This window comes from Chanos chanos, chromosome 6 (assembly GCF_902362185.1).
Source record: "Chanos chanos chromosome 6, fChaCha1.1, whole genome shotgun sequence".
Lineage (NCBI taxonomy): Eukaryota > Metazoa > Chordata > Actinopteri > Gonorynchiformes > Chanidae > Chanos > Chanos chanos.
The window spans coordinates 15,214,180-15,357,716 of NC_044500.1; the positions used below are offsets into that span (position 1 = coordinate 15,214,180).

General features: G+C 40.1%; 8 protein-coding genes across 13 annotated transcripts in view; 2 read left to right on the forward strand and 6 right to left on the reverse strand.

Moving 5' to 3' along the window:
- Positions 1-493: 493 nt before the first annotated feature.
- On the reverse strand, positions 494-5,348 carry auts2b (activator of transcription and developmental regulator AUTS2 b). Its single transcript, XM_030778097.1, has 8 exons — positions 5,261-5,348; positions 4,764-4,999; positions 4,444-4,488; positions 4,062-4,157; positions 2,724-2,862; positions 2,424-2,504; positions 1,883-2,093; positions 494-1,685 (listed from the first exon to the last, which is right to left on the reverse strand). Exons 1-8 carry the CDS (start codon positions 5,346-5,348, stop codon positions 494-496), a joined length of 2,088 nt encoding a protein of 695 aa, XP_030633957.1.
- A 27,427-nt stretch (positions 5,349-32,775) lies between these two features.
- Positions 32,776-50,593, reverse strand: med13b (mediator complex subunit 13b). Of its 2 annotated transcripts, XM_030776512.1 has the most exons (31): positions 49,913-50,593; positions 47,914-48,148; positions 47,489-47,657; positions 45,592-45,737; positions 44,257-44,454; positions 43,925-44,119; positions 43,871-43,873; positions 43,405-43,564; positions 43,199-43,306; positions 42,080-42,790; positions 41,613-41,829; positions 41,249-41,279; positions 40,919-41,040; positions 40,558-40,648; positions 39,785-39,993; positions 38,932-39,128; positions 37,793-38,679; positions 37,355-37,522; positions 37,010-37,233; positions 36,665-36,857; positions 36,161-36,536; positions 35,848-36,064; positions 35,530-35,721; positions 35,123-35,346; positions 34,892-35,034; positions 34,632-34,790; positions 34,203-34,376; positions 33,938-34,101; positions 33,627-33,791; positions 33,378-33,478; positions 32,776-33,121 (listed from the first exon to the last, which is right to left on the reverse strand). In XM_030776512.1, exons 1-31 carry the CDS (start codon positions 49,976-49,978, stop codon positions 32,989-32,991), a joined length of 6,378 nt encoding a protein of 2,125 aa, XP_030632372.1. In that variant the 5' UTR covers positions 49,979-50,593; the 3' UTR covers positions 32,776-32,988. The 2 variants fall into 2 exon arrangements, with proteins under 2 accessions (XP_030632372.1, XP_030632370.1); XM_030776510.1 differs by lacking the exon at positions 43,871-43,873 and having other exon boundaries at positions 37,793-38,691.
- A 4,434-nt stretch (positions 50,594-55,027) lies between these two features.
- rps6kb1b (ribosomal protein S6 kinase b, polypeptide 1b) lies at positions 55,028-60,356 on the reverse strand. Of its 3 annotated transcripts, none has more exons than XM_030776453.1 (15): positions 60,214-60,356; positions 59,359-59,402; positions 58,957-59,077; positions 58,726-58,794; positions 58,451-58,598; positions 58,073-58,130; positions 57,666-57,766; positions 57,477-57,567; positions 57,251-57,341; positions 56,965-57,072; positions 56,796-56,852; positions 56,566-56,643; positions 56,370-56,477; positions 56,143-56,255; positions 55,028-55,983 (listed from the first exon to the last, which is right to left on the reverse strand). In XM_030776453.1, exons 1-15 carry the CDS (start codon positions 60,280-60,282, stop codon positions 55,737-55,739), a joined length of 1,503 nt encoding a protein of 500 aa, XP_030632313.1. In that variant the 5' UTR covers positions 60,283-60,356; the 3' UTR covers positions 55,028-55,736. The 3 variants fall into 3 exon arrangements, with proteins under 3 accessions (XP_030632313.1, XP_030632312.1, XP_030632314.1); XM_030776452.1 differs by having other exon boundaries at positions 56,790-56,852; XM_030776454.1 differs by lacking the exons at positions 58,726-58,794; positions 58,957-59,077; positions 59,359-59,402 and having other exon boundaries at positions 56,790-56,852.
- Positions 60,357-62,115: 1,759 nt separating this feature from the next.
- tubd1 (tubulin, delta 1) lies at positions 62,116-64,710 on the forward strand. Its single transcript, XM_030778619.1, has 8 exons — positions 62,116-62,266; positions 62,429-62,576; positions 62,671-62,887; positions 62,997-63,228; positions 63,411-63,575; positions 63,772-63,912; positions 64,306-64,489; positions 64,599-64,710. Exons 1-8 carry the CDS (start codon positions 62,116-62,118, stop codon positions 64,699-64,701), a joined length of 1,341 nt encoding a protein of 446 aa, XP_030634479.1. The 3' UTR covers positions 64,702-64,710.
- A 1,488-nt stretch (positions 64,711-66,198) lies between these two features.
- Positions 66,199-77,158, reverse strand: vmp1 (vacuole membrane protein 1). Of its 2 annotated transcripts, none has more exons than XM_030777586.1 (12): positions 77,117-77,158; positions 75,311-75,418; positions 74,874-75,006; positions 74,539-74,629; positions 73,998-74,108; positions 71,924-72,091; positions 71,586-71,717; positions 70,154-70,234; positions 69,734-69,850; positions 69,122-69,183; positions 67,564-67,666; positions 66,199-67,074 (listed from the first exon to the last, which is right to left on the reverse strand). In XM_030777586.1, exons 2-12 carry the CDS (start codon positions 75,387-75,389, stop codon positions 66,931-66,933), a joined length of 1,221 nt encoding a protein of 406 aa, XP_030633446.1. In that variant the 5' UTR covers positions 75,390-75,418; positions 77,117-77,158; the 3' UTR covers positions 66,199-66,930. The 2 variants fall into 2 exon arrangements, with proteins under 2 accessions (XP_030633446.1, XP_030633445.1); XM_030777585.1 differs by lacking the exon at positions 77,117-77,158 and adding an exon at positions 76,432-76,467.
- A 1,910-nt stretch (positions 77,159-79,068) lies between these two features.
- On the reverse strand, positions 79,069-97,874 carry cltcb (clathrin, heavy chain b (Hc)). Of its 2 annotated transcripts, none has more exons than XM_030776386.1 (32): positions 97,590-97,874; positions 96,183-96,390; positions 94,140-94,408; positions 93,496-93,657; positions 93,246-93,359; positions 92,692-92,865; positions 91,637-91,834; positions 91,330-91,530; positions 91,028-91,180; positions 90,684-90,806; positions 90,412-90,549; positions 90,034-90,198; positions 89,776-89,956; positions 89,449-89,612; positions 89,182-89,307; positions 88,902-89,044; positions 88,570-88,804; positions 88,117-88,239; positions 87,836-87,981; positions 87,509-87,692; positions 87,159-87,351; positions 86,896-87,053; positions 86,630-86,794; positions 86,270-86,377; positions 85,798-85,965; positions 85,552-85,701; positions 85,298-85,429; positions 84,759-84,869; positions 84,461-84,631; positions 83,937-84,158; positions 80,756-80,831; positions 79,069-79,371 (listed from the first exon to the last, which is right to left on the reverse strand). In XM_030776386.1, exons 1-32 carry the CDS (start codon positions 97,629-97,631, stop codon positions 79,244-79,246), a joined length of 5,031 nt encoding a protein of 1,676 aa, XP_030632246.1. In that variant the 5' UTR covers positions 97,632-97,874; the 3' UTR covers positions 79,069-79,243. The 2 variants fall into 2 exon arrangements, with proteins under 2 accessions (XP_030632246.1, XP_030632247.1); XM_030776387.1 differs by having other exon boundaries at positions 96,174-96,390.
- Positions 97,875-99,190: 1,316 nt separating this feature from the next.
- Positions 99,191-103,935, reverse strand: dhx40 (DEAH (Asp-Glu-Ala-His) box polypeptide 40). Its single transcript, XM_030777181.1, has 17 exons — positions 103,788-103,935; positions 103,518-103,663; positions 103,216-103,335; positions 102,787-103,017; positions 102,565-102,631; positions 102,210-102,341; positions 101,953-102,052; positions 101,685-101,771; positions 101,365-101,547; positions 101,114-101,194; positions 100,749-100,906; positions 100,459-100,573; positions 100,238-100,346; positions 100,057-100,151; positions 99,896-99,965; positions 99,560-99,788; positions 99,191-99,394 (listed from the first exon to the last, which is right to left on the reverse strand). The coding sequence occupies exons 2-17, from the start codon at positions 103,578-103,580 to the stop codon at positions 99,279-99,281; spliced, it is 1,956 nt and encodes a 651-aa protein (XP_030633041.1). The 5' UTR covers positions 103,581-103,663; positions 103,788-103,935; the 3' UTR covers positions 99,191-99,278.
- Positions 103,936-137,622: 33,687 nt separating this feature from the next.
- itgae.2 (integrin, alpha E, tandem duplicate 2) overlaps positions 137,623-143,537 on the forward strand; it is a 15,291-nt gene continuing 9,376 nt past the window's right edge. Inside the window, exons 1-11 of the mRNA XM_030778098.1 lie at positions 137,623-137,650; positions 137,978-138,080; positions 138,188-138,267; positions 138,507-138,583; positions 139,428-139,539; positions 139,861-139,965; positions 140,807-140,945; positions 141,204-141,357; positions 141,581-141,728; positions 142,783-142,921; positions 143,138-143,291. Of these exons, the coding sequence (XP_030633958.1) occupies positions 137,623-137,650; positions 137,978-138,080; positions 138,188-138,267; positions 138,507-138,583; positions 139,428-139,539; positions 139,861-139,965; positions 140,807-140,945; positions 141,204-141,357; positions 141,581-141,728; positions 142,783-142,921; positions 143,138-143,291 (1,239 nt within the window). The remainder of the gene's footprint in view (positions 137,651-137,977; positions 138,081-138,187; positions 138,268-138,506; positions 138,584-139,427; positions 139,540-139,860; positions 139,966-140,806; positions 140,946-141,203; positions 141,358-141,580; positions 141,729-142,782; positions 142,922-143,137; positions 143,292-143,537) is intronic.

A 143,537-nucleotide genomic window follows, 5' to 3' on the forward strand; every position in this document is an offset into this window, starting at 1 on the left:
ATTTTACTGAATGTCATGCTTAGTTAATTATTATTGTTTTTAACAAGTTTCAACATTTGTCTGTTATTTATACTTGTGTATATTCAAATACAGTCTGACTTCCAGTAAATGCAAATAGATCAATATAGATTATGGTAAACTTATTGTTTACATTTTCATGAGGTTGTTTGTTTTTGTTTTTGTTTTTTTATGTATGATATTTGGTTATTTTAGACTTAAGTGTTCCCTTTAGAATGTTTTCTCTGTAAATACACCACAGAACTACAATAAAAGACAGCAGTACAGAAATAAATGAAAAACTACCTCTTTTCTTAGAGTCCTTTTAATCTTATTTGACAAAAAAAAAACAAAAAACATTGCGTCCATGACTTTTCATCTCTGTACATGAAGTCTACTGTACACTTATCTATCTGACATGAAGTGCTTAGCGGGAGCTCAGTCAAATTCAGTTAAGAGTTTTTTTTTGTTTGTTTGTTTGTTTGTTTTTATCAGTTCATCGTGCTTCAATGTCCCTGTGAGGATGATGAGGGGCTGTTCTGTCCTGGCTGCCGGTCAGAGGGGTAGTCCTTCTCGGCGAGCTGGGTAACGTGGGCAGGGCAGGGAACAAAGGTGGTGGTGCACTAAGGCAAGCTGCAGGCAGAGTCTTGCTGAGGGGGATGCTGTGGTGATGGGGTTGTGGGAGGTCCAGTCGGGAGGTGAGAGGGTTGGAATAGGCCATGGTCAGTAGACCTGGGTGGGGTAGGTGGGACTGAAGGGCAGCTTGGTGTAGGGCCAGCAGGCGACCTCGCTCGCTCTCCTCTCTCAGCAGATGCAACCTCTGGCGCTCCTCCAACATGCTCCTCTCTTGCTCTAAACCCGGAGGAGGGAGCAGGGGATCCCTCCCGTAGACCAGGAGCTCCCTGTCTCTGTAGGAGCGCTCGGACTCCAACAGCCGTGGAGACGGACCCATCGCGCGGTGCAGCGGATCGGCCCTAAGTAACAGTTCTCTTGGCAGGGGATCCCTGCGAGGGAGGTCGAGACCTTTGTACATATTTCTCATGGAGTCCCAGTGGAGGGGCGGATAGGGAAGTCTTTCAGGGAATGGACTCATCCCCATGTAAGGAGACACAAGACGAGTCCTATCCAGGCTGCTCATGAGCGGCGTTCCCGGCATTCCCATAGGAAGAGGAATGGTTGAAGGGGAATGGGAGTGGATGATGGGTGTTTTAGGCGGCTGTGGTGGTCGCTCTGAGGACTTCAGAGACGGGGTGACCCCGGCCGTGTTCTCCTGGTCGTCTCTCTTCTCCTCCTTTACTTTCACCTCGCCGCTTTTTGGACGGGACTCATACTCCAATTTACTTCTCTTCTCGGCAGGTTCCCAGTTCTGGCTTTCCGTGACGTGGTGCTTCAGGTTTGCGGACTTCAGGCTTGGGGACAAAGATTGCTCGCAGGCGGTCTTATCGTCAGTGGCTTGCTTGTCAGACGCCACAGCTTTGTCTCTCTTGTCATGCTGGGTCTCCTTGTGTTTTTGATCCTCTATTTCTCCATCTGGCTTTGGCTGGTCCTGACCTTGTTTACTCTCCCTGCTTTTGTCTCTGTCCTTATTCTGGCCTGGAGAGGCACCTCGAGAGGACTCTGTTGACTGTTTATTAGGTGGCGTACCGTTGGAGTTAGCAGGAGACATAAGTTTCCTCTCTTTTGATTCCCTGAAATGAACATATTTCAGTTAAATATTTACCTCAGACTAATTTTTCTCTTCAGTTTCCACCCTTTTCATCTTCAGCTTGATTGGAACCTGGTATAATTTTATGAGAGATCAGTACTAACTTTATTTGTCAAATGTCTATCCCTCAGTGGATTCAGATCCCACAATAATGACCTTTTAAATAGCAGAAACACACACCTCTCCTGTCCATCTCTGTTAGTGGAGGAGTCCTTCTTCTCTGTCCCTTTGTCTGCAGCTGAAGAAACCCTTTCTGTATCATTAGCTCTTGACCAAACAGGGGGTGTTGGGAAAGAGGAAGGGGTCTGATGCAGACGATTCCAGGGATCCTGTTGCCCACCAATGTTAGCCACACTTTTACTTTCTTTATGTCCATGCTGAGAGTTTGGAGCTGTGGGCGAAGATAATGTGAGAGTACATAAGTTCATTGTCAAAAAACAAACAAACAAAAAAACTGTGGTACTGGTGTTACATCAACTGAACTGCAAATCAGACACAAGAAACAGACATGATCACTCACTCAGTGCTGGGTTTCCTAGTCCACCAAAGGCTGTTGCACTCAGTGTTCCCAAACCTCCAAATGAGGGTGGTTTATTGAGGGAGTCTGTACATTAAGAGAAAATTCATAGGCTTTGACTGATGATGTTGTAACAGGGCTATAGTGTTAGCAATGCATTATGGGGATTAGCGCTCTCACACTGAGTGAATTTAGTTTTATTACCTGGATGAGAGGTAGGAGTGTGGAGGTTGTTGTGAGGGTGGAGAAGAGGTCCAAATGGAGAGACAGGAGGTTGTGTGGAACCTGTGGAGGGAAATATAAACAACGAGTATAACTACAACAGAATGGCTTCTAAAAGTAGCAAGCTGCATGATTGCATTAAGCTCCTTCTTGTTTATGTAATGACCAAAACCACTTTCACTGTTACTCTGGAGATTACTCTGGAGGTCAATGTAGCTAATATGACCATGAATGGTCATGGATATTGGTTTGGATTATATGTAATGACATTAGCCAGTGTACCAGCACTGGAGAAGATGGTAGCAGGGCGAGGTAAGTCCCGTGGCTGGTGTATAACGCCCATCATGCCTGAACCGGGAGAACGACTCAGGAACTCTGGCTTCAGCCCAAAATCTAACTTATGAGGCTCCGTCTGCACATGCTTTAAACACACACACACACACACACACACAGAAATATAGAGAAGGTTTCTAAACATAGCTTGGATCTATCTGTGTTTCTAATGCTAACTTATATTTCCCAATGTGCATCCAAGTTTAAGCATAACCTCTGATAACCTTTTAAATGACAAGATATTGCTATAATAACATAATGCTCAGCTTATGCAGATGTACAGGTCAATGAGCATTTCTGACACTTAAGCATCAAAACTCAGTAAAGAGTTTTAAACAGTTGTGAAGTAATGCTCTCTTAAAACTGTATGTGAATCTAAACCACAAGATGGCACTTTTGTTCGATACAAATGAGAAAATTGTTTACAACTTTATAAACGCATGTAGTGTTTATGGAATATGGACAAACCTTTATTTTTTGTTGATGGTGGTAGACTTGCCATGCAATGTGGACGTGCATTGCGCACCACTTTCCTGGTTTCTGTAGACAACAAGAAATGAAACTGAATTCTATCATTTGTTTGAGAGGATAAACGCATGAGTGATTTCATTATGCGTCTGCTGTGGTCTTATTACCTTTAATGTGGGGCACATTGAGTCCAACATCTGGAAAAAGAAAATGACATTTTGTGATCACGTCCATCAATCCCCTTTATGTCACACTAAATTGAAATATGCACATTACCTTACTGTAATATACAATGATAAATTCTTGAAATATCTCACAATTTGGAAATCATTTAGATCAGACAGCTATTCTGAGAAACTGCAGGTCTGATGCGAGCATAACCACTAAAGTGGGTGGATTTACTCTGCTGACCTTTTACGGATTAAACATCTCTCAAGCTCTGGTCACCACATCCGCTGAATTCAATGAGTGTAAAATATATAAAATAAAACTTGCATATGTGAAATAATCTATTTAAAACACACAATACTCAAAGTCTCTTGGGGAAACTTCAATAACATAATGAACTAATACACATTGTCTCATTAGTCCCCTGAAAATTGCTTAATACATAATCAAATATGCTGTTAATGTGATATTATGGATCCCATCAAACAGAATCATTGGTTGAAATGAACTTGAATTTGTGTCCAGGCAAGGTCTTTATGAGAAATCTGGCCAGTTTTCTCTATGAAGATCAAACAGTCTGTGGCCAGATAGCATGTTATCTTCAGTACCACTACTGCGCTAGGCTACAGTAAAAGTGTTGTATAGATGTACCTTAGGCTGAAACGCTCCCTGCAGAGAGCTAAAGGTCCCAGCAGGAGGAATCATGGGAGAAATCCCTTGCATCATGGGAGGGTAGGGGTGGAGCAACTGTAGGGAAAAAAAAGTACATTACTGTTTATACACAGCTAAAAAAAGTAATCCTCCAGGGCAGATGTAGGCAACCAAGTCATGGGGACTTATTGAACTTTAGATTCAGGTACATTAAATCAGGTCTGATATAAAATATTCAACGAGTTTGGGCCCCAAAACATCTAAATGTTACCAAAATGACTAAAATGGCAGAAAATAAATGGTTCTCTTAAATGCTCAAAAACTATGCAGTACTGTGTTTAACTTAAAACTTAATATAGATGCTGGTTTGACCTTCACTTACACTGTGACGCTGGAATGAGTCTACTTTGCTAGGGTATTTGTCAAACTGTAAGGGAGAGAAAACAAATAAAGAAAAAAATATTTAAAGTGAGAATTGTGAGTCATAATATTCTTCTGCTGACCAGATGTGTGCTAGACACAAAGAATTTGAGGTGTTGCTATTCAGAAAGACATGCTAAAACAAACATTTTCCTGTACTCTCTATTGCCCCCTAACCCACAACATTTATTTTACTTTGTACAGATTTAAATACGCATAGATGTATTAAATATCATATAAAGACACAGATTTTGACCGATTTGACAGTTTGGGGTTCCTCACTTGTCTGGGCGGTTTACGCACCGGCGGGGCTGCTGGGCTGGGCACGATGGCAGACGAAGGAATGGAGTGTGGGAAGGGTGTAAAGGTGTGCTGGTGCGTGTGCTGGTGCGTGTGCTGATGCTGGTGCTGATGGAACTCAGTGCGCATGTAAGCTGGTGGAGGCATTGGTCCTCCACGCTCCATACTCTGGGAGGCCAGGAACCTGGAGTTCAGTTCCTGACGTAACAGGTCTTGCTCTGGGGCAGAGGGCCAACGAGAGTGTCACACGACATGCAAAAGTGAACTTACGGATCACAGAGGAACAACCGGACAATTGTGATTTAAAGAAAAAGAAAAGTAATTTAAAGTAAAACAACTTACGGCGATTTAAATGAATAATGCGTTCTGTAAACCGCATATTAAAACCCGATTATTTCTGTGGTGCAACTGTGTTGGAGGGTGCTGGAGCAAGAACATGTTTTCTGGAACTGATGAAAAGATAACACATGTAAAAATACCTGTGTAGGGACCCCCAGAGGAAGCACCAGGCAGAACTCCTCCTGTTAGCAGGGGAGGTGGAGGCATGGCTGCTGCAGGGGAAAACATGGTGAGGTGATTAAGGTGAAGAGGGTAGGGTTCAGCACTGGAGCCTGGGTGGGGGGCAGAGAGGGCTTCCTGGGGTCAAGGTTCAGGACTGGCAAGAGATGACAAGAAACTCTAACAGATATACTGCTCAAAGGTCCCTTCTGAAGATTTGCTTGTGTGCTAGGCCCTTCAAAATGGTACACTTGGCAGGAGAGGTGGTTTTGTTGAGTGCAGTTCGCCTGGTTCAAAACTAGTCTTCTCTCCTCATTTTCACCCAGTCCTTTTTTGTGTGGTCTTCCATCATCGCTGATTTCTGTTACAAAACAAAAGAAACGAGAAAATGATCTTAAAAATGTAAGTAGAAGACATTTAAAGTAGACAACTTAAAGTAGACGACTTAAAGAAAACATTAACAAAAATCTCTTATTTCTACGTTTCATACAGGGTTTACACATTTATATTGCACAAACAGCAACCTATCCAACATGAAAAATCATATCTGATATAAGATTGAGTGCTTATCTGTTCTTTTCCATTGTAGTGCCATACTCTATCTCTTTCCACCCTATTTATTGCAGCTGTTATCGCAAACGCAACTGATCATTGCTAGTCTAATTTGTAAGTTTCCTGTTTGTGATAACCACAGACAAAAGGAGACTGCCACAAGCTCTAAGTAGCACAGTGGTCTTCCGATTTTTGTGTGACGGTGTTATAAAAGGATGCTGTTCATTGCATTGCATGATATGAATTTAATAAGTCATTGAATTATGCTGAAGTTTAAGTGTAAACAAAGAATAAACCCTACTATTGTCACATGATAATTTATTGTAATATGCACTTCCTCTGTATATTCCTGGGATATGATAAAAATGTCCAACAGTCATTACCAGGTATGGTCATGTACTCATGTATTTATTCATAAAAAAATACAACAGTACACAGCTTTGCTTTTTATAACTACGGACAGAAAGGCTTGTTTAACACAGTGCAGTTATGATACAAAATGTTATGCTATTTTGAAGATTATCACAGACCTGTTATACAGCACAGTTACACTATTATAAAGGCAAGAATATCACACAGTAGAAATCATGAAACAACCTAACCATGCTGCAACAACGGAAAGTTTTAGCTCGAATTCAGCTTGAGGTCACGGTACAATGACGCATGCATGTCAAATGAAGTGCAAAGACATTTGTCTAGCTTATTGCACCAGCCTCAGTGAAACAGATAGAGCAAAGATCTCTCAGGGGTTCAAATAAATTAATGATTGTAGCAAAGCTGAAAAATTCAAGGAATATGCTACTTTATCTCCCTCTCCATTGTAACTGGAGGGCAGTGAAACACTGGTAAGATTAACAATGTGCAATTAGGCTTGATAATTAAATAGAGGTAGAGCATGCTTCCTTTCAACATCTTAATGTAAATGAATGAATGTTCAGCCAAGCTCTTTTTTTTTTTTTAACCTTGAACAACTATGTGGCAACAACCACATGTACACAAATATATTAAAAATCCTCAGACAGCATTATGGGAAATAATCCAGTTTAGGACCAGGCCACTAATAATCCATTAATTTCATTTAGTTGCGTGGTTCCAAGAAAGGATATTAGCGTAATTCTATCAGCAAATGTTGTTAAACAGAACACACCAGTACTAATGCAGCAATACTAAGGACCCCAGATTCAGAAAAAGAACAAGTACACAGATTTATCCACAGATAAAAAAAACAAAACAAAACAAAAAAATTCTTGAACGAAAAAACGAACAAACAACAAAAAGATCATTTTAAAATAATAGAATGAAAATGCAACTGATTCATCCTCACAGCCCACTACAAAACAACTCAACTGAATAATCAACGCAAGCAGTAAATACAGATAATTCACGACAAATTAGGTGTCTTCCTCCGAGTTTCCCCGTGAGTCTGATTGTGGTAAATGCAAATGACACAGAGAGCTGTGATCCATTGGGGATTGGAGGTATATACAACTAGCAATTACCTTCCCTTTTAATGACACTCGGGCCCATGAGGCACAGCAGTAAATCTCCTTTGTGTTGGGCTATGGGTCCAAGCCTTTCCCTCTGAGCCCAGTGTATCTATAGTGAAAAGTCCTTTGAGAGCCTCGTAATGGATTGTTTGGCTCTCTGAGTGTAGTCTTCCCTTGGCTAACATCAGGGGTGCATGAAAGAAGGACCCCAGGGAGCAACTTATTCCCCAGCCACCCCCCTTGACAAATGCTTGGCGTCGACCAGGGGCCGCAACACCCATGGAAACACCAGATAGATGCCTAAGTCTCGCTTGAGCTGTTCTTCTGAGTACACCAGACACATTAACTATACTTAGCTCTTACAGGCACACAACAAATAAAGACTGTAAACAACAAACAGGTAGCCAGTGAAAAGACACAGTTAAAAAGGACCTCCAGTAAAGCTTCGTTTAACTCGCTTGCTCACTGAAAACTAGGACACACAGCTCTCAATGTGTTGCAAATCGACACCGCCGGGGGAAACACGTTAATTTGTTGTGTGTCTGGCTCAGTGATTAGAAAAGTCAAGGAAACCAGTGCAGTCAAAACACCTTCGTGAGAGAACTGTTAACAACATGACAACCTGCTTAAACTGCTTATTTCCAATTAGAGTCATGGCACTGTAATGCTATTTTAACGCAGGTCAGGAATTGGGTTAAGCTGCTGTTTGGGGAGGTCTGGCCATCAGTAAATTTGTTCTCCTGTGTCAGTCAGTTGACAGCTCTTTTCCAAGCAGTCTTTTGTCATTCATCAAGCCGTTACTGGTCTAACCCTTCTCAGCATGCTGAATGTATTGGTCTAATCCTCCCCATTCTCACAAAGACAAGATTAGCTGGAGGTTAAATACTCTTGTTCTTTAAATTTCGTCCTTGTCAGAAGGCCAGAGAAAGCCCTTAATCTCATGAAGGAGCAGTTGGAAGGAGCTTTGTGCGTGCACAAAAGAAGACGCACATGAATTCAGTACAATGAATGTAACCTCTTTCCACCCTCTCATAATACCTGAGGTAATCCACAAAATCAGTACACCGCGATTTTATTTTTTTTTTATTTACTCTCTGGTAATCCCTCTCAAATTCACTGCAACAGTTAATTAATCACTCTGCAACATCAAGGTATATGTGTGTGTGTGTGAAAGAGAGAGAGAGAGAGAGAGAGAGAGAGAGAGAGACAGAGCTATTGCTGAGGAAACAGTTGAGCAGATGACTCATCCATGAAAAACAGTTGTTCTTGTTCACTGACACATTCCCACAAGGAGCTCTGCTTACCATGAATGAGACGCAGTCAGCTAGAGATACATCTGTTCAGCTGCACTTTCTCTACACATGCTGCAACATTTGTCCGACATCTGATCATAACACGTTGGCTCTGCATTGGGGCTCCTGTTGCAAACTCTCCTCTCCAGCAGATCTCAGAGATACAGACTATACACTCCGAATGCCCATTTTTGGAGTCTATTTTGTAGCTTTAAATAGCGCTGGGCAGAATACAGAAATACCACACTATCAAATACTCACCCAGATTTCCAACTGGCTCTTGTTTTCTTAACTGAAGGTAACATCTCCATAGTTTTGAATTATCCACAACTCTCCTTCCACAGTAACTGAAAGCGGCATTGGAACATTTCCCTTAGTTGTCCAGGGAGTAATCACTTTGGTTTATGGAGCCTTTCACCAGCGCGTAGAACTTCTCTGGCTCTCAAATAAGACACAGGAGACCGGGATCAACGGTGTTCTGCCCTTGGCCATCCGCAGAGTCTGTGCTGTCAAGTAGCGTATAACCTAGGCAAACACTTCCTTTATGCGCGCGCTCTCTCTCTCTCTCTCTCTCTCTCTCTCTCTCTCTCACACACACACACACACACACACACACCCAACACCTCCCTACCCCTCCTAACACAGATCCTAACTGCTTATGTATGCACAAGCCTAAAATACTTAAGGAGGTTCAATCAAAAATTAACAGCTTCAATTGATCCACACTTTGTTTAATGCTCTCCAGGGCATTACAGAAATAACCATATGTATGTATACACACACACACACACACACACACACACACACTTATATATGTATATATTTTTTAATTTATTTTTTTTATTTATTTATTTATTTTTTTTTTTCTTCCCTATATTTATATAACCCAATGAAACCCAACCACAATTTTTATATGAACCCCCGCTTTCAAATGCCCTTCACAGCATGTTGTATTCAACATGGCTTTGTTTACACTGCTCTTCTTTAGCAAATGTATTTTAACAATTACTTCAACCTTTTTTATATTCAGTAGTGATGCATTAACTCCCAGTTGCTTCAAAATCTTTTATATGGACAAACACACGGTTAAATAAAAGCCCGCTAAACACAAAGCCATTACTTTGCGACCAAGGCGATTGTTTTCCTCCATTGCTTAAACAGCCAGCCAGAATTGTCTCATTATGTCGCGGTCAGGTTTCTCTCAGTAGGGGATTAGTGGTCTGATGTGGGGCGGGCATACACACAATAGTTGTCAATGCCTATGGGAAGTGTTGTACCCCCTGCTCCATAGAAACTAAGCCTCCTCTATGCCTGTAAAACAATCCGCAGCACAGAGGACGTTAGGGGACTCGTGCTTCTACTTAGGGAGCATGGATCTCTTTCAAAATAACCCTGCAAATGTGTTAGGGGCCGAAGCCGGGCCACGCTATCACCAAGGGCCCATAGCTGTGCATGCTGAAGTGATTAGTGTTCCAGTTCTCCAGCACGGTCCACTGTCAAAGTGTTTATTTGAGTTTTTTTTTTTAACTGTGAATTATAATCAGACAGTTGTTTCACAGCTCTTAAACAAAGCTGATTCCTTACTTACAGACAAGTCAGCTACCCTGAAACCCTCCAGCCTGGCTGGGGTCAGGTTACCATAGGAACAATCTGAACACTACGCTGCTAGCTGTCCATATCTGAGGGACTTGTCTATACAAACAAACTGATCTATGTTTGTCATCCACAGGAGATTAAAATGCCATGGTCAAGTCTTTTTTGCTTTGCTTCATCTATGGAGCTGGAACACATTCAGGCTGTACTTAAGACTTCATATTGAAGACCTCATATATTGAATGGGACTCAGCTGACACTCCACAGAGATTTTAATCTCTTACCACAGAGTTTCATGGCTGCTTGATGTTGGCTGTACTCTGAAGACTTACTGGTTGGAACATCCATTTGGAAGACTAGTACGCTGTGCCTTTTCCAAACACCTGTTCCCAGAGTGAATTACACTGTTTGAGGGAAAATGGCTGGGTGCTGTTCGTTTTGATTTTATATATATGTATGTGTGTGTTTGTGTGTGCGTGTGTGTGTGTGTGTGTATATACACATGCACACATTCTCTCTCTCTCTCTCTCTCTCTCTCTCTCTCTCTCTCTCTCTCTCTATATATATATATATATATATATATATGTAGAGAGAGAGAGAGAGAGAGAGATTGTATATATATATGTATGTGTGTGTGTGTGTGTATGAATGTGTATGTATGTATATATATATAGTGCTGAAACTACAGGAACTATAAAACACCCAGTGAAATTGAATTTACACTCGTACCTCCATCTAAGCAGTTAAATTTTATTAAATGTGTCCTGATGGTGGTGTCCTTTAACAGTGTAAAGAACAATTTATTTCCATGGCAAATTGCCACATTGCCACCAGTGCTAGAGTGTATGCCAAATACACTTCCACAAATAGCACCTGTGTTATTGCGGGCAGTGACAGGCTAAGACCGCAGTGCTGAGGGAATCTGTCAGTGTTTGACTAGCGAGCAGCAGAGGGAGATGGAGACAGCTCCTCAGAGCTTACTCAAAATGGTTCAGTGTTCATGTCACTGCACAACAATAGCACCAGCAGAGACAAATCTCTAAAACACACACACACAAACGCAGACGATCATGTTTCCACACTATCCAAGGCTACCCGGTATCAGAAGAGAATATTTACACTGGAATTACCCGTGCTTCTATGGAAGTCATTGTAATTTCCGCCATTCAGACTTCTTAGAGAATGTAACAACATGCTCTCTGAGGTCTGTGAGAGTCCAAAGGGAAGGTCACATGAATTTACAGTACCCACTGAGGCCATACATCATCTCAAAAGACTGCCTAGAAGGAATTTAAAGAGAGAAAAATAAACTAAGCTACTGTAACGTTGCCAAGTATCCTTTAATTCAATAGCATTAAGACAACAAGCTTTATCTCTGGCTTTATTGCTTCCTCTGTGTGTGTGCACAGCCTTGAATAGTCCGTGATACAGTAGCTAGAGGAGCATGTTTGCTTATAGATTAGTTTTGAAAGTTATCAGAATGTTTTGGTCTGAAAATATTCAATGCTTTCATCTTAACAGGGTTCCATTCTAATAACATTGCGCTAATTACATTAATAATGTTACCAACTCTCACACACAAACCACAAGAGAGATAGTAGCAAAAAAGTAAAAATGTAACATACTGACACGGCATAAAGTCATTTCATATACGTACCTTCCCTGTACTGAACTCAGTCAAACACTGGTGTTAGTTCACAGTATCTGCCTAAAGATATGCACACTTAACATTTGCAAAACTGAAAACAGGTCCCATTCAAGGCTCATTCGTAGTGCAAATGAACTCAGTTACTTTTCCACTAAATACGTGGAATTTCTCATTAGGTTTTAAAGTACTTAATTAGGTTAAACCCAGAGCAGAAGACCAACATATCCATGACCTTCCAAACCCATGAGGCCATGGCTCGTCACCAGAGAGCTGTTTGCCATGCCTTGCCTTTGCCTCCTGCTGAAAGCTGCCAGGAAGCAGATTTTCATGGCACCCGCTCTTAGCGAAAGACCCAAAGACCATTAACTATAGCTGGTAACCTTGTAACTATAATCTAGTTAAGTTCTTATGTGCTTCTGATTTGATTTTAGCACGCTGAAAGGGCAAAAACAACATGGGACAGAAACTGTGCTAATTTTATTGGTTAACTCAGCCAGTTAATTTTCTGGGCTGATTTTTATTTTAAGAGATTAGATATATAGTTTGCTGCTTCGACATTTAATCGTGTTTTTTTTTTTTGTGATATTTCGCTCATAAATAACAGACAATGGATATGAAAATGTTTTTTGGACTGGCTGTCCTCTCATCCAGTTAACTCACAGATTACCAGCACATCCTTGGCTCACTGTAGGTCTTCAGTTATTAAGCACGTAATTGCCTAACAGGATAGTGTATTTTGCATCCATGTACTCAATCTAAGGGATTTCTTATAGCACCATCTGTTCAAAGTTAACCAGAGAGATTGCACCAATAAGTCTGAACAGAAAACTGCTGAACACATGCCCAAAACAGGAATTTCTCAAAACATTTCTCGTCGCACGCAATTTCCGCTGTCAATTTTACATCATCGGTCAGGAAACTGCGAGCACACTATAGAGCAAGACTCCGTCAACCACCGCTCACGAAAGGTATCTTAAGGACACTGTTGTCCAACATAGGTAATAAACATGATCCTTAAACTCTCAAAGAGCTTTGACAGCTTTGTCTGCAGATCCTCAAAGGATTGTCTTTAAGAGATTGTTAAGTTCTGAGAAGCAACGTTTGAACTGGGTTTTTAGGGATGGGGACAGTCATCAGATAACTGACTTTGCATTATCCTCTTTTGCTAATAGCTTTATTTTCCCCTCGCTTGGAGAGGTTTTTTTTCACACTCAGAGGTGAAGGAAGTTGACCTGGCCTCACCCCAAACACTTTCCATACTTGCATGAATCCATCCACACAACCATAGAACTTACTAAAAAAAAATTGAGTGTAAGTATCTCCATAGAAACAAATAAAATCAAGATATGAGAAGGGGGACGGGGGGGGGGAGAGGACAAATTAGACGCATTCATTCACTCAGACAGATCAGACCCTGTAATCAAATACACACACATAACTGTCATTGTATTGTTTATCAGCTGCCATCTCTTTTTTTTATTTGTTACAAAAGCTACTGGAACATTCTTGTCAGGGCCCTGCAATATTAAATTTCAGTAAGTGTTTTGTGGCCTGAGTGTGAAATGGAGGCAATAAAGCAACCTTCATATTCCAAGTCGTGTAACCAACTATTGCCACCAGATAGCACTGTGGTACTGGACACATAGCCTGGCTCTGTATTACCTGCTCTGCCGGGATAGAGTAACACTGTTCTGATCAGCTGTATTTTTAGCATCATTTATTATTCATTTAAAAATTATGCAATTACATTGTGCAAGGGCATCAAAGGTCATCTAAAGTAAAGGGGGACTGAAGAGGGAAAAGCATTTTCATCCTAACATTTTATTGCGTATACAAACACAGTTCAGCAAGCACACAGATTTTAAAATTATGCTAAAATCTGGTGTTCAGAAGATAAGAATTAGAAATCTTTTGTATTTTATTTGAATACACAAAACTGCTTCAGTTTTGGTTCATTTTGAATACACTTTCTCATTACTTTTATGAAAAATGTAGTTGTGTAGGAGCAATTTGTGAACATCACTGCACAAAAAGATTTAGTGTGAATAGTGAATCTACTGGGTGAAACAGAGACGGAATGATTGAGGAGTACATACCTTCTCTTGGCGGAGAGGAAGAAATATGTTCAAAGTCCCCTTCTGTTTCAGAGAAAACAATCTCACTTCACTCTCTGGAAACTGACGTAATCCAACGATACTGAACAAATATCTCTCAGAATGAAATTAGGGAAGCTTTGCTAACATATGCTTGTTTAGTGAGTGAAATCAATTCGGGGCAGATTGTTAAAAGCTTCCCTACTGTCTCATTGCACGATATCCAATGAACAACTTCAAAGTCAGAGAGCTTCAGAAATCAATGAACATTTAGTAACTTTCTCCTTCATCCCCACAATCCAGTGACAGTGCGGACAGAGTGATATCTGTACTCTTGTAATTTCCAGAACGTGCTCTCCGAAGAAACCGGTCGCTCTTCAGGCGGTTAATCTGAGTGTATCCCGTAAAATCCAGTTAATATTGAAAGAAAGTGTCTCAGAGTTCCTTTCAAACAGAGGGGAAAAAAAAAAAAAAGATTTAAAAACCAAATCCGCCCCAATGTTTCTGTTGTGTTCTTTGACCAAAAAGTACAGTCAGATTCCACCAGAAGCTTTTAGAGATCTTCAGCAGACGTTTGGCTCTTTGTGAAGGACGAACGCCCCGTGATTATTAAGGTGGAGATCTCTGTCGACTCTTCTCAGCCCGGATCCTGCACACACTGCTGAACACACAAATGCTCCGTCAGTAGTGAGTGATGCATTCCTTCTCTCCTTCTCACTAACAGACCCTCCCACTCTCTCATCCCCCTGTTCCCTCCCTCTAGCCTGAAGAAGAGCTCTCTGCAGCGCCAACACCTACTTAAAGTCTACCTGTCTCCCTTTTCAATCCTACACGTTCACATTCTGAAGAACGACAGTAATGTGGCGTTCCTCCTGTATAAAAAGCTGAGAGAGGGCCTTGACGAATGCAAAATGTCGATGAGACGCCATTGTGTCACACTACAATGAGACATCATTCACAATGAGGTGGAACAGCATCATCTCTAATTAAAACCAGCATGTTGATGTGGTACTGTCTTTCTGTGCCGAGCAAGGGAAAAAATAGATATTTTATTAAACGACACAGTGATGTGTTTTTTGATTTGAGCGACTCCAGATTCTAAGCAGTTGCTCCAAATGTCATAGTATTAGATGACGATCATTATCTCTCTCTATGATGATTTGAAAAATGTGCAGGTCAAATATTTGCAAGATCATTTGTATAGACCCATCTGTAGCACCATCTGCCGACTGAGACATAGCAGGCTGTCGCTGCGTTTTACTGCCCACTTAAAGTGACTACTGGGAATCTACTCTCTTATGAGCCACTGGTTCCCTTATATATTAAAGTTGTTTCATCTTACAACATGTAATAAACACAATTTTCTAATCTCGCTGAGGAGAATCTACTAGACGGAGCTGAAATCATTCTCTGGTTTTATATGTCTTAAACATCATTCCACTCAGTGGCAATCTGTCTAAGCAGGAAATGGAAGGGTTATGTGTGTAATGTCTGGCCAAAGAAGCTTGTGGGACATCATTGCATGTACCACCCAACCTTCTGCCTCCTCTTCTCATTAATGCAGAGCCTTCTTTGAAAGAGCCCCTCCGGTGTAGGGTCTGATGATGCGCTCTCTGGGGAGAGGTGGCAGAGGACTTCAAAGCAGACAGCCTGACAGGACAGCAGGGAGGTCTCTCTCTCTCTCTCTCTCTCTCTCTCTCTCTCTCTCTTGCTCTCTCTCTCTCTCACTCTCGCTCTCGCTCTTTCTGTCTGTGTCTTTGCTGTTAGCCATGGCCCTGCCATCACACATAGGAGCTCCTAATTGCATTTCACAGAGCTTGAACAAAATAAGGCCTTGTTCTACCAAAAGAGGGCTCCCCTGCTGGGCAAGGGGCCGTGATTTGAGATGTCTCAGTTTGACACGCAGCCTTGTCATGTCAGCAATTCAAAGACAGACTAATTGTGATTTTTCCTTTAGTGCTGCCAGAAAAATGAGAGAATTCTCTTGAGACGACGAAAAAAAAAAAAAAAGAAGAAGATCATGTAGCCTTCACAATTACAGACTATTTTTACTGTGAGGTTTATGTACTTCAACACTTCAAGTACTCTCTGCTGTCATTTGCCCTGAATAATGATTATGCAGTAGATGAGTTACAGCATAATAAAACAAGACTGGAAGTCAAACCAATAAGTAGAAGTGGACCACAGTGATTAGGTTATATAAGTTTATGTAGCCCAACTCTTTCTATCTGGCAGTATATCTAGATGAGCTCATCAGTGCTGCAAGACATATTTCTAATAAACTGATCAGTGTTTTGGAGTGAATTCCAGAGTGGATATCATCTAAGAATAGAACTAGCTTGCATTATTCAAAGCTTGAAACTGACCAGAATCTGAGTTGATCTGAATCTGAGTTCTCGAACTTCCTCGTATGAAACAGATTTTTTAAAAACGACAAGAGAAGAAACCGAGCAAAAACCAAAAGAGAAGTTTGAAGTCATGACAATCTGTAAGTGCATCCACTACCAAATCAGCGGAGGTCACAGTCTCTATTTTGGTATGAAGGTTCAGCTGCTGAAAAATTACATATCACTAGGTTTTGAAATGTCTATGTTTATTCCTGTGTGAGCTGCATCATAAGCAGATAAGGTACCTCTGTATTCACTGCTTTCATAGGTACAGAGGCAGTGAAAGCATACTTGAAAATGAATTTTAAAATCTCTGAATGTTAAAAAGTAGGCATTTTTAATCAGAATGCAGTGGGCTGGTGATTGCATGCAAAGGACATGCAAATGAACAGTGAAACTAAAGAGCACTTGACACAGGGCGGTTTGCACAAACCCTGCCATGTTCATGTTTATGAAATCCATAAACCTTCCAGAGTGAAGTACGTACCACATAGTTCTCTTCCAGTGTAGAGCTTTCAATATGTAAAGAGGATCAGAACTCTTTTTTTTTGTCCGCAAAAAAATGTTCCGAGGGACCACACGTTTAAAAGGCATGGATATCACTAAAAAATGTAAGTGCGCTATAAACCTCATAGTCTGAGCTCTGGGATTTCAATGTAATATTCCCAGACAGTTTTTTTGTTTGATTTAACTAGGATGATGTAACATGCTGAGTGCCTCACAGCTAGAAAGATCCATACAGTGTGCATACTGTGATCAGAAGAGTACCAGGATTCTGCCTACAAGAGATCTTGTGCTTTCTCATTATCAGGAATCAGATTATTTTACCTGTATGCAGTTCACCATGAGCGGTCTTACTTCATTCCAGTCCTCAGGGCTAATTTTAACAGAACGTTTCTGCTCTACCTCAGTTCTAGCCACACCTGTGTCGCTTCGTCCTCTAATCATCCAGGCTTTGACCATCTCGCTCCGTCATGTTAGGAGCATGTTACTGCAGGTTTGTTACAAATACATGCTGTCCGTTCGACGGCTGAGACTAAGAAGGCTGACGTTAAAAGAACATTAAGGATATTAAGGACGGGGAGTTTAAAATATAGTCTAGCCAGCATAACACCAGCGGTGACCATAATTGCCCGCTTCTCAACACGGCAGCACTGTGTGGAAAAAGTGTCTAAATAGCGGCATGGACTCACTGAAATATGGACTTGTCTAAGATTGAATCAAACACTCTAACACTATACATATAAGAGGTCAGGTTGGTTTTCGGTCATTTTAGCCTGACATTTTGATTGCTCGTGTGTTAGAGAACAGACTCCGATCCGGCGGGTAGGAATTGATTGCATGTCACATTAATGAATGAGGAGGACTACACCAAGATGATAGATTAAAAAATGACGATGTGACATTATAGCACAGAGCCCAAGGGAGACAAATAAACACCACTTTTGTATTTGAACATGGCATTAAGACCATGCAGATCAGCCGAAATCTGAGCAAAAAATGAATGCACTTAGAGAGTAGAAGGGCAGAACAAGCCGGACAGATTTCCTTATTTAACGATTTACTTTGTGTTATACTGCACTGAAAGCAGAAACAATGAGGCAGATATAATGAGTGAAAATGAGGTGTTGAGAGAGTGTGAGAGAGTCTCACGATGATAGAAAACAATAATGTCCAGTAGGATCAGCCTGATCTAAATTACTTTTTATGGTAATGAACCACAGCAGGTGCGTGATCCGTCCTTGATATCTGTACCCCCCCCCCCCAACCCCCAAACACACACACACATACACACACACACAAACACATACACACACCAAAAAAACCTGACCACATGTAAGACCTCAGTTTAATTCAACAAGACAAATCTGTGAGCCTTTTTCTTCCTTTGAATGGAAAATAATTCTGGACGACTTGCTTCAAAGGCAAACTCATTAGTGCTGCATGGCCTGATTGTTTTCAGTGATTTTCTGTCTGGGAGAGGAATAAATTGATGTCTTGGCCCTTCAGCTCTAGCCAGGCTATTCATTTCCGTGTGCAGGTCCTGTTGCCCCTGTGAGAGAGGGCTGATTTAACTGGATCACTGGAAATGGGAATGGACTCTTTGACTTCTCAGCTCTATAGAGTAGCCCCTGTCCTTTTGTCAGTACTGACCTGAAATGAAAAAAAAAAATCATCTCCAAGGAATTTATCCTGGTTAAATTAGCTCAGAAAATAGATTAAGTTGATATAATGTGAGATAGGAACTGTACTTACATCCGACAAAGAAATGATTAGATTCAGCTGTTATTAGATCAAAATTCTGTCCCTACACAAAACATCCCACAGCATCACTACTAGAATGTTGTCTCAGTGAAATGCTGTCGATAATAAAGGGTTTTGTACTCTTGACCAGTCCACTGCAAAATATGAAGTCCTAAAGGTTTAACTGGCAGGACTAAAGGACCGTGATAAACTACAGATCTCATTGGATTTGAAAGGCCGTCCAAACTACCGAAAAGGGTTCCCATCCGTCCTTTCACTTGGATGACACACTGTTGCGTCTGCTCTGTAAGGGATAAATTAAGCATGTGAAAGTCTTAGCAAAGTCCCCATTTTCCAGTTAATCAAATCTCTCCTAATCAAATTAAGACGCATAATTCCCCAGGATGCGTGGCACAAAAGTGCATTATCCTTGCCTTTGGATCTGAAAGAGGGAAGTCAGCGTGTTGCCTTCCCCCTCTGCTTCAGTGGCCCTGAATGCCAGCGCTCTTCCGACTGACCAGACCCCAACAGGCAGGGTCGGGGTAAACTTTGGCAGCGTTTAAGTTCCCAACTCATTAAAAGAGCTGCTTCACAGCCCACCTCCAGAGACTGCTGAGCCGTTCATTAATGAGGTACTTGTGTAATTTTCCCTTGACATCTGTGACAAACAGGCTATTTTCCCCAATGCTGCACAAAAACACCTCAGACAATACAGTTTAGGTGGCTGCTTGCCTGTCTCCGTAAGCTGTTCTTAACCATGAAGAAAAAAAAAAAAACAGGCAATTTACAGTGGGGTTAGAAACCCTTCAAAAATAGTCATTAACTCCTGAATTTTCTAAAGCACATTATGATAATTCAGCCTAACCACAGGTGGCCAAATGTTCTCGGTGCAGCGCTGTATGTCATTAGCCAACCGACGGAGGGTTGCTGGCGTGGCCGGAAGCTTTCGTATGCTTGTGACATCAAGAAGAGAGAGAAAAAAAAAATCAGTTGCCCAGCTCTCCCTCATTATATGTTCTAATACCGGTCCTTTGGACAACCATATCGTTTTTCTGTTCCGCACAGATTATCAACATTTATACGCCAGTCACAAGTGATGTACATCCATTTACCAATTGCTAAAATTTGATCAGTCAAACAGACTGTCATCACACCTGTGAGCAATGTTCACACTTCTCTTCTCCCAAGGAGAAAAGCTAAGCTTAACTAATTTTCAAAAATAACATGTGTGTGCTATAAAAATAAGCACAGGATTAACTCAGTGATTTGAATTTATGTGGAAATGTGACAGCATAAATATACGGGCAGGAGGTGCAATCAGATTTGGTTAAACCAAAAAGATTTATTTTACACTCTGCACGTTAACTTCCATCCTGAACCTTTTCGTTCGACAAATCTTGAATCGAGGAGTACGTACACTTAAAGTTCCTTGTATTGTCCTTTGAATCTCTCTACCTCATGTTAACACCCTTTCACTCTGTCTTTCACACCTATTACACGGTTTCTCAAGGTCATTCTGCCCAAACAGGCAGATGGAGAACGATGCACAAAAGCTAAGATGCCAAATCCCTATTCATTTGTCACATTTGCATGCATGCCTCTATACTCCATCAGACAAAAGGCCACCGTAGCTTAGTCATTGCCCCCTACCAACCACAAATGAGTCCATTAAGCTGTCTGCAGCAGCCTCAGCCTCTTCATAGTAATAGCCTGTGAGATTTCCATCATAATCGCTGTGCTCCCAGAGTAGTTGTGAGTGCAGATGGAGGCGGAGAGAGGGGAAAAGAGCTATCAAACAGGGCAAAGTGCATTCCTTAGCCTTTGTTTATTAGCTGTGCATTGTAAAAAAAAAAAAAAAAAAAAAGACATAGTCTCACCAACAACAAAGACATTGCAATTCATTTAAAAACTTCCAGAGCTAAATGCATAGACGGATATATTAAGGCAATAGACTCAAGGGAAATCACTGGTCTTTATTTTACTTGATTTTTTTAAGGAAACGATTCTCGTCGATTAATCTAGCTATCTAGTCTGTTAATGGGGACATGGATTAATATACATTGTTATTAATTGGGCTTTGCTCTCCAAAGTTAAAAATAAATAAGTAACCATATAACAATAGCAACTTTTTTTTTTTGCTCTTTTTCATTATTCTGACCTTAAATGCTGACCTTTACTTCGTAATGTGATGTCAGCCACCTGACATCTTCTGACATACCTGGCCGACATTGTGCAACGCAGATATCTTCTTTTTTTTCCCTTTTCTGTATTGTTTGCTAATTAATACTTATGTTTTCGTGTGACATTTCGGCATTTTACTTTCGTTATTCCTGCACCAAAATGTATTATCTTTTCCCTTTGTACAGCTACTGCTTGCCCTTTCCCCACAGTCGCGGCCACTTTGCCACTGCCATCATCGCAGCATGATTTGTCGTGTATGGCCTTCAGGACATGAAACGCTAATGTAGTGCCTATGCTCTGGGAGCGCGTGATGAGAGATGATGGCACTTCAGAGGTATTAATCATCGCGACAGTCTCAGGCACAGCCTGGAGCAGACCGAGGGCTCTGGGTAAGCTCATAAAATTGTGCTGCTCTCCACAGGGTGTTCATGTCTTCCTCATTTATGGCAGTGAGTCCCAGAGGACGGAGCCGGTGATGTGCAAGCTTCCAAACACACTGTCAAGAGTGATGTACGATCATCATTACCAGAAAATATCACTTCAACTGACCCGTGATCTCGCACCGCAAAGGGTCGTATTCTCCATGAAGAACGAATTACGGTCCCCAAGTAGATTCAGATTGCCCATGAAAGAATGGAGGGGCTGAGAGCAGATGATGATGTCATCTGAGACATTGCCCCCGAGTGTGTTGCAGATAAAAAAAACACACATGCTATATCACGAGCCGAAGCCGGGTTCATTGAGACTCGGCTGACAGCAAACACACGCGCTAAATCTTTCAAACACTGTGTCAGCAATGTGAAAAAATATCGATGTTTAAACAAAGGAGGCCGGTCGTACAGCAGCTTTTACATTCAAAGATCTCGCTATATAATTCAGCGAAGTCTCAGCGAGCTGGGAGTAATGAAAGGCTACATTACATGAGGTCGTCATTTGAAAGTGCTATACGGCTTAAATGCAATATCACTGACAATATAAGCGTGTCTATTCAACTATGCAATAGTACTCTAATAACTCTTAATGAAATTCTAAATGGCTATGTGTTTGTCACCACTGAGGTTCTGAATAATACTACGCTGAATATGTGCTTATTCACACAGAATGGCAATCAAACCTGTCTAAATTGGTCATTCTCAAGATCCTCATGCAATCAATGCTAATCACAGATTTAATTTGCCTCAGCAATAAAGGTCAATTGATTGACACATCCACCATTTTGCATCATTTAACATGATGACAGCCCTCAATGATCACTAGATGTCTTTTTTTTTTCCATGCAGAAACAGGATCTTGTAACACAATGCAGCTGAACAGGCTGTTTAATCTGAGCAGATGGAAACATGAGACAGAAGCCATGGAAATAATTTACCATTGATTTTCCTTTATTGATCGCAATAATAGGGGGGTAAAAGCAGCTTTTCTTCAGCTTTTGACATCTGAGCTTGAAAAGCATCTTTCAGAAGGATGATATGTTTCGAATGACTTCACACTGATATTTAAACCGCAATCTTCTCGACAGCACAAAAATAAATAAAGAAAGAAATCACTTAACATGTCTAGTTCCCTACCCTCTTTCACTCTCTGGACGTCCAAAGAGATAGCTAATAATTTACAGATAATATCTGCTCAATTAATCTCTGCTTCATTTAGTAAATCAATTTGGCACATAGCTGAGACAAGAAATATTGCAAATCCCATATCTAACTGACAGATTCACTTGTAAGTACAGTAGTACTACATAATATACAACAAATCAAATTTTTCATTCTGTGTATTCACATTTTTTACATTGCTGATATAACCTTAATATTTTAATCAATTTGTTTCGTCTGAAGATTACCATACTGTGCATGAACGTTGCTGACAACCTCAGCTGCAATTTCACAGGCTTTCAAGTTCTACATTAATCATTTGACACTAAATAACCAGACTAATTAGTGCTGAACATGGTGTATACTAAATGTAATCAAAGTCTTTCCCAACTGCATCTTTAATTGAACAAACACAAACAGACAGCAGGAATAAAATGATGTAGAGTCAATTTGCCTTTGAATTTTTTTTTTCTTGTCGATTTGAGAGTGCATTGAAACAAAGCACTCGAGAGTTTTTGCTACCCAATATCAATTTCAAGGTCCATTTACTGCTTCCTTGCTGACCCCTACAGCGCAGAGCAGACGGAGAGCACAGAGTATGTGCATATGGCAGAGGGCTGGGGAGCGTCAGGAGCTGATAATGAAGGCAGTGGACAAATCTACTACGGTGCCAGGATTGGGCCTCCATTGGTGCAGTGTAATTGACAGCCATGTGGGTTGGGCGCCCACTGCTCCATCATTTCTAATGCCGCGTACCTCCCACAGAGCCCCAGTACTGCAGCCCACTCGTTCTCTGGAACACAGTTCCTCATTCACACACACACACACACAAACACACACACACACACACACACACGCACACATACAGACTGGGCTGCTGTCTCAGCAGGGGCAGGCCATCCAATTTACAGCTTGGTCCAGTGCTGTCCTGGGAGCCAGAGACTGCCTGCCCGCCAGAGAGTAATGATGAGATCCCAAAGCAGCTCATAAATTATGGAGAGACTCTAAACATACCGCTATAGTCCTGTTGGTATAGCACAGTCTGGTTTCCTGAGGAAAAGGAATCGTTTTCATGGGAGCTGTCAACTCCGTTTGATCAGTGGCATTTGTACCAACAATCACATTGACTTGTACAAGGCTATTGGTCATTACTATCACTTAAACATGGCATATTACAAAGTGTCGCTTTCATTACTGAAGAAAAACTACCTACTCCAAGCCTGGGAAAATGATTACCTCACCACATTATGACTCCCGTTACCTTCTCTAATTGAGTGGGAAAGCTTCAGGAAAATGTCCTGGAGGTGTGGCAGAAGGAGGAGTAACGTGAAAGAGTTTGATAAATTCCAGAGTTGAAGATGCAGTATCAGTGACGTTAAGTCTGTGGACTCCTCCCTGTTTTGAATTCGGCGTGGTTTGAAAAATGAGACACGCTCTTTTTATCCAACTCACCATTAAGAAGATGTTCAACGTTGCGTGAACGCAAACTGTCCAACGCTGAAGGATTAGCCGTGCAACTCTGGAAGAGAGAGAGACAACAAAATGCTCTTCTTCACCCACATATTTCAGCTTCCATTCCAGTTAAGACGTTCTCATAAACCCGCTTGTCACAACGGCTGCTCAAATTACCCAGGGACGGAGTGCTTAGAGGCTGTGGTAACAGTTTAATTACAGAGGATATGCGGGGTGAATTAAGCCTTTTTCGCTATAGGGAAACTAGGTCTTCCCTGTAGCAAATAAAGATCTACACTGGCAAAGACTGTCCTTCACTCTTTTTTCTGTTGTTTGTATTCTTATCAGAGAGCAGTCCACATGGGCCTGCCGCTGAGCCTGCCTTGGCATGCTGTTACAATGAAACAAATTGTGTTCTTTGATAGCTCGGCGTGTGGCCGGGCTCCTCCAGGATCCTTGGGATGCTTACCATCTGTCAGCCCTAAGATTGGGCACTGCTGCGCTGAATTAGAAATGAGGTAGATATGCAAAATGTGAAATCATTCAATATAAATCATTTTACAGTTATTTGTTGATTTTTCTAGATTTTAAGAATGAGTATGTACTGACAATTTCGTTGAATAGTACTAGTCTATCATACGGTAGAGTATGTTTGAGATGTGATGTTAGAAGGCAGAAAGAGAGAGTTAAAACGGACTTTAGTGTTGAGTTTGGTAACTCAAACACGACTGTGTATGGAAGAAACTCTAGGTCAATTTTGGTTACTGCCACATTGTGTGCAATATGCGAGTGAACTATATGTAACCAGTGCAGCATTCTTAAACATAATCAGGTTTGTAAGGTGCACAAGAGCCAATGTTCTGCATCTATGCTCATCAAATGGCATTTTAAAGGCAGAGTAGTTTCAAATTCTGTGTATTTAAACAAAAAGAACAAAACTTTGAGTGAAGCTAATATTCCTTTCCTGGCTTCAATGCATCTTTAAGACAGTAGTGGTATGATGGTATGCAAATATCCTGTTTAATCTACAGACACCTACTACCAACTGAACTTCATATAAAATGATGCATAATCTATATTTCTGACCGTGGTTCCGTCTTTAACTGATCAGTATGTTACACAGGGAGGTTAAACAACAGATGCAAGCTCACTATACAGTATTCCAATACTTATGGTTAAGTCTGTTTTTTCCCCCCAAACACAGATTCTTCCCTACAGCTCAGTTTTATCATCCCGTTCCAGGTTCTCAGTTGATGATAGGTCTAAACAATTACCATAGCCATCCAGCTAAATTATCCCATTTATGGCTAACTGAAGTGCTTTTATAAAGCCATATTTTGAACAAGTTGAACAGTTAGGAAGAAGCCATGGAGGGACTTTCTAAAATCTCAAAAAAAAAAGGTTGTATGTGTAGGGTAACTGGTGGTTAACCTCTGTGCACAGATTTGATATATAGTATCTCGTTTAATTCCCATACCTCTATTGTGATTTGTGGACCACTTTTTGCTTTTGCTTTGTGTACTACTTTTATAGTGTATGTAAAATGACAGCAGTATTCTTTCTTTTTCACAGTACATTTCAAACAATGGTAAACTACAAGCTCAATTATCTGATCAAACGGTTGTTTGGAAAAAAAAATGCATTAAAAGCAAGTCTAGAAAAACCGGACTAATCAGTCAGAATAAAGCAATTATTTGCATCTGTTCCTAAAATAACTGACTCTCTTTCTTTCAATCTTTTGATGTTTTTTTTTTGAATGAGAGACTTATTTCCCCCACCATTTATTTTCAAAATGTCCACATGTTTTAAAGATTGGAATTACTCCAAAAGGTCTCTCATACAATGATTGATGGCATTTGGAGAGCAGGCTGTCTGAACAGGTTTTGTATGTTATTTTGTAATCGTTCTGCAATCTAACAGTCTTCTCACGCCATCGCCAGTTCAGTGTCGCAGAAACTTTAAAACACATCACAGGGGGAGACACATCACAGCAAGTTAAATTCATCACCTGTAAGGCAAGGCTGATTTTGTCCAGCGAAGTTGAAAGCATCACCACATTAGCTCAGCATGTTCACTTAAGTGACAAAGACCACGACAGCATGAGATATCTGTAACAAGATACAGGATTACTGAGGCTATTGTCTTACATCGTCAGGAGTCCGTACCTCTGTTTTGCTTGGACTTGATACACACAATTTACCGTGCAGGATTTTTTTTACGTTTCGTCTAGGAGGATGGCGAACAACTTGCAAAGCCCATCGCGTACTCGTATAGTTATGAAAACATCACAGGCTTAAAAAAAGAAAGAAAGAAAAAAAAAATTAATTTGGGGGCACCAAGGACTGTACAGTGTGTAAAGGATTGCCTGTAAGGCCAAAAAGATTGGAGACATTTGCTGACATTCCTGCTAGCAATAATATCAGTTTGTGACAGCTTGCGTGACATTTACGCTCTTTAATTCCCAACCTCTCCTCCTAATAGCTAAGCCTCATATCTCTGGTGGTTGCCAACTGGGCCAAGAGATAACAAACCTGTCAAGACACGTTCATCAGGGAAATAAATCCTGCTCAAGCTGAGTTTAATGGAGGAATATGGCGAGTGATACAAGCCACACACTGGAAAAAAAGGGACGGATGACTTGTTACAGCGTGTGCTAAATGGAAGTTGCCACGGCGATGGCTGATTAGGTCTTATCATGGCTGTTTTCAAGCGACTGACACTCTCATTTCACCTCTCTCCAAGGAGCCGACATCAAAGCAGCTCATGAAGGTTCCTCTGGCCCTTCTGTCAGCTCAAGGTGAGGGATATGGAGCTGAAACAGGAGGGAGTGAAGACTGTCTCTTTGAGCTCTGATAACATTGCTGGTCAAGCCTCAGGGCTGACAGTCCCTACGTGATAAAACATTATCTACAAAGACAAGAGAGACGAGAAAGCAGGACAGGACCACGCTGACTGTGCCAATGGTGGAACACACAGTCAGAGCAAACCGAACAACCACACCATTAGCCGGTCAAGTCCTGTAAAAAATGAGTGTTTCTTTGTAATATGTGTTTGGATCATTACCGTGAACGTGACACGCAGCTCCAAAAAATTGAGGTGGTCTTATGTCAATTTAAGTTTCTCCTCTAACTTCAGATCTTAGACACATGAAAACAAAGGCAGAAAGAAAGAAAGAAAGAAAGAGAAAGAGAGAAAGAAACTAACAAATAAACAAAGAAATAAAAAAGCAGTCAAAAAGAAAATTACAAGGGAAAAGTAGTTAAAGTAGCCACGAGGAGTAGCCATGAACATCCAGTTTCAATCAAATAATTTCTGTTATTGTTCATAATCGCATCTCTGCTGATAAAACTTTATGAGTGGTATAGGTTGGTACAGATTTGTCCCTACTATGATTTACATCTAATTCATAAACTAATTGTATGCCCACATTTCATAATAAATCTATGTAAGTGAGGCCTCAGATTCTTAGTAGCTACTTACATCAGCTAGAGATCCTATCTGGTGAGACATAAGTCAATAATTGGATAAGGCTTTGTGATCAGATGTTCTTCTGGCCACACTAATTGCACTCTGACTGACCTGTCTAAGCCCCTAAGCTGAACCCAGGCCACCCAGTCACCCACCCTCTGGGCACAGCTTCACGGATGCCCTGGCTTCCTACAGACTGCGCTATTGGAGTCATGAATTATTGACTATCAATATGCCAAATAAAGCATGTTTATTTAACCTCAAGTGAATTTTGAGAGTTATGACTTTTGCTGACTCCAGAGATCTGATGGTAATGGTGCACCGCTTCAAGGTATCCCTTGAGACAAAAATCATTGCTCTTACTGTAACTATCTCCATTTACTGGAATGCTGTATTTCTCCCTCTGGAAAAGAGCTAATAAAAACATTAGCTCTCCACATAAAGTAAGCTAATATCCCCTTGACAACATTTTCCTCACAGACATACTCTGAATGTCCTCTACAAATCAGGCTGGCATAATGTTATTTGTGATAATCATCTAGAGCTGTAGTTTCAAATCACATCTGGCTGGTTCTCCGCTATTGGAGAAGCTACCAACCAATCAAACCTTTGCAGACTTTAAGCCAGAATTTTCCAATATGTATGAGGTGGTTGCTATCTCAAGGGAAAATACTGACATAAACCAGTCTTCACCATGATATGTGGATCACCCAGGCAATAAAAAACCTTAGAACTTTTTATTTTAACTAAATACATAACAAAACTAGGATTGTGATGTTGTGTTCCTCCCAAATCAGTAATAACTGTAAGAATTGTAAGAATAATCTGTTATAATGATCCTGTTTATGTGATTTTTTTTTATCCTTAATATTTAATAATCATTAATCACCACTGTCCTCCTCTAAATACTAGCAAAACAGTCTAGACGACTTGTGGAGGATCTAACTCTGATGTCTATGGGTTATGATATCACTATTTTAGTGATATTGCAAGGAAAATCAGGAAACGTGTCGAAACCACTTCAAAGCACAGTTCCGTCAGCTAGAATAAAAAGAGGATGCAATAAGAATATGTTCAATCAGTGCAGTAAATCTCTACTCTGCGCACATAATTTTCAGTTTCAGAGCGAATATCAGTGTTGTACCTTATCTTAAAAATGCAGCCTCATTCCGGGGATCATTTTTTCTCTCTACGCCAGCCAGTTTTAGGGGAGTGGAGCATCACAAGGGACCTGTCAGTTAATTAGCCATCATATTCATTATATTCCCTTCTCAGTGAAGTCATTATCACATCTTTCATTAAGACCCCAGTGCTGACAGACAGTTCTTACACCAAACACCCTTGGGCCACCAGAACCAATCATGTCAGTCTAGCAAAACCTGTCTGCTTTCTCTATTCAAGTCTAATCCTGTAATTGGTCATTTATTTGACAGACAGCTGGATAATGATAATGTGGAACGAATCTAATCGTTTTATTCTTGCTGTCCCATTGAATCATGCTGATAAGAATTTTTTGAGCGGGCTCGTGAAGGTGTATTTAGAGGAAAGGACACACTCTTGTGCCTTCAGGAGCATGGTTCTTGCTGATAAAGACAAAGTACATACTCTCATATTTCTCTACTCTCTCGTGTCTCAGTGGAAATTGACGTAAACAGCATAGAGTCTGGTCCATAAACATCGATGATCTTTACTCCTGAAAAGCTGCATTCACTGTTTTTTTTTTAATCCTAGTAAATATTGTTTGTTTTGATGTAAATTTCATATTAGAGGAATTATAAAAATATAACAAGATAAATAATTGGCTCTAAGGCAATACTGAAAGTTAGGAATTTTATCTTCCTATAGGATCTTCCTGTAGGATTTTCATATCCTATCCTCCTATATGAGGATAGAAATTTTGCCTATTCTTTTTCTACACCAGTGTGGTCTGGTTCCAGAATTGGAAACATGTCCATACATTCAGTGGAACATATAGCTGGCTGTTCCTCTTGGTCTCTTCCATCATATCTTGTTGCTGGGGAAATTTGTAGGCAATTAATTGAATTATTCCCATGTCCGTGCCTCCGAGTCATTATCCTGGTATTAGCTTTCAATGGTTTTCTCTGATGTTGGTGTCTATATGCGAGGTCACCTCTCCAGAGGCAGCCAATCTCAATAAAGCCCTTGCACCCCCCACCCCCACCCCCACGCCCACCCCAATGCTCCTGGCAGCTATCAACTCTGCTCTTTACGGCCATTCATTTCCTACCAGCAATATGATGCTGCCATTATGCAGGACCAGTGCAGGGAGGCAGTGCAATTTCCTGAGACACTTGTCACCAGGTCACACGGGGGCTGTAATATGATAAACAACAACTATGCAGACGTTTCTGTCACATCATATAGGTAATGTCATCTGGTTTGGCTGCCTGCGGAATTAAACACAGCCTTTCTCGGATTGGTGTTACATAATTTGGTCCATTTCTAGACATCAGTTGGTAAATGGACTTGAGATCTGATGTATATGAAAAATATGTTGCCATTCCATTTTAAAAATGGAATATTCAGTCATGCTCCATTTTTTTTTTTAAACATGGAAAATGAGCTGCGTGTGGCTGAGCGCAGTAGACATAACCCTGCATTTTGTCTTAACAAGTCTTAAGCAATTTACTCACTGCTGCGCATCAGACCAAATGTGCAGTATATCCAACCCTGGGAAAAAAAAAAAGCCATTTGTGACAAACTAATTTAGTCGAGCAGACCGGACCACCATATGCTGTCCGTATACGATGGAATCCATTACACCACAACCTCTTTTTTTTTTCTCTTAATTTTCAAAGTGCCATTTTCAAAAGCATCGTGTTACATCGTGCGAGAGCAGTAACAGCACATTAAACACAGACAAAGATGGCTTTGTTATTCTCCGGTCAGTCCGGCCCTTCTTTCTGCTCTCTTAACAACTAATGTCAGCACAGACAGGCAATTACAGGTGTCCGATTACTGCTCTTCCACTATCCTCCCAATCTCAAAGCCCCAGGCATGAAGAAAAAAGCCAAAGGTAATTTTCCTCTGGATCATAGCCAAGGCGATGAACCTTGCTATTAAAGACCTAACAAGTTTTTTGTTCGAGTAATCTCCTGAATGCTTGAGTGACAAGTGGTCAATATTTCCCCCATCTCTTGGGTTTTCTATTCTGCCTTCTGTACAGAAAATGTTATAAGAGCCTACTGAATCTGACTCCAGCGGTGCAGTTTGAATATTTCTCACATTGCATGCGAGATGACTGATCTCCGATTTTAATTGCTCTCACTTAGTGATGACATCTTGACATTTACAAAAGATGTGTTTCACGATTTAAAAAGAAAATTAAGCAGACAACTGTTTGCTCTTGGAGATTTTTCAGTAAATTATTGAGCCCAGCACCAAAGGAATCATGAGCAGAAGGTCCAAAATGCTGAACATTAATAAACTTGGCAGATGAGTTATTATGTTTCAGTAAAAGCCCCATGCAGTTACATTCAAGGGGGGAAAAAAATGTTTTCTTTGAGGGCAAAAACACTGAGCTGAGAAAGAAGTGTGTGTGCGCGTGTTTATGAATTTTGTAGAAGATGCACAGAGCAGTGATCAATAGTCTGAAGAACTCAAAGAAAGAACCCACTCCTTAGTAGCAAATAAACCACAATGCTACACTAACATTGCACAAGAGCACCATCTTCTGTTTGAGAATAAACCTGTTTTTGGATCATACTTGGGAGGTTTTATGTATGCAGCAATATGAAATAAATGGTTTTAATTCATGAGTTTGACAGGATAATACAATTACTGTGTCATATAGATTCACATTGCACACTGTGCACTAGACTGTATTCTTGTAGTTCTTACTTAAGAGTATCCATGTATAATGTAATTTCACATCCAGCTGAGGAGCAATTGGAAGCACTGAAGGGCATTGCTTTTAGTCTGATGTCAGTGCACAAAAATACACTTAGCCATCTTATAAGGATTAATAGGCAGTACAAGAGCCTTCAACCTCTCGTGAGGGTCAGGTCACGACCATTAAAAACCAAGTCATTAACTTTTATACACCGTATCGGAAAAATGATGTCATTCAAATAAGAATTTTCATTTTTAATGGGCAGAGATAAGAACTAGACAATTTATCAGTCTAAAGCCCTTTAAAATGAATCCAGATTTTACTGGGGTGATACCAGCGCTGAATTCACCCCACCAGCACTTAATAACGCGCACAGCTCCGACACAGCACGGGAAAGAGATTTACTGCAATCCTTTACGGGGATATTTTTTTACCCAAGGAGATCTGTAATTCATAGCAGCGTTTATGTGATAGCGACTGTTCTGGAGTGAAAGTGGGGTGAGATTATTCCTCTCAGAGCCATAATCAGCCGCGTCTGTAATTGTGCTGAAAGCAGAGGAAGGATACATGGAGAGCTCTCAGGAGCCGTAAATGGAGGACACTCAATACTGCTGTAATACTTGAATCATGCACCTGGCTACTGCTCTGACTCTGTGCTCCTATGCAATGATTGACATCACTTACAATCACGGAATGGCTCTTTCACGTCGCTCCTCAAACGTAACGGCAGCTCACAGAGCTCCGGGCGAAAAAGCTGTTCTCTCCCTGACCTGTTGTTATACAAGGAAAAGTAGGACGTCTGGAAAAAGATCACCATTAATTTACTGCTTCAAAATTTAAACAAGGACTGAGGTCTTCTAATATTCATGGGCAGTTCAGTAAGTAACCACAAAGAGCCTACACAATACACCCACTTTACTGATATGTGGTAGATCTTGTCTCTTATACGACTAAATGAATACCAATGCTGTGTGGCATATTACCACTTATAAACAATTAGAAAACAACATTGGCCTCTACTTTCTTTTTTTCCCCCCTAGTTATAACACAACACAAAAGCACACGAGATGAGGTTGACGCACTTTATTCCTAAAACATTGCCTGCACAATCCATAGCGGCACACGATTGTATGTACACATATATACACACGCACAAACAATTCTCTAAATCTGTGATATAAAATATATAATCCGACAATGTTCATCTTGTCCTCTTATTTGAACACAATTAAATTGCTGTACAGGGTTTTCTGCAACTACAGCCAATCAGTAAGTCCCCACCACACAAAGGTAAGAACACCCCGCCCCCAACCCCACCCCCGCACCCTGTATACTTCATCTGTACATTGTGGCAATAAAAATGTCTGTCCATTTTGAGAAAATATTCCTCTAAAACAACCTACGACAAATGAACCGGGTTCCTGTTTTTGTAATTAAGACAATTTTACATACATGTTAAACCTTTAGCATTTCAGTAAGAAGGCAGTACTCGCCTTCAGGTTATTATAATATATAAAAGATTAAGAAATTACACATTTAAAAACTTACAATAAATAAGATATATGCAGGCATTTCATATGGATAAAATATTACCCATGAGACCAAAATTCCAGGTCATTAAAAAGAAAAAGAAAAAGAAAAAAAAAAAAAAAAAGATCTAGTTCACTGATAAGTCCCTTTTCCTCCAGTTCTTTAAAACTGACTTGGGGGAAATGATTGAACTCTCCTAGTTTTACTGTTGGAGTGTCTGGTCTGGCCAGGTCCATCCTGCAGAGGTCTGTCCAAAATCGGCAGTGCAACACCAGTGCAGTGAGCTGACGTCCTCTGGTCAGACTCCAATAGTGTGCAGTCCAGGAGGTTTCTGCCCTTAGAGCATGTTCATGATAAAGTTATACATCTGGTTGAGCACCACAAAGTGGACAGGCAGACAGGAGCGCCGGTCCTGCGTCGCAGGATCACACGTCAGCCAGGAGAGGGCGTTGTACTGTTCCAGCACAAACCTGCAATACGGTTAAAAAAGAAAAACAGCAAAGAGCTCTTAAATTATGCATTAACCAAACAGCAAACCGAAACATCAGGCTGGACGCTGTCGTCAGAAACATCTCTCTAATTCATACCGTGCGTGCTAAGTAGTTGGTGTAAACTCTTTTAGATGAACACATGTTTTGAAATCACTTGTCCTCAGTGAGTCTATGATTGGCTGGAGGGAAGACTATTGTAAACACTGAGCGGTAGCTAAACGGCAGAGCTGGGTACCTGAGTACATCTGACGTGTGGTTGGAGTCTAGAGGATGTGAGTGTTTGCTGTGCAGCAGCTCGTCTGATTGCACAGATGAGACGTGCAGATGCAGAGAGGCCTGAGGAGGAGAACACCATGCTCAGTCATTATCATCCAACTGCAGTGACAGACTGAAGCAATTACACTTCTGGAGAAACGACACGAAAACTCCAAAAAACAAAACAAAACAAAACAAAAAAAACCCCGAACCGTCGAGCAGAACGTACCTTGAGGAAGAGAGGGCACTGATTCTGCGCCTGCGGGCAGGAGGACCAGAACCAGTCGGGCAGTGGGCCTGCCTTGGCAGTGGACACAAAGTAACCCAGAGCCATGGGCTGCTGCAGGATATTTGGGGTTTCATCATGAGACTCCATGCGGTCTGTACTCTGTCCCTAAGCAAAGGAGAAAAGGATGCTCAGCCACATTTCCCGCTTACAGCTACAGACATACTGCATGAATAAAACATCAAGTAAAGGGCTTGCCTAAATATAGCAATCAATCCAGTTTCTACGCATTTTCAGGAATTAGAGTCGGGTACCTTGCTGCCGTCACCTCCGTGGTGGTAGTGTGAGTTGGGTGAGTGCACGGGAGACGTGGTGGGGGAGTTAGGAAGGATGTTGATAATGTCTGTGTCCACAAGGTCGTTCTCAGACACCAGCAGATCCAAGATCACATCCATACCTCCCATTCCATCGGTCCCATCTGAGGAGACAGGGAACACCTTAATACAGCCTGTCTTAACAACAGTTTCCTGAAATGTCTGGGTGGAAAGAAACCTGGGAGGTGAGGATAGAGACGCTGACCATTTGCGTTGAAGTTGAGGTCATTGTTGTAGCTGGAGCTGTTGACCTGGACCACAGCGGAGGTGGGAAACACCAGGATGTGAGTGCAGGAGGTGTCCTGAGGAGTGTTCAGATGGGAGTTCTGCATGTTCAGAGCAGTTCCACGACCAAACACTGAACCTGTGGACACTGAGTCTACAAACACAACACAAAAAACAGAGTGAGTTCTCGTATACTTAAAAAAAAACAAAACAGCATTGCGTTTTTAGATGCTTGGGCTTAAGAGCCATTAAGTGTTTATTAAATGTGCCTGCGTAATTTTGTAACACGAACCTAGATGACCTAGAAAATAGACCAGCAAATATGCGTAACATATTACATCAGCAATTTCACAGGAACATTTATGGCCTCTGACTTTTTCTTCTTTAATGGGGACACGGGATTAAGTACCTGGCATGATGACAAATGAGGCCTGGGGCTCCATGGCAACCAAACAGGCACTGAGAATGCTGGGACTGTCCGCGGCCGAGATACCGCACATACTGCACATCTCCTTCAAGCGTCGGCTGAGAGACTCCAGGTTCCTCCTGCTGAGGAGTATGCTCCAGTCTGGAAGCGTATAAAAGACAGCGTGCACGTTAATACTCACACAGGACCAGTTTGATGCAGCGGAGGCAATAAAGCGTACGCTAAACCAGGCTCTGCTCTACCTCTCAACTCCCCGTGACCTATCCTGCCAAGCCTGCCAATCACAACCCTCCATGGCAATGACGTCATCTGCACCAGGCCCAGACACCACTCCCACAGCTTCTGAAGCCCATGGCGTCTGGCCGAACCCTTTTTCCTCCGAGCTCTGAGGGACGAATGGAGCAAAGCCATGTAAGTCATACGTACAGCTCCGTGCGGAACTGTGTAAATAGGTTCTGCGGCCAAGTGCTCACCGGTTGGGTACATCGATGTTAATGATGCAGGATTCCAACAGCTCGCCGTACTGGTCCGTGCATGTGGCCAAGAGCCACCTCTGATCATGTGACAGGCAGTAAGCCACAAAGAGCACATTGTACTTCTGTGAAGCTTCGCCAAACGTTTCGCCAAGCTCCGTCTGCTTGTCCTTCACTGGAGCCAGGACGAAGGGGGGATTGTGGAGCCGCAAACACTCTGGCCTCTGCAGAAGAAAAAAGGTCAAACCATACCCCGTATCAACAGCCTGCACTTAAGTAAATAACAAAACATAATTTCATATATGGATTTATTGGCTGTTTCAGCTTGTTTGAGTTAGGGGGGGGGGGGCTGTCTTTAAACGTTTATGTGATATGATGTTCTAATGCGCGTTCTGGAGCAGACATACCTCTGGGTTCTGTAGTGCAGTGTCAATGGCCACCCCGGGGCCAAAACCAGTTAGCGTTTTGACGTTGGTGGAGGCTGGGAGTGGCCGTCTGCACTGAGTGAAGACAGAGAAAGCCAGAGATTTGAGGTGCTGGGCGTACATGTGGCGCTCCTCCGTCCGCACAGGCTGCAGCAGGTACTGGCATGGGATGATCTGGAAAAGGAAAATGACCGCGTTTTTTTTTTTTTTTTTAATGAAGCAGAAACTGCCCAAAGCATTAAAAAATAAGCGTCTTGTGATATTAACGGGAAATTGTTTGAAGCGGTTAAGGTCATTCACCTGTACAGATACCGCGTTCCTAATATGCGCAGGTAGAGACTGTAGCATCTCCACGTAACAGCGAAGCAACCCAAGAGTCCACACGCTTGCACTGCTGTCTTTGCCCATCTCCTCATAGCTGAAGGGATCTACTATGTAGACTACTATCGCAGGAGGATAGCTGACGGCGTGGGAGTCCCCATCTGTAGGGATGCCCACCTTCTCCCTCTCCATAGTGCTGTAACAGACCAGTGATGATGTCAGAGAATGAGCCTCTAACACGAGAAACGGTCGTAACGGCCATGGGTATATCAGTAAAAAAAAAATCCTTTACCTTTCTTGGGGTTCCTGAGGCTGGTTAGTGGCTGATGAGTTGTCTCCTGTGCTCTGGGCACCAGACTGCTGGTTGTTCTGCATGCCTGATGCTCCAAAAGGAGGGAGGGAGTTGGGTTTAGTGGATGGCAGATTACCCATACCCTGAGAGCCTGAGGAGGTGGTGGAGGAGGAGGTGGTGGTGGTGGAGGAGGACGTGGTAGAAGTGCTGGTAGTGTTGGTGCTGCTGGTAGTAGATGAGGATATGGAGGTGTTCTGACTACTTGTAGATGAGGTGTTAGAACTCGAGGTCTGGGAAGAGGAGGAGGAGGAGGAGGAGGAGGGGTTCTTCTGTGAGAGCAGGGAGCCATCCAAGGACTGTGCTGCCAAGTATGGAGCTATGAAGAGAGAGAGAGAGAGAAAGAAATGTTCACTACAGTCCAAGATCACTGCTGGAGAGCCTCTGCAGTTCTGGAATGTTTGCTGTCTACGGGAAAAGCTACTGATGACGGATTCTGAGCCTTACCCACGTCGTGCCGACACACTTGAGCATACAGTTTGAGTTTGGCGAAGGAGTCACTGCTGCTGTTGTTGCAGTTCTTCAGGAACCAGTCACTAAGAGGCTGCTCTGTCAGGGTCTTGGCCGCTGTGCTATTCACCAGCACTATACCATCAGAGTGCACCTTAGAGATGGGCCTGTGCTGACCAAGCCGACATGACTGGAAAACAAACATTTGGAGAGTCTTAGGTTTCCCATCACTGACGCTTCGTTATATGATCCGACTCTGAACCTGTTTTATTAGTCTGTATAAAACAGAAGTGCCCATATACTAAATAAAAATCTTTAAAATGCAATATGTTTTTTTTTTACCTCATATACAGCAGTCAAATCTTTGAAGAAGGTCTTGGCTCCACTCAGCAGGGCTTCATTGTCAGGACACACCACCACGTATCCAATATCCCTCTGGGAACCGTAGGGGTCCAGCAGAAGCTTTTCCCAGTAAGGCAGAGCGAAAGGAGACAGCACCACAAAGTCGTACTCGTACCCCAGCAGGAAGGTAGGGACCGGCAGTGGCTCAGGAGACTCATCAGTGCCTGATTATAACCATGAAGAGAAATGCATTCATTTCAGCTGTCTCAACTTCTGAAAAAAAACACTGAGATTAGATATTAATATACACATAAGCATAATGACATGAAAGTACTGAATCCATACCGTATGATCCCCTGCCGGCCATTTTGTGGAACTGTTGCCAGGTGAGGGGACCCTGGACACCCCAGGAGCGCACAGATCTCTTCTTCTGTATGGCATCCTGGAGCACAGACTGCAGGGACAGCAGCATCCGTAGGACATCCTGAGAGAACAGCTTACTCACGTCTGCAGCTGGGGGAACAGCCAGAGAGATGATGTTACGCAGGAGAAAAGAGAAAAATCCCAACCAGTGGTGACAGCAAGTGTTTGAGTTGCAAAGAAATATAATTTTTGTTGTTTTTAAAATCTTATGTCTTGCTAACACCAACTGTTAAGTGCATTTAGTAGATTGTAGCAGGTTTAACATATTCCTCCAATATTGATCATAACACTGAGAAAATACGAGCTAGAAGAAAATCAATGACTGCTCCAGTGTGATATTTCATGGAACCTGATCCTCACCATTGCATTTGGCCCAGTGGTGAAGACAGGAACTCTTGACCAGCGTCTCGTCCACTTTTCCCCCAGACATGTTGTCCATGAACTGCCGTCCATGCTCCAGGGCCAGGTAGCAGTCGCTGCGGTAGTCCCTCTCCTCCAAACGCTGCGGGGGCCGGGGGCCCGCGCTGGCCGTCTCAAGGCTGAACACGGGAGAGAAGGAGTTAGTGTACTGGTCCTGCAGCAACAGGATGAGCTCGTCCGGCAGCCGCTCCCCTTTCTGCAGCGACAGGGAGCGCAATGCCTCGTAGTGCTTCTCCGCGTCCCGTCCGGCGTCCGAGCCCCGCCCCACGATGTCCAGCTCGTCTTCCAGGAAGAGGCCGGCGCCGTTGCCGTAGCGACGGTTCATGACGGCGCTAAAGCCGCAGGTGCAGGTCTCCATGTTGGGGTACTGGGAGTCCATGCTGGGGTCGCTGATGTACACGCCCACGTCTGCCCCTTTGATGTTCATGTTGCACACGCAGATGCAGCAGCTGTCAAAGTTGCAGTCTTTGAAGAGGTTCATGACCGATTCAGAGAGGATAAGGGTGACGTACAGACTGTGGGCTTCTGGGATGGAGGGCACGGTGGCGGGCTCCACCGAGTTGAGTGGCCGGCAGGTGGAGGGGGTGGAGGCGGGAGAGTAGAGGTCAGAGTTCTCGTACTTGAGGGAGCCTTGGACGCTGGCGGGGCCACGGGGCGTGCGGGGAGTTCGCGGGGTGCGCGGGGTCGGAGCAGAGAAGCGGGGCGTGGCAGGGGAGGGCAGGATGCCTGTACCACTGTTGCTGGGAGGAGCGCTGTTGGACATGAAGGGGGTGTGGGTCTGAGGGGTGTACGTCTGACCGTACTCCTGCTCCACTGCGCTACCCACACTGGGGATGTTGCTGCCAAAACAAAAACACACACATAATGATTAACCGTGGTGCACATAGTGCTGTGCAGACACGCAAACCTTCAAAGATTAAAGCTAAAAAAAAGAGTCCTGATAAATTTCAAGTTGAACATTTACAAATTACCAAGGAAACATGGAAAAGCATGCAAAAAAAAAAAGCTGGGTTATGAGGAAACAGTATGCTGTATTTGGGAGGGAACAGAGTGTGTTCTTTGTGTTGGCTATAATCTACCTGTCCTTGTTGAAGGTCACGGCAGGCATCGACTGGAGCATCTCCAGTTTACCCATGGTCCAGCTGGGGCGATACACACACTCGTCAGGCAGGCGGACTGGAGGCAGAAGCTGGCTGGGCAGAACCTTCAAAGGGGCGTACAGTGAACAGCCGATGAATGCTTGGTATGTCTCCGTTTTAAAGACGAACGAGAAATCCTGGAAACAGGCGAGAGGGAGAGAGAGGAGACACAAAGTCAACCAAAGGCTTATCAATAATATATTCAATGGTGACAGCTAAAAACAGTTTTTGAGGTGATACACAGATCATATCAGCTCTTCGGTGTCTCTGAACTCTTGAGTTCCGTGCAGACACTAAACGGCAATCGCATACGTCCGACCGATCCTGTAAAAACGCGACAGATTCAACTGAGTGAAAGTTGACAAGCTGTCAAGAAGACAGTAGACTACAATGAAAATGCAGTGTCAGATTTCTGTGACTGGTGTTAAGAAACAATGACTGCACTCACACAAAGACAGTGTATTGTGGTTGACACTGACCAGTCTGGTTTCCTTTGTGCTCTTAGCAAGATTCTAACATCATTCACTGATGGCATGTGCAAAAATATACTTATATTTATGTTAGAGGGGTTTCTGAGAAAGGACTGCAATTATATCAATAAAAAAAAAAAATAATTCCTTAAAAGCAAAATATCATCTTATCTGGGTAATGGCCATCAGTTGCTTCACGGTCTTAATGCCTGAATATTCATTTTAATATGAGACTGCATGCAGGCATGTCAGCTTAATCTATTCTTTAATCCACGTTCTAAGGGCATTAGTTGGAAAACAGCTTCTCTGAAGCCGAGCTCTACCTTGATCTCAGAGGGCTTAGGGCTGCAGAAACCCTCTTCCACCTCCATTTTAAAGTTGGCGCTGAGCATGGTGCCGTCCAGCAGAGTGAGCCCGGCCCCTGCCTCCATGTTGCCATAGTCCCTGCTGCCCATGTTCATGGGAGAATAGCCCATGAAATGCTGCTCCAGAGAGGGTGGGGTGGGGAACATCTGATGGAGATCTGCTGAACCTTGACACACACATACACACAAAAATTACTCTTCCGTGAGCCAACACTGTTCAGCATTAAGGTATTCACAAAAAAGGGCTGGGGAGGGGGGGAGGGGGTTTGTTGACAAAGGCAATGCTTTTCTAGGTTTTAAGTCAGTTTGCTAGAGAACGAGAGAACGTGAGAGGAGTGCGGATACAGAAAATCTCAGAGGCCCTTTTCTGTAGCAGTAAAAACAAACAGAACACTCTGTCAGGCTTCACGGACAAGAAGTGACAGCAGATGCTAGTGACGGCTTCACGCCTCTCACTAGAGCCTCTGCATCTGCTCCTCCACCAACGGTGTTAACTACACACTGCTTGGCACTGGAGTCTCTTTGCTCTCACTACGCCGGCATACAAAGTCACTTCTGAAAATGAATTCCTGAGAAAAAAAAAAATGTTTTTGCTTCGAAAAGGCTGCATCATACTCAGGACTACAGGCAAAACCACAGGGTGCATATTTTTCTGGTTATTCGCAGCCTGAGTCGTGATTAAAGCAGGTTGTTTATCATCATCAGGGTCATTAGCAGACCAAAGCCCTTACTAATGCAGGAAAGCGGGTCAGGGGCTGCTGGCTTGGACTCTTTGCCACCAAATTTCTCATCTGCTCCATTCCCAGACCTCTTGGATCCAGGCTGTAGATAAAGAAAAAAGATACAAATGTTCGTCAAAACCATACTGAATTTAGTTAAGTCTAACTGCAATGTCAGCTCCGAGACCAGATCAGTAAGTGGCTTCACCCTGCCATGTTACTATAAGGGTTACTATAAGGGTTTCAATATCTTGAGATGCAAAACCAGTTTAACCGGTAACACGTTCTCTGTCAGCTCTGTGAGGGAATTGTTTTTGTATTAGTATTTCACAGGCTAACTAGTCACAATCAACACACTCTGTAGATCACTGACCGTAAGTTCGTCCTCATCAGAGTTGAAGAGGTTGTCCAGGTCTTTCATGGACACGGCAAGATCTGAATCATAAATCAGGCTGGTGGAAGCTACAGGTTTAGTACCACCTGGGCCCTGAGCATCTGGGTAGAGAGAAAGCAAAACCACATGCTTAACAGTGACATTCTTAATTCACTTGTGACATTCTTAACAAAAAAAAACCCCAAAAAAAACGAATGTGAACTCCTGAAGGGGAAAATTCTGAGATGATGACAGGGTAATGAAGTGCCTATACAAAAACTGAGGTTGTGTTAGTAATAGAGACTCCATAGACAGACAAAGTACACTTACCATCAGTTGAGGATGAGCTGCCGTCATCCCTCTAAAAGACCGAGAGAGAGGACAAGGGGACAAAAAAAATGGAACAAATTAATCAGCTGACCACTAGTTAATGTTTAAAAAACAAAAATCAACATCTGAGCTAATTCCTGCACCAGGGAGCATTTCCCGTAAGTCTTGTGATTTTGACATATTTCCAAACAACTCTGAGATCCGACATGCGTGAGATTTCATCGTGAGAGCAATTTTAGGCAGATACCACAAAATGTGGAGTAAGCCAGCCCACGCAAAGTTCCAAATACACGACGGAAAGGAAGGCCCGACTCATCTGAGAACAATGTCACATTGGTCTGCTCCTCCGTCTTCATTTACCCACCTTGCTTCTCTTGCCCGTCTCTCGCTCTGCCCCAGACTTCTCTTTCTTCTCGGCGAAGGTGAACTCTTCATCTCCCTCCACAAAGGCGTAGGGATCTGCCTCGGGCTCCTGCTCTCCGTCAGAGAGGGCCTCAGACAGGTACTGGTTCTTCCTCTGCAGGTACATCCTCACTCTCTCCTCTGACACTTTCAAAGGCCTGTTGGATGATGACATCTTCCTGTGGGTCCACACAAAGAAACACGGTCAAGAGTCGCACAAACATTACGCTTTCAACCAATGGAGAACACGACGTGAGTGTAACGGCAATGCTTTCAGCAGTACTAAAAGACACATGATAATATATGCCAACCAGTGGAGAACAGGATGTAAGTGAAACGGCAATGCTTTCAGCAGTACTAAAAGACGCTCGATAACATATGCCTGAATCGCATATTGATCTCTCAAAAAGAAAGAGGATTGATATTTACTCTGTGACTGAGAAAACATTCTCCTGGCCTCCTCCTCCTCCTCCTCCAGGCCCATCCTCCTTCAGTTTGTCGACAGGAATCTGTGGCGTATAGAAGTCTGTGTTCTTCCTCTTGGGCAGCCTGAAGTACCTCCAGGGGTTGTGAACCACATCTTCGTTGGGGTTGATGGCAGAGCCCACATATACAGTGGGCTCCATTGTCTCTGGGTAGGCTGGAGGGTACTGCAGGGGGAGCGGGTCTAGATTTGACTCCTCTGGAGTCTTCTGGGGGAGCAGGCAAGGCTCGGAGGCAGCTGGGTAAAAGTGTTGGTGCAGGGGCGTGGAGGAATTCTTCAGGCCTTCGGGAGCTTCGTCTCCATGCTCACAGGGGTGGGGGCTGAGTGGTGGAGGAGGAGGTGAGCCAGCCAGGTCTCCGGGTGATGGGTGGAGCACTGGGGGTTTGCTAGAGGTGACATCAGCGTGGTGGAGACTAGGGTAAGGGTTGTCCCCCTGTGACCTTAGACAGAGCCTCTGGGCACCGCCCTCAGGTTCCAGACTCATCTCCTCACACAGAGAGCTGCGGTGATGGAAGGGGGTCTGCGGCCTCTTCTGTTGCTTCTCCCCTTTCTCCAGCTTCTCCCCCACCTTGTGTTTTTGGGGTGGCTGAGGAGGCTGGCCAACAGAGGCAGGGTGCCCTGGGGTGCTCCCTGTGCGCTGTTTTTGGCTCTTTTGCCTGCAGCAAAGACACAAAGGAGACACTCTTTTGGTTAAACTAAACTGTGCACTGTTGTGAAGGTGAATGAGACTAATGGAAAGCGAACAGACACGCAGGCTTGAGCTCCAGCCCTAATGAAACAGGCCTAATTAAGTTAATAAAGGTATTGAGAGGCAGCACATAAAGTGCAGTTGTGGTGGGAACGGGCCAGAACAAACTCCTAATTCAGCTACTCCTACTTTTAAAGAGTGTCGTCAGAGGAAAGCAAAAAATGTTTCTGTACAATCTACATTGTTCTCCAGCTAGTCCACACTTTTTCAACACTTTGAGTTAGAGCAGGTGACAAAATTACTCTTTTTTTTATTTATTTATTTTTTTAATAGAGACTTGGACATGTGGTGTCTTTGGTATCTTTTTGTGTCGTACCTAGAGCAGATACACTGTGCCCTTTGAGATGGTTCAACAAAGTCCCAGGAACCCGTTTTGTCCGTGTCTTCTTCAGACAGCCCATTAGATATGGAAGAAAATTTCCTCCTGCAAAACAAAGCATACAAACACCTCAATCAATAACCACGTGGACATTCCCTTTGACAGCACTTTGTAAAGCAAATGAAAGAAAAACAAATGCATACTTGTTCTGCGCTCGGTTAATACTGCATTCCTGCCACACTCTCTCCACCATCTGCCCGGCCAGCCTGCGGGGGATCTTGCCCCCGTGGTGATTAGTGCTGTCCACACTGAAGCCATCTGATGAGGCCGACAACTTCACCAGCTTCTGGGCAGGCTGAGAGCCTGGAAGAGTCCACGCACAGAGAGCTGAGTTACCTTGCCAATGGGCACAGTCACCACGCTTAACTTAAACATCAGCTTCACATTCACATTTTAAACCAGAAGTTTCTTTAGATGCAAAGGCGGTTCAAAGAGAAACTTTTTAGGAAGCCACAAATGATACTAATGCATTTTAAATACATAGCGCTTTTGCAACCACTCAAAGACACTTAAAAACAACATTTAGTCTTACTTTCAGTGTAAAATGACTCAGCTTGAAACAGTTTGACAGCTGACATAAAACTTGGCTACTTTCTCTTTAACACTAACGCACTAGCAAAACAACAGCCAATCTCTCAGTTCTTTCTTTGTGCTTTGCTGTACCTGTCTGAGACTCCTCAGGTGAAGTGGGAGGGGTGAGAGTGACTGATGACATGGCAGGGTCTCTCTGAGCTGCGTGTCCTTGCTGGCCCCCAGAGTAGGCCCCCGTCGAGGTAGACGAGCTCACTGCCGCCACGGCTGGGATGTCGGATTGAGCCACCAGCACCAGGCAGGAGGGATAAACCATCCTCACCCCAGCTGCAACCACACAGCAAATACAATTACGTCAGTACCACATCAGTACGGTAGAGAAAAGATCATTTCTGGGGAAAATTCCAGAGGAGCAGAGAAAATAGAAGGGGCCATAAATTGTGGACAGCGCTGGGCAGTCTTACCGACGAGAACCTCGACAGCAGCCAGGCAGTCATCCTCCCAGTCCAGTTCATCCACCTTGTCTTCCGGGATCTCTTTAGTGTTAGGGCTGATGGGGTAGAATTGCTTCCATTCCTCTATTAACTTCTGGGTTGGTGGATCAGACAGTTTGAAGGACTGGCCTGTCAGGGTCCCGCTCAGGCCGTACGGACTGAGAATGACTGAGGACAGACAGACATGGTAAAATAAATCAGACACCGTGGTCGAACCAAATGTTCCGCAGGGCCAGTACTGAAGACTTATTTACGTTTTCTCACCCAGTGCTTTCAAAGCTAATTCAGTTTGTCGATTATTCAGCCAGTCCTGCAGCAAGTCTGTCTATATTTGTGCAAGGCTTCAACAAAAATGTTCATTGAGATCCTAGGATTGAGCCGAGAGAAACTACCCTAACCAGTTCCAAACTGTGTATTGATACTGCTTGTGTGTCTGTCCACTCTCTCAGCCAATAAGCACAAAGAGCAACAGTGTTCAGAAGTAATGACTTTTAAACAATGAAAATAGCGCTGTCAACATGCTGAAAACAATAGTGCCCTACAACCAGGGTCCAAAAACACTCAATAAGAATTCCAATGAACGCTGATGACATTATAAATCATATTCTCGATATAACCACAGCAATGCACCCAGGGATCTCTGTTGCAACAATAAATGTGCATAAAAGGAGTCCTACACAGACCTATTATAAGTTTTGATTTCCAATAAACCGCAAAGGATGATGGGAATACAGCCAAGCTCCATTTGGACATCAGTAAGCCTACTCCCATAAAAGGCTTACATAAAAAAAATGCCCTGGGGGTGTCTAGTAATGGGCCAAAGCATGCTAGACTCATGACAACACGCCCTGTCACACAGTCATCCTTAAATCATTACAGCAGAAAAAGGACACAAGACAGATCGATCAAAGCTTAAGAGCAAAGGAGACTTACAAAACTCCACAAACAACAAGTTCATTTTTGGCTGACACTGTGAAATGCTTAAAGACAGACACCAATCTGGAGTAAACTTCCCATCAAATGAAAAAAGGCCACTTCCTAAGAAGATTAAATGCTATGACCTAGTGTCAACAGGCAGAGGACAACACAGACACCATTTAAGCTCTTCTAAGTCTGCTATTCAGAAAAGATACAGGGCTGATTTTCTAGACATAGATTAAACCTAGTTCTGACTAAGTTTCACTTTCTGTGCAGAATCTGCATTCAGAATCAAGGCTGACTCAGCAACTGTCTTCTGCCATGACCGAGAAACCAAGCAACAAAGCCTGACAGATCTTAGATCAAGATAAGAGGATGTGTGCCTACCTTGGACTGGGCTGCTGCTCTGCTGAGCCAGGGTCAAATGCTCCTCACTCAGTAGATAGACGGGTTGGTGCTGGTTTATCTCCACACTGGTGCACACATTACTGTCTCCGTGCAGGAAGAAAGTGAAGGAGCAGGACAGGTGCTCACTGTGAAGAAAGAGGGAGAAAAGGTCATTTAAAAAAACAAAACAAAACAGTTTCTCTTAAATGTGTGTGAATCAGCATCAACGGGGAAGATTATGAGTGGGCCTGCATTTCTTTGGAGTTTCATGCTATGAGGTGTAGAGAGCTGAGGTCATGAAGTATGATTATAGGCTTAGTGGCCTGAAGGCTGTCATTCTGTAGGCAGCAAAGCTGAGCCACACAGGAAGCGACAGCACACTTGGACCACATTCAGTGAGAGTTCATTTGACAGGAGAGCATAGGCCTTAATGAGAAATGTGCTAATCACTCAACGCCTTATGGCGGTCACAACTATATGAAAACCAATGCCGTCGCTATGCGTGTTCAGTTTCTCTAACGCTTATGTTTTCCAAACATTTTAAAAAATGTGTCGAATCAGCCGAGACTCCAGAGACAAATCCACTCCCCTGGGTATCTCCCTCGGTTTTTTTTTCCATGCATGTGCACCGTGGTCAATTGTCATTCCCAACCCGAGCAGAGAAAAACAGCAAGCTCTTGCCTTCGAGGCAAGAACCAAGCTCACGTGAGCGCGTTCTCAAACGAGATATCAGGTGTTGGCCTCGGGCCACGCGACACTTTGGGTGTTGGAGCAGCGTGTTGACTCCAGGCATGGAGAGCTGCGCGTTTGAATGTGAGTCAGAAAGCAGGCAGGAGGGCGCGCGCACACACACACACACTCCTCATGAGTCTGCCGCATGCTTTGAGAAGCGTCGTTAAGGAGCAGAACTACCAACACAACACCACATCCTCCATGCAAACAGATGGCTCTGCAAAAGGCACCGAGCAGAGACTTCACAGTTCAGTCCAGACAAACACAGTGCTAGCGTACTTTTTTCCTGTTCTTTTTTTTTTTTGTTAAACAGGACTGTTCTGAGTGTTCAGTCATAAATAAAACAGGAGTGCAAGCAAATACAAGGCTTATTTCACATCTGTGACTTTTGATGTCCTTGCAAGTCAGGCAGGGTGAAAGTACAAAGTTGGTTCCTGTTGACCTTGTTGGTGTTAAACCACATTGCAAAGAAAAAAAAAAACTCTTCAAACTCTACACAGAGGAAACCGTCACACTTTCCAGCATAAGCATCCTAAAGAGTAAATACAGCCCTGAAAGTGCACACCCAGAACAGGAAGTTAAGAGGTTATTTTTGACTTGCTCACATTAACAGCAGAACACCTCAGCCCCCCTGGGGACCAAGTGACTTCTCATATACCTCAACTGGACTGACAACCCCAACTACAGTGACCACGGCAACCATGACATGACAGCTCACTTTATGGCCCAGCTCAAATGCACTATGACACTAGAATGAATGTGACATCCTACGCACAAACAGACCTAGAGCATGGAGTCAAGGATTGCTCTGGTCACAGTGTGGGGGCTTCTCCCCGAGTAAGGATGCCAACAAAGTGATGTCATGTCCATAATTCCACCACACAATGAGAGGGGAGTTATAGGCATTAGATCCCAAAATACCACTCAGTCTAAATTCAACAAGCCGCTTCAAACTTTTTAGGAAGGACTGCCATCCTAAAATACATTTTGAAATGCTATTTAAATTACCCACAGAGCTGGGTATTAAATACAGTTTCTGGCATGAACTGAAGAACACAAAGTTTATGAGCTCTATAAACAACTGTAAAAAAAAAAAAAAAAAAAAAAAAAATCACCTGACTGAGGGGAACTGACAATCATGGTAAGGCTGATAAGGGTTGCTTACCTCTTGTTGATGGGTTTCTCATCCTTCTCGTAGGGCTTGACAAACCACTTTCCGATGCGGACGAAGGAGCGGTTCATGAGGCAACGCTCCAGCAGGTTGTGGATGGCTTTGAAGAGCAGCGTGCGACATTCATATGAAAGGCCACTCTCCCAGTCACCATTCTCATAACCTGAGCCAAAAACAAACAAACAAACAAACAAACAAACAAAGAGAGAGGCCCGATCAAACCTAAGCTCTCCATTCATCGTATTCACCACTCTCTGATCCAATGCAGACTGCAGTAAACTTTGTGATGTGCAAGTCTTTGCAGAGACACATTTCTGCAACGCCGCTGCGGAGAAACCCCGCCGGGATAAACACGGAACGTTTAAAGGCAATGCGGGTTTTCTCTCCAAACGTTTAAGGTAAGTGAGGTGAGAACGTACTGGAGAGTTCGTGGTGGATGAGCTCGGCGAAGTTGGGATCGTCTCCCCACCAGAACAGCCACAGCTCTCTGCGGGAAGGGGTCTGGTGGCGTCGCCACACACTAAGAACGTCTGCCTTCAGGCAGCGGCTGAAGCTGCACAAGATGGGGTCTTCCTCCGTCACTGGAAAGAGGATGGGTGAGGAGGTGGGACCCTGCCACACAAAGCACTTCCATTTGATCCCTGTGAGGTCAGCCTGGGGAGGGAGAGGTAGAGAGAGAGAGAGAGAGAGAGAGAGGGAGAGAAATGTCATCGGCCTGATATCCTCGAGAAATGAGCATGTCCGTAATGAGCTGTAGAAAACAAACGACATTCAGAGGATGTGAGACAAAACAGTTAAAACTTTACAACCATTTGCATGACACAAACACCACATATCTAATGGAAAAAATGTTGATGCAGATGTAAACTGTGGTCAAATCTGTGAGCATGAGTCAGTGACTTGACAAAGTAGGGCAGCAGAAATGAGATGCCCAGCTTAAAGTTCTGCAAGTCAACGCCATCTAGCCATTCACCTACAGCAGTGCATGAAAAGGCGAGTAGGAGTATTTGCATGCCAAACTAGAGCTGAAAGACAGCGCGCAACTAAATTCCTCAGCTGCTTTAAATGCTCAGGGCAATCAATTAGGAACACAATCAATCACACCTTCACAGAGGATTGAGGAGGTCATGATACAAAAATCTAAACAGACTGTCAAAGCATGTAAAAAAGAAAACCCTGTTTTATTTAACTAGTCATAATCTCCTGTGACACTCCCAGTTCTCTGCATACACACCAATTTACCATGGAATACCAACAATAGGCATCCCACTGTGTGTCACTTAAGGGCACTTTATCAAATACATCACTGTCAAGAAACATGTATCTACACTTCTTTTAAAACCCTTTCCTATCTTGTATCTCACTTTTAATAACGCATACAAACAGCTATCCTGTACCTGACACAGGTGCCATGAAGTACAGTATTTACAATTTTCACCACTATCAATAAAACTGTGTTCTACTCACTAGTGGATAGCAACATTATTTTGGTGCCAATGGCCACCTGTCCTGTAGCTTGTGCGAAAGCATGCATTAATATATTCCAGCACAGTCTGGCAGAGCCCGTGGTTTAAAAGGTTAAATGCTTCCATAATTTCTGTGCAACCATGGTCAAAAGCAGGGATAACAAATACCAAGTTACAGTCACAAACAAAACCTGTTACATAACTCTGTCTGGTTGGTTCTCATAGGATTAGCCAGGCAGCGACACCAGTCATGCCTGGACTCCCATGTTGGTGTTTAAGAGGTTAGCTTGTAAGCTACTGTACATAACTATAAACTGTCGAAGATGAAGAGTCAACACACACTACTTAAAACATTCTTTACGGAACACACTTGGAATCATTCACAAGAACATATTCATTTTCGCTATACAGTCTAAAGCAGAAGCCGCTACCTGTATTTCAAGTCAAACACAAGCAAGTACTGCATAGTAGCTAAGTTTGTTATACTAATGACGTCCAACCTGACAGGACAGGTTAGCCAGTGAGCTAACACGGCAGAACCATAACTAGGCTAACTCTCAAGACTTCAAGAGGATGTGGCTGTTATTGACGAACCTACTTGCGAATTGCAAGGGTTTTCTTTTTGTTAAGCTATTCGTTTCCCTCTGCTTATAGTAAACAATTTCGGGTTCGAACTTGTGTCTTGGTGATTACAACTACTTGAAACATTACTGTTTTTAGTTGACTCCTGAGCTCACGTAAACCCCTCAATTAAGTCGCCCGTTGGGTAATATGGTGGAGGCCAACTAAATGATACCCAAATACGCTACTTATTTTTACAAAATTCTTTTGACTACAATAGTTTGCTGGCAAGGAATAAGCTCAACAGGCCTCAAACGCATCTGTGGGTATGCTAGTTTACTGACTGGCTAGCTAAAAATGGCTTCTGGCCTCACAGTTTTAAATCTCTTACCAGACAAAATAGATTGGAGTGGCAGTCCTCCAGGCTGGCCCCGTTAGGTACAAAACAAGAACTCATCCTCAGAACGTGGCGAAATAATCCATCATTTCAGTTCCCAAGAAGAGAGAAGTGAAGCGATTCGGAACAATTCGTAGGACGAGAATTAATTCACACTAGCCGGTCTTTCAAACAATCAGTAGTGTTAACAAGACGTTTCCAGCAAGTTAGCTAGCAAGCTAGCTAGCTAACTCCAAACCCTCGAGTCCCTCTTGTCTAGACAGCTAACATTAGCCACTTGTTCCTCAAAAATGAAACTGGAAGCTAGTGAACTAGCAGACTATCTGTACGAAAAACGCCACAACCCCCGCATGGTCTACAGTAAGACTGATTTATACAAAAAACACATCAAAAGCAAATACAAATAAAACAATCGATGGTAGCAAAGAAGCAACTCTCCCCTCCCCCTTTGCTTAGCACCAAGCTAGTTACCCCACTCACTGGCGTTAGCTAACCTAACTGACTGCCAAGCCAGTCAAGCAAAAGTGTTCAGCTAAAATTTAACTCCTCGGTTCCCTATTGTCACCAGATCCTGCTAACAATGAAAAACAGTTTCTGACTATTGGTAAAAAGTTGAAATAAAACTATCTTAAAAATTAAGAGTGATCATTATTCCGTTCATGAATCCTGCTGGTTTCCATTTGAATACATGGATCGCATTCTTTAATGGCGGCCACAGGGACAACTCTACCATCAGGCCCCTATTGGCTAATTCATGGTCACGGGGGGCGTAATAATACTGTAACTGCACCAAGTAGGTAAGCAAGAGGCGCTGCTGAGTTTACGAATCAAATACCATCAGATGTAGGCCTCATCCAGTGAATTATCCACTGAATCCCAAAGACAGAGTCATTCACCAAAATTGTGCTTAGTTGGTCATAACCCATAGTTAATTTTATGAACTACGTGAAGACTTGCATATTATATTTCTTTTACTTTATTCACATTTCAAAATGCAGTGTCACAATGATGGTTATCAATGACAAATACTCCTAAGTGTTTATTTAAGGGGCAACACACACGTGTGGACAAGTAATATTTAGCATGTAAATATTCATTTATTGTGTGCATTCTCTCTACCCAGAGAGCACGGATTATGCAGTACACTATCAGTGGTATTACTCAATTAAGATAATTTTTCTCGGTTATCCTGGAGCACCAAGAATATTTGCATTCAAATGGAAGCCTGCCCACAGCCTTTTTTTGTGGAGTACAGGAGCATGGGTTGGCATCAGATTTTTTTGTGTCTGGACCAAACGATTCCAGAGGAAAATGAAAAGTCAAGTGATGTACTTGTACTTTTACATGTGTTATTTTAGTGTTGATGGTGTACTCATGTTACTGCACATATTATTTTCAGTCTTGTTCGAGGTTTAACAGAGGCGCTGGACAATTTTGCTGAACCTGGGGATGCAAACAAAATCATTTCAAATGGTTAACAAGTCAAATTGAAATGTGAACCACTGCAGTTGAGAAACGTATGGTATATATCATCCATTTAGCTGTCATTGAGAAGCTTTTATTTGACAAAAACCAAAATACTTATAATCTCAGTCTTTATGTGAAATACCTCTCTTTTTTTATTAATCATCAAAACATTGCTTGCTCTGTTTGAAATTTCCATACTGTCACTGTAAACTATACACTGTCCACTTCACATGTAAAGTTCTTTATTCAGTTGGCCAACACGACTTGTAGACATGCTACCATTCCGCATAATGTATTGGTTGATCTCTATGTGTCCATGTTCTTGAGACTACAACATACAACTTAACACTCTCAGGAAGCTTGAGTGTTTTTGAGTGTAAAACTGTAGCAATCTGATGAGTAAGCACAATTCTAAATAAATGTTTGAGACAGCACTTACTGTTCTTGTTCTTCAAAACAGCCTTACAGGATGCATGTTAGAGCACATAGCACAATATGGCTCATATTATATGTCCCTCTGTTACTGATGAAACGTGCATGTATATTTCACACACACACACACACACACACACACACACACACTAGCTTGGTATCCAGTCAATACTAGTCCCAAAAGTACTGCTGATGAATTCACATGCAAGAGCGAGGCAGTATTACCTCATATGGCTCAAAATAACACATGTCCCACTGTGGAAAGATCTGTCATGTCAGTTGCTAAAGAAAAGAAACCGTTTTCTATGCCTTGATCTAAACGAGTAAAATTAGAGTCGTTATAACACTGATAATTAAGACAGTCTATCATTACCGAGGTAAAGAAGGACTGTGTCGCCTTATATAAGTGGATGAGGCAAACCAAACCAAAGCTGACAATATACGTTGTAAGACAATATGTGCAGATATTAAGCTTGCCAACTCTTCATGAAGCACACTTAAGATGCTTTTGGACAGAGACAGAGACAGGGAAAGAGACAAAGAGAAGGAAAGTGAGAGAGGGACAATGACAACGCTGTCCATCAATTCACCTCCGTGAGCCACTTCTCCCAAACATAGAGGCGAATCCGCAGCAGTAATTAAACACAACACTTCCAAACAAGGTGCACTAACGGCAGTGACATATCCCAGTGCATCAGTACTCATTAAAAGCAGTTGCACTGAAAATGGATGTACGGCGACAAACAAGGCTCCCTGGAGACCTGAAGTGTCTCCTCTCAGTGTTACCCTTGCTGCCAGACACTTCATTTACTGCAGAGTGAAACATATTACAGCTCTCCACTGTGCTTTAGTAAATAATCTTTTTCCATTTTGTTGAGAATCTGGTGAGTCATATTCCCCCTGAAATGAAACAGTCATACTCTAGTGGGATCTATAAGATTTGACTATATTTGTGCCATCAAAGCTAGTTAAGTGGGAACTAACTATGAATAATATCACAGTGCTGAGACGTGGTTATTTTGCCGGTATATGTTTGTTGATGTTTTCCTTTAATGTTATTATATGAAAACCTCACAGTAACATAGCGAAGAGGAAGCTTGGTGATAAAACGAATCATTACATTTTGAGAGCCTGACTCATAATGACTCCCTAGGGTATGCAGTTGATGTTACAAAATAAAAAAACAGGTCTAATAATTGATGGGCTAATTACAAACCAAATTAAAAAAAAAAAAGTGTGTGCGTGCGTGTGTGTCGGGGGGGGGGGGGGCAACACCAGTCATATTATTACCCATAGCACAGCCTTTAGGACAAGGTGTCATTTTCCTCAGTGTGCAGCTGCATTGAGAAATGTAACCAGAGGGAAACCAACCCAACAACTATCAGCAGCTGAGAGAAGGCTTCCTGTCTAGGTACAGACTCACAACAATCTGTCTGTGCTTCAGTGCACTGCTGATAAGCTACGGTTGACACAGTACATACGACGTGTTTCTTTTTTGACAAACAAAAGGTGATGTCGTTGTATGATGTAGATATAGTGTGGACGTTTCTTATACTAAGCACCACAAAGTTGTTATTACCATTAGTGGTGATCTAACTGTAACACTGTGAAGATGTGGAAAAAGGCTCTCACATTGCTATAATAAATCTATCTTCAAACAAAAATAGAAAATACAAATTGCTCAACATGGTAAAAAAAAACACAGAGAGGCTTGTGACACAATGACTAAACATGTCACAAGGAACCAAAAAAAAAAAACCCCCAGAAATGAAAAAATAAACAAAACGTAATTGGAATCGTCATCAATAAGTATCACTGCCCACAACCGATTTTTGAAAGAGTTATTTTTAGGTCTGTAACTACAGCTTAAAAAAAAAAAGAAAAAAGGAAAAAAGAAATCTGATGTCTGACGACTACCAATGTGCAGTTGCAATACCATATCTGACAGCTTGGTGGCAGAGTTCTGCTAGGTCTTTGTGTACAACAGTTTGTTTATCTCCAAAGTACTCAGTTGGAACAGCACAGCTGACCCTTTACACACAACCTGAGTGAGTGACTGGAGTCAGCAGTTTACACCGCAACAAGTGTTCGACGCAACCTCACCCTCGACAATGTTGACTCCTCTCGACGTGTAGACAAACATATTAATGGTCACTACCAAAATCACCTTGGATCCTTTTTGTCTTATTCAGAAGGCACCCATGGTAATTGTGCAATGTCCCTTGCTTTGACGGGACAAGGTAATGGGAGGACACATGCCTACTGGCCTCATTTAACCAACCATTTCAGCTTAATGGGGTTTGATCCAGTATGTCTCTCTCACTAACACAGTTATCTGTTTAATTCACATATGGTCTGAATCATGCAATCAGTAAACAGTACCAGGAAATTGCCCATACTGCTCTTAATAGATCAATCCAATTTTACTGATATATGACAATTCTCCAAAGTCTCCACTGCTCCCCTTTTATGAGTTTGTAATGTTCCCGGCCTCTGAGGAGTTATATCTTATCTCTGCAGGCAATGCTGCTGATAGCGCAGATGGATAACAATATTTTTCTTTCTCTTCCTGTGGCTTAGAAAACAACCGTCTAACATACCAAACAACCTATACAAACATACAGTGTGTACATACTGGACTAACCTGATTTGTGTTCTCCATACTGTTTACAACGTAATACAAAAGCATTAGTTGGGATCTTAGACAGCAGTGATCTCATTAATATGACTGCCATATGACTTGCTCCCTCTCAGATTTGGATCCATCCATTTTCCATTACTTTTAAACAAACAATTGATTTCTCTATTTACCACAGAAAACTAAGTGTGATTCTGACATCCAGGTTGTGTGTGAGCTTCAAAAAAACAAAACAAACAAAAAAAAAACCCACGAAGCTACTATACTCTCTGTTGCTGGTCAACAAAATATTTTTTTCTTGAGACAGACATTAACACTTCTGTGGCTCTTAACTGATTCGTGTGCAGAAAAGCATGAACCACGAATCATCCTGGTCACGTAACAAATTGTTAAAACAATGTGAAAATGCTGAATAATACTCAAAACCCCATTTCACACAAGCTGATAGCAAATGAAGCAAATGAACCCCATGATTGTTTTCTTGCAAAAGTCGCATACTCAAAAAAAAAAAAAAAGATCAGAAGTACAAATAAAAATATATGTATTTAAAAATTAAAGGTATTTGCTTTTATTGAAGCTCTCATGTATTGATCCATCATCTTTAGAGCAACGTGGGACACGTCCATTGTTTTAAAATATAAGACATGAGTCAGGTAATGAACCTGTGGAATTACCCCACAAATGCATCTTTTTTTTTTTTTTGTCGTCAAATGAATGATTTGTACATTTCATTCTAAGCTGGAAGGCCATACAGCATTCCCGCACAATACTGTAAAAACACAATGCATCCCTTGGAAACAATTCCTCAACAGCACTTGATCATCTTTGCAGAGAGCACCATGTCATCTATCGTCTGCAAATAGTTAATAGAACCAAGTCGTTTCTGACTTGGTTTTTTTTGTTTGTTTGTTTGTCTGTTTCATATTCCTTTTTTATGGTACAATCATGTAAAAAAAAAAAAAAAAAAGTCAATAATTCCAAAGAAGGCCCAATCTGGACAATCCGTTTGATAAATTATGACAGGAAGCATCTGAGAACAAATGTGATCTGAGGTTTTATGGTGTGTGAGGAACTGAAGCAGTCTCTCTCTCTCAAGCTCAGTGAAGCACACATGCTCATCAGAAAAAGTGAGGGACAGTCTACAGTAGTAGGAGATTGTAGTGTTGTTGGGAACATGTCATTTTCCCAAGTGCCCTTTAAAAAAAAACAAACAAAAAAAACCAAAAGAAAAAACAACAAATGGAGAAAGCAAAAAGAAGAATCTCTGAGATACACAAAGGGTCATAGGTTCATACGCAGGTGTTCTGGTCGTTTGGATAGCACTGGGTAGGCCTGCTGTTTGAACTGGCCCATGGTAGAGCCTGCTGGCTGCCGGATGGGCAGCGGAGCAGTGGCCTCACCACTGGCTGTAATGTCCATCTGATCCATGGGGGAGACCTCCATGGCCAGCTCTGTGGGGGACTGGAGAGAAGATGATCCAGGCATGGTAGGTCCTCGTGGCCAGCAATCTCCAGCAAACTTCACCGGACTGTACAGCAACAGAGAACGGAGCAAAATATTTCAGACAAAGCTACACAAAGCAATGAAGCATTTTAAGCATCTAATCTAAGCAGCCGCAAGTAAGCGAAGAAAACTCTGAATGCAGATTAGAGATGCTTTTGCTCTGGTACTGGATAAGTTGGGATACCTGACTGGCGTTCTTGGGCTCCCTAAAAACCGTCTAGGTGAGCGGATTTTTGGCTCAAATGAGAACTTCTCCTTGACGTTTTCCAACACAGATGGGGCAACATAGGTAAAACCCTGCAAAAAAAAAAAAAAAAAAAAAAATCAAAGGACAAAATAAGGAAAAGCTTCTACATAAAATATCAGAGAGCTAAACAAAGCCCATGCTTGACTGTATATCAGATTTCTTACCAGGAAGACCTGATTAGCACTTTCACTGAGAGTAGAGTCATCAGGACTGTCAACAGGAGTCTGGCTGGTGAACTTGGAGTCAAATTGGCTCACATCATCAGCAGATTGCTGTGGGTTCAAGAGCATAGGTCATGATATTGGATCAAATCTAAACCTCTCCTGAGAACAGCCAAGCAGGAAACCAGAGAACACTCACCAAGAAAGGCTTAAACGGCGGCTCCACTTTCCTCGCAAGGAGATCGTCCCAATTTATGTGGCGGAAAAATGGATGAGTCTGAGAAAGAGAGAGAGAGGTGGTCATGTTTTCTCTACATAAAAAAAATGATCTTTCAGCATTAGCGGTCCACCACAAAAGTATTGTATTTCTTTAAATGCATAACTCATAATTGTCCATAACTCATAACTAAATCCAGAACTAACCTGCACCTCTGTGGCATCCCCTGGTCCAGCTCCTAGCCGAGATGAGGCACTTCTTTTCAGCAACTAAACAAATCAGAATGAAAGATGTTACCGGTATTAAATAAAAAATAAATAAATAAATAAATAACAATTATAAAAGGCTAGGGCATTTTTATATCCCGTAGCAACACCTCACCCTTTTAAGCAGGTCTCTGGCTTCTTGTGTGAGGTAGGGGGGAAGATTAAGTTTGCATTTCAAAATTTTGTCAATGGTTTTCTTCCGGTTTTCTCCGGTGAAAGGTGGCTAAAAAAAAAAAGTATCATCTAGTCAGTGACACAATTAATCCTCGTTTAAAACGAAACTGTCGCGCGGCAAATAAAACCATTACAGTCTAAAATTCAAAATGGGAGAGATATTTGGCTCATCCAACCAGTCCATTGTCTGAGAGACCTAGAGGATTGGCAAGAGAATTTGCACTTACTGCCCCTGTTAGCATGTCATACATCAGGGCTCCCAGGCTCCACCAGTCAACGGCCCGATTGTGTCCACTTCTCATCAGGATCTCTGGAGCCCTGCAGTAATAGCAACAGACTGAGTTATCAGGGACAATGTAATGCATAATTCATAACACATGGAAGCCTAAATCAGGGTACAGATGGTAATTACATAACATATGTTCATTCATAAAAAAAAAACAACTGACTTACATATACTCAATGGTGCCACAGAACGTGTGAGTAACTGTGCCATCATGGATAGATTCCTTACAAAGACCAAAGTCAGTCAATTTTACATGACCTATTAAGAAAAAACAAGGGATGAAAGATGATGATTGTAATTAGTTTTCTGCGCATCAAAGCTGTTTCAACAAAGTCGATGTTGCGCTGACAAATTACCCTGGTTATTTAGCATGATGTTCTCTGGTTTCAGGTCCCTGTAGATGATGCCTTTCTGGTGCAGGTGTCCAAGGGCCATAGAGATCTCTGCCAAGTAAAAGCTGCAAGTAAAACAGCCTTTAGCATCATTTATTTAACATCTACAGTGATCTTGTCTGGCAAAGTGTGCTTTAATTAAATTATTAGTTGCAGTGAAACAATTAGTCCTTAAAAGCTTTTATTACACATATTCGCCAATAAAAAAAACAAAACAAAACAAAACACAACGATATTCGACATTAGCTACAATGCCATTAGTTACAATGTCATTAATTTTGAACTTATTCAGGTCTCTGCATGCAACAGCCGTGTAAATTAAGGTGAGGATTTTAGACAGCATAGAAATAGCTTCTAAAGTCCGTTCTTACCAGGCTGTGTCCTCCATGAAAATTCCCTCCCTTTCCAATTGCATGAAAAGCTCCCCACCTGAAAATTACAACACTGTGGTTATTGGTTTATTTAAATGTCCAGGGACCAAAATAAATAAATAAACAACTAAATAACCGAGCTGTATGATTTCAAGAGAAAACTATATCTAACAACCCCATCTAATGAATTACGTATGTATGTATTTAATCTAATTTACCTAACAAGTAAAGAAAAGGATTCAGAGAAGCCATGCTGTTGCATATTAATGAGCTGAGACAAGACATACTTCCTAGCAACACTATGGTGACAGGAAGAGACAGCAAAGCATGAGGAGTCATCCATCTTTTAGAAACAAAGCTTGCACTTGATTCACTGACCACTTAGGTATTCAAGGATGAGGTAAAGCTTGCCGCCGGTCTGAAAGGCGTAGATGAGATCGACGATGAAAGGATGCTTCACTTCCTCAAGGATGTTCCGTTCTGCCTTGGTGTGAGCTGTGTCCTTTGCATTCCGCACAATCATAGCCTGGAGGTATACAATGGAGATACGTTTTTATGTCTATTTCCAAAAAGTTATATTTCAGCCATATTTTATGATCATATTTAATCAATTTACTTCACTATTCAGTTATAAAGAAAATCTTAATGGGTACCTTCTTTAAGACTTTCATAGCAAATATCTTTCCTGATCCGGCTCCAGTGACTTTTCGCACCTGGAAAACCTATCAAAATATTTTAATATTAAAATTTGCATACAATAACAAAAAATGCAGTCAGAATGTGTCAGTGCATTAAGAGACAACCATATATACTTTGTAACTGTGTACCAATTTGTGAAAAACCAATAAGTTGTGGATCCTTTGTGGCATGTATTCAAACAATACCTTTCCATAGCCCCCTTTTCCCAAAACCCGCAGCAGCTCAAAGCACTCTGGGCGTATGCTCTCTGTTCCTTGATTGACATTGTCTTCGGATATCTCAATCTTCTCGCAGTCATCCATGTTACTGAAAAACATTCATCACAAAAAAGCGGTTGTTACTCTTAACACCAATAGTATATTTCACCACCGACTAGAATATGCGTTAAAATCTTATTCAACCTTGTAACACAGTATCATCTACAACAGCATCATGCCATACTGATGGAAATAGCGTCAGTGATTCCAAATTAGATCTACTACTGGAGGAGTGTATATAAATATAGAGACTTCTGCCAGTCTTTCCTCATTGTTTTAATCATAATATACTCACATATGACTCAATGCATGAAGCAAAAGAGTACTTACAATTCAAAGCCACTGCACTGATCCATGAGATCATTGATCTGGGCCTGGAAAGCCAGAATAGTAAAACGACAATTTAGGTATACAAATCCAATTACACTTAACACCTAACGGTTGCATTGTACAAGACAAGGAAAGCTCTACTGCAAATTGTTGAAAGATTGTACTATGGAACAAGCTAATACGATATTACTATAAGGGTGGGAGCACATGGTAATGAAATGTGAGAATGCTTACACTCATAACATCGGCCACTGGGTTAACAATTCAGCTTCTTGGTTTCATTTGATATGGGTTGTAACAAGTGGTGGAACAACTAACGCTAACAAAGCTCTTACTGCACTGACAAACTTGAGAAATTGCCAGTGTCTTTATTCAACATACATCTCGATCATTTCACAGATGGTCTGTCATAATCCCACGCGCTGGGACACCAACTGCACATGTCAAAATTCCGATTCGCTGCTAGGGTTCCAAAATAAAATTTGCTTGTCAGCTAACATTTACTACCGTGCTAGCTTGCAAGCGAAACCACTAGACTCGCCACTTGGCAAGTCAACAAAGATCCCTTACTAGCAAACTATCGCCGCACGCTTTATATTGAAGATTTGCTAGTTAGCTGGCAACAAAACAAGTTAAAACAATGGTAACTAGTGTCAAACACAAAGTTTGTATACTTCATAATGAATACACATTTGATTCACGAGCTAGCTAGCTAGCTAAACGGTGCGCGTTGACAAAACCGGGGCCTAACATTTCCATTGGCATTTAACCAAAGCAGGACAGGCCTGACGGCTAATAAGCTAGCAACACAGATAGATGGACCACTAACACAACAAAACATCTCAAATTGATTACCTCTTCGAGGTCATCATCAGAAACATTTTCCTCTGGCTGGTCCAAATCAATGTCAAATACACCAGCCATGTTTACTTCGCTGGAGTAGCTCGCTTTAATACGCAATTGTGGTTAGCGCTTCCCGCCTCATGGACATGAACACATCGCCGCCATGTCCGGCTACGGTGAAGCATGCGCAGTGCGGACAAAACACAACGTAATGAGAATGAGGATTACTGTGATATTTGGCAGGCCGTTGTGTAAACTACTATTCCGTTTCATGTCTGAGTAATACGTCTCTAATTCTTATGAAATTCACCATAGAGAAAACAGTGATTCAAGTTCTTTCAAAGTGTTTTATAACTTTGATAAACAAAAGTTGTCTTGTTTAATAATTGTTTAAAGATTGTTTTCTTCGGAATTATTTTTGTATTCGCCTCACCGGTTTGTATAGTTTAAGTTAACTTCTTAATGTCATCCTGTGACGTGATTTCTTGCTTGAGAGGTATGTGCAAACTGCAACTTTCTGTATTCGTATTAACACTATTTGTGCAGTCGAATTGCTTCACTGAAGTTATGAGAGCAAATGTGAGTGTAGCACAATGATAATGGGGTCATATTGCAAGCAGTTACGAAACAATCAGCTTTCCTGGTATCTGAAACTGGACATAATCCATTTCATGGCAAGCTTTTCAATAAAATCAGTATAAAGTTTTATGGAACTTATACTGAATGTATGAAGTTTGATCACATGCGCCCCTAGTGGTACTTTACATGAACTCTACCATGTTAATCAAATGTCAATGTTGTTCAAATGATCAAAAACAAAACAAAACAAACAACAAAAAAACTCAAAAATTGATAGTCAAATGCCATTGTCATTTTTTTTTGTTTCAGGGCAAATCAATGAAAACAGGACTATTTACGTCTCAATAAATACATTACATCAAAGTCGTATGAAGAATGAAAATATCATTGAAAATCGCTCTAAACATTGCATAATCGAGTATTTTTGTTGTTCCTGTCAGCAGATTTTCCAATGCAAATCAGTTTATTGAAATAGCTCCTCGACGTTCACTTTAAAAAATGGAATTAGGTCTTAGAACGCCAGTGCTGGGGGCAAATGCGTGAACGGATTTTCCCGAGCCCAACTAGAACCACTGACCCAGGAGCAGGGAGTCAGACACTAAGAAAGAGATTTAACGGCTTACATTCATAGACTAATGGTCAGTGCATTGAGACTTGGGAGAGATGTTTACCTGCAGCACTGTTTGTTGTTTTATGTGGAAAATGTAGGTTCACGCATGTGTTGTCTAGTCATTTGTAAATTTTAGGTCGAAAGAAAAAAAAACCCGTCTGCTAAGCTGTGTTTAAATCGACCACCTGGGACAAATATGATGCTTATCTGGCAACCCCGTCTGACTGGCAGGGATAATAATTGCTACACGGTAGAGAGGGTTTTCAGAGACATGGCAACAAAGTACTCCCTAGTCAGGCACAGGAAGCGGTAAATTTGTTTAGTCAAGTTGCTTCGCTTTCAAAACGGTGAACTAAAATCTAGAAATATTCTCTTCAGTGACTGATACTTTTCACACGTTAGCTTTTAACAGTAACACTAAAAAGAGAAAACATAAGATGAGAGAGGTGTATGGATAGAAGTTGGTAACTGGGAGTAGAAGATGATGGCAAGTCAACGGTGTTTCAAATAGCATTTGACACCCACTATTTGCGTACCTAACATCAGTTATATTTAGAGGGATTTAACATCCGAATTATCTCAGCACGAACCTTTGTTAAAATTCCGACCGACTATAATATTTTATAGAGCTGAGCCAGACAATTAGCCTAGTTATTTAGCATTAGTCGACAGGTACAACGGAAACAAACTGTGCCTGGTAACACATTTGTTACTAAAGTATAACCATGTCAGTCGTAGCAGTACAGTTAGGACAGTGTGGCAATCAGATTGGCCAACAGTTGTTCAGTGTCATCAACAGCGATTCGAATGGAGCTAATCGAAAAACGTACAAGGAATGCAGCGATGAGCGATTTTTCTATGAGAATTCAAAGGGAGGTAATGTAGTATTTTTCCTTTCCCATACATGAATGCTGCCTAAGAACAGCATGAGTTTACGTATATGACAACAATGGCAACAACAATTCACTGCACTACACCTCTCATGAGGATGACTGTGGAAAAGGTTTTTTAGACATTATGATGTATTTGTTATTTCAGATCTTGTGGCTCGATCAGTGTTATTTGATATGGAGCCTAAAGTGATCTCACAGGCCATTACAAAGGCCTCCAAGTCTGGGAAATGGAAGTATGGAGAAACAGCGCACTTCTGTCAGAAACAGGGCTCTGGAAACAACTGGGCCAATGGGTAAGGGATTTAGTATAAGTTTGTTTACAAACGGATTTGTTTTAGGTTCAAGTTGTATGATTGACATGTGTCATTTTTACTGGCTTGCTCACAGGTTCAGTGTTCATGGCCCCCGACACGAAGAGGTTATGACAGATCTAGTGCGAAGAGAAGTTGAACGTTGTGATCGCCTGGCAGGGATTCTACCGATGATGAGTGTGGCAGGAGGCACAGGATCAGGGATGGGTACATATGTCACACAATGTATACGTGACATGTACCCCAACTCTTTCATTTTTAATCATCTTACCTGGCCCTATTGCACTGGAGAGGTGATATGTTTTTGTATACTATCTCTCAGAGTGTACTATCTATTCGTTCATACCTTTGAATGTGCTTTGTATTAATTTCTTACACTGTTCTTCGTCATTTGCTTTGAAGGTTATAGTCCAGAACTACAACTCAGTCCTCACGCTTTCTCACCTTTACCAACTGTCTGACGCCATTCTGGTGCATGAAAATGACACGGTTCACAAGATCTGTGCCCAGCTAATGAACATCAAACACATCTCCATCAGTGATGTTAATAAGGTGATCGCTCATCAGTTGGGGAGTGTGCTTCAGCCAGCCTTTACTGAACACTCTCTCAGCAGTTACAGTAGAGACCCCATAGGTAAAACTGCAGCCTTCTCACCGTAGCAGAAACACAAATGATTTAAAGTTTAAATAAAATATGAATAATTAATGCTCCCCTGCTCTGAACGTTCATAAGCTCAGGCGATTTTAGACAACTTTTGTTCCTTCTGCTCGTGACAAATATTTGTTGTTTTTTTTTCTCTCTCTCTGAACTCGTAGGTGAGTTATTGTGTAGCCTGGTCTGCCATCCTGAGTTTAAACTGCTGAGCTTGTGCAACATTCCTCAGATGTGCAGCTCATCTCTGGCTTACAGTGCTTTCAAATGGCCCGGCTTGCTCAAACATTTACGGCAGATGCTCATCGCCAACGCAAAGATGGAAGAAGGTGGGTTTGTCAACACGCACAGCACTGCGAAACAGTTTGAAAAAGCTGCCTCGTAGCAGTTACCCAGCATGCTGTTTTGTGTAGCGGTGGTGTAAGGGAACGGGCGGATAGACTGAGATGGAGATGGGCATTTCTGCTGTCTCTGATGTGTACCCATGCTTCAGATCCGCTTAAAGGACACTTTATCATCTCACAGGTATTGACTGGAAAGTGTGCGTGCCATCTGTGGACAAGTCTGCTGGTGAGATGGCAAGAAATAAGAGGCATGTGGGCTTCAACACGTCTCTGGCCAATCTCCTGATACTACGGGGAAAAGATGTCTCCACTGCAGATACAGGCAAGTTGTTCTCTGTTTTCATAGCAACGTTTAGTAATTACAAGAGCAGTTGTGAATAATACCTTTGAACTATTATTCAAATCAGTTGCCATATCCTGCTATTGTGAGTTGATAAATAAGCATCAAGATGCTTGATGAAAGTATTTCACCATTATTTGTCCTTAAATCTTCCGGGGAGGGGGGGTGTTAAGGAGATAAGGGGGTTAAAAAAAGTTTTCCTTTAACCTGACGTCAGATGTACTGATTTGGAAAGATAATCTGATATATTTTTTTTTACTTTAAACAAACTAGATTAGGCAGTGTAAGCTAACGGTGTCTACTACCCTTCCACCACCTAGCACTGTATTCAATACTGGATTGAAATAAATACTTAATGAATCTCTCACGCAACAGGTGCTTTTAAGGACTCTGGAATGTATGCACCGTGGCTCCCAGCTGGTGGCACTTTCAGCGCGTGGAATACCTCAGTACCATTTAACGGCTATGAGAAGTCTGCCACCATAGTCAGCAATAGCCAGTCACTTCTGAGGCCTTTGGACAATATCGTTAAGAAAGCTTGGAATATGTTTGCATCCAGGTAATTTACACAGCACATAAAATACAGCAGCAGTTTTTAATGTAATTCACCTTTAGTTTTTTTATTATTCTTTTTCATCTTAAGACATAACGTTTTCTTGATCTCACAGGGCTTACATTCACCAGTACACAAAGTTTGGTGTCTCAGAAGAAGACTTTTTGGACTGCTTCACAACCTTGGAACAGATCATCTCCAGCTACACACACCCATAGACGAATTCTTATTTGTATGCACTGTATCAGTGAATGAATCACTCACATTTTCATGTGTCTCGATTAGCGGTTGCCTGTGACTGAATCATAGAAGCTGCTAAAGGCAGACTGAGTAATCAACCATATTTAAATACATGTGGGCGAAATTATTGGTTGATTTATGGCTTTACAAAGCAAATGTAAAATTAATATGTACATTAATATGTTTATAGAAAGCATATGTTAATATGTTATATGGATTTACCTGTAATTATGATGTCTGAGAGAATTAAAAACATAAGTAAAATTAATTCTACATAGTTTTTTCGTTAATAAAGCAAAAAAACCCAAAAAAAACACTGAGTCCCTTACATTCTGATTTTATACAAAGAACTCTTCCCATTGCAGATTTATATGCTTTGATCACAAAAGCACATCCTTTATGACCTGAACATTGTAATTTGCATTTTGCCTCCACTAGAGAAAAAGACCAACAAAAAGCTGTTTGCTCTGGGTAATGACACTGACAGGTGACTGTTTTTGACTATTTATTATTCCACAGGGAAACACAACCATTGAACATCAAGGCACTTCAAAACCATTAACTGAAGAACACTTTAATAAATAACAATCATAAAACTAAAACACAATTTATTCATAAAGGACATATATACGTATAGACATAATGCAAATGCGAAAACAATTACAAATCAGACAGTCATTGTAGGTTGACCAATCCCAAAATTTCAGACAGCCTACAGAATGTTGTTGACACATAATTTAACAGCCAACACCAGTCTGATAAGCTATCTGACAGGATGGGAGAAGGAGAGATACTGACTGGAGTACTGTACATGGAGTAAAACAGTCTGCTTCCTCAAAAGCTCAAGACAGGCAATCCTCAATCCTCAACATCTTCTGTACTGCGGCGACTCAGTAGTTTGTATTCTAGTTCAGTTACTTGAGTATCTCACACTTACAAAGTAGCTCAGACTTCTTGAATAGTAGTAAGTTTTCCGTCTAGGCCCAAACAAGCTGTCCTGTTTGTACTAATTTAGGACTTTGTGGTTCAATTTAAAATACTGATGAAATAAGCAGAATGTCCGAGTGTGGAACAGACTTTGAAACCCTGCATTGTTCTGACAATGCAACAGCTTGACTTCTTCGTGCCTGTTCATAAGACTACTGAATTTACTCACCTTTTCATCTGTGCGTTTCACATAGATGTGAAGCTGACAGTTAATACTGGGTTTTCTTCTGCTGTTTAAACTTACCTCTCCATATCCCAGATGAAAGCAGTTGCAGTAGTGGGCTGACATCTTGAAGTCATATCTCCACCAAGTTCAATGAATTTTAGGTTACATACGAGAACATAATACATCTTCATATCAATTATTACAGATGAAGCAAGTAACTGCACTGTATATTAATAGTCCTGCAATTAAAACAACAAAATTCAATAGTTTTTTTTTTTTTTTTTAAAACAAATCCAGACAGGAAGACAGAAGAATCATTGCAACGTTTTATGGTTTGATCAAATGTTTCAAATCTACACGTGCGGATTAAAAAATGCAAGGTTAATCGTAATGTCATGTACAGTTACAAAGAACATCCTTTCTGTTACATTTTGGTTTAGTACTCTCCAGACATTAAGAAATACATGTGTATTTGTGTATGTAAAACACAAATATTATTTACAGGATGTGCAAACTATCGAGTAACCACATAGATACTTTGATATTGCTATTTTCTTAGATTAACACAAAATGACATCTGATCGTTTTTTTTTCTTTAAAAAGAGAGATAAGTTGTATCCCTGAAAACACCCTTGCATCGTAATATGAACAGGAAATGACAACCATTCGATTCAGTTCACCCATACCATAGAAATTAAATAAACCATTCATAAATCATGTGATTAAGAATCATATTCACTTCAATGGAAGCATGACCCTCCGTGTTGCATAAGGCATTGCAACAAATATTACTGCTCACAGCCTTTGTTAAGACTGCTTAGTCTCTGTAAAGGTAAAAATGACATTGTTATAACATCAGATTTTAATAGCCAAACACACCACAGACATATGAGAGAGGGACAACAACAACTTAAGGAACCAACATAACAATACATATATATATATATATATTTATATAGAAGCACAAATAAATTAGTGCCTGTTCAGCTTAGATGCCTTTTTTCTCTTTTTTAGCTTCCACACTGGGAGCATGAGATGGATAACTGTGAGTCTATCACTTGGTTTTCCCCTCTGAATACTTCTTCTGCTGGAGCCGCTTGGCGTAGCTCTGAGCCATGGAGTTTACGATAGAAATAATAAAATAGCAGACCATGACGAGTACCACTTTCTCAAACACCCAGGACAGCCAGTTCTCGCCCTGCACAGAGACAGCAAAAACAGCCTTTAACTAACAAATCAAACCTTTAGGAAATATAACACTATATACTACACTGTGGATGTACTGTCATGAGATACATTATTTTTCACCATATGTAGTTATGGTTAAGTGTTTAAAAACTACTGTGAGATTTGCTGCTTGCGACTTGGGTAAGAAAATATATTTAAATGAACTCGTCTATGACGTTTTGTCTAAAGCAAAGACGGCATTGTTTTCTGTATCTTTGTAAAAATTTCAGTTTCTCACATATTTCCCTGCATTAAAAGCTATTATCAGTTAGTACTTTAACTTGAAAGTACAATCAAATGAATCTAATGAAAAAAAAAAAAGAGGAAATCCAATAAGAAGAAGTTACTTTGTGAAGTAGCTTGTATCACTAACAGATTTTCGTTCAAAGTACCGCAAACCTATTAGGTTTTGCCTGTGGCATAAAATGTGAGCTAGAGAGACTGAAGTGTGTGCTCTTACCGCAGGTGAGCTTTCTCCAGCTCGGTGATGGAGTTTAGTCCTTTGGGCCTCCAGGTATTCACTGAAAGGCTTCTGAAGGGAAGGCCCAACCCCTGGAATAGCTCTGTCAGCCCAATAAAAAAAAAAAAAAAAAAAGGAAAAAAATCAACGTTAGATCAACCAAGACTTACCAGACCATCATGAACAAGAGGGTGGCTGAACAAGTAAAGGGTTCCCAGTGAATAACAGGAGACTTTCCTGGCGCTCCTTAGATTCAAACAACACCTCCATCAGAGGGTGTCTTTCAACTCTGTACAATGAGCAAAGTCAGCCCTCATTTATATCACGGTGTTTCTTGTAGGAACTGGTCTGGGCTAATGCACGAGGAAGTGAGTCGGCCTTGTGTCATCACTTCCATATAGGGAATAAACAAGCACTGCCCTGATTTGAAAGGGTGTGAACTTCACGTCTCATCCCTTATTTGTGACTCTTCGATGCAGCAAAAAGGAGGAAATATTGATACGTGGGAGTGTCTAACGGTTGAAGAACACCTCACTGCGTATCACTTGCATTACAATTCAAAGTGCTGCAGTTGAGTTAGAAGATCTCGTAATTATCAGCGCATGATACAATATTCAGATGTTTAATAAGAAAGGAAAGATAGACATTCGTCAGCAATTTCATTTTGACTTTTTTTTCCTTTATGTTCAAGAACAAAGAAACCTTGTGGCACATTGCTGGGTGGCTAGCCACTGATACACATGCCAGCCGCCATAGAGCGATGATTAAGAGCCCTGTCTATGTCACCAAATTTCAAAATGAGAGGACAGATGCAGCAGGCTCAACCGTTAACTTCATCAAAGCTTTTCATAACGTTTGATGGTTTCATACTTTCTAGCTTTGTCTGGAATGACGTGATCAGTATGGGAAACTCTGACAATGACCTAGCAGAACCGTGCATTGAACGATGCACAGAACAAAAAAAAAACAAAAAACAAATTAAATCTACGCATCCTGAACGGAAGACACTGATATTTGCAAATGATTTACGATAAGAGCTTTGAGTCATGCTTCAAATGAAAGGAGAGGACATATTGTTCTTCTGGATCCCTTCCTGTTTCCATCCGACCAGTACTTACCACAAATAACCAATATCTGCAACAGACAAAGCATTGCCACATTGCATCTAAGAATAAGCAGTTCAATGGATCATACGATGATTCAGAGAGAACTCCAAGAATCTAACCACAGTGGTACCCGAGAGAAATGCAGCCCTTCATCTGAATGAAAGAAACTCCACATTTTGAAAACCATGAGTTTGACGACTCAGCGAGCACCAGGTTCCCTCTTTAATTTCTACTTAATTTCCTGGTTTCTGTGATTCATTTTAATGTGAAATGCTTTTCAGAGGTGGCACAATACAGAGATTTTATTTCCTGTTAAGGGTGTTAATTCACTTATCATTTTATCTGCTTCTTCTTTTTTTTTCCCCTTCGTTTCCTAACAAATGACCCATAATGACTGATTGCTGCTTTTCAGTGTCTCTCTCACTCAACCACACAGATGATCGATTACTCACCCAATCAGAGACACCATCTGTTCCACTATGTGCTTGCTGAACGTTATAATAACAAACAGTTTCTGTGGGAAAGACACAAAAGTAGACAGCGTTTAAGTGTGGTGAATAACATATCAGTCGTGGGAGGGCTAAGAGGTCTGTCTGCTAAGCCAAGAGGCTCTATGACACATGAGGCCCCAAGGGCAGTTCATGTCTGCAGGAGACAATCACCCCCCCCACCCCCCAACTGACCCCAGAAGCTATGAGACAACCGGTGAGATCACTGCCTGGTATAAGACAGTGATGTGGCAGGTTACTTAGATGGCTATAACTCAAAAGAAATCAAATTGTCTGGAATTAGATTAGTCACTGCTTTAGACTAAGCAGAGGAGGTATTCACAGGGGGCGATCGTTCGATAGAGGTTAAACAGAAGAGGTCAGTAACTGAGGAGCTCACGTGTGGTCATACTAACAAATGGAAAGGAATCCCCTTTCTATAACCAGCCGAGACTGCTTGGCGGTGAAATCATCTTCACAATACAAACATCTTGATGCTAAATCAAAATAAGAAAGGAGACAGGGGAAAAAATTGCTCTGTTTTGAATCAGTCTTAAACAGTGACGCCATTTATACCTGGATGTGCATTTTGATAACTGCCTTTCCTATAAGTGTGGCTCCGAAGAAGGTCCAGAAAGGAACCAAAAAGTGGCCACATGTAATTCCAGCCAGGTCAAACAATGGGTTAGGGATCTGTGAGACATATAAAAACAGGATTATAAAAAAAGAGCAAAAGAAAGACTGAATCCTGCACGTCTTTAAAGTTCAGTTTCAAGACGTTTATTTTATGTGTAGTGCAGTACTCTCTATACTATAACATAACAAAACTATACACTGAACTTTAACAAAACGGATTGCACTGTCAAATCCAAGTGAAAAATTGGGAAAGACCACTTAAAGTTCACATAACAGCATGTTTACTTTCTTCATTTAAAAAGAACTGAAAAAGAGATTTAGTCCTGTAAAATAAACAAAGAATAACCAAAATTAACTCACAGAGGCGCAGGCTAGAATTCCAAAGAATCCGACTTTCTGGACCAAATTTTGTACAGCTAGCTTTGCTCTTGTGGCAAAATCCTGTAAACAAAAATTATTTATTTATATTAGGGGGTAGGGGTGGGGTGGGGGCATATTCTGGACATCAGATACTTCAGTTTTAAAGATTTCTGAATTTCACTCAACAGCTCTGAGTTTCCAATGCAGAATATACAGCAGTGCACTCTGCTGATATAACCAAAGTGGAAATGAGCCATGGAGGTGTATTTTAAGCAGCACACCATTTCAAATATTACTTGTCACTCTGCACTACAGCACATGTTTATTTGTCACGCTTCTGAAACTAACACCGATACACTTCCCTGATATTATAAGCTCCCTGTCGTAACCTCGGAAACCGGAAAGCTAGTTTCTGAATGTACTGCTATAAACTTGACAAGTACCCAAGTTGGTAACTGCATGCTTGGATTTACCCAGAAAGCTCTTAAAAAAATATATGGATGTTAAGATACAAGATCAGAACCTCTACTGTACAAAGAGGAAACTGATACAAAGCGCGACCACTGTGTTTGACTTTAAACGAATAACTGCAATTGAATGGGGCTCTTCATCTGCCAGCCTCGCTACGGTTGGAATGTGGTCAAACTCAGATCTAAACCGCTCTCTCCTGCTGAGTGAGGATGGAGACAAGCTCAACAAGGAAGCTATGGAATTTTTACCAGACCAAAAAAAAGAAAAAAAAGAAAAGAAAAAAAAAAAGGTACCATAAAGGCTTGATAAACATTTACCTAAAAGGATATGTTTCAACCTCCCAAATTGAATTTAAGAACGGCGGTCAGGATCTGAAGGGCTCGCTGACTCAGCATTTTACTGAGATCATGTTTTGACGCTTAATGCCATCAGTTGAAAATCTCTCAGGGTACACTGTACATGAAGGGTCCACTCAAAGTCTGAGGCCATGATTAAAGAGAAGCTCTCCCTGTGAGTCAGGCAGTTTTCAAAGGCTTTACTGGAAGTCAGGGGAGGGCCTTTCATGGAAGTCATGTGACAAGTCTGGGCAAACCACAACCTTGTGAGGGCTTACTGAAGTAGGGCATACAAGAGGGCATGCCGATATCCTTGGGCTACAGGATCTCGGGCATGTCGCATCCTGGGAGGTCGGTCCATCAACGTAAAGAACAGCAACTTGAATCTCTCTCTCTCTTTTTTTTTTTTTAAACCGGAAAGCAATTAAACCTAATTACCTTTCACTGCTTTGACTGGCAATCAGGGTTGGTGGTCTGAGATATAACATAAAAAAACTACCTTTATTCCATTGTTTTGCATAAGCTTGCAAGGGATTACAAGAGAAAATTCATTCAACCTTTGAAGAGATGCAAACAAGGGCAAAGGAGACAGAGGAAGACCAGAGCGTTATTGAGCTAACGCTCACCTGTGCACTCTGTGCTTGTTCCAGCATCTCCTCAAATTCTTCGTAGTCTTCATCATCTGGCTCCGCCCCGGAGAGACGGGCTGCCCGAGCCATGAAGTAAGGAGGCAGCTCCCCAATCGCTGTGCCTGCACCCTGGATGACCATAAACACACACACACACACACATACACACACACACACACACACACTCACCATCAGGCTAAAACAGAGCCATTGTATCGCAGCTTCTGAGACTAGATGTCCTCTCTGGGGCACAGAATGGGGGATGTTGTTGGCGAGTGTTTGTTTCTGAGGTGTCTTTGTTTTCTCATCTCACGTAAACGTTTCTGTTGACTCACCCACATGCAGGCTTCTAGGCGGACTTTCGACATGATGGCCCAAAGAGAAATGCTGCTCTTTACCACCTCGTCCTCCGGACACACGATCTGGTCCGGGTACGGAGGCTCGGGGAAGTTCACTGAGCCACACTCGTACGCAGCCAAGGTGACAGAAGCTATGTGTGGACCCTACAGAGAGAGAAAAGAGAAAAGAGGGTCAAAATGTAAGTTAATTCAGAGTAAAAATTCTCATCAGATTAAAAAAATAATGCTCTTCATTTAAAAAACACACATAAACCAAAACAGTCTTTGGACTGCTGATGCATATCTCTTAAAAAAAAGAAAAAACTCCAACTCTTTAGTGTCTTACAAGTTATCACACATGAAGCAGCTTCGTTACATATTTATGCTTAACTTTCATACACTTAAATTGTGCTAAATCCCTTCTAAAATTGTCTTCTTTAACTCTCATTTGGAAATGCTGATTACTCATTTCTATAAACAAAAGATGTAAGCATCTGGCCAGACAATACGACAGTGACAAAGTCACCCTCTTGTTGGTATTGAGTAGAATTCTTAATCTTTTTTTTTTTTAAGTAAATGGAGTAGTAGATTCATGGACCATAAAACAATACTTAATCCAATCTCTAACCAAATACTTAAGTCAGGAACACCATCTATGGTATTTTCCCAGGGTTGGTTGTTATGTTGAAACATATGAGGGGGGGGTGCCACAACCAGAATGGCTTCCAAGTCAAACACATAAACATCTGACATTTCTTCTACAGAAGGCATGGGATAGTGAAATCACAGCCTGCTACTTCCCACAGACATCCAGGGAAGAAATTCAGTGGACTTTCCAAAGCCTGCGATCGCTCAGCATTCGGATTCTTGGCTGCCATTGGGAGCCAGCCAGCGCATGTGAAAACATCTATTCAGGGAGGAATATCTCTGCTCCAGTCACACTGTGGGGATGAGCTCATAAGATGCTCATGGCAGAGTCACCACGGACGAGTCAGAAGTTCCTCACGGGGTGATGTGTATATTACATTACTCGTATGACAAATTTAGACTTCTCATCCTGTGTCACGTAAAAAATATACAATCAGCAACTCCTCACAGACGGGCTGCACTTTAAGTTCGACGGTAGGACTGTCAAATACGTGAAAAGAAATCAACAGATCTCTTCAGACATTTGTGACAAATTTCAACTATTTCAATACATGCCGCACAAAAGAACATTCATCTGAACAGAGTCAAAAGGCAAAGGTGACAAGGGACAGATACTGCTTTTCCACACAGTATGCAGGATGACAAAGGATTCTATACAGCAATAAAGAATTACTACTGTCTCGCTAAATCCGTCTGTTAGCTTTGATTTGCTGTTTTCTATGATTAATATTTAATTTTGCATGTGCTAAAAGAGAGTTTGTTTGCACGGAAAATGATAACGGTAGGTTCAAAAACATTCAAAAACTGCTTATGCAGAAAGACATCACTTTCTCAACATCAACAAAGCTTGTGCTGATAGCTTCGGGATAAGAGTGGTGATGTAATTTTTAAAAATTTAAAACAGGCATAAACCATACCTCATATCTTAACATATTAGCATGTGAGAAAATGAAGGTGCATTAGCATGCTTTCTCCCACTGAAGGAAACCACATCTAGATAATGCAAACAGGACAACCACTGGCAGAGCAAGCTTATTTAACTTACCTGTTATCCATACTACATCATTGTGAAAGATATCCTATGTTGATAAGGGTTAGATAAGTGGCGTGCATTTTTCTGTTTGCCTTAAGGTTGTTTCTCCTCTTCCCTGTGAGCTACAATTGGCTGAGTTTTTAAAAGGTGTAGAACAATGAACTTGGACTGTTTGTTTGGATTATACCATAAGACATCACATGGTTCCACGATAATTTAAGATGTATATATATTACTTAAAAGTAATGTGTTAGGCTATATCACGCCATTCCCAACATACAGTAATGTTTAACATGGCTGTCCACGGTAGGTACGATCAAACACATCAGTTAATGAATGTATGATGCCTCTTTCTGATGCTGAGATCACAAACCAATGCAGGGAACTTACCAGGTACAACAGAAAAGTGTGCAGGCCTGTGCCAAGACCTACTGAGGACAAAATACCCAAGCCTACCCAGTAGGCACACCAAAGGAACTTCTTCTCCAAGTACTGTATGTACTGCAGAGTTGAAATAAGTTAAAAAGTCAGTTAAATGTAAGACAACAGGACTCATTAGAACACTGAGCAGAAGCATCCCCTATTTTAGAACAATCTGTACTTCATAATCAGAAGTATTTCACGGTTATTCCAGTATTCCATCATTTTATTGACAAAGTTAAAGAAGCTGTTTTGGCTTACACATATATTTACAGCACCATTTCCCTTAATTTTGAGATCAAATGTTTTCTTTTTTTTTTAAAAACAGACACAATATGGTAGAGATTAGCTATAGCATATCCCAAAAAGCAATCCTAACCCACTATAAAACACTACACATCATTTAGCATCATAAACACTTTAGTCATTTACCTAACAAACTATTATCATTACAAAAGAATGAACCATTAACTTAATACAAATGTACTATAACAGATGAAGCAGTTCTCACCTTCTGATGTGCTCCCTCTATTGAGTAGGCCAATGAAAAAAGTGAAAAAAGCAGTAAGGCCAAAAAGACTGTGCCCCTTCTCCTCCACAACCTAAAAAGGTGAAAACTGGGTTAATTTTAAGCCACTGAACTAGCTGGGCAGATCTTGCTAAACATTCACCAAACTGTACAACCCAAAAGACAATTCAAATGAGAAGTTAGTGCCTTGACCACTGATAACTCAGACACAAACGTTTCGCCATGGCAACATGCAAAATGAGAGGTGACTTGGGATGACACAGCTCAGCCACTATCTCAGTGTGTTGTGGAACACAACAAAAGGCAAAACCACTTACTTAAACGTCCAGTCCTTTAAGGTAATGAGAGTTTCTAGACAGAAATACTGTATAGTTGTAAGCGGTCTCCTCCACAGCACAAGAGAGAGACGCTCATCTCTCTCCTGCTGCTTTCTCTCTTTGACTGAAGAGTCTGGAGACAAAGGGGGAGACAGCTGTCAAAATTAACTCAGAGTCTCTAACAGATTAACTTCACATTCTTTTAAATAATTTTTGAGAATATCTGACAGACATCTTGACAAATCCCTCTACATGGAGGACTCAAATGACCTTACTAATTTCAACAAAGATGGCTACGTTTATCAGCAATGAGTATAGGTTTACTTTTCTCTGCAATAGCACTTTGTCAATGTAAGTGACGTCTGACCGGTTTAACTGGATGTTTTCATTACGGATGTTGTTGGAGAAACACTGTCTTTATTTACGGTTGTACCAACCTGTCGAATTTCCATTTTGCTTTTCTTTAGATCCTACACGTTTTTGAGGTAATTCCCCGTCAGTTGCGTTTTCAGCCATCTCACTGATGCGTTAATAGATCAGACCGCCTAAGGGCAAAATAGTAAGGTTATCATTACATTAGAGTAAATTAACGTTTGAAACGTTAGTTTCAAACACTGAGTTCTGCGCTAGAAAACGTCAAACTAAAAACATTTGAGCAAAGGAGGAAGCACTAACTCCATTAAGTTGTTGCATCTCGTATTCGTATATATATATATATATATATATTTAAAAAAAGCTAAAATGAGGCTTTAGCTCTGAAAGTGAATCCGTATTTCAGTAACAGTTAAAACAATGATTTAGAAATAGAGACAATGGCTTCGTCGTGGCATACTGTATGGGGACTTTGGTAAACCGAATTACTCAAGAGGTAGGACACGACCTTTGAATTAAAAACCTCATTAATAAGAAAGAGAGAGCTAACAACCTTGCAGTTTTAAAAACAGTGTAGTAATAGGCTAATCAGCAAGCCCTGGTTCATGTGAACGGGTGATGTGACTTGTCGGACTATATTGTATAAATTAACAGCAATGCTTAACATTAATTAGCGTTGGGGTATTTCTGGTGGAATTTTAGAACAAAGATGCTATTCCGGTGGCATAAATGAAGGGTAGCCTGACCGCTTCCTGTGAAATGAAAAGCCACTTGCTTGCTAGCTAGCTACCTAGATTAAGGCAAACGAGACTTCGGACCTAGTAGCTCAACGACTATTAATGTTCTCCTACCTGATAAAAATAATAAATTAAACCAAACACAAAATGGAATAATCTTAAATCGTATGATACTTAGACATAATACACGGTAACAACTGTATCACGCAACTACAGCATGTTCAACCGTTGCTAAGATAGCTATCTTAATGAATACAATATTGCGAAACGACTAGCTGTCTGACATGCTAACTTGGCTGTCTTCATCCAGACACTGGGTTAGTCTCACAGTTCAGTGAAGTGCTGTAGTAATCAGAATTCTAAGATGCAGTTTAAATCTACCAGCCAGTTTTTCGTAGCGGGAAGCTCAAGGGAGATACTTTTGCGACATAAATAAGTTACTACCATACCTCCAGCTCCTTGCTAGTAGGTCCCTCAAAAGCCGGTGTCACGCTTACGCTAATAAGTTTAAAAGGGTATTTCCGGGCCTCGTCAATAAGCTTTATCAACAGTTTCATAATAAAAGTCCTCGAAGAGTTCGAATACTTTTGTTGAAGCACTAGGTACCTATGGCTGATCTAAGTTAATTACATTCAATATCTAATATTATTTGTACATTGCTGTAGTCATCGCATGACAGACAAAGAAGTGAAAACTAATAGGTGAGCTAAAATAATAAAATAATAGGTGAGCAACATGAATAATATTTAACAGCAATAAGTGAACGGGGTTACGAATATTTAACTATAAAGCATACAAAGTGTTTTATGATCACTTAGTGTTTTGCCATTGAGTTTACAGATGCAAACAAAGACAGTGGCCTCTGGCACAAGTCTTATAACAGTGAATGAAAACAAAGTTGCTCTGAAAGCTGGCTAGCTAAAACCTGATCTTTAACGCTATGACAGAACTGTATCTAACAGCTCACATCATTGTGATGTTCTGAACTTGTCAAAGCTACAGATAACTGTAACCATTTGTATGTTAAATCCCATGTCCTACATCACAGACCTTTCCTGAAGAAACATAATAGCAATGGTCTAATTTTTAAAATCATATAATGAACTCCAGAACATGACTGATAAAGACTTCTACCTGTTGGTTTGAAGAACTAAACTCTGCTGATGCAATACTGATAGTCTTCTGGTCCCAAAGTGCAATACTCAGCATCATGTGACACAGTTGCATCATCTGTTTTTTTCCCTATTTGGCAGATACAGTAATTTTTCCCATAGCAGGGACAAAAGAAGCAGGACATTGAAGCACTTCAGGTGAAAATCTCTTATAAAATGACATCTCATTGGCACATTACTTTCGTGTGCCTATTTGAAAGGTTTTAGATATGTGTACTGTAGCCCTCTTGTTTAGGATATAAACAGCTGTATCACTGTATTCCTAAACTCAAATGTTACACTCTAATGTATTACTATCCTGCTGGGACAAACTCCATTAAAAATGAGATGTAAATCAATGATGTACATTGGATACAAGGTACAAGGCTGATAGCTTGTAATACTGATCCAACAAAGTTATCTAGTCATTGTCTGTTGGCATGAATTTCTGATGTATCAAAGGTCTGCCACGTGTTGGATATATCAAAGTGACATTTTAAAGACCATGTGTAATCTCTGGAGTTTGTTTCATTAAACCTGGTCATTTACTCAAAAAAAAAAAAAAAAGGAAGTGAGACACAAACTGTATCATTTAAGTGTACAAATAAGCATTAATCTCTACCCAGATAGCAGCACTGAGTACATTGTAATATATCTGATACTGAAGATTTGAAGTATTCAGCACTGTAAAAAAAAAAAAAAAAAAATAGTGAAAATATCCAAACCTTCCAATGACACTATTTCCATATGCTGGACCCTGTGGGAAACTACAGAAATGCACTACACCGTCTTACAAAAGGCTGGGTTCAGGACACTAGCACCTTAAACTTTCACATTCTAAAAAAAAAAACCATAAACAAAAAAAAATCTGAATCTAAAGTTTTTATCCCATAGTATTTTCAACGTGGAACAGCTGAAAAACCATTTTAATTGCATGGTCCTTCAAATTTCCACTCAGTACACTGAAACATCTCTTTGCAGTATAATTAATGACAGATTAACAAAACGGAGATATGTGATTCAAGGTTGAATGCGCTGCATTTTAATCTAAGCAAGTTTACAATAATAATCCCACCAAGAATCATCACAATTTTGTAATTTTATTCCCTATTTGTTCAGAGTGCGTGTTGCACGCAACAAAACTTACAGGACAGGCAAGGGAACCATCTCTAAATCATTCTTCCGTACACTTGGAATAGTGAGCTAAAACACCACGACAGCTGGCATACACAAACCTCAATACAGGGAAGTTAGTGAGTAGATACACACAGGTCAGAAGAATCCTTTTTTTTTTTTTTTCTCCCTTGCTCATTTATGGAAATGGTCTCACACAAGAGCACTGTGTACAGCACAACAAAAAAAAAAAGTCACCCGTTACACATGGAGTGGATGAAAAGATGCTAAACATCTACATGGTTTGACTGGAGGATCTTGTTTAGGCTGAAAGGGATTTAAAGTCGCTTACTTATACTGTACGTCTGTATGCGCTTTAAATTTTCATACAGCTACACACTTGTGTAGAATATTCAATTATTACTTAGTGTTGCTAAATGTACCCATGGATGCATACGTTATGTTCAAATATTATTAGTTACTTTATCAGAATATACAATAATGAAATGCATTATACAGACAGACGGTGTAAGCATTTTTTTTTCACATACAGTACATCAAAATTAAGAGATTCTACATTAGTTTCCTCTCACAAGAGTGCAAATCAGACGCTTCACAACATACTTTAAGGTTAATTGCTCTTCTCACAAGTCCACTTACACACATAACCCATTCCCCCTTTAAAAAAAAAAAAAGTTCAGGTCACAAAAACACACTAGTGATGGAAGTAGGCTTAAATATGGAATGTGAAATAACAACAACAACAACAACAACAAAAAAAAACAATGCTGGTCCATGTACTCTCTTTAAACAATACAAATAAAAATGAAGTCCTTCATTGAAATTCAAAGAAAATAATAATAATTTAAAACACATAACTTTACTTGCTTGTACCCCTTATTTGTGAGCAAAACTGTAGTAAGCTGGTGAGGAACATAAGGAGAGATGGATGGATAGCTGTGGCCGGGAGGGGTCGTTTTTTTTTTTGTTTTTTTTTTTACATGCCGTAGCCAAAGCCAGGCTGGGTGGCTTGGCCGTAGCCGGGTGCAGCGTAGCCGTAACCATATGGCTGCTGCGGGGGGACTGCCACATTGGGTCCTGCAGTGAGCATCAGCTGGGGTGTGCCTAAAAACACAAGAGACACTTATCACAACCACAACATCTGATATGTAAAGGGGGTAAAAAAAAAAAAAAAGGAGGAGGCAAAGATTTCAACTTGTATTTAGAGCAGCAATATTATACGTTTGCAAGGAAAATCAGGGTTATTCCAACTCCTATTCCCGTATTTGCGAAACGTCTGAGTGCTGTGAATAGCGAGTGCTTGGCAAAGTTTACGAGAATTGTCTCGAATATAGCTTTAGATTTTGTCACAAAGTTATTCGCGAAGTGTTTTGAGCTTTCCCCATATCAGGACAATTTTAGGACTGCCGATGAAATTTTAATGAGCTTGGGGTATTCTTATGCCTTGAAATTCAAATCTAAAATTAAAACCAATTTCCAATAAAATATTTTTTTTTTTGTCGGTACACATTAACATAGTCTATGCCCACACGGGTTTAGATTCTCAGAGACCTGTCACAGTTTTTTTTTTTCCCTGTCCAGTAACCCAAATTTAACTGAGCATTATGTGGTGAGAATAACCCACAAATGAATCAGTAGCAGCACTATCCCAGAGTTTGTTCCACTTATACTTCCTAACTACAATTATAACAGAAGAGGACATAGACAGGCAGATTAAAGATATTATGTATTTTATCAACAGTACAATTCCATTAACAGCATTAATATCTCCAATAACAAGTCTGTTTTGATAATTAAATGATACCTCAAAATCAACTTGCTCAATACAGTCTTCTGAGTGACCTTAGTTTCCCATTATTTCTCTGGACAGAATAGGTAGTTGGACTTGTGTGCATGTCTGAGTAGGTCAGCAATTGTACAGAGTGGACTGTAACAGCTCACAGTAGTGTCATCGACAGATTACTTGTTGAGGAGGTTTACTGGCGTTAGGAGTTAGGAGGCAACATATGCTGTGTTTCACTAGTGCTTTGTGGATTTGTGCTCCCTCTGAAGGCTGGTGTTCCCTATAAAGCCGCTGAGGAGATGAGGTCATGGGGAGGTGGCTGACAAAGCCCTGCGGCTTTTTAGCCACGCGGTCACAAAACGTTACGAACGCGTACGGAATGCGACGACACCGCCGTGAACACCGCTCCCTTTCCATGACACCCAAGTACGGCACCTAGCTCAGCTTTCAGTGTATGGGCATATTCATCGTAGCTTCTGTAATCTGCTGACGCTAGTAATCTCTTGCCAGATTTGAACTTAACTCTTTGTTAAATCCGACTCTAGGCATTGACATGACAAATCTGCCAAGTACACCTCCTGGTCAGCAACGTTTAGGAGTATTTAAAAACATACTCTGATTCTTTGTGAATGTAGGCCCTGGTTTAAGATTCAAGCTGCTTCAGCTGAACTCTGACATGATTAGAAAAAAAAGAGAAAGCCTTACCATAAACAATGGGTTGTGCCTCAGTGGCTTGTGCCTCCTGTTTCCTCAAAGATTCTGACGCATCCAACTTGTCGACCTGAAAGAGGCAGATCCACAGCGAGGTTAGCGGGCTGAGAAACAGCCCAGAGGTTCTCCAGTGTGAGGTGCTGAAACACTATATCTGACCTTCACTGTCATTGGTTGAGATGACTGACAGACAGGACCATTCATGACAGATGCTGAAAGCCAGGCTTAATAGAAATAAAAAAAAAAAAAAAAAAAAAAAAAGAGTGCAAACGCTTACAAAAGCAGAGACTCAAGGCACAACCATGTTCCTTGCTGAAGCAGTCCATAACTGATGAGAAACAAAACCCCTACAGTGATCCTACTCCATTACTCACAGTGTAACAGTCAAGTATATCTAATATTTTATACTGAGAATAATAATGGTAAGTTGTGGGAACAAGACTGTGAAACAGGGAGGTAAAACTAAAGAGGATACAGGGACCAAAAACTAGTGTGTTTGACTGCTGGCAAGCTGGTCAGCGCCAAAGATGAAAGCAGTGCAGGTCTAGTAATATCCACCGTGCTAATTCTCGAAACCTCCAAGAATAGAGAAGCTCAATGTTGAACTGAATAACACTACATTTTGTCTATTTTTTTTTTTAAATCTGCAAACTAAAAAAATCTGCAAATAAAAAAAAAGGGAAAACCGTGAAATATTTTAATGATACTACACAGAGGAATATGCAGTTATTGTTCGGTGTATTTTTACGGAACTGGTGCGGGTCATGACTGTTTTAAATCTATTCTTACTCAGGTTGGGCAAGATGAAGCTGTTTCAAAACAGCTTGCAGGTGCTGGTCAAAACCAGCTGACCTGTGCATTACTACAGGGCCTTGCATAACAGATGGTCCCTCTGTCCAACCACAAACCACAGACTCTTGACTGATATATGCAAGATATGTGTTGGAAACAGTAGTGGCATTTCAGTCCCAATTATACCACTGAGCTGCACAGATTCCTGACTGTGGCGGTCTGCATGATTCTAAAGATGCTCCACGGACCACAGAACTTAATGTGATGACATCACAAAACATGTATCATACATAATAAATCATGACACATCATGACTTATGAAGACAAGAATATACACTCTATAAACTATTAATACAAACCCCTAAATCTCCTCTCTCAACAAAATAAACGAGAAAACCATCATTAACTGGATCACCTATGGAAGGCATATATCCACAACATCCATCTTAACTCTAAGCGCATCTGCATTTATAGATTTATTAATGAATTAATCAAGTGTTAGCAGTTGATGCTGTAAATAGGTTAAACTGTCTACCTACAGTTTGTGTCTTAATGAAAATGAGTTAAGTTGAAGCTGAAGCAGATTTGGAAAAAGGTCAAAAAGTCAACGTGTCACTAGGAGGGAGAGAACATGCCAGAGGTGTCATTGTTATTTCTCTGTTAAAAAAAAAAAAGTGTGAATCAATAAAGAAGAAGTGTATAGTATCAAAAGTGAAGAAGGAGTGAGAGGGTGAAAGAGATGGTTCGTACAGCCATTCCAGCCCTCCAGAGACAGGCACAGCCAGCAGCCATGTTCCCTAACCTTTCATGGGTGTAACTAATACTAGAAAAACACATGCTTGTCAATCATCTACTGCATACACTACATCATCTCACGCACAAACGCTCTGCAATACCAAAAATAGTGAAGGACCACACTTTTCAGCTATTATGGACACTAGTCTGCATGACATAAAATAGTGATGTGGAGCGGAGTTCTTGTTGATGAGCTACTATAAATATATATACACATATATATATATATATATCTCTATATTTGATTTGTTTATGAGTCACTTTATACATATCTGTAAATGTGTAAATTATATATATATATATATATATATATATATATATATATATATATATATATAAAAAATATATATATATATGATGACTGATAAAACTTGGTATTTAATTCATTTGTAAAAACATAGAATTCTGAAAATGTGGTCACTTCGTTATGTTTTCATTAGCCCTACCTCATACTCAAACACTTAACCGCAGTCTACAAGTCACTTATTGCTTATGAAGTGACTACAGCCTGATACTACAGACTGTCAAACTGAGGCAAAACTCACTTAAGGAAAAGGTCCCATGGACCGCGAACCACTTCAGTACTACACAAGAGTAGTATGGGGAGGGGGAGGGGGTTCTGGCACCTCAGGGCCAACAGTAGACTGCAGTTCAGTGATGCTGAGGTAATTGTTCAGATAGCTGACTAACATCTACAGGTCTGAGGGTGTGAGCTTGCAAGGGCTGTGACTGGACAACAGCTGGTCAGAGATCTAGAGGAAACTCGAGGAAATGCTAGTCAAGAAGTGTGTGTAAAAGCAGCAGAGTGACATGGGAGGGGTTGGGGGGGGCTCATGCAGACTCTCGAAGTTTCAGTTCTCCAGACTACAAAGGGTTAGAATGGAATATAAGAGTCAACTTTCACCTTTTCCTTAATTGCATCAACCTGAAAGGGAATTTAAGAGTAGCAGCTTAGGAGAAAAAAAAGCAAACTCAACAGTCCAGCATTGAAAAAAGAAAAAACGGAAAAAAAAAAAAAAAGGCAATTCGAGAACAAATGCAGAGAAAAATCACCAGGTGGTGTTAACAGAAAAAACAGTGGGAAATCATATAGGGGTATGAAAAAAAACAAGTACCCCATGCTGCACAAAAGCAAGTTCAATAGAAACTAATTAAACTGTTCTTTTAAAGTGATCAGCAGGATGTATATGAAAAATACTGCAGAAAATAAGCGGTGCAATATATAGAAACTACAACAGACAGTAATGTAAAGCATTTTGCACAGTACACTTCGCATTAAGAACTGTAACAAAACATAATAGACTCTATTTTTTTGTACAGCAGACATGATTAGACATAAATAAGACTTGTCACTGAGGGAAAAGGATACTGAAATAATGTTTTATTGTTATTGAGTGCAATTACTGTGTATCCTAGCTAGCTTGTCTGTTTATCTCCCATTTGAGACTCTCAACTACTTCGAGATACACTAATTCATACAGCAAGTTCAGAAAAATGAAAAAAGCAGCTTCTTAGTGTATGGTAAGTCATATTCAACTCTTGCATGCGCGGTAAAATGGGAGTCCAATGTGGCCAGGTCAAAGCTCACCTTGGTCAGGTACTCCCTCATGACTTGGATAAAGTAAGGCATAGAGAAGTCCATGATGTTGTGCCTCCAGGCGGTCTCCAGCACCACATCTGGCCGCAGCAGGTCATAGCAGGTGAAGAGGCAGGCGGCGAAGCACTCCTTCTTATCCTCCTGCAGGAACCACTGCAACAGCTCCTCAGCCAGCTCTGTGTCCTTAGACTCAGAGGCGTACTGCATGGCATCCTGCAGCCATGGAAAAATAACCATGAAACAGACTTAACTTAATGCCTTATATGTGAGCGCCTGACATGTCATTGACCTCTCCTATACTGTGTGCCTCAGCTTCTTGTAGTTATGTTTTTTTTTCTTTTGGCCATTCTTGGACAATTTGGGGTCAGTTTGTAGATCTCTGTGGAAACGTCTTGCATTATCTGAATGAATTCATCACTCTTATTTGTTGTTTCAGTATTTTTAAACGGTGTTCCTCCTAGAGTGAATATATTTGAATGAAGAAGAAGGAAAAAAAAAAGAGTGAAAAAGCAAACCTTGTAGAGTTTGTCCTTCTTGCAGAGCTCCACGCTTTGCTTCCAGCGGTTGTTGCCTTTGAAGAGGTAAGCTGCGATTCTCCTGAACTCAATGAGCTCATGTTTCTCTAGGCTCTGAGCTAGAGATATGTTGTCAAAGTTGTCATAGGCATCGATGGATGTGCGCAGAGCCTGATTGGGACAGAAGAAAGACAAGGAAACTCAGCAATTGCACACTGATGGTATTATTTGGTCTTATTTGCTTTGGTGCAACATGGCAGCATTTACATCGGTGTGTGAATATTTTGATTTCTCATACCTGGTAATCCTCCTCTATGATAAACAGATTGTTTAGTGCTTCGTTGACTGACTTGTTGTTGTGGTTCTGTACAGATCGCAGGTATGGTTTCACCAGCGACAGTTGCTTGACCTAAACAAGAACAAGAAATGCCATCTAAGTCCAGAGGGTCCACGAGTGTGTTTTAAATAAAACAAACGTGTCGTAAAAGTCAGACTCTCACATACAGCAATAGGGCTGTAAATCTGAATAAATGTGTCTAATGTTGACTTGAGTTGACATAGCAGCACTGCATGGTTTTCACAGCAACAGCAATATAGATAAATGTTTAACTAAAATTACCATCCGTCACAACTGAACCACTTTACAGGCTGCAAGTGGACGAAATCCAGAAATTCCAAGCTTTAGCAGTTTACACTGCTCACACGAAACTTTTATGTAAACAAACAAATGTTTATATGTGTACAGCTCTGTTGGCTGTTTTACACGAAGTGCAGGTGGATCGTGAAAGTGATGTGAAATCATTTGAATATGAGGCTGACATAACGGCGTAACAATACCTTTGTGAAGAAATTGACAGCGCGAGTGTGATCCAGCCGTGGGGACAGGACTATGAGCAGGTCGTTCAGTAACAAAGGTTTAAACTCCAGGTAAAACTGGATGGCCTTGTAGTACAGCTCCACGTTAGCCACCTGAAATCAGTCAAGAGTGGAGAAAACATTTTTCAACGTGCAAACACTTCTCAGTTCTAAACATCTGGAGAACATCCGGTGGTTTCCTCACGTATTCCCTGAGGCAAAAAGAGCAGTGTTACCTTGGTTATAATGTCTTTAAACTGGCCTTCTTTCCAAGCATCCGAAGGATGGTTCATCATGGTGATTATAGCGTTGTCGTATTCTTCATACTTGTCGTAGAGGAAAACCAGTTCCGCCCACAGATGAGCCTGCTCTGCTGCCCTCAGAACCTGGTACACAGATCAACACATATCTCACACTCAAGTTCGAACAAGGCGCCAACGCTGACTGTAAACTCACCCGTCTGACCTCCATGGCTCTCTTACCTTTGGAATGTTGACTCTGGACCAGAAGAGCTCCAGGTGCTCCCTCATCTTCTGAGGTTTGAATTTGGAGTAGAGGATGGCCAGCTCAGTGAACATGCCCATGTGAGCACGCTCCAGTCCCAGAGCTGCCTCCAGCATGGTGATCAGCTCTTCGAAGTAGCCACGGTCCTAAAGTACACACCACACAAACCAGTCACTGTACGGGTAACATCCTCACGATCCAACCATTCACAAACACATTTAAGAACCAAGCACTGTCTATCAGCCTTGACTTAAGTCACACAACTGAGTTACACTGAATATTGTCAGTGACAATCCTTGACGTCGCACAGTCATAATTTTATCACTGTGTATTCTCTGAATCAAGTTTACACTGAAATAGGGGTTTAAAAAAAAGGGAGGGGTGCTATAAATGTGGGAATAACCGAGGTAAAATTCAAAAGGGAAGTCCGACAAAGGAAGTTAGTGTTACCTGGTAGTAGTTGATAAGCTCCTCCAGTTCATCTGCGTGAACTACAATGTGTAAACCACACATCTGTGCCAGACGAAACTCCTTCCCATCCACGCATGCAAAGCAAACCTGAAGGAGAACAGAGGGCAAACTGCTTAACAATGATACTTATGATGACACCGCGTGATAACAGCGGCGATCACTGAAATGTGAAGACGTAAGACTGACTCTAACCTTAGATGACTACAACTCATCTAGAAATCAGGATTTACTGTGATGGCTGTGACTAATGCCATTAACATAACTGAAATGAGCTGAATGAGAATGATGTCTAACAGGGGGAGAAACAAAAAAGTCTCTTTAGAAGATCAGTGATGTTACCTCCTTCCAAGTCCTTGTGCTGTTGGCCTTGCGGGCACCGTCCACGGCTGCCTGGTACTCCCCCAGGTGCACCAGGGTGGAGGCCAAGCGGCCAAAGTTAGAAACGTTGTTGTAGAGTAACTTAGCAGCTTCATACATTTTTTCATCGTAGCATCGGTCCCCGACCTTAACAGAGAGAGGGATTGGCAAAACGTGTTTAATGAGAAGTATTAAAGGGTTATGGTTAGGTTATGATAGCCAAGCAGCAGCAGACTGAGAAACCGTACTTGTTGAATGTGGGCATTGTTTGGTCCATTGATAAACTCCTCCAGCTCTGCCAAACGGTTGGTTTTAGCGAGAGCAAAGATCAACTCGGTTTCCACATATGATTCCCGAGCCTTCTTGCGAGCCATCTGTAGGAACTTCACCAGATCCTCCCAGTTTCCTGTGAAAGGAAAGGCCAATATTGATATCTCAAAACATAAACACACAAAAAAAATTAAAAATATGAAATGCTCAAATAAACAGATTTAAATAGTATTGCTCTTACCGCTTTGGGCTGCAGCTTGTCCCACTTCCATGTAAGCTGATGGGTCATCAGCCTTGATGTAGGAGTCAATGGCCTCTTTCACCAAACCTTTCTGCAGCTGAGCCTTGGCAAGCTGGCTCCACACTGCAGGCTCGTTACAACGCTCGGCAAACTCATAGGCTCGGTCCAGGTTCCCAATGTGCTCAATCAGAACCTGCAATGGCCCAAAGAAAACAATTAGCAAAGAACAAAAACCAAAGGGCTCAACAGTGACCATCAGTAATCAAATCATCACATTCATTACTGTGTTCTTTACAGTAATGAATGTGATGTTTTGATTACTGATGGTGAAGGTTTGAAGTCAACCTAACCTGAACTGCTGAGGTGTTCACATCAAATTTCCTGAAAATGGCAAAAGCTTCCTCAAAGAGCTCGTTGCTGATAGCGATGTTGGCGATGTCGGGGGCGTCGTAATTGTCCAGGCGGTTGATATACTCCATCACACGAGTACGATCAGCTTTGATAGCTGTCAGGATCAGCAGGTTCTGCAGGTTTCTAAGGAACAATAAAATAACAGGACAACATTTTAAAAACAGCACAGACACAATGGCTCACTTAAAATTAAAATACAGTTGACAAACATTATTTGTACCCGACTAAAATGCTGTAAACACAAAAAACCTGGACAGCGTAATTACCGGTGTTCACTGAAGACAGAATTGTCCAAAACAATCTTCTCCAGAAGTTCAATAAGCTCATTGGGCAGGTCAGCGGTCATGAAGGCTTTGACAGTGACGGAAACTTCCTCTGGATCCTGGGTCTCTGAGAGGGCAGTCTGCACAACCTGTAGAAGAAACAAAGCTGGTGCTTCAGAACAAAATTCAGTACCAACTTCTGAACTGAATTCCACAAATCTTGATATGAGTTCCTGTAGTACCTAAAAAGAAGTGATAACCACATGGGAAAAACAGCTTTATACCTGATCTATCAGAGGTCTCCTGTAGGGGTTACTCTCCAGAAGGACACTGGCCCACAGCTCAGGGTCCTTACGACGCACCAGATACCGAGACAGGCTCTTAAACAGGGAGTTCTCATTGCAAACCTGTGAATTAAAGGAAATACACCACTTTTAAGATCAAGGGCATGCTAGATCAACTTTTGACATGTTTAGATATATTCAGTTTGATGCTGGGAAAAAAAAAAGAAAAAAAAATAGTACTGACACCAAAAGACAGAAACAACAGGGACAACAGCTTTCACATTCCTTTTATATAGGTCAGTGAAACTATGACAACATTAATGCAAATTCATGTGGGTTATGAACTTCAATATGGGTTACCAGAACGCTCACTAACTTCTCTGTGACATGGTAACAATATCAGTAAACCCAACTCAAATCCAGATCCATTTCCAAAGCAACAGTGTCACTCACATGTATGAGTTCCTGGTCGCACTGTCCTCGTTCATAAGCGACGCAAGCCAAATGTGGGTCTCTCTTCTCACAATATTTGCCTACCACTCGGCTGTCATAGTAAGGGTTCTCACGCAGGAAGCGCTCCGGGTTGTTGTTGCTGTCAATGTAGATCTTTGCCAGAGCATTGTGGGTCGCCGGCTCCTCGCAGCCTTCGTGGATGCGGGCTTCCAGCCAAGGGAGCAGCAGCTTCAGCCTACCGCAAGATAAACCAGAGTATTAACCTTAAATTTATCAGCAAAACACTGAAGGATTAGAGGAAGCTGGTATTTTTTGTTGTTGAGGGTAAGCACCTGTTTCTTTTCTCCACTTCAGCCACAAGCTCATCAGTGGAGAACTGGCCTCTCACCACCAGGATGAGGTTCTTAATGACGTCCTCAGAGCAGTCAACGTCCAGCAGTCCACCGATCACCACAGGCAAACGGCTGGGGTTCACCTGCACGAAATATCATGACTTTACTAAATGCATCACAAACAGGGCTTTTCTCCAGTGTTGTACACAGAAACAATTGGGGAAAATCAAATTTGAAGATTAATCTAGGACAAATTTTGTCAATGAGTGGAAGCATGTACCTTTTGCACGTAGATTTCAATGTACTTCTGCAGGCTGTTACGGTACAGATAGAGAACCAGGTCGTGGACAAAGTCAAAGCGGTCACACACGATGATGAGAGGGAGTTGGTCAGTCAGCTTGGCTTCCTGTCCATGAGAGAGAGAAACAAAATCACAAAATCAGAAACACCTAAAAAAAAAAAAAACCAAAAACACCCCAAAACCTTCTGAAAGCTATAAAGTTATAAACTACCAAATCAGTTGTGTAAAATTCTTCTGGCTGCGTACCTTCAGGAAGTTCTTCACACGCTCGGGATCGTAGCAGTTGCTCTCTCGGCAGATTCTCTCCACTTCTTTAATCTGTCCTGTTTTACATGCGGCTTGAATGTACTTGAAGTGAACCTCTGGGTCCTGACTGAAGTTCACAATAGAGCCAAGGAAGTAGAACAGACCTGTAGAGTGAAGACACAGGCACGTTAATCATCTAAACTGCTTTCCTGTATCTACGCCTGTGTCACGTCACTATCCGTGCTACGCATAGCATCCGCTACGTATGACCTCCAATAAGTTCGTTCGCTTTAAGAGAAACAAAAATGTGACAGCAGGTCCACTCACCCTCAAAGCTCTTGAAAGACTCAAAAAGCTCAGTGAGAGCCTGGGTGGACAGTTGCTCGTGGTATTTGGAGGCAACCTGAACGCAGATCTGTAAGTTCTGCCTGATGTTGGCAGAAAGCATGGCTCTCAGACATTCCATAGAGTCCTCCACTGACAGTGATCCGAAAAAGTTCACGAGCCACTGCAGAACACATCTGGTGTTAGTGCCAGAACACACAGAAGTCACAGCGCAGTCAGAAAAGCGAGAATGGTGTATACCTCAGGGTTGAGCAGGTGGGTGTGCACTACGGCCCGTTTGATGTCGTAAAGGTCGGTGTAGTGCTCCAAAGCTCTCTGGAGCAGTCCTGCCTTCTCACACAGCTGGGCTACATGAGCACGGTCGTAGTGAGTGAACATTTGGTTACCCAGGATGGCGTCAGCAACCTGCAAGAAACACACACACAAAAAAAGAAAACATATGTCAGTTTCAAAATGCAAGTTACTAAAGGGAATTGTTACTTAACGGACCTCCGTGAACAGCACTGTCCCCAAGACTCAGAAACCCCTTGGGAGAGGGAGCTTGATGAGACACTGACACAGAGAGAGAGAGAGAGCGAGAGACAGAAATTTAAGGCGAGTACAGCATCAAATGGAGACCTGTGGTGCGTGCATCAAGTTCATCTCCAGCAGACGGGTTTGAAGTGGTCCCTCGGTCGGACGGTTGTTTTTCAGTGCATCTAGCAGGAAGGAAGTGCACTGCTGGATCAGGTTATACTCCATGAAGACATCCACAATCTGGGAAAAGAGATCAAATATACTGAGTATTATTACAGCATCAGTATGCCATGGCACAGTGACACCAGCTGCCACAAGTGTCCTCAGTCACAAAGCTGTAGTGAAATGGCTTTTCAAGTGAATTTAAACTTTACCTGAGTAATGTCAGCCAGAGGTTCCTCATCCTGAACCAGCATCTGGGAGAACTGAAGACCCTGGTCTGGACTGATCCGCATGACGTTCCTCAACAGGAAGATCCAGTCTGGAGTGTAGCCAACCTGCAAATGAGTAGAAACATGGAAAAAGTTGAGAGCTTGCACATCACAAATAAAGCATCAATCAGAGACAAGATCATTATGCATACTGTCAGTCAAGACCACAGTAGTACCATCAGTAACACAACAAAAGTCAATTACATGATAAGGTTTACGTAAAATATGTCCATTTCTAATCTGTAGCTAAAAATCAAAAAGCAGCTGCCTCGAAATCCTCAACTCACCTTTTTCGCATACAGTACTATTTTTTGGAACTGTCCTGTTTCTGCAAAGCACTGGATAACTTTGTTGGGGACATTGGCTCTCAGGTAGACACTGAGAGCAAGAGTTGGGTCCACAGACTTCACCAAATCTCCAAGCTCCTCTGAACACTCCAACTGTAACATGGCAACAAATAAAATCAATCCATTCATACTTCCTCAAATGGAGCCAAATACTCTTAACCCATATTATTCAAAAGAAGTCCCTCGTAATGTTCAAGTTCTTAATGTTTACATCGAACCAGGATCGCTGCACTTTCTCTCACCTTGTCTTCTTTGAGCCATTTCTCCAGGAGCTGCTTGCGGCCCTGCTGCAGGACTGGCCTGCAAAGCTCCAAAGACTCAAATTTGTTGAGCTGGCCCTGGTCCAGAAGGATGCCAAAGTACTGCAGCAAAGGCGAAGTCTGACCTGGCTGGGCAGGGACGCTCTGGAATCTCCGGATGGTGTCAGGAGTTCTCAGAATGCCCTGGTGCAAAAAAAAAAGAACGCCGGTCAGAATTCTAGAGCATTCCTAACCTTGATCAATACCACTGCAGCAGTCTCAGAATGAGTCACTAAATGAGAAGAGGTACCTTGGGTGCATTTGCAGCCACTTTGGCAGCCTCGGAGTAGTTGCCTCCTGCGAAGAGGTTATTGAACTTGCGGGCGAAGAGCTCCTCGGCTCCGGCCAGATTGTTCCGGACAGCCATGCGGAGTGCCAGGTCGGGGTTCTGCAGCACGTTGGTAATGTAGGGGATAATGTTCTCCTCTTCCACACATACGGAAAGCACCTGCAGACACATGCCAGAACCACACACTAATATATCAGTCACCTTCCAAGCACAGCACATACCATCAGTCATTTTCATTAATCAAAATTTACCATCACCATCATTCACCATCATATCATAAAATACACTGCACAAAGCCAGTAAGGCATTTACTGAACAAATGTAATATGGGTTTGGTGAGATGTATTAGTGAAATCCTTGCAATACAGGCACTGGCAGGCTGTGACTCGCCCTCAATCAGCATAAGGCCGTCAGCGTAGACGTATCAGGGCGCTCACTGCGTGGGAGAGCCAGGAGTCCTAAGAGGATTAACACGTCCATCACAACCTCCCACTGACAGGCACATGCTGTGGTGTTGTTTAGTGTCAAGGGAGCAACTACTGCAATTTATTTAAAGGGATTCCTTGATCCCAAGGTTTAAGGAGCTGTGAGATATTGGCACATACACAAACACACAAACGATGACAGAAATAGAGTCTATGGTCAACAGAGGAGGCGGGGTGGGATGAGTGTCACCACAACACAGGTAATGCTAATGAGGAGTTGAAGCAAGGCAATGGTGCCACAAAGACAAGCGATTAGGTTTCCTCTCTCTCTGCATTTTTAATAGCTTCTGAGTCTGAGCTGGAAAATTATTCATCGAACGTCAGCATCCTGTTACAGCAAACAAAAGCATGTACACAAGTCTGTCGTCAGTTAAGGCTGACAGCCTTCCTGTAGAGAAACAATTCCTCACCTCCAGACACTGCCAGTCTATGACAATGTGCACATTGTAAAGCTTTAATTATCTCAAACAGGGTCTGAGACAGTACGTGTGGATGTTTAGTCGCTGAATTGAAACTTGATGAATTCATTACCTGTCCTTTCCTGTTGACTCCTATGATACCAGATGTGGCTTCATGAGGTGCTGTGACAAATATGGTTTCCCCACTGATTCTGTTCATGTAGATGCAGGTGCCAGTCTCCAGGTCATACAGGTGGATGTAGCCATATTTGGTGATCAGGAAAACGACATCTTGTTTGGAGCTAATCTGTTTTGGATTGTTGGGGAGATAAAAAAAAAATTAAAAACTCCTCATGTTTTACAATGAGAAGAAAAGTGTCACTTCTGAACTGCATTAATGCAAGTTAGATCTTTTTACTATTCATTAAGATGCACATTTGATTAAGTGTGGTTAAATAAATAACATGTTGACACTGTCCTTTAAATAACTGCTAATCCTTTAATCTGTACTATATTTAGTTATAACAGTGATGGTTTCCTCCAGTCTGACAAAAATAAATTAGAACCACTTATTAATCATACATTTACAAGTACACAAAATTACCCTAAACTTTTGTATTACAACTCAGGAAGCAGTATAAATAGAAGTGGAGGCAATTTCATCGGGGGGAGGAAGAGGTGTTATACCTGCATAGCAACTGGAAAATCATTCTGGGCCTCAGGTGGGAAGAACACGTCCACTGCTTTCTTTGGGAATGGCTGATTACCTGAAGGCGGCGTGCCAACTTCAATAATGTGTAACTACATGTGAAGACAAAAAAAAACAAAAAAACCCACACAAATATGAATATTCTAGAAAGACAAACTGAACTCTTATATACATTTGAATAGCCTTTTCAGAGGAGAGCAGAAAAGTGCGGACAGCAGACATAGACACCTTTCCTCCAGCTTGCCCCCGAACAGCAAAGCAGAAAAGTGTCGACTCCTCTGCGTTGCCCTCCATTTTGAACTGGGCGAAAGCAGCAGCGTGGCCCTCGATGGGTTGGGACACCTTCCTGTCCACCGAGTACAGCTGCATTGCACCCACCACACGGTTTTGCTGAAAGGAAAAGACTAGGTCAGAACGTGTGCATGGATCCAGCAGACTTTTTCACAAATGTTTCCTGCCATTTCCTCCCAAATTTGGAAATGCCCAATTACCCACGAACTCTCACAAGTCTCCCCACTCACACGGTGGTCACTTCAGTCCAGATGCATGAGGTCAGAACACATTTCCATGTGGCCATCTGCCAAGTGGCATAACACACATGGAAGAGAGCATTATTTAATTGACAACATCCTGAATTACAGAGGTGCCTGAGCATCAGTGACCACCAACAAGAGCGCAAGTGAGACCGACTGACCCTGCTTGAGGGGAACACAGACAATCGCCTCCCCCACTCACCCAAAAACAATTGCATGTCACTAAAACACTCTGGTATTTTTAATCCAATGCCATCAGATTTCGAGAACGAGACAACCTGCCGTGTCTGTTTACGTTACGAACGAACGCAGGTAAATGTCCTCAGAACATGGCAGTACCTGTGCAGAAATTCCAATGAGGAGGAGCCACTTCTGTTTAGCATCAGTGCGATAGTTGATAATTTGACAGCCCGCTAAACTGGAGTGTCGATCAAATACTTTGACAGGCTGCGAGTCCCCTTCCATGCTCCAGTGATACACAGCGTTGTCTGTCACAAGTGCTACAGTATTGAGTGAGATCCACTTCCAAAATGTGACGTCGTCAGTCATGGTGTGGGCCTTCATCTTGCTCTTCATTTCAATGTTAAAAATCTGAAGGGTTTTCGCAGCTGAAAGTCACGAACAGAATCAGATTAAGCGGAATGCTACATTTAACAATGACATTCATGCTTTGTTTTCCCACAGTGAACATAGAACACATCAAACAGAAAAGCAATACCAAATTCCACACGTTGAAATATTGGTAGCCATGGTGAAATGCAAAGACACCATGACCTCAGACAACACAGCAGTTGCAATGCAAAAAGGACAAAGAAAAAACAGAAGAAAAACAAAACAAAACAAAACAATGTATTTTCAGACAACCAATAATGTCATGTTCTGCATTCAGTTTAATATAAAATACTACATGTCAGCAGCACATTTCAAATCTCAAAAGATAATATGTAAATTGGCTGTTAAACATGTCTAAAAATGACTTTATGAAGATTTCTTTTTTCAAATGTTTCTGCTGCTATTATCCTATCATCATCTTTCAACAGAGTGTCTAATCAGTATAGCTAAGCTGAGCAGCCTCTGGCTGGCTTTGACTGATATGACTGCATGGTTTTGACTGAATGCATCATAAGAAAGCATAAATACAAGAGTGAAAGAAGACATTTTCTCATTTAAATAAATAATTGTTTCGAATGATAATCATGAATAAGGAAATAAATTTCTAGACAATGTCCATAATCATCTCGGTTAGTGAATGCCAGGAAGCTTAATTTTTGCCCACGGATACAAATATGAGACATGTTATAATGTTATAAGTCGGTTTCATCAGAATAACAATGATGTTTCCACATAACTCACATATATGAAATTCTAAGAAAAGCTGTTGTTTACAAGCAAGTAAATCTCAGCCACACCAGTATTACTATGTGGGCCAACTTATTATAAGAAAAACAGTCAGGTAGATACTAGCTAGGACAAATACCCCGATATCGCTAGTACCACCATTTGATTTCTCAAAGCGAGTTAGGATCTGTAGTTAATATTTTGCACTGCAGGTCTCATGTCAACACTAAAATAATTTAATCCACTTTTTCCCCCCATTCCACCTTCCCCTGCCTCCCCAAAAAAACCCTCTAATCTCTCTCTCTCTGCTGTGTTTCCATAGCACAGATAAACAACCCTGGCTTTCAGAACCTGCAGTCTGCTACCATCAAACATTAAGACTGAATAGACTACACAGTTTCGTGACTATTCTTGATTTAGATTATGACTAACATAACCAAAAACATGCCTATATAATCTGAAAATATCAAACATTCAAGTTTAACGAGGCATTGCATTAACAAAGGGATTTCTGATGGACGAGACAAAAAGGTCTAAATATCTTAAGAGTGCTAGAAAGAAAATAAACCATCACTTCTGTATTTCATATTTGCCTGTTGTACTTTTAACAAAGTATTACAACTTCCACAACTCATGATATATAAAATTGAACTCACCGTCTGCAAACATATAAGAAAGCCGTAAGAAACAAAAGAACAAAAACAAGCAAAAACAGACAAAGCATTTATGACAGCAAAATATTTCAGTTGAACACTATTTTGGGTAATATTCTTAACTAAATATTTAAGAAAGACAAGCAGATACTGTCCAATATGATTTTTTTTTTCCTTTACAAAAACAAAATGACATGGCTAAAGATATGAACATAAACATGTGGAAGAGACAGGATCAAATTCTTACACTACACGGCACACAACACAATTTCTGTTTAAAAACAGTTAAAATGACTCGTGATGCAGCCAAGTCAACGACAACTTTTGTATGAGCAAATGACCGAAAACAATCTGATCCCTTACAAGGGAATAGGGTGCAAACCCTTCTTACCTTTGAGTGCTATTACTTTGCTGGCTGGATTCATGATGGCGCTGTCTGCTGAGATAGGCCTACGGATGGGGCTGTTGGGGTCACTCATGTCAATGATCACCACCTGTGCCTGCTCCCCGACCTTCTCCCGAACACATATGAATTTATCTGACTCCATAGTCAGTGTGCTGAACCCAATGTTAGCTGGGTTTATCCCCAGGTTTTGGAGCTGAAAGGAGAGCCGAAAGCATTAGCACTCATGAAGATATTCTTTAGCATCCTCAACAATCATCACGTTTCATAATTTTCATTCAGTAATTTTCATATATATATATATTAAATGTAGTTGTAGAAACTGGATGTCAATTGTGGCTCATTCACCAAAAGAGTCTACAAAACTGCAACTACAACTAAATGTTAAATCAAATATTTTATTTTGAATTCATAACAGCGTAACATCATAATACACCAAGCATACAGGAAATCCGAGGACAAAAAAAAAAACAAACAAAAAAACCCCACATTACTATACAGGGTACTGCAAAATTAGTCAACCATAATGCGTTATGCATTGTTGAGCATTCCCTTTCAACTCGAAGCATGCATATCGCTTGTGTAAAGGCTGGTGTTACAATTAAAAGCATTCACACGGTTAAAAAAACACGTTGTGCGTTACACCCAAGTAAGCAATCCTAGCCTATAAGATACTGTGAAAATGCATCACCACTGTGATCTTTAGCGTCCATCAGTTTGTGTGTGCTGACAACATTTCTTTTCCATCTGCTGAAAAATGCCGCCAAGAAGCTTAAAGCTATTTTGCTATTTCAATTATCGACATAACATTAAGTTGACAATTGAGCTTCAGAACTGACATCTCTCAGTTTTGCCGCGCAGGGTATTTAAATACAGCAAACGTCAAATAACACCATGCTTGATTGCTAGCTAACGTTTTTTATTCACACGCTCCACTGTCTGGATAATTACAATAACTGTGGTCTACAGAGAGAATCATTTAATAAAACTGTCAATGAGTAATTCAATATATCAGGGCAATAGCAACGTTAGTTCACCTAATTGTTGTAGCAAGGTTGCTACGCACCGATTAAAACAACGTCAATTTGGTAAAACTGGATTTGACGTGTTAAGATATTCTCCTAGAAAATATATACGGTAAAGCATTATACTGATTCTTGGCTCAGTAATCTAAAGAGAATGGTGTGTGTGGTAACTAGTTAGTCATCGGGTTAGCATCGAAGGCAAAGGGAAAATGGGAGGTCATTCATTTGGCTGCTACTACTAAACAGCATTGCTAGCAAGACTCAATCTGTCAGTGTTGGCGAAAAGCAGATAGGATGAGACGATTCAACCCCGAGCTGCGATCAGATTACCCAAAATCAGTCCAGTGATTGTCATTTGAACAAATCATACCTGCAGGTGCTCCTGAAAGCGGATAGGTAGGATCTGAGCCATGGTCGTTTTCTGCTCTCAATCCTCCCGGCCGGAGTCCTGAATATTCTGGCTAGCTAGCTAGCTACTTGCTACGACCTCCTCCAGGGACACAGCAGTCAGTCCCTCCGATAGAAAACAAGGGACAAACAGGGGAAGTGGGAAATTCTCGTGGAGTAAAGGATAACAAGTGTCGTTTTATCAGGGTCAAGCCAACCCGCTGTATGTTTAAAAATCTCCCCCTCTGACTGAATTGAAATCTGCGGACCCAGCTCTCAAGTCCTAAAACCCGCAATGGCGGCGGAAACACAATCCGGAAGTAGCCTAGAGGTTCTGCGGCGGAAGGACATACGAATGATCTGAGCCAGTTGATCAACAATATTTGAGACTCTTCTGTATCACAGCCTAAAACACAGATATCCTGCTGATGGTCACTTTTCATGACCTGTCAAAGATGTCAATACCAAAAAATGTCTTATCATTCCCGTTTAATATTGTTCATCTAATTTTTGCCACATCATTCAGCATAATATGTGTACGTCAGTTCCGGATAGGTAAACATATTTGACTTGAGAGCTTTACACTGTTCGATTGTGTTTAGTGCCGGAAAAGTGTAATGTGTTTGGGCAACGAGTGACTGGCAAAATAAAGGAGACGTTGTAAGGGAGGCATACAAAACATCTCGAAAGCAGGTGCTTCCTGATGTGGTCTCTGGTTTGAACGGTTAACGATTTAACTGTATTTGTTCATGGGTCTGAGATGCATCTCTGAATTAGTAAAGTGCATATGTGATGCAAATCAAGTGCTTGTTTTACACAGAGAGGGGAACCAACATTGCTGTATGTGAAGCATGGTTTACCTATGTGGTTCAGGTCCTCTTAACCCTGAGAGAACAATGTAAACACTGTAAATACAAATGCATTCTAGTTTATTACCTTCATCCCATGAGGAGGCGTTTCTATTCTGGTGGCCTCTTTCACAATGGTAATGCTCTAATCCATAAGGCACACAAGTCATTGAATTCTTCCATGGGTGCAAGAACAGTGCAAACCATATGTTATGGTCATTTCAGTCATTTAAGCCTAGTTAAATTCTTACTGGATATTCTGAAGTAATGCCAAAGACATTTTCCACATCCATCAGTAAAATGACAACCAAATTTTGTATCTATAGTTGTCTACATGTCTCATTTCTTTTGGCAGTTAAATGAACATTCCCTATATTACTTATAAACTCACTTCAAAGCAGAAAAGGCAAGATGGTTCTGTCTAGTCTGGAAAGTGCTAAGGTGATCATTACTACTGTATGACATGTAAACATTTTTTTTCATTTCATCTGGGATTAAATGAGGCTCAGCTGACATTTATGCCCCTGGTCAGACAGTCACATTAAAATGAGCTGATGTAAGATAAACCAATAATACATGAGTTTAAATCTAAATGATGATTTAATTAGAGGTTTGAGATTGGGTTCATCTTCAATACAGTAAGTAACAGATTTTGAGGAAAAACAGCCAGAGGACAAAGTGAGAAGGAATGTGCCATCATCCTCAGGTGCATTTAAGGAAATTAACATTATGACACCAGCAGAACTCCACAGTCATAAGGTCCCTTTAATTGTCCATTGTGCTGAGTTCAAGATGATATAATTGTCATTTGCCAGTTTTTCTTCTCATGGAAGTTTTCCTTGTCGATTCTGTTTTCGCTGCAAATATCGCAGGCGGGCATCTGTAATGGAGCTTTCATTGTTCCTTTTCTCAAGCTTCTTTAAGGCATCCTCGGTGGAGTCTTTTAGAAATACACCCATATGGTGACCAGGAGACCCATATGGTGACCAGGAGAAATTTAAGAAAATACAGAAGTGAAATTCTATAAATTAAAAGATATGAGACATGGGGAGATTAAAAAAAAAAAAAAAGGTAAAAGTTCCTCATGCTGTCATTCACAACTCACCTGTTTGTCTTTTAGCTGCTTCTTTCCTTTCCCATTTTTCCATCTCTTCATCCGTCACTTCCTCTCTGGCAACACTACTGAGCTCATATGCATCCACCTCATGCAGTTTGGGCAAAAGGTCTTTGACCCACTCGTAACGTATGGGGCACACCGTGCGGATGTACACACGGGACGTGACCAGTACGTCATGAAAGATGATCCAGTCTAGCTGCATCTCCTGACCAAAGAGCTATGACAAAAAGAGACATCTTTACATGTCAGTGCCACTCTGTATCAGTTCTCTTGCAAATTACCACCATCAGGAATAAAGGTAAAGCATAAGGTCTAATTCCTTACAGATGATGACGGATGAATGTGAACTGTAGACCCATGTCCGTCCATGGTGCAGAATGCCTTCCCAACAGATCTGAGAAAAAAAGATTTTTTTTCCTGTTTGATTAAAGATTATACCCACAATGAGGAAAGAAAAACAAACAAAAAAAGTAAAATATATTTACCTTCGAGCAACATTGGTGAAATACCCTTGGCACAGACATTGCCTGAGGAGCTCACTCTTGTTGCCTTCAAACGTCTCTAGGGGAAAATCCCTCTGCTGATGGAGAGAGCAGATACTTCTATATAATTCAGAAGATGTTAATTCATAAATATTGAGTGTTACAGAGAGCAGCAGTTAGTCACTTGTTTAAGGCGGAGAAGTATCTCTCTGAGCTGTGTTTCCACGCTGAATGCTGACTTTACTGCCCTCCAATGGATCCAGTTATCTTTGCACCACACCGATGGATTGTCACTGTCAAAAGAATCAAATTGAAAACACATTTCAGTGTCACAAACAGTGTTTATCTGCATTTGAAATCTGGTTATTTGACATCATTAAGCAAGAGGGCATCAATAATTCCTACCTTGCTCTGCATTTTTCTAAGACTTTGAAGAGCATGAGAAAATCATTAGAGTTGCCTGCAGAAGTGGCTATCTCTCTGTGCCTCAACTCTGCGTCCTTTTGTTTCTCTGGGTGGCCTATAGAAATCATAATACAGGAATGACATAATTAACGTGTAATCAAAAGGTAAAAATCCAAATAAACATGCTGTTTTTGAGATGAAATAGCTCTAAATGGAAACGGAATATTGCAGTGTACATAATGAAAAGTTTCATTTCTGGTATTCATATACAGTCAAGTTGAGCTGCTTACCTGGCCGAATGAAGATGTTCTCCACAGAGAGCATGGCTGCTACTGGGAGCATCACCTCCTCACAGCCCAGGGCAGCAGATTTCAGCAGGGCACGGGTCAGACCAGGTGGAAGGGGGAATTCTACCATCAGTCTTCCCAGCTTGGTCACCTGACCCCTCCTTTAGCAAAATCCACAGGTTAGAGAGAACACTTGTCAGTTTAACTGTTTATAAATTTTCCAGTCTTTTCATTTTAGTGTACAGGTAATTTTGCACACAATTTCTTCTCTGGCCCAATCCAAAATATATTCATATCTATATATATTCAAAATATATTCAACCAAGAAATGATGTATTAGGACTCACTAATATCATTGCATCACTCACCTGTCAATAGCATCATATTGATACAGCTGCTTTAAAGCGCTCAAGATAAACCTCTCCTCTGGGGGGTCCAGATAGGGAAACCTAAATGGAACACATTTGGTGCAATTCACTGTCAAATAGGAGTCTGAACAAATATTTAAAAGGTCACCATAAATATTTTTTCCTATTTTAAGGTTTCAGCTATTCATGTATGTCACGTAACACAGGACATAATTGTACATTATGTCACAGCTGAAAAATACTTGTGATACCTGATCACGTCATGGACTCCCAGGCATTTCAGCGTAAGGATAACGGACGTGAGGCTGCTCCGCTGGATCTCTGGAATGGTGTACTCAGGCATGCAGGTATCCCAGAACTCCTTACTGTAGATCCTGAAGCATTTACCAGCACAGGTTCTTCCAGCCCTGCCTGCTCTCTGCTGGGCCTCACTCCTGTAGCATCACCAGCACATTCTCATGGGTGTGGCAGTAAAGGCAGTCATCTAGCAAATTTTGTCTGAATAATTACTAGTGGGATTCACTTTTCTTTGATGTTTTATGTTACAAAGTACTTTTTAATTATCACTCACTTTGAAATAGGTACAACCTCTAAGATGTCCAAGCCAACTCTTGAATTGTGGTTTAATTGTTTCACAAATCCGCTGTCAACAACATATCTGAAAAGAAAAAGTGTCAACTACGTTGTTTGAAAGATATGGAAAAAGAAGTGTATTTTACTGGGTTTTTGCCAAATGAATTTCATCAACATCATCAAAAATATATTTGTATATTATATATATATATATATATATATATATATATAAAAAACATTTTACAAACATGTCCACTCCGACTCACCTGATTCCATTGATTGTTAAAGATGTTGCTGCAATGTTGGTGGCCACAACACATTTCCTAATACCTGCTGGAGGAGCCTGGAATATCTGTCTTTGCTGATCTGTGGACCGAAAAATTATATGCAGCGGTTTTGACCGGTACAATGTTTCTCTTTTTGCTCACCCACTGACCTCTTGTCTTACTATTCTCACTGAGAGAGGTGGTTTCAGTACTTACGAATGATTTAATAAAAATGCGTAATGATAAAGGTGTCTGACCTGTTGGCATGGATCCATATAGGGGCAGGACCAGAAGCCCTTCCACTGTTCTGTCATGGACATCATATCTGTAGTCTATGGATTCAGCCTTCTCAAACAGCATATCACAGGCTTTCTCAATCTCAGATTGTCCTAGATGGGGCACAATGATAAAATGTACAGTCATCTAAAAACGTTCAGTTATGCATTTTTCTTCCTCAGTAAAGAACTTCTGGATTTAAATGGTTGAAAGTGTTTAAAATGAAAAAGAGAAAAAACTACACTTCCTACTTGTTCTCTCTCAGTTACACATATACATGAAATGCTTGAGTAATATTGTAACACATGTTGTAAAATACACTCATGCCTTGCTTACCAGTCAAGAAGACAAGGATATCCCCTGATGCTTCATTAGTATGTACATCTAAAGCCACCTTCACAACCTGTGCAGTGCAAAGAAATGCCTCTTGAATCACAGTTTTCTTTAAGTGTTGTATTAAGCAATCACATCAATTCAAAAAAAGTAATTTCAGGCTTCTTAGCTTAATCCTGGAAATAAAACTGGTCAGTATTCCCTGAAATTATGTTAAGAGCTTACCTCTTTGACATAAACGGAACTATCTTTGTCATTTGGTCCAATAAGATTAAAGAATCTCTCCGTCACTGGAAATGTTCTCCCAGGTATTGTGAACACCGGACAGTTTCCAAAGAAAGCACTGAGTTTTTCTGTTTCAAGTGTTGCTGACATAATCACCACTTTCAGAGGGGCTGAACGGTGATGAGAGTTACCTCCAGACAAGGTCTTTTTCAATAGTCCAATTAAGACATCCTGTGAGATAAAAATGAGGTCATGGAATAGATACTGACTCGACAGCAACTTTAAGGCAGTTTTATCACATATTGGTAAACAGGAACCACCATTAGACGTGCTCAGTAGGAAGCTTTTGACATCAGATAAAATGAGTGAAAAGCTTTTTTTTCCCTTACAGACAGACAAAGGACATCTTAACTATCAAGCACCACTAACCGTGTTTAAGCTCCGCTCGTGAGCTTCATCCAAGATGACAACACTGTACTGTGTTAAATTTGGGTCTGCTAGAATTTCCCTCAACATACAGCCATCAGTCATGTACTTTATCACTGTATCCTGATTTAAAAGGGAAAAAAAACCCCACCCTCATTAACAACGTACAAAGAAACATAAAAATCACTTTTGAAAAGCCTTTGCAGAAGTTGTATTTGATGAGATACACTTTGTTGCAGCTTATGTTGATACATCAAGTACATCATAGATATTGCTCATAGTTAAGACTCTTTCTGATTCCTCACCTTTGTTGTGCAGTCATCAAAGCGCACCTGATAGCCAACCTCTTCACCTAACCTACAGCCCATCTCCTGAGACACTCTCTGGGCTACAGTGATTGCTGCTACTCTCCTCGGCTGTGTAACCCCGATTTTCCCATCCTTCCACGAACCTGGACAGAGACCAACAACATTACATTACGTGAAAAAAACATCAGAGAAGTTTAATGCATTTATCGACGGAACTTCATAGAATGTAGCATGATACTGTTGTATACACTTGATATTTCTACTTACCCGCCTGATACAAATACTGCGGCAGTTGCGTGGTTTTGCCACTGCCGGTTTCACCAGTAACAACCAGGAACACATTATCTTTCACTGCCTGAATAAGTTTGTGTTTGTGTTGATAAATGGGCAAGTGCTTGGATATAATATTTCCTCTCTCATCGGACGTCACTCGTTTTGACATGACTTCAGATGACATAACTTACAAAAAATCATAACTACAAATCATCATCCAAATTGCAATATAGATTTAAATTTTAAGCCTAAATTGCAAACTCCAGCACAGAGTTTATTACATACTACCTATGATTAAAAAAAAACAAAACAAAAACAACAATGTACTACCGTAATTTTGTTTTAACATACTTTACTTGTTTAAGTCTGTTTATGGCCACTGCCGCCTCATGAATGTTTTCCTCGAAAACTAAAACCGAAGTTTACTACTGCCACCTATTGGACCGGCGCGTTTCAGGGCTGGAGGGCTGGAGCATTATCACCACCTGCTGGATTGGAGAACGTGACAGACAGGCTTCGTGTGAAAGGTAGGATTCATGAGATACGATAATAGCACAGCGATGATCTGTTATGGTTTACAGACTTATTCTTAAATTTTGATGTTTGTGCTATAGATTGCAAAGAATGATCAAATTTGGAAGAATCACCTCTTTCAATGGTCTTCCACTGCCTGTATGAATTTTTTCAACTAGTCATTTTATGATCAATTTACACAAGTCATTTGACCATTTATTTTTTTGACACAAAAATGATAAATTCAATAGATGAATAAATAGTGTGTTTTTGGAATAATTAGTGTGGATTATATCATTGTACTACTGAATATAATCACTATTATTATTAAATTATAGCCATTTTGCTCATAAGATAAGATAAGATGATAAGATGATCCTTTATTAGTCCCACTGAGGGGAAATTTGCATTGTAACAGCAGCAAAGGGGATAGCACAAGTAGCAGCATTAATAAGAAAGCAAGATATAACAGAGATGAATAAAAAAGTAAAAAATAACAAACATAAGTAAATAAATAAATAAGAAATAAAAATAAAAAAAATAAAAATATATAAGTATACAGACAGCAGGACATAATAGATAATAAATAAGTAAATAAGTACAAAAAAAACAGACAGTGCACAGTTGAGTAGACCTTATACAGAGATATTGCACGAGTGAATTGTGAACGTGAATAAATAAGTAGGAAAAAGTCAAAAACAGACAGTGCACAGTTGAGTAAACATTCTATATGTACATTGCACATAAGTGAATTGTCACTGTCTTGTCTTCATGAAACAGATTTAAGTAGCAGGAAACTCCATGATGTCTTTTCACACCTCAAGGATCAGCAGACCCCCACATTAATATATATCCAAGATGAAAACAAATAGTTCATATGTTTTTATTAACAACAGAAAAGAACCACAGCCCTTGTGAGACAGATAGTCATAAAATATCCATAAATAGTGCATGAAGCACTCACTTCCACTGCAGGTCCTCAGGCAGTCTGCTCCAGTACAGATCTCTGCATCAAAGTAGGATGACAGCAGAGTGTAAAGTACCTTATAAGCCAGAGGAAATTAAATTCTGTATTCACTTAACCTCACTTTGTTTTTTCATAACAATAGACAAGTTGCCCAAGGAAAATGAGGACCTAAAGGTAGGTAAGACTACAGTAAGTTGGAATGAGGGTCTCTCACTGATGTTACTCAACCACTGAGATTATAATATAATTAATTAGAGAGGAACTGCCGTCTCATTTAATTAATGTGGATGAAAGTGAGAACGAGTCATGGCTTTCAGATCCTTTAACAAAGGAGAATATCTTAAACTCAAGCCGTTTGTGAAGCTTCTGGTATTTTACAACCTCACCAGGCAAAACCTCCATTACTTCAGTGCTATGGTCAGCTCCATTAAGAGGACAATCTGAAAGTAGAGGAACTCTGAGAGATTACAGCTACACTGAAACGAACGTAATTTTGATTACCGTTAAAGTTCATTGTTCTAATCCGTCTCTCAGGCAGGATCCATCTTTGCATGTCGTATGGCTCTTTACTTGGTGAGGACCAGCAATCGTCCAATGGAAGAAGAAGTTTTTTGTCTTCTTGCTTAAGGACAAACACCTCCACAAAAACTAGCTCCTCAAGCACATATTGTACAGGATGTTCATTGCTTTTGTAAAAAGAACTAAAAGGAGAGTCTGGAAAAATGAAAACAGGCCCTTTTAAGCATTGCTTATGACAGGAAAATCGCATTTGATAGGATACAGCCCACAGTCAATGCTGAATCACACGGACCTTTGGCAAATCTCATTTCTGTGCACAGCATTCCCTCCTTTATCAGAGTACAGAGAACTGTATGTTTCTGAGGTCCTACGTCTATGGTGAGTCTAGATGGACCAAACAATGCATACATACAACAGTCAACAGTCAACTGCTGTTTGCAAATGCTGTTCAATGCTGTTCAGATTAACTATTTTTAACTGCTGCTCAATAAATAAAATGATGAACTGAAAGTACATATTTTTGTAAAATGGTCATTTTTTTACATTTGCTATGAATTGGTTTGGCAGCTTTACAGTTTTACGGATGGGTGTTTCAACTGTTTCTTGGTACTGTTCCAACTGTACCCAACATGGTAACAGTCAGCCTGAGGAATGAAGTACAATTGTGTATCAAAAACACAGGTAACAGTGGGAGGACAAAACACTCATACCTGAAGGGAGCATCCCAAAATAATCATCCTTCTTTGAAATGCCTAATCCTTTCTGATATAATATTACCTCAAAATGTAATGATTCCATTAATAATCTGTAATCAGAAATATCATTTTAAATTTGGTGTATAGGTCACAATAGATAATCAATAAGCATTGCTGTTAAAATGCAATGGATGTTTTACTGCACATCCTCAAGTAACTAATATTACTATAAACCTGTGACTAGGTGCTACAGATTGTGAACAGAAACTGAAACTTTATAGATGGGGCACACCTACTTTTAGGCAAGCATTCTGGACTCCTCTTTGTTGCAACAAAGACTGTACAAAAGGTTTACCTCTGTATTGGAGTTATTACCTTTATTGTAAGGGTGCTGGGCTGTGCACACCAAAGGCAGTTTTTGGGGGACTTTTTTTAGGTCTCTGCTTCTTCCTAATTAACCTTTATGATCAGCATGAGACTGTGAACATCACCCTAAATGACCAGACACATGGCCCTACCACACGATGCAATAAACATATGGCTACTCAATTTGACTTTGTCTAACAATTAAACCCTTACTGGAGTCTGGACACGGCAGGTGTGAAATGGAAAGGACAAGATAAGGATGGTCTCTGTTATTTTTTTGTATTGGCACTGTCCAGAGATTTCCCACCTGCATGTCTGCACGTAGGAGAAATAAAACAGCAAACAACATTGTGTGTTTTCCTTCTCCACAATTTAGCTTTAGTGAACTTTAGGTCTTGGTGGACTCACTTTTGACATTTTGATTACCGAGAGGTGAGCAAATTTTTCCTTAAAAATGTTGCAATAACAGTGCATAAAAATACGTTCAGTGCCACTTCAGACGTTTTTATTTTCGCCACCTCAGAGCTGCAATGGGCTAATATGGGTAGACCAAGTTGGTACACTTTTTGCTTTTTGCATTATCCTTGACTTTTCCTATTGGTGCTTTAACTTTTAGTCTTCATTGCATTCCTACCTCTTTTGGAGGAGCCCAAAATATAAAGCAGCTGCCTTTCTGATATAAGACTGCAGCTTGAGCTCCTGCTCTGCAGTAAAAACTGCATTGCAGCCCTTGTACCCTACTGAAGGCAGCATGCTTGAGCCCTGCTCGGTAAGGTCCCTTTTCTTTTTGATGTATTGGGCCAGAGTAGTAAGGGAAATGTGCCATGGGCCATGCTCCTAACTGACTTTCCTCACTCATCTTCTTTTGAGGCCCTCTCTAACAGATCAGCTGGCACTCCCCTATTTGTGCTCCTAAATCAGAAACGGGGCATCCTGCAGCAGGCATAGCACAAACAAAAACAAAAAAGCCTACAGGCTATGTTACAGCTGCATTTTGCTTGTTACTCTGCCTGTACAAGCAATATATATATATATTTTGTAATAATTTATATTTTTAACATTTTTATTCTCTTTAGATGAACTCTGTAACTGCATACCTTATGAACATAACCACCTAGATGTACTCATTTACCACCTTGCATATTTTTCACAACATGCCATAATATTCTTATATCTTTCATGTTAGAACTTATGTCAATTATTTGTAGATGGTTCAAGTATCACAAACATGAACTTTTGTTTTAATTTGTCTTTCAACGTTGTCTAGATATGACTCTTAATTTGTAATCTTAAACCGCGCAGCTAAACAACATGTGACGCAATACTATTCTACCTCAGATACAGCTGATATGTTGTTTCAACTGTACCCCGCTGACCACCTTGCACATTTCTCTAGATTCTACAATGACCTTGAATAACACAAAGTTATGAACTATGTCAGTTTTTAGAGCACAGATTAAAGATTACAATAATCTTAATTCAGTTTATCAGTCATATAAGGAAAAGAAACTATTCCGTGTGAAAGGGACATGGTGAACTGAAAACCTTACCTATGAAAAAAAAACTTTCACAAATTTCCCACACTCATAGAGGGCGCTAATAGCATGTGCTTTGCAAAAATCATAGATCAGGCTTGTCGGGCATGCAAGTTATTTAACGTGTTTCAACTGTCCCCCTGTTCCCACAGTGGCCTACTCAGTCTACCCTAGATCGTCCACGCAACAACCACTTGGAGGTCCAAAACCGAATATGTAATTTATTTTGGAAATTTTAAATCAGAGAAAAAGAGGATAAGCTTGCTTCGTCTTGGGGAGCTGTCTGCTGTTTAGATTGCTTGCGCTTTGACCTCCCGCACAAGAAAGTCTGTCTCCTCCGCCTTGATCCTCTAGTTTCTTGCTCATGCTAATTCCATCGTTATATTAGCAATCCGTCAAAGTACAAGCAGAAGTGGCTTTTAAAGGGAATGAGAGAGGACATTCTAATTGGTGTCGGAGAAATAATATGTTCCCCCAAGATACTCATTGTAGCAATCATGATAAACACTGTAACAATTATGTAATCATTTTTATAGGTGAATGAATCCATGTAATCTTTTGTACTAGAAATTGTAACTATACAATCTTTTGTATTACAAGACATCAAGTTTTTTGTCTTCAAAAAGGAGAGGTCTGTGAAGCTCTTTAGGGGCTGCATGTGAGATAAAGGAGGGGCCTCTGCCAGTATGTTGTGGTCATCAACAAAGCATGCAGATGGTGAAACGTTCAAGGTTACTAGGTACGTCTTATTCCACTAATGAGAGGGGCAATAAATATTGGTGACTACTTATGCTTGTTGTAAAGGGAGAATATGAAATAACGCTGTATTGCATAGTGGATGGGCAATCTGCAAGGCTGGGCCAGCAGAGGCACCCAGCTGCAAAGAGATGAGGCAATGCACATCCTTTTTTGGGGAATTGATAAGAGTATGTATAAGAATCAGTGCTTTGTGAGAATGCGTCAGTCACTCCCCAGGACCTGACTCAGTTTGTTGTATGCTCTTTGAACTGCACAATAAACTTATACTGCATCTGACTCAACACTGTACTTCTGCTGTTTTCTCTCAGGACAGGTGTGGTGTTGGGACTCAGTCACATCTGGCCCAGGCTGAGAATTCTCTCCCACAGTTTATCGCGTGTTAAGCCAAAAACACACCTATGAGTCAATTAAGTGCTCAAATACAGTATAACCCCTTTAGACCATGCACCATACTTTGCGTCCATTTAATCCCCCGTTACATTAGAAAAAGTGGAGTAACACCACCCGAAAAGCACACGTGCCATGCAAATTAGACCATGCATTTAGATTGTTCATTGATCGTTAGAGCCCTTGGTCTCGCTCATTGGCGATGACTCCCATGACACTTTAAACGAGTGCCAATAGGACTCCTGCACTTTTTAAAGAACACCCTCATACTGATAATGCCATTAAACCTTTATTTTAAAAAATAGATGATAAATGATGCAAACCATCATTGGTGTAACTTTCCCCTAAACACAGTGTTTTCATTAGTTTTATGGTTGGCTAAAAGTTTCTGGAAAATACTACCGTAAATTACACAACTTTCTGAAAGGTGTTTTTGTAGAAATTTGTAAATGTTATATATGTGTAAACATATGTTACTTAAAGCTAATGATTAATTTTTTAAAAATGGACTTATTTATTAAAATGTTTACTGTGATATTATGTATACAGAATCGTCTTCAGTCTACTGTGTAATCAAGAGGACATTCCAAATAAGCAGGAGTGAAAAAAACAGCACATTGTCTGATAACACAAACGTATCATGTCTTCCACATCGGGCGTATTTTAATAATCTATACTTTGGTCCCCCTAATGTGACGTCATATATGGGATTTCGGAATTCCAACTCTGGAGGAGAGAAATAAGCAAGGAAAGTTGTTATGTTGCAAGCTTCAAATATACCACTTTATAAGATGTAGTATGTAATCTATATGTAATCAGTATATAATCTTCATAATCTATGTAGATATCATCTAAAACAGAAAGAGAGAAAGAAAGAGAGAAAGAAAGAAAGAAAGAAAGAAAGAAAGAAAGAAAGAAAGAAAGAAAGAAAGATCACAACAACCATCTCTCTAACTGTCCAGTCACAACTTTCTTCCCAAGTATCAAAGCAGTATTGATCTGTGTCAAAGTGACCAGCTATTTTAGCTGCTACTTTCTGAGTTTCCCTGAGTGTGTTGCTTTGGCTGGGTTTTATATTTCATTTTATAAACTGAATAGACACTCACTTTTGTCTTTTCCCTTCTTGACAGTACGGGCTGCTTTATCGATTTCTGCCCGGGTGGCTGGAACATTCAAAAGGAGTTATTTTGATTTCTATCAAACTCAGAGTTAAGTACAAATTATTTAATAAATTAAGTATTACTCTACCATAATATGATGTTCATGAACTTGACTGCTGAGGTCTGGCCGATCTAGCCGCTTCTTGGAAAGGGAACAAATGCAAGGAACAGAGTGATTTATGGGAAAATGTTGCATGATTTACATACACAGACACATGCAGCTGTCCTCTGTAGAGCATATATGTTTGCATCACATATTAATCTTACTCTTTCTGTATCAGATTTGGATCAGGGCTTCAATAACTAAATTAGGACTGTTTGAAAAGAACAGGGGCAAGATCTCCCTAACAGAAGGGTATATACTTGTCCCTATTCACATATGTACTGTATCTATGTCTCTCATTAATGACTACAGTGTATGTTATGGTGTGGTTTCAGTTCATTGGACAGTTTAAATATCAGGAATCATATTATACCAAATGTATATCGTTGAACATTTTCAGTTGGATTTAGTTCATCTACATTGTTTTCTGGTGAAACAGGTACATGTGGTTGACATATTAATTTAAGATATTACTGTACATAATCATTATGCTACGCTGCAACTTCATTACTGATAATTAAATGATGATAATGATTAATGATTAAAACAAATATAAAGAAATGTGAAATTTAAATTATTTGTCAGTATGCTTATTTCACAAAAGATAATCCATACTTGTAATGTCAGATTTTGCCAGGAGGCCAAGCACTGTTAGAAAGAAAGAAAATCTTAAACATACCATAGATTGTTGTAGTAACATTATCTCCTGCAATAGAAAATATTAATGATTGTTTAGAATATAAGTGACATTTTTTTCTCTGCTAGATAATTAGTATATATCATTATCCTGTATTGTAGATTACAGAGCATTCTGTAATGTGTTTCTGTTAGAAATGTATATATGCAAATATATGTAATATAAAGATAATAATGGCCTTTTCTTTCTTTGCAAAACTGCAAACCGTGTCATAAGAACCGTGCAACAATGTCCTAAATAACCTTTCTGATTAATAATTTATTATGAGCATGATGTTCATCATTCAGAATTTTAAAAAGTAATATATTTGGACATTTTTTAAATTACAAGACCCTTTTGTAACTAATTTCTAGATGATAAGGGCTAACTTCTCTATATTGTTTTAATTACCCACAGAACAAAATTTTCTTCCACCTCCCTCTGCGTTGGGGTCTCTTACACGATTCACAAGATTGTTCTTCTTAGTCTGCATGGGAGGCTTATCTATGAACATGTTTTTATCATTTTTTTTCTGCACATTCTACACATATGAAGACATAGAGCAAGAAATTATGATGTGAAATTATATGAAGAACTTATGCTAGTTTCCCTCTGAATTCACAGAGTTAATATCAAATGAACCTTTTCCACAAAATCCTGTTATAGGACAAGACATGTATTGTATGACTGATTCTTTATTTTTATAAATATTGTCAATTGTTGCATGCTTTGCAAAAACTTTTTTTCACTACAAAAATTTCACAAAACTTGCCTCCAGTATGATTGATTCTATCATGGTTACAGCTTATGCTTTGTTGTTTGTTGACAAACAAAAAGATTTTAAGAAAGTGTTTTGTGGAACCTGAAGAAGTGGCTTCCAAAGACTCAACAGACACAAACTCTCTGTATCAAAAGTTGACCGAACTTGCACACTAAAATTTCATTATTGAGGAAAAAGTGAGGAGACAGCGCTTGGAAAAAAAAAGTTCTTACTTCTGAATTCCAAGAAGAAACCACAGGCAATGACGAGAAGAACGAGGATGGCAAGCCCAGCAACAATAAAATGCCAGTTCTTCTCAAGAAATTGCAAATGGCCATTTTCTACATAAAAATGATAGTATTATTATAATTGTTATAGTAATGCTTACTATACTGATGCTTAAGGAGCTGTAAGATGCTTTAAGGACAGCTGCTAAATGTGATAAGTTACATACAATAAGTTACACATGGTCTCTACTTACTTGAAAGTCATTGGTCTAATACCTGTCATTTTAAAGCAGTGGCTCTTTATTTCATAAGGCATAATTCCATTTGTGATAATATGGTGTTTAAATTCTGTATTAAGTCTCTGTAATAGGTGATCCTGTTCTTTGTATTACTTGTTGTAATCATTCATGTGTGAGCAGTGGCTTTACCTTCTGCGTGTTCGGTAACAGATTTTGGAATTTGAACTGATTGCTGTAAATCCACTTTCTGGCACTGCGTGTACAGCTTACAGCAGTAGATCCCCAAGTCAGAAGTCTGTATCCCATCAATGAGAATGGTGAAATTTCCTCTTTTGGACCAATTGGGGAAAACCTTTATTCTGCCTTTTCTGTGATCTATGAAGGTGACCTGTCCTTGGTTTGTCATGTTGATGAGAGAAGAATTATGAGTCCACGATATCGTCTTTTTCACCTTAACGTTTATGTTGCTGAGGTCAAAGCTGCAAGGAAGAACCACCTCAGAGTTTATCTGTGCCCTGACTGTAGTTTCGTTACAAGATTCATTGCATTGCTCCTGACCTGAGCCAAAAGAAAAAAAAGAACCGTAAGACAACAATTAGTGGCAGTTGCTGATTTACATATAATAATTTTTTACTGAAACTATGGACTGAACAGCTTAGTTTGATTCTTGATTGTAAGTGTTTATGTCGGTCAGAAAAGCAATCAAACAATATTTTTTGTGATATGGTCCTTAATATTTGAAGAAGGTGCTTGGAGAGCCATGGTAACTATACCATTTTTGGCTCCAATTCTTTTTGACTGGTGTAATCATGAATAAACAAGAAATATAATGTCAGTTGAAACAATCACTATATTATAATATGAGCATAACTTCATCTTGCGTAAGTCAATCACAATGAGAAAAGTGATGATAAAATCTGTTTCTGTGTAAACATGTGTATGATTGTCCATGAACTGAATCATGCTGATATCATCTAAGTGAATTTTGTATGCAAGAGGGCATTTCTTTTGTGAATAAGTCCATTAAGTCCCATGGCTTGTACGAAACCATCCTTGAATCATAAAACAAAGGAAAAAAACAACACACACACACACACACATATATTTTGATGGAGTATTAGGGCTATACTTAGGGAAAAAAATTCTTGGGATTTTGAGAATATGGTCATAATATCATGAGAATAAAGTCATAATTTTACAAGAAAAGGTCATAATATTATGAGAAAAAAATCATAATATTACAAGAATAAAGTTGTAATTTTAGGCTACGTGTTATTTTAGAGGGGAAAGAGCAGTCTGCAATCTGCCACCTACATTAAAATGAGGAATGTGCTGCATCTTATGAAGTTATACTTTAGTATAGGTTTCACAAATAATGAAATACTTAATCTTTTGGCACATCAGCTGGTAAAATTATGGGTTTTTATATATATATATACACAAACTCACACACACACACACACACATATATATATATATATATATATATATATATATATATATATATATACACACACACACATATACATTCACACACATACTTACCTTTTACAGATGTGAAGTATTGAAAAATAGAAATCAATAATATTAAAAGTTCTTTCTGAGCCATGAGCACCTTGCTCAAGTATAAGAAGGGCTGTCACACGTGAACCAGACAAGTGTAAATGTCTATAAAGCTCTTGCTCTTTTTCTGAAATGAGTTGGTGTCCTTGATCATTTCCTGTGCTTACACACCCCTCTCATCACCCTAAGGGTTAGCTTGAGGTGACAACCATGTGGGTGTGTACCTGAACAGGTTAAGCTCATTTGATTCAATACTACATACAGAGCAACTGTCCTTAAAATCTTGAATGGTTCTTGGTAATTCTGATGATTTAAAGATGGCTCAAGCTGAATAATAATCTTATTTAAGTTTATTTGAACTGCTGGATCAACTGAGTCTGTAAATGAATAAAATAAACAGCAACAATGTTTTTAAATAGATGTTATGCTTTTATAGCATTCACCCCAAATTTTTGGAAAGAGAGACAAGTTGGACTTAGTTTTGGTCCTAGACTATGTTACTTCTCTCAGAGACTGTGGCTTTTCTGTTTTGTTCACCACACGGACTTCCTGTTTCTCTAACACTATCAGTGGAGGTCTGGTCTAGAGTTAAACCACACGAGACACATGGCATTAAATTAACCGTGCTGTAAAACACGTTTTTGCAATAGAACTGCTGTAATGTGCAGAAAAAAGGTCTAGCTGTAGCATTCATTGGCTGTAAACAGCATAAATTAAATGAATTCAGACATATTAAATATTTTATTTACACACAGAGTAAAGGAACTTAAAATTCATAATAAGCACAACCTCTTAAATGACATATTTCACAGACATGTGCAATGTGCAGTTATATATTTAAAAAAAAACAAAAAAAATAAATAAGATCATATCTTGATTGCTTTGCTTGACATGTTAATGAGAAATATTCAGTTATTTGAGTGATCCCCTTCATTTTATCCTTAGAACATTTGAAAGATTTTAATATTAATTTTTATTTCATTCATATTAATACATTTGCAGAGAACTGTGGATCTTTCACCGCATGCAACGATGGCGGGCCCTTGTTCCTCCGGCGATACCACCAAATTAACTTAAGCTACGTAATCATAGCAAAAGCTAAGGATTCGGGCTTTTCAATAGAATTATTTTTACGTGAACCAAGCAATCTGTGAAAAGCAGGCCATGAACAGATGGGCTTTTTTAGATTAACAGTAACATTTCCTTTATATACACACAGGCGTAAATCAGTCCGGATTTCACGATGTCAGGATTTCACAATGTCGCGATCTCTGCAATTCACGCAAATTCAACCAGTCCCTGTTAATTCTGTGCGCCCTTGCTATTTTGTCCAGTCACCACAACTTTTCTGCAAATTTGACTAATCATCGTAGTTTTCCACAAATTTCACAAACCATAGCAGTCCCTTGCGCAAAACTGAGCCATATGTCACCAAACTCACTTTTATGTTGTGAAGATGCAGACAGGTGCGACACGAATGTTTCACATTTACTAACAAAAATAACTGCTAAAGATACGGTGACCAGACACCCCCAGGTTGTCCGGGATTGTCCAAGTTTCAAGCTGGGTGTCCCGAGTCCCAACAAATATCTGTAAAACACTAAAATGTCCTAGTTTTCAATTCACCACCAAATTGTCCCGGTTTTCACAACAAACCACAGACTCATGACAGTGATTAGGGGAAACATTGTCACTGACCCTAATGGGCCAGCGACTGGCCAATCAAGTTGGCCAAAATAGGCCTACTTTTTTACTGGCCCCGGGCCATTGCTTAGCCTTTCTCGAACCCTGCAATACATGACATCTTCTTCACTGAAGTGTTCCATATGAAATGTTAATGAACAAAACAGACCTATACGGGAGTCTGAAAAAGATATACACTCATGTAATTCCTGTATTGACACTGAACACATACACAAAATAATTAATTAGAGAATGCTTTTGTCAGTTATGTGTATTCATTTCTGTAGTGAGTTGCCATAGTGATGAAGAAGAATTAGGCTCTGGTAATCATAAGTAAGCACTTCATGACTGGGGGTGGGGTGGGGGGGATATCCAGAGGGACTCTGAACCAAAAACTTAGCCTGTTTTTGACAGATGACCAAGAACACTGGTGTCACAGTCTAGTTGCAAAACCACACCTTTCATGAGAAATTGGGGTATAAGATATATATGGGGGAGAACTACACCCTCAAGACAGGGACTGCACCATCTCTCACACCCTATTGGCCCTTACTAGTGTATTATTGTGTTTTTTGGTGTCTGTCTGATTGTCTCACAACAACAGCAACAGCAACAGAGTACCTAACCGGAACACTCAGAGAGTTGTTCGCAATCAGGGCTGTGCGATATGCCCAAAATCTCATTTCCCGACATAGGTCATTTCATATCCCAATAACGATACATCACGATAGCACATTTTCTGTAAATTCAATGAATAAATAGTCTATATAAAATGACTACATGGAAAGGCCTAATTCTTATTATATTTTGAATGATATACTCCACAAATAAAAGTATGATGGCGTATTAGGGCCACACTGAGGAAAAAAAATTCTGAGATTTTGAAAATAAGGTCGTAATATTATGTGAGTAAAGTCGTAATTTTACGACAAAAGGTCATAGTATTATGAGAATAAAGTCGTAATTTTAGGCTGTGTGTTACGTGGAGCATCTTGTGAAGTTGTACTTTAGTATAGGTTTCACAAGTAACGATATTCAGTACTTAATCTTTTGCCACATCAGCATTACATTATCATAAGTATCAGGACTTTTAAAAATTGTGCAAGAAACTGTCTATTTCGAAAAAAGAACCACACGGACATGGAGGAAATTCCCACGCATAAAGTCGTAATTTTACAAGAAAAAATATATGATATTACGAGAATGAAGTTGTACTTTTACGAAAAAAAGTCATAAAATTATGAGAATAAAATGTCGAAAAATATTTCCATAAAGAGTGGGATTTGCAACAAAACGAAATAAACAATAGAGCATAATATGATACAAGACATTTTTCTGTCATCACACAGTAGGCCTATATAATCGTCATACCCCACAGCACTATTTGTAATGACAACAGATATAGCAGTTAAGCCAGGCAGAATAAAAAAACTATTTTATATCATTTAAAATCTTTCTTTTATTTAGTTGTAAAATTACCGGTTTAAACAAAATCCTCAAACCTTGACACTGCATATACTTAAGAGGAAACTATTCTCAGGTCTAGATACTAGGATTCAACAAGTAGATTTGTCCGTCACTATGGACAATTTTTGGTTTGGCTGATAGAAATGTTCACATTTTTTTAGGCTGTGAGATAACAGTGCTTCCTAAAATGATCCTGGGTATCATTTGTGTCAGGACTAAAGTGTCCAGGGAATCGTGCAATGACCACAGGACATGAAAGACCCACCCCCCCAAAACCTTGGGAATCCCGTGTGAATGATCAGCTTGAGGACTAAAATTCATGCCACTGTAACTTCACCCCACAGTCCTCAGTGGTCTGCATATGAGGGATGCAGACTTCCACCTTGATAGCTGAAATTTCCACAACTTCAATCTCAGCTCTCAACTTCAATAAAAAAAAAATTCAGTTTTACAGAATTCATATCAGTGGTTTCACCACATGGCCCTGCACACTGGATGCTGGGTGTAAATTGGTGTGGTTTTGGTGCTTGCTTATTCAGCACCGGACAGATGAGAAACAGATTCAGTGAAGTTGAGAAAAGTGAAGAGCTCAGGCAGAGGAATGAAGAATCTAGCTGATTGGTACCTATGTGAGAACGCCTAACCATACGCAAAATCATAAGAGAAGCTAAGGTTGTACCAATGTGAATATTTCTCACACGAGTAAATGAATATCAGCTCGTACGGCTTCCTCTCAGCCCAATTTGATATGTATCTAGATTCATTATATGTATATATTTGATCTAAAATGCAATGGTTCAGTGGGGTGCAATTTGATACAGTGCAATTTGACTCATTTCCTGCATAATCCACACTCTGACCAGTTGAAAATATAAGCTATTTATAATCAAGTAAAAAAAAATAATGGGAATAAGTCAACATGTTCAGACATGTTCATCTAAGAAATCAGTGAACATTCGGGTTCAGTAATTTCTATGGTGTTTTGAGATTCCCTTCCTTTTCCTGAAACCCAAAGTCTTTCTATAACTTTAATGTGTTCAGTAAGTTGAATATTGTATCTACACTGAGGACCATTAATAATCATGTCTGGAGGGAGCTTGTCAGTTTATCAGAACATGTGAGATTCTGGTGGAGAGCACAAAGATAGTCAAGAGACAGAGACAGGTGAGCAGACAGAAAGTTTCATCTGTGAAATGCATTGAGCTAAACTGGTCTGTGTGGTTTTTTCACCAACCTTGGGGGCCTCTAATCTACCTCCAGCTTCTCATACACAAAACAAGCAGCACATGCTGCTGTCAGGGTATCAGTGTTGTACAGCACTGAGCCAACCTCTGAAACTTTCTCCCAGGCTTTCAATACTTGTAAATATTAATGTGGTTCATCTGGTCAGTGCTTCCTAAATCAGGGACACATCAAATATACACGTGACTTGTCTGTGGCAAAGCTCCTTTACTGTACAAAATTTTGACGCCACCTGAGGACTTTTATGTCAATAGTTTATACGCATGCATCTCAAACCAGTAGTGGCTCCCACACAGCTAAGAAAGGCCAGAATTCAGTTTCTTATAAAACAAAGTTTGTTTGCAGCATTCAGAATTAATACCCTTGTCGGATCCAAAGAGTAACTTGCAGGTCATTTTTTTAATTACCAACATCACGTTAAAATACACATAAAGAAAACGGAGTTATTCAACTTTATTCCTTCAAAAAGGTCAGGGACAGGAAAGTTCTATCATAGCAATACTAACTAGGGAGATGAGAAGAAACCAGAAGTACAGCACATTGAGATTGGAGGGCTGTCTACAGGGACTTTACTGTAACTAAAGTATGAGTGAACTGCTCACCACCGAGCATGCTTGTGCCCGTGCTCTTAGTCACACACACAGAGCCAAAGACAAGTCAACAAAAAGGTTATGTATGAATTAAATGAAACGTATAAATTAAACGACATGTATGAAAAAAGAAATAACCCAAAGATGCAGTTACTACAACAGAACCAAAAATAAAAATAATGGATTACCAGCCTGTCAGTGGGCTAGATACACAGCTTTGCATCACCTTCACCTAAGATCATGAGAGTTCACGAATGAGAAATGACCCTTTTATTGTACCACAACTTGGTTGTGCAAATTATGTGAGTAAGAGGAAAATGATGCAACACTTTCAACACAGAGACATACACCTAGTAGGCTGGAGCAGGACCACAAAGGTACACACACAAGTTAGCACCCGGTTTTAGTTTTGGTTAAACTGTCACATGTTCGATTTCCAGAGGAGGGGGGGGTATTGGCAGGGCAGCATTACCAGTATGTATCAGCCAATCATAAGCATGCAATACATGGCTGTGCATACCTTGCAAATTGAGTGCATGCACATAATTGGATGAAACAGTATAGGCCTGTAAATAATATAGTCCATTCGTCTATCTGTCATTATTGTCGTGTTATTATTCATCAACGAAAATGGTAACATATTTCGTTACAGTTTTTATTTTCAAAGGTTCATTTTTATGTAGTTATCTCTTTTTCGTCATGGAAAAAATGTTTGTTGAACATTTTTCTTCACAGTTTTTGTCGCCGATATTAACGCTGCTTGTCACATTAATTTGGCAACTCTAATCATTGCTACTCTTGGAAGAAGAAAAAGAACAGATTTGTGGACACATTTTAGCTATAATACAACTGAAAATAAAATGCATTGCAAACAATGTGGGTGCAAAATCGGTGGGAAAAATACCACAAACTGTATTTGACTAAAACTTGTATCGTTGTTGTTGACTAAAACTAGACTAAAACTAATAATGATCAAATGACATAAAGAAATATTTTAGCCAAAAGACTAAATCTAAGACTAAATCAAAATCACCTGCAAAAATTACCACTAGTGACAAGTCTTAAGATATTACCACACTTATCTAAGCAATTGTCCTTGCATGAACCAAATAAATAATACAGTCAAAATCAGACGTCACATACACAGCATAGTATATGCTGCATCTCCCAGTCCATGGATTTTCTTGAAAAAAATCATTGAAAACTGCTGTTAAAATAATGGGACCTTGCAAAATCCTATAGCTCCACTCCAAATAATTTTTTAGTCATGAATGTTTGAAGTTTGGCCTTAGGAGCTAAATTTCATCATTGTTGTGATTCTTTGTATGTATATAATAGTTTAAGCCTCACCAATTGCTTAATTTTTCCTGGACTTAGTTGAAATTTGTACTGAACATCCAGGAAATCATAAGGATAATTTGCAACATGCATTCATGTAAATAGTTGTTGCTGAATATTGTAATCAAATTAATAAAAAATAGCTAGCCCAATCCATTGTTTTAGGATTAATGTTTGACTTCCCGTTATGATGTCACTCCGTACCACCAACCAGTCTTATGTCTAAATCGCAAGATAGTACGTGATAATGTTTTATATGAGGGGCGAAGCTTACACTGGTCGTACAATGTATTTTGTTGATTTGGGAAATCGCGTGTCCTCAACCGCACATACCTGGCATGGCAAACAGTCAAGAGTTGTCATGTCTGCATTTATTCTGTAACATTTGCTTATCTATACAAACCTACCTGACCATTCCATCACTCAGTTTGCTAAACTCGACAAGTTTGCATTACTTTTGTGTTCAGACAGAGGCTACTTCGATTACATATAATGCAGTCTCCTTAGTCTGAAAAAACAAATAAATTAACCTACCGATTTCTAAATTTGCATACAGCAGAATGTCAGGACCCGCTGAAAAAAACGAAAGCTCTCGCAAACCAAAAGATCATTCTAGAAAAGTTCAACAAAAACTTTGGTTTGGTGTGGTTTTGCGAGGCTCTCGCAAAACTTTCATGCACCTACACAAATCCCTACATCAGAGCGCGTAACAAGCTTCAGATGCAACACTCGACAATACTGAAATCACAACAGAGGAAAAACACGAACGGAGAAAAGCCTGAATTTGGGAGAAACAGTTGGAAAACACGAATTTGGGAAAAATACTGGCGCCACCCCACAGCGGTAGCCACCTTCAACTCTAACCGCTGCATTAGCAGACCGCCTAAAATGTACAAATAGATTAGGTTAAAGTTGCACCGCACATCAAACATGAATGAAGCCAATAACCTGCCATGACGGCTTGACTAGTAGTACCACGCATCTCTGTCCAAACTCTTAGTGGTACAAAGGTGTCGTCCCCAACTTTAGTGGCAACAGGAAATTAACAGCCTGTGAGTACATTAGTACCGCTACCTGAGTAATGTAGGCCGTTATATGGCTATTTAAAACGTATGTCCGGTAGTCGTTCTATATTATGAGGGGTGGAAGTAACAAAAATTAATTTAGAAAACTGGAGGTGATGAAAACGCATGAGTTGAAAAAAAAAATAGAGCGGTAAAAATGGACGTGAAATGAAAAATAGAGTGATAAATTATTAAGTGATTTGATTAATTTAAAGCTGATCTGATTAAAACAGGCGTGATATGATGAAAACAGAGCCGTGTTTCATACTTTTCATTCATCATTCATCACTTACAACACAAACTTGCCATTTATCATTCAAGTGAAGTAGCCTCAAGGGTGGAAGTAACAAAAATTAATTGATAAAAATGGAGCTGATGAAAATGCATGTGAATTGAAAAATAGAGGGGTAAAAATGTATGTAAACTGAAAAAGAGTGATAAATTGTCAGTTGATTTGATTAACTTGATTGACATTTTATTGAAACTGATAATCAGCCCAAATGACATTTATGGTTTACAGCAAGAAATTTGTGTTACTTCCACCCAAAATGTCAATCAAAAACTACATCCACTGACGGTCTGATCGAGTCTATGGCTCTCAACTTTCAGGTCATGAATTTTCAAAATGTAGTGTGGCAGGGGAAGGCTCATTAATATTCATAAAAGAACCGCTACCTGATTGGACGATACAACATTCCTGCTCTGACTATGTCACTATGTTTAACAGCAGGAAAAAAATCCTAAATGATCTTTTTTCAGCTTGAAATATAATGACTGCGGTCATCACAGAATTTGCTTCTGAGGAGATTTGTCATCAGAGGAGGAGATGTCACGACTGAGGAGATTTGACATCAGACATCCTAAAGTGCTTCAAATAAGGTACACGTTAATGATGCATCATTTTTGTGAACTGGTAGCGACCAGTTGGCGTTAATGTTTTAACGCTTTTTTACGGCTATATTGGTATCAAAAAAAGACGAAGAAGTCTAGTGTAAACTCTGCTCTCTGGGCTATAGTGATGGCTGCAACTCTACTCGGCTGTGTTACTCTGATTTTCACACCCTTCCACAAACCTAGGCAGAGACCAGCATCATCACATTGTGTAAATAAATAGAAGTTTAAAGCATTTTGTTTTTTGATAATCGACAGAACTTGATAGAATATAGCATGTACTGTTTCACGTTTCACCAGTAGCAACCAGGAACACATTATCTTTCACTGCCTGAATAAATTTGTGCGCGAGTTGATAAATGGGCAAGTGCTTGGATATAACGTCCCCTCTCTCATTGGACATTACTCATTTTGATATGATTTCAGATAACATAACTACAAATCATCTAAATTGCAATACAGATTTGAAATTTAAACCTAAATTGCAAACTCTGATAATAAGTTGAAATTAATTAAACACTAACTATAATAAAAAACAATTTGCTACTGTAATTTTGTTTTGACAGTCTGGACTTGTTTAAGTCTGTTTATGGCCACTGCCACTTCATGAATGTTTTCTTCAAAAACTAAAACCGAAGTTTACTACTGCCACCTATTGGACTAGCGCGTTTCAGGGCTGGAGCATTATCACCACCTGCTGGATTGGAGAACGTGACAGACAGGCTTCATGTGAAATGTAGGATTCATGAAATACGATAATAACACAGCGCTGAGGACTGATACCAAAGATCTGTTATGGTTCACAGACTTATTCTTAAATTTTGATGTTTGTTCTATAGATTTCACAGCAAATTGTTCAATGCCTCTCGCTGAACAATTTGCTGCTACTATTACTATTGTTTCTCATCTCGAAGGGATCACCACCTTATTGTGGAGAAGCGGTTTGTGCGTCTCCATGACCCCTAGAGCTATGTTGGCTCACCCATGCCAAAGAGGCTGAAGGGTAGGGACCAGACAAAGTGTGATCCCCTGGTCCTCCAGGTTGGGGGTTGGGCGGAGGGCTGATAACCCTCTCCTGTAAAACCGCATTATTACAGAAACCAGAAGCAGAGCAAATTTACCAAATCCGGGGGACGCTGTGGCTGTTCCTCACAACAAGAGAGACCCTATGACGTGTGGGTACCAAAGCCAATGGGATGCCCTCGGGCCGACTAGGCCACTGGTGTACCCGAAAAACACCACGAAGATAAGAAACTGGAATGTACGAACACTGCACAGAAGCGGCAACATTGTGGAGGCAGCAAGAAAAGTGACCAGCAGAGACGGCGACATCACTGGTATCAGTGAAACACACTGGACAGGATAAGAAACCATCATTTATGGGGCACCGTTTGTAAAAAGTTGCACTTTGTTTACTGTTCAGTTTTTGCACATTTAGCACTGCCAAAAGTTAAAAATTGCACTACAATTTTCAACTGTCACTTTTTTAAACATCTAGAGAGAAATTAATATAAAATATTGTAATACCTTTTCCAAGAGTAATGGTCTGCATTAAAGCAAAATTATAAAAGATGAAATTGTATAAATATAAATGTTAAATGTAAATGTTAAATATAAATGTACATGCTAAATGTAAATGCTAAATATAAATGTAAATGGTACAAGTTAAATTCTAAATGTAGGATCTGAAAACTAAATTTATAACAAATATGCTAATTGACCACACCCCCTCAGTTTTTTGCATGGAGAAAGGCGGTCTCAGCCACATCGGCCAAAGCTATGAACACCAGAAACAGCCTCAAAATGATTTTACAAGAACATATCAATAAATTATCATACTATATCCATGACCCACACATTGCATTCCAGAACTTTGTTCATTTCTGAACTGAAGTCGGGGTAACTATCATAATGAATGGACAATTCCATCACACATCCACATGTGTGTGCTACAGGACGTTGCTCTAGTCCTTAGAGTTGGTTGAATTCAAGGGTAATTGTCTTCCCCAGGTCCAGATCTGAGCCTGTGCAGCATCTGAGGAAGCAACACAAACACTATCAGCGTTCCTGGGATATGTGGCCAGATGCTTTTGCATGTCCTGTTGGCAGCAATTCAGAGTGTCTGGAAATAAGCCTCCATGAGGTGAGCTTTTGCAAAGGCTAGGCAAACCTTTGTGTGCCTGTCTTGGAAAAGTGGAGTCCTCCTTGGTTGGCGTCAACGGAGACCAGCCTTGTGCAACGTCCGCTGGAGTGTCTACCTTGAGACGTTGGTACCAGAATTGCTCAGATTCATCAGGATGGCCTTGGTGGTGATCCTTGGATTCTTCTTGGTCTCTCACACTGCCATTCTTGCCAGCACAGGGGTAACCTTTGGCTTCCTACCCCTGCCCTTTGAGATTTCACAGTGTGGAACTCCTTGTATTTTTGGATTGCACTGTGGCCACTGGCACTTAAACGCTTAGATACGACTTTATAGCCTTTCCCCATCTTGTGAACAGTCACAATGTGCAACCAGAGGTCCTCACTAAGTTCTTTGGTTTTAGCCATGACTTGCATTGACTAGTAACTGACTAGAGAACTACTGCATGAGCTGTTCTAAATTTATGATTAGAATGCTCTGGAACATGGTATGGTTCATATGTTTTTATTAACACAAAAGAACCACAGTCCTTATGAGACAGATGGCCATAAAATATCCATAAATGGTGCATGAAGCACTCACTTCCACTGCAGGTCCTCAGGCAGTCTGCTCCAGTACAGATCTCTGCATCAAAGCAGGATGACAGCAGAGTGTAAAGTACCTTATAAGCCAGAGGAAATTAATTCTGTCTTCACTTAACCTCACTTTGTTTTTTCATAACAGTAGACAAGTTGCCCAAGGAAAATGAGGACCCAAAGGTAGGTAAGACTACAGTAAGTTGCATTAAGGGTCTCTCACCATTGTTACTCAACCACTGAGATAATATAATTGTACTATACAAAAACAAAACAGTAGGAAAAGTAGCACAGGAAAATCCCTCAATGTGAACACACACTACACAGAAGTGAAATGGCCACCGATACAGAGGAACTGCCGTCTCATTTGATTAATGTGGATGAAAGCAAGAACGAGTCAGTCATTCGCATGGCTTTCAGATCCTTTAACAAAGGAGAATATCTTAAACTCAAGCCGTTTGTGTAGCTTCTGGTATTTTACAACCTCACACATCTGAAAGTGGAGGAACTCAGATTACAGCTACAGTAAAACTAAAGTCAGTTTGTTCTTGATTAGAGTTCATTATTCTGACACACTCTCAGACAGGATCCATCTTTGCGTGTCATACGGCCCTTTATTTGGTGTGGGCCAGCAATCAGCCAATGGAAGAACAAGTTTTGTCTTCTCACTTAAGGACAAACACCTCCACTGTCAGGGAAAACTTAACTCAATTGCAGACTCACCAATGAATGAATAAGCGATGTTTATTGTGTCAGGCAACAGTCTTTCAACACGCTTGACAAAGCGGAATCCAAAAACAAGCAGAGGTCATACCAAAGAGCAGTCGGAGGCAGGTGAGCAATCCAAAACAGAAGACAAAGGCAAATTCCAGGGACAGGCAAAAGGTTCAAAAACAGGTACAGGGCAAGGCAGGCAGAGGTCAAAAAACAGGCAGCAGTCAAACATGGAAGGCAATCAGAATACCAGAAGACTAGACCAACACACTGGGGAAAGCGGTACAAACTGACAAACAAAGGGTAGAACTGGCAGGGTTTAAATAGACAGACTAATACAACTTCAACGAGAGACAGGTGAGCACAATGACACAATAAGTGAGGGGCGGGGCCAGAGCACATGGAAAACCAAAATAGACAAAAGCACATGACAAAACCAAAAACAAATGACAGCTAACACCAGAAATGACCAGCAGGGGCACAACAGAAAAAACAGTTCATGCAGGAACCCTTACATCCACAAAAACTAGCTCCTCAAGCACATATTGTACAGGATGCTCATTGCTTTTGTAAAAAGAACTAAAAGGAGAGTCTGGAAAAATGAAAACAGGCCCTTTTAAGCATTGCTTATGACAGGAAAATCGCATTTGATAGGATACAGCCCACAGTCAATGCTGAATCACACAGACCTTTGGCAAATCTCATTTCTGTGCACAGCACTCACTCCTTTATCAGAGTACAGAGAACTGTATGTTTCTGAGGTCCTACGTCTATGGTGAGTCCAGATAGACCAAACAATGCATACATACAGTGAACAGTCAACCTGAAGAATGAATTACAATTGTGTATCAAAAACACAGGGAACAGTGGAAGGACAAAACACTCATATTCATCCTTCTTTGAAATGCCTAATCGTTTCTGATATAATACTACCCCAAAATGTAATGCTTCCATTAATAATCTGTAATTAGAAATATAATTTTAAATTTGACGTACAGGGCAAAATAGCTAATCAATAAGTTTTGCTGTTGAAATGCAATGGATGTTTTTTACATCCTCAAGTAAGTAATATTACTATGAACCTGTGACTAGGTGCCACAGCTTGTGAACAGAAACTGAAACTTTATAGATGGAGCACACCTACTTTTAGGCAAGCATTCTGGACTCCTCTTTGTGGCAACAAAGACTGTATCTAGACTCAGAGGGGGTGCTGTAGCATTCTGGAGTATGACTATGCAGAATCCATCCTTTTTACAGTACTGTGAGTGGGTATTTTGTAAACCTGGAATGCTGCGCCCCTTTGCAAGTAACATTTAACATTACTATTCATTAAATCCCACAATTTTATATCTAAGATAAAATAATGAAAAAAAAGGTTTCCCACTGTATTGAAATTATTACCTTTATTGTAAGGTTGCTGGGCTGTGCACACCAAAGGCAGTTTTTTGGGGTTTTTTTTTTAGGTCTCTGCTTCTTCCTAATTAACCATTATGATCAGCATGAAACTGAGAACATCACCCTAATTGACCAGACACATGGCCCTACCACACGATGCAATAAACATATGGCTACTCAATTCAACTGTGTCCATGACTGTGACACTGACACCCTTACCGGAGTCTGTACACGGCAGGTGTGAAATGGAAAGGACAAGGTAAGGAAGGTTTCTGTTATTTCTTTGTATTGGCACTGCCCAGAGAGTTCCCACATGCATGTCTGCATGTAGAAGAAATAAAACAGCAAACAACATTGTGTGTTTTCCTTCTCCACAATTTAGCTTTAGGTCTTGGTGGACTCACCTTCAACATTTTGTTTATTGAGAGGTGAGCAAATTTTTCCATAAAAACGCATACAGTCATATCATTAGTCATATCAGGCTCCCTGACTCTCCATAGCTTGAAGCTGAAGCTGCAGTTGTGCAAGGAATGGACAGACCAAGTACGTCCATGGCAATGAGCGAGGTGCTTGGTAGTGGCTTGGTTGTCATAGCCGTAGGTGCTGGAGGAGATTTGGTCTTCGTTGTCTTTCTGCTCTGGCTCTTGCTTCCAAGATACCCACGGTCAACTGACTTTTTTCCCTCCTTGCAGCTCTGATATTCTTGGACTCTATCTGTAACCTCAGCCTGATGTACCTGGTGGTAATTTTGTTTTTTAGATCATGGCATGAGGGAAGCCTACTATCCAGGGGCATGGCCTCTCTTTCCAGCAATTTCATTGCATTGGGGAGCTCCATGAGGGAAGCTCTTGTCCTCGCACGAAACAGCTGCTCTACTTTACAGACAAGGTCAAAGGCCTCATCTGATGGCTGGCAAAGAGCACCTCTCCATCAGGATTCTCACTGTTGCCTGTAATTGCAACCCGGCATTTCTCACAAACTGTAGAGTTGCTGATGACCTTCTTAACAATGTATCCTGCGAGGTGGTACAGAACACAGGTTTTTGTTAATTCAGGTGGTGCTCTTGACTCCATAAGCTCCTCCACTCTCAAACTAGGGTTACGTAAGCTTTCATTTGAGTCCAGGAAGTTCGCTAAATGGTCGCCTGGTAGCTTCCAGTTTTCACTGTCGACAGGAACTGTCCAACAGTAATTGCTCACAGTGCCTAACAGAACTCAACTGGAGTTGGGACAGGATTCCTCTGTCTAACACAGCTGAAGGTGTTTTCCAGGCAGTCTTGCGTGAAGCTGCTTGTCAACACAAACTTGTGTCCCTGGCTCAGCATGTGTTGTTGGATTTCCAGCATTGTCGATGTAGCCATCACCACAGCTACGAAAGCCACAAACGTAGAAAAAAAACACCTGAAATCTGATCAGAGCAGTCAGACCTAAATGGATTTGCAAAAATGCATTTTGAATCATTCTTCAAAATACATACGAATGTGGTTTAAAAGGGATTTGTAAAAATTGGATCTCATGTGATTTTTGGCTGTTCAGACTTGCTACATTTGATTGGATTCCAATCGGATATGCACATAAATCGGATCTGGGCTGACTGTGTGGACATAGCCATAGCTGAGTGGTTGTAGGTTGTTGGACAGTGACAGTAGGTCATTGGCCGTGACGGCTGCCTCAAATAAAGCGGCAATCCTCCTCTGTCTCTGGTGCTCTCATTACAGTCAGCCCTCCACATCTGCGGATTTAACCAACTGCGGACCGAAAATATTTGGGGAAAAAAAAAATCAGAAAAAATCCAGAAAGTTCCAAAAGGCACGCCAAGCACTATGCTGAATCCACACGAATGAAGTGATGTGTAGCCTCCCGCAATTTCATCGGATCCTCAGTCTCTCTCCAATACTGGTTGTTTGAGCATTGTTCACCTCGCGTCTCGTTTGATTGCTACTTGTGTTTTAAAACATTTATTTTTTCTCTTTTAATAATTATATTTTCTATATGTACTTGTATTTTAAATATTCTTTGTTCTATTCTATGTATTTCTCTTTCGTAAAAGAGATTAAATTCTGCACATGTGCTGGTTTTAGCGCATGTGCAGACCGGATTGTGCTTCCAGGTACGGATGGGGCACTTACAAACTCCTTAAGACCATGCACCATACTTTGCGCCCATTTTATCCGCCGTTAAAATAGCAAAAGTGGCGAAACCGCACCCTAAACGTACTTTCACCATGCGCATTAGACCATGCGCTTTAGATCATCACTTGGTCTCGCTCATTGGTGATGACTCCCGTGACAGTTTAAATGAGTGCCAATAGGTCTCCTGCGCTTTTTAAAGAACATCCTCATACTGATAATGCCATTACATGTTTACTTTAAAAATAGATGATGAATGATACAAAACGTCATTGGTGTAACTATCCCCTAAACACAATGTTTTCATTAGTTTTATGGTTGGTTAAAAGTTTCGAGAAAGTACTGCTATAAATTACACAACTTTCTGAAAGGTGTTTTTGTAGAAATTTGTAAATGTTATATATGTGTAAACATATGTTACTTAAAGCTAATAATTACTTTTTAAAAATTTATTAAAATGTTTACTGTGATATTATGTGTACAGAATCGTCTTCAGTCTACTGTGTAATCAGGAGGACATTCCAAATAAGCAGGAGTGAAAAAAAACAGCACATTGTCTGATAACACAAATGTATCATGTTTTCCACATTGGACATATTTTAACCATCTATGCTTTGGTCCCCGTGATGTGATCATCATATATGGGATTTCGGAATTCCAACTCTGGAGGAGAGAAATAAGTAAGGAAAGTTGTTATATTGCATGCTTCAAATATACCACTTTATAAGATGTAGTATATTATCTATATGTAATCAGTATGTAATCTTCATAATCTATGAAGATATTATCTAAAACAGAAAGAAGGAAAGAAAGAAAGAAAGACTACAACAAACATCTCTCTAACTGTCCAGTCACAACTCTCTTCCCAAGTATCGAAGCAGTATTGATCTGTTGTCAGAGTGACCAACTTTTTTAGTTGCTACTTTCTGAGTTTCCCTGAGTATGTTGCTTTGGCGGGGTTCTATATTTCAGTTTACAGAGGACTGAATAGACACTCACTTTTTGCTTTTCCCTTCTTGACAGCATGGGCTGCTTTATCGATTTCTGCCTGGTTGGCTGGAAAATTTCAAAGGAGTTATTTTGATTTTGATCGAACTTAGAGTTTAGTACAAATTAGATAATAAATAAATTATTATCTTACCATAATATGATGTCCCTGAACTTGACTGCTGTGGTCTGGCCGATCTGGCCGCTTCTTGGAAAGGGAGCAAATGTAAGAAACAGAGTGATTTATGGGAAAAGTGTTGCATGATTTACATACACAGACACATGCAGCTGTCCTCTGTAGAGCATATATGTTTGCATCACATATTAATCTTACTCTTTAGATATCAGATTTGGATCAGGGTTTCAATAACTAAATTAGGACTGTATGAAAAGAATAGGAGGGTATAAATTTGTCCCTATTCACATATGTACTGTATCTATGTCATTCATTAAAGACTACATTGTAGGTTATGGTGTGGTTTCAGTTCACTGGACAGTTTAAACATCAGGAATCATGTTATACCAAAACATGAATTGTTAATACCTTCTTGAAAATGTTGATTTAGTCCCTCTATATCGTTTTCTGGTGAAACAGATATATGTGGTTTTAATGACACATTAACCTCAGATATTACTGCTCATAATCATTATGCTACACCACAACTTCAAGTTTCAGGTTTCAAGTTTCAAGTTTATTTAGTTTTTTTCTTTATTTATTTCTGTCTGCCCAGGAAGGGGTCTCTTCTCTCTGTGGTCCCTCTCAAGATTTCTGCCGTTTTTTCCCAGGTACATCTGGGTTTTGGGGGAATTTTTTCTTGTCTGCTACGAGGATTAAGTCAGGGAGTGCCGTGCTGTTTTGTTTCTTGTGGGAATGTAAAGCCCTTTGAGACTTTAAACAGTGATATTGGGCTCTAAATAAGCTAGAAATCTGAAACTTGAAACTTATACCACAGCATCATTACTGATAATTAAATAACGATAATGATTAATGATTAGAACAAATACAGAGAAATGTGAAATTTAAATGACTTATGAGTATGCTTATTGCACAAAAGAGAATGTATACTTGTAATTTCAAATTTTGCCAGGGGACCAAGCACTGTTAGAAGGAAAGAAAAATCTTAAACATACCATAGATTGTTGGAGTAACATTATCTCCTGCAACAGAAAATATTAATGATTGTTTATAAGTCACATTTTTTCTCTGCTAGACAATTAGTCTTTATTATTATCTTCTATTGTAGATTACAGAGCATTCTGAAATGTGTTTCTGGTAGAAATGTATATATGCAAATATACGTAATATAAAGATAATAATGGCCTTTTCTTACTTTGCAAAACTGTAAACCGTGCAATAAGAACTTCTTGAATCAGAGAGACATTGTACCCCAAATAACTCTTCTGATTAATAATTTATTATATGATAGCATGATGTTCGCCATTCAGAATTGTAAAAAGTAATATATTTGGGCATTTTTAAAATTACAAGACCCCTTTTGTAACTATTTTCTAGATGATTAGGGATAACTTCTCTATATCGTTTTAATTACCCAAAGAACAAAAATTTCTTATACCTCTCTCTGCGTTGGGGTCTCTCACACGATTCACACGATTGTTCTTCTTAGTCTGCACGGGAGGCTCATCTATGAACATGTTTTTATAAGTTTTTTTTTCCTGCACATTCTACACATATGAAGACATAGAGCAAGAAATTATGATGTGAAATTATGTGAAGAACTCACGCTGGTTTCCCTCCGAATTCACAGGGTTAATATCAAATGAACCTTTTCCACAAAATCCTGTTATGGGACAAGACATGTATTGTATGACTGACTCTTTATTTTTATAAATATTAAGTGTTGCATGCTCTTGCCATTTTTTTTTTTTTTTGCCTTTTAAAAATTTCACAAAACTTGCCTTCAGTATTATTGATTCCATCATGGTTACAACTCACAGTATGTATTATTTACTATCAGGTTTATACACAAGAGGGCGCTGTCTTGAATGTTTCACAAATTGTTGTGGATTTGCTATGCATCTTTATTGCCGAACAAAAGGATTTTAAGAAAGTGTTTTGTGGAACTAGAAGTGGCTTCCAAAGGCTCAACAGACACAAACTCTCTGTATCAAAAGTTGATGGGAATTATATGCTAAAATTTCATTAATGAGGAAAAACTGAGGAGACAGCGCTTGAAAAAAAAGTTCTTACGTCTGAATTCCAAGAAGATGCTACAGGCAATGACGAGAAGAACGAGGATGGCAAGCCCAGCGACGATAAAATGCCAGTTCTTCTCAAGAAATTGCAAATGGCCATTTTCTACATAAAAAAAGATAGTATTATTATAATTGTTATAGTAATGCTTACCATATTGACGCTTAAGGAGCTGTAAGATGCTTTAAGGACAGCTGCTAAATGTGATAAGTTACATACAATAAGTTATACATGGTCTCTACTTACTGGAAAGTCATTGGTCTGATACCTGTCATTTTAAAGCAATGGCTCTTTATTTCATAAGGCATAATTCCATTTGTGACAATATGGTGTTTAAATTCTGTATCAGGCCTCTGTAATAGGTGATCCTGCTCTGTGTATTAGTTGTGGTAATCATTCATGTGTGAGCAGTGGCTTTACCTTCTGTGTGTTCAGTAACAGATTTTGGAATTTGACTTGATGGCTGTAAATCCACTTTCTGGCACTGCGTGTACAGCTTACAGCAGTAGATCCCCAAGTCAGAAGTCTGTATCCCATCAATGAGAATGGTGAAGTTTCCTCTTTTGGACCAATTGGGGAAAACCTTTATTCTGCCTTTTCTGTGATCTATGAAGGTGACCTGTCCTTGGTTTGTGATGTTGATAAGAGAAGAATTATGAGTCCACGATATTGTCTCTTTCGCCATAACGTTCATGTTGCTGAGGTCAAAACTGCAAGGAAGAACCACCTCAGAGTTTATCTGTGACCTGACCGTAGTTTTGTTACAAGATTCATTGCATTGCTCCTGACCTGAGCCAAAAAAAAAAAAAAAAGAACCGTAAGAGGACAATCAGTGGCAGTTGCTGGTTTACATATAATAATTTTTCACTGAGACTATGGACTGATCAGCTTAGTTAGATTTTTTGATTGTAAGTGTTTATGTCTGTCAGAAAAGCAATTAAACAATATTTTTTTGGTGATATGGTCCTCAATATTTGAAGAAGGTGCTAAGCCCATGGAGAGCCATGGTAACTGTACCATTTTTTGCTTCATTTCCTTTTTACTAGTGTAATCATGAATCAACAAGAAACATAATCTCTGTTGAAACAATCACTATATTATAATATGAGCATAACTTTTGTGTAAGTCTTCATCTTGCGTAAGTCAATCACACTCGATGAGAGAAGTGATGATAAAATCTGTTACTGTGTGAGCATGTGTATGATAATTCATAAACTGAATCATTAGAGGCTGGTCACTGAACATAGCTATTCATGTCATCTAAGTGAATTTTATATGTGAGAGGGCATTTCTTTTGTGAATAAGTCCATTAAGTCCAATGGAATTCATCCTCGATGAAACCATCATTCAGGCATAGAACAAAGGAAAAACAACAACACACACACACACACATATAAATATGCACATATGTGTGTGTGTGTGTTTATATATATATATATTCACATAGTTATATATATATATATATACACGTGTGTGTGTGTGTGTGTGTGTGTGTGTGGCGTGTATGTATAATGTATATATACATGCATACATATTTACATACATACATATATAGCCATAAGTCATATCATGTTGTGAAAGTGCAGTGATTTCTATAAATAAAGAACAGTTCCACTTTAGCTGAGACACAAATAGTCCTCTGGATGTAAACAACTGACATTTCTTCATGTTAAGTTATTTTTTTAATGAATAGGATTCCTTAAGAGAAAACTTACCCTTTACAGATGTGAAGTATTGAAGAACAGAAATGCATATTATTAAAAGTTCTTTTTGAGCCATAAGTGCCTTGCTCAAGTAAGATGTATAAGAAGGGCAGTCACACGTGAACCAGACAAGTAAATGTCTATAAAGCTCTTGCTCTTTTTCTGAAATGAGTTGGTGTCCTTGATCATTTCCTGTGCTTACATACCCCTCTCATCACCCTAAGTGTTAGCTTGAGGTGACAAACATGTGGGTGTGTACCTGAACAGGCTAAGCTCATTTGATTCAATACTACATACGGAGCAACTGTCCTTAAAATCCCAAATGCTTATTGGTAATTCTGATGATTTAAAGACACTAATATTACTTACATTTATTTGAACTGCTGGATCAGTTGTCCGTAAATTAATAAAATAAACAGCAACAATGTTTTTAAAAATGCTATGCTTATGCTTTTATAGCATTCACCCCAAACTTTTGGAGAAAGAGAAAAGTTGGACTTTATTTTGGTCTAAGACCGTTTTACTGCTCTCAGAGACTGTGGCTTTTCTGTTTTGTTCACCACAGTGACTTCCTGTTTCTGTAACACGCAGTGGAGGTCTGGCCTAGAGTTAGACCACACGAGGCACACGGCATTGAATTAACCGTGCTGTGAAACACATTTTCACAAAACAACTGCTGATAAGCACAGGAAAAGTCTGGTTGTAGCATTCAATGGCTGTAAACATCGTAAATTAAATGAATTCAGTCATTTTAAATATTTTATTTACACACAAAATAAAGCAACTTAAAATTCATAATGAGCACAACCTCTTAAATGACATGCTGAGTGAGATTTCACTCTTATTCTTCACTGACGTGTGCAGCAGAGAGCTGAGAAGGCTATAAAAAAGAAGACGAATAAGATCATATCTCAGTTCCTTTGCTTGACGTGTTAAGCAGAAATATTCAATGATTTGAATGTTCCTCTTACTCAATGTTGAAAGAGCCCAACTCAACCAAAACCTCATTTTGTCAGACAAAGTGGGGGAAACCCATCTGATTTGTTTAATGTACATTTATGTGTTACAACAACCTAACAGATGTGCTGGCTACACAAAGAGTTCCCCATTTCACTTCCTCATAAATAAGTATAAATAGTGTCTTTCTCTTATCCTTAGCTTCCTGACATCAGTAAACTGACCTGAGGCACAACTTCTCTGATTTTACGTTGATGGAAAAATATTATTTTTATGCAGTATATCCATAAAGCCACACCCAAATATTTATTTTAGTTATGTCTTCCATATACATAAGTGCAAAGTGATTAAAAATGCACTCATTGATAGTGTTCTACTGCAGATTTCATGTCATATACAAATTTTGTATTTTGTGTCATATGTAGACTGTGCAAACTTGCATTGCAACACTGTGTTCTAACTCGTGATCATGTCTATGAAGTGCACATCTCACTGACCACTCTGTAAGGTTTGGCTGCAATGCATTGTTTGCTCTTCCACTTCTGCTCTGCAATGAAGAAACATCTGCAGGTGCCTTGACCACATACATGAAACTTACAGCAATGCTCCTAACCACAATATAGTTTCCACTGAATGCATTTGTTCTGGCACAACTACCTCTGCTCCTAAAAAAAAGGCATCAGAAGGCTTTATTCGCAAGTCTTTGCAAACACGTTGAAGAAAGACCGAAGTGGTCTTTAGTACCTAAAAGACACATGGTATTTCCTGGCTCGTTGTACAGAGAACCTTTATTATTAGGTTGTGAGATACCTCATTAATGCCCTTTTCTCAGATGTTGACATATCTACTCCACTGCTGGTACTGTATTGTAACCAATAGGGTTTCACTACAATACAGTGATGCCAATTTGCACCACAATGCTTTCCACACCTCCGCTCTTTAGCTGGGAACTGAGGAGTAAATTAGCCAATCAGCAGGCTCTATGTTAATATAGGAAGTTTCGGACAGTACCAAAGCAAAAATGAAGAATAATATTGACTCCATTTGTGGGAAGCCCGCACTGATTTTTACGTATCAGTGATGGTTTCAGTTTTAGGTTCTTGTTCAAAATGGCATCCTTTGAGAGAGCACATAACGTGTTAGAGCACAAGATCTTTGGGGCTCATGCATACCAACAAGCTGAGAGCCCTCTTCTGGCCAGCTGCTACCTCCCACAGCACCCGCCTCAAAACTCAATGCCTGGGACCAAGGCCCATCAGATATGTCATCTTCTACCCGCTTTGTCATAGATTCAGTACATACACAATGCACAAAAATAGTTTCCTCATTGTGTCTCATAGTCTTACATTAACATTATGTGCTGAGCTGTGCCTTGTTCCTAGTTTCCTTGGTTTCTTGTTTTCCTCTTTCCTTGCTAACGTGTACCTTGTTAGCTTTGCTCATAGTTAGCCTTGTTCCCTCAGTTAAACAACATGGTCTCCTCTGTTGATTGACCCTAGTTTGTTACTTGTCCTCAGATCTGCCTAGCCCCCAGTAGCCTGTGTTTTGTGTGCCTGACCTTGCGTGTTTGTTCACTACAAAAATGGAAAATGATTTGGATTACAACAAAGATTGCCTACACTTGCTTCCAGTCTTCTCTCAGTTAATGACAGCTGAGCTGGAGATAAAGCATGCATTCTGGCTCTTTTGGAATAAAAAGTGCTGATAGGTTGATCATATATGCCAGATCAATTCTTTTTTTAAAGGAAAAATGTTCTCTGAAAAAAAGAATACCTGAATTCTCATGAGGTCATTAGTATATTTCTGTCTTTACTTTATGTTGTGCTCTATGTAACACAGTTTTTGAAGACAAAGGATGTGATAAAATCTTTCATAAAATGTCTTTAGTGAAGCTGTCCATTGTCAGTTGTCAGAGCTTGCACAAATGTAGCCTAATTTGATGAGGGTCACTGTCTGTTTTTTTTAACGTAACTAAACAACTTTTCAGACCTGTATAAAAAAATGCGCAACTGTAAACTTTGAGACACACAATGACACATGCACACATGCACATGCACACGCACACTCAAAATTTTTCAAAGTTTAGCGCATATCAGTTGCACTTCTCGGTACAGGAATTACAGCAAAACTGCAGCGGGAGGAAGTGAACAGACACTTGCTGAATTTAGGCCACTCACTGCTGAAGATGACGGTGAGAGATTTACAGCTGTAGTTGCTGTTCTTAAAACTGGAGACATTATTACAGTGTAAAATCCTCAAAATTATATCATCAACATGATCCAGGGACACCTGTTAATGGCAGGTATGTACATGCAGTCATTATATTATGATATATTTCAACAATTTTGAAACTTTAAAGTATAAATGGAGGAGAAATTCTGTTGTCACACCATTGGTTACACAAAAGAATAGGGCTGTTAATAGAAAAAAGGAGGTATTTGTTATTGCTAATATATATTTCTATAATATGTACTGATGTGCTTAATTAAAGTAAGAATTAAAAATCTACTAAGTCTACTTCGTTTTAGTCGTTACGACAAAAAATGCTTGCACCATTCTACAGTCGTTTCACCCTGTGCTCTCAGTGCTGCTAGATTACCATCCTCAATCAGTCATTTGTGAATTTTAGTGCTGAGCACAGTGGCGGGCTTCAACATATTCCCAACACCTGTGAAACAGTTTTCACGGGATGACAGATTGTTCGGACAGTCAACCATTCAGTCAAAAGATGGGTGAGTTTCCAATAGCAGTTCATTTTTCATAATCATTTGCCATTTCACCTCAAGATAAAACAAAAAATCACAATCTATGAAAATATTTTTTTGTTGTTATTCTACAGAGTTTTTGTCCCTTCTCCTTCGTCTGGGAAGGTTTTCATGTGCACATTGGACCAGGGTTGTAAAGAATCTTTCACTGAAGGTAAATTCTAACCTCAGAACAACTTGTTCATCTGTGCTGTATATAGCTCTGAAACATTTTGTACTCTTGTGTGACAGGGACAGATTCAAATAGGTCTGCCTCAATACTGAACCTTACCAAATATGTTCATGCTGAAATGTAGATCCATGTTTATTTTAATGATTGTATCTACATTCACAACTTAAATAATTTCTTATCACCAGATTGTTATTTGTTTAAATTGTAATTTGTCTTTGCAGAAGGTCAAAGAGGAAAACGTCTCAGACCAATCATTTCAGCAGCAATCAAGACCATGTCAAAGGGAGAAGAAATCTTGGTACGTTTTACTGTTTCTCTAAAATCAAGTTCGATTAAAAATTTGTTAGAAATGTCAGAGACCTTTTGCTTTTGCTATGTAATATAGACAATATAAAACATGTATATGCCACACTGCATATTTTTTATTCATTCACTTAAACTATTTTCAAATATAAACCAACTAGTGCTTTGTACCAGACATGTGAAAGACGAGTATTTTTTGTCTGCATTGCGTGACAGTTCAGTAAAGTCACAGAAAAGCCACAGTTTCCGGTATGATGGCGCCAAAGCTGGTAGACATCTCTATTTCAGACAGTGAAAGCTTTTCCTGTGATAGTCACTGACTACAGTCTACAGTCATGTTGAGAAATCAGTGAGTCAACTCACGGTAATTGCTAATGTGCCTTCACAGAGTCTGGAAAGTCATAGAATTGGTTCTGTAATGAGAAAACATAAAGCGGTCTAAGATTTAGGAATAAAAACCCTGGGAAAATGCATGATATTTGGCTTTTGGCGGAAAAATTTAGCCAAAAATACAACAAATATAATTGTAGTCATGCATTTTGGTTACACTCTAATTTACCCTAATTACAGTATATTTCAGTGTTCTAGAGGATTTATTAGTAGGTTACTCTAATGAAAAAGTATACTTGTTAAAAAGATATTTTTTTTTATTGTTTATCTGTTTAAGCTTATTTCTACCAGATGCCAAAGCTATGTTTGGATCCATGTAAGCAGCCCCAGATAAGAGCATTTGGTACTTGGTAAAGCTAAAGAGGGGGAAAAATCAGTTTCCAACTGCATGAGGAATATTCTAACTTTTTTCATTCTCATTCTCCTTCTCATCTGATATCCTTTGGAAGGTTTGTCAGCAAGTTCAAACAAGGAAGGGAGGAAATGATATGTTGAATGGCAACTGTACACATATTTCTGGAACACAGGAACAACATCATAAATTGAATCCCTCAGAAATGGGTATTTTTCTGTTTATTTAGATTTACCACTTATAAATTATAAAAAACCTGAATTTACTTACTCTGCACTTTGAATATTAAGAACAGCACAAATGACTCCAAACAATAACAAAAGTCCTTAGGAATCAGGGCACAAATAATGAACATCAGCTAAGCAAATTATAACTGTTGTAGAGACATGTTAATTTTGCATGTTTAGTATTTCAGCATTTTAGTATTACATCACATTTGATTATTGTAATTATATTTGCATTGTGTGTATCTTAAATCTAACTAACACTAGTTGTATATTTAAATGTACCGACAGTTATTGATGAGGCCAATAACAACAACAACAATAACAACAACAACAACAACAACAACAACAACAACAACGACGACGACGACAAAGAGTCTGAAAATCAAGATTTGGATAAGGATAATAAAGGTATAAATCACTTACAAAAATATCTCCCCAAGAAAATGAGTGAATTAATATAAGTATTAAATGTATTCAAATTATTCATAACTCTTGAGGACACTGTTGTTAAGAGAGGCAATTAGAAAATGTATATACATATACGTATATAAGATATAATGTTTCCATGTTAAAATGTATAAACAATATGAGACTTATTGTTTTATATATTCAAGAACTAAGCCCTTGAGGTTTGAAATGTAGTTGACATTACTCATACCAGGGGACCTAAATCTTTTTCAGATGGTGGTAAAGAAATTGCTTTTGTATTGGATGGATCTGGTAGCATTGAACCCGATGACTTTCAAAGGGCAAAGGACTTTATTGCTAACGTGATGACAAATTCTTGGTCAAAATGTCCTAATGTAAGTATGAGGAAAATAATCTGTCTATATACTCAACTGGTTTTGCAATCCCTTCTCTGATATCAATATCAGTTTGTTGAGGAACAGCAACCAAGTCCCACAAATAAATAAACGCTAGATACAATTTTACTATTTAACATTGTGGATTACATTTGAATAGCTTTCGTAAACTTGTTGTATGTTGAGTAGCTGGGTATATTCAACTGATAGTTGACTGATATTGTTTAAAATGTCATCATATTTGGTGAATGGTAGATTTGTTTTTGTGACAACACACTATCATAACACTGAAGCTACAGAATGGAAACAAATCAGAAATGGAGGATTCTCTGAGAGACTTTTACCCCTTGTTTTATCCTACAAATTGCTCATGCGGGCATTCACTGACAGTAACTCATGCATATATTAAAGTGTACTCTAATCCTGTCACCAGTGTAAATTTGCAGTGGTGCAGTATGGAATGAACATCAGGACAGAGCTTTCACTATCGGAGAGTGACAATCATGATGATGCCCTGAATAAAGTCAAGAATATAAAACAAATTTACAACTACACAAAGACTGCGTCAGCTATCCATCACGTTCTGTACGTAGTACTATATATTCAAAGTTTAATCCTGAATGAAATATCTCACATTAATGTACACAGCTCTCTACAGATTTTGGACTGTGTAGCCCATGACATGTTTTATATAAAACACATACACACACGCGTGCGTGCACGCAAACACACACACACACACACACACACCTATATATATATATGTAACCATATATTTAAAGTTTCTATAAAACTTGTGAGCATAAGTGTACAAATCCTCTCTCTAACATGTTCTATTCACAGTACACAAGTTTTTGTCCCCGAGGGTGGATCAAAGGAAAACTCAAGAAAAATTATGATTGTAATGTCTGATGGAAGAATGTTTCTTGATCCCATGAACCTCAAGGATGTTCTTAACATGGAAGAAATGAAGAATGTTATCCGGTTTGCCATAGGGGTGAGTAAAAAAATATTAATTCTTTGAATAAAAATTTAACTGACCATGAATATGTGTAGGTTTTCCATATGAAAGTGTATAACAAATCATCACAGATGATCATTAAATTAAAATGAAGAGTTTTTGTTGTTATTATGTCTAACGTGCTTCTAGATATGATTTCATTTGATAAAAGTAATAACTGAGACACCAAAGTTCCATGGAGTTCATATGATCTGAACAGGTTGGCAAAGAGGTCCTGGATGATTCTAAAGCTACAGCTGAGATGCTAGAAATAGCTGGGGAGAAAGATCGCTATTTTCCTGTTGATAATTATGCTGCCCTGGAAAACATTCTGTCTTTGATTTGGAAGAATATCATTGGATTTGAAGGTAAGAAATATTTAGATAAATCATTAAAAAATGTAGTAGCCTTGTACGCTATAATGCTTAATTACTTATGGTTCCTAACTATGAGAATTTGGAAATTGTTCTCTTCATGGTAGAAAAAACACAACTGAAATTATAGTAAAATACATTTTGGAATAATTATCATAAGAACCAGCGTATAGTCCAGTCGATTCAAGACAAAATTCTTTGCTTACTTCAATTTGTTATCAACTATTCTCTCAAAATACGAAGAAAGTAGCACAGAGATTTATGCATGAACTTTTTAAAAGAGCTATTGGTATTTTTGTATTACCCAAACCATCCATGAGATTAACCCGCAGGTGGTTTATTAGGGAAATTCTTGAATGTTTTCATTTGATTTCATTTTCCATCACTGACACCGAAGGGACCGAAATGTTTTTCAGATGGTGGTACAGAAATTGCCTTTGTATTGGATGGATCTGGTAGCATTGAACCCGATGACTTTCAAAGGGCAAAGGACTTTATTGCTAATGTGATGACAAATTCTTGGTCAAAATGTTCTAATGTAAGTATGAGGAAAATAATCTCTGTCTATATACTCAACTGGTTTTGCAATCCCTCCTCTTATAGCAATAGACATATAGTGCTGGATATTTCTCTTAAAATATTTTGGTATTTTAATTTTAAAAGCCTAAAATAAATTTGTTGGGGAAATGCAACTAAATATCTCAAATAAATAAACACTAGATACAATTTTACTATTTAACATTGTGGATTACATTTGAATAGCTTTCGTAAACTTGTTGTATGTTGAGTAGCTGGGTATATTCAACTGATAGTTGACTGATATTGTTTAAAATGTCATCATATTTGGTGAATGGTAGATTTGTTTTTGTGACAACACACTATCATAACACTGAAGCTACAGAATGGAAACAAATCAGAAATGGAGGATTCTCTGAGAGACTTTTACCCCTTGTTTTATCCTACAAATTGCTCATGCAGGCATTCACTGACAATAACTCATGCATATATTAAAGTGTACTCTAATCCTGTCACCAGTGTAAATTTGCAGTGGTGCAGTATGGAATGAACATCAGGACAGAGCTTTCACTATCGGAGAGTGACAATCATGATGATGCCCTGAATAAAGTCAAGAATATAAAACAAATTTACAACTACACAAAGACTGCGTCAGCCCTCCATCACGTTCTGTACGTAGTATTATATACTCATCTATCTATCTATCTATCTATCTATCTATCTATCTATCTATCTATCTATCTATCTATCTATCTATCTATCTGTGCAGTAATGTGAGCTATTATACCACCTATTTCAAAAACAGCCAGATGAAAATGATCTGTGACATAACCATAACCAATAAGCATAAGTATACAAATCTTCTCTGTAACATATTCTATCCACAGGACAGACGTTTTTGTCCCTGAAGGTGGGTCAAAGGAAAACTCAAGAAAAATGATTATTGTAATGTCTGATGGAAGAATATTCCTTGATACCATGAACCTAACGGATGTTCTGAACATGGAGAAAATGAAGAACGTTATTCGCCTCGCCATAGGGGTGTGTAAGAAATAATCATGTTTTGAACATTTATTAGACTGTGAGGATGAGCAGGACTCCTGTATGTAAGAGTGTATATATTAAGCGTGTTATTCTCTCTGCTGAAATCAAATTATGTAAAAAGGTTGGCAGTGAAGTCCAGAATGATCCTAAAGCAACAAAGGAGATGTTGGAAATAGCAGGGGATTCAAAACGTTACTTTCCAGTCTCTAGTTATGCTGCCCTGCAAGAAATTCTCTCTAAGGT

Bases quoted from the DNA above. Each gene is read 5' to 3' on its own strand.
- cltcb (XM_030776387.1), bottom strand. From the start codon at position 97,631: ATGGCTCAGATCCTACCTATCCGCTTTCAGGAGCACCTGCAG. The intron at 90,807-91,027 runs GTGAGTTGAGGA...ACTCATTTGCAG, and splicing joins TAGTACTGTATGCGAAAAAG to GTTGGCTACACTCCAGACTG. The intron at 90,550-90,683 runs GTAAAGTTTAAA...CTCTTTTCCCAG, and splicing joins CTCTGGCTGACATTACTCAG to ATTGTGGATGTCTTCATGGA.
- tubd1 (XM_030778619.1), top strand. From the start codon at position 62,116: ATGTCAGTCGTAGCAGTACAGTTAGGACAGTGTGGCAATCAGATTGGC. The intron at 62,577-62,670 runs GTAAGGGATTTA...GCTTGCTCACAG, and splicing joins GGAAACAACTGGGCCAATGG to GTTCAGTGTTCATGGCCCCC. The intron at 63,913-64,305 runs GCAAGTTGTTCT...CTCACGCAACAG, and splicing joins TGTCTCCACTGCAGATACAG to GTGCTTTTAAGGACTCTGGA.
- med13b (XM_030776510.1), bottom strand. From the start codon at position 49,978: ATGAGTTCTTGTTTTGTACCTAACGGGGCCAGCCTGGAGGACTGCCAC. The intron at 41,280-41,612 runs GTGGGTAAATGA...TCGGTCTTTTAG, and splicing joins AGACGGGCAAGAGAAGCAAG to AGGGATGACGGCAGCTCATC. The intron at 36,858-37,009 runs GTAAAAAAAAAA...TTTGTTTTCCAG, and splicing joins ATTTGACTGCTGTATATGAG to TCATGTCGGCTTGGTCAGCA.
- auts2b (XM_030778097.1), bottom strand. From the start codon at position 5,348: ATGTTTTCCCCTGCAGCAGCCATGCCTCCACCTCCCCTGCTAACAGGA. The intron at 5,000-5,260 runs GTATTTTTACAT...CCTCTGCCCCAG, and splicing joins CTCTGGGGGTCCCTACACAG to AGCAAGACCTGTTACGTCAG. The intron at 2,094-2,423 runs GTAATAAAACTA...CTTCGCCCACAG, and splicing joins CACTCCTACCTCTCATCCAG to CTCCAAACTCTCAGCATGGA.
- vmp1 (XM_030777586.1), bottom strand. From the start codon at position 75,389: ATGGCTGAAAACGCAACTGACGGGGAATTACCTCAAAAACGTGTAGGA. The intron at 71,718-71,923 runs GTGAGTCAACAG...ATGGTCATCCAG, and splicing joins GCCTAGAAGCCTGCATGTGG to GGTGCAGGCACAGCGATTGG. The intron at 69,184-69,733 runs GTATAAATGGCG...TCTTTCCCACAG, and splicing joins TTATCAAAATGCACATCCAG to AAACTGTTTGTTATTATAAC.
- dhx40 (XM_030777181.1), bottom strand. From the start codon at position 103,580: ATGGGCTGTAGGTTAGGTGAAGAGGTTGGCTATCAGGTGCGCTTTGAT. The intron at 103,018-103,215 runs GTTAGTGGTGCT...TTTATCTCACAG, and splicing joins ACGAGCGGAGCTTAAACACG to GATGTCTTAATTGGACTATT. The intron at 102,053-102,209 runs GTCAGACACCTT...TTCGGTCCACAG, and splicing joins ATATGGATCCATGCCAACAG to ATCAGCAAAGACAGATATTC.
- rps6kb1b (XM_030776452.1), bottom strand. From the start codon at position 60,282: ATGGCTGGTGTATTTGACATTGATTTGGACCAGCCAGAGGAAAATGTT. The intron at 57,568-57,665 runs GTAATTTGTCAG...TTTTCTTAATAG, and splicing joins CATCATGCTAAATAACCAGG to GTCATGTAAAATTGACTGAC. The intron at 56,644-56,789 runs GTTAGTTCTGGA...TCTCTTTCTCAG, and splicing joins GGGATGCCACAGAGGTGCAG to ACTCATCCATTTTTCCGCCA.